This window comes from Oryx dammah, unplaced genomic scaffold, assembly GCF_014754425.2.
Source record: "Oryx dammah isolate SB20612 unplaced genomic scaffold, SCBI_Odam_1.1 HiC_scaffold_5, whole genome shotgun sequence".
In the NCBI taxonomy this organism is placed as follows: Eukaryota; Metazoa; Chordata; class Mammalia; order Artiodactyla; family Bovidae; genus Oryx; species Oryx dammah.
This window is the reverse complement of record NW_024070189.1, coordinates 9,253,469-9,397,647: the sequence shown is the minus strand read 5'-3', so window position 1 is coordinate 9,397,647 and position 144,179 is coordinate 9,253,469. Positions and strand designations below refer to the sequence as shown.

General features: G+C 38.9%; 1 protein-coding gene across 1 annotated transcript; it reads right to left on the bottom strand.

Moving 5' to 3' along the window:
• Positions 1-31,241: 31,241 nt before the first annotated feature.
• On the bottom strand, positions 31,242-122,302 carry SLCO4C1 (solute carrier organic anion transporter family member 4C1). The gene is made up of 13 exons (XM_040239746.1): positions 121,971-122,302; positions 117,183-117,446; positions 64,371-64,553; positions 57,238-57,334; positions 55,413-55,534; positions 54,318-54,430; positions 51,284-51,428; positions 50,329-50,524; positions 44,765-44,918; positions 40,863-41,053; positions 39,201-39,265; positions 36,561-36,698; positions 31,242-34,407 (listed from the first exon to the last, which is right to left on the bottom strand). Exons 1-13 carry the CDS (start codon positions 122,299-122,301, stop codon positions 34,247-34,249), a joined length of 2,160 nt encoding a protein of 719 aa, XP_040095680.1. The 5' UTR covers position 122,302; the 3' UTR covers positions 31,242-34,246.
• Positions 122,303-144,179: the final 21,877 nt, after the last annotated feature.

Here is a 144,179-nt window from a genome sequence, read left to right as displayed (position 1 = left end):
TCTCTCACTGAAGGAAAGGTGGCAGTCTGAGAAAAGAAGTGATGAGATGCACAGAGAGGAACTCTGTTGGTCTACATTTTCTAACATGCCCAGTTCTGGGCAGGAATAATCTGAGACCATGAAAAACTGCAAAAAGAAACATGAGAGGTTCTATGAGAGCTCAAGGATTAAAAACACAAACCATGAGGATACACTAAAAATGTATGTTTATATATATATCATCAAATGAAAATGAACATTTTGCATGCTGGCATGCTGAGTTGCTGCAGTCTTATCTGACTCTGCAACCCTGTTTCCTGTAGCCCGCCAGGCTCCTCTGTCCATGAGATTTTTCAGGCAAGAATAATGGAGTGGCTTTCTATGGCCTCTTCCAGGAGATTTTCAGGGATTGAAGCCACATCTCTTATGTCTGCCTGCATTGATAGGAGGGTTCTTTACCACTAGTAACACCTGAGAAGCCCACGCTTCCGTTTTATGGATGAGTTAACGACTGAAAGCCTTTCATGGTCTTTACCACAGTGTTACACTCTAACGATAAAATCTGAATTCACCAGATAGGGGTCTGGTTTCCTAAAGGCGTCTTCACTTTCTGTAATAAATTATGATCTAATTACTTTAACAGTGAATATTCTTATATGTTGAATGATATCAAGCAAAATATAAATTGAAATAATGTATAAGTAAGTACTTACTGGAAAAAAGCAACTGTACAGTATTTTGCTACATGGAGATTATCAGCAGCTTTTTAAACAGAAATAACCTCAAGACATGAGGTTAAGGTAGTTATAGTACTGAGAAATGGAAATATTGTACAGAGAAATTTCCTGCTGTATTAAGTAAAGAATGTCCCCAGTCATCAGAGATTGCAGCAACCCAATGTGAACTCCCAATCCTTAAGGGCACTCAGGAAGGAGAAGAATACCTCTGATCTAACAGCCTTCAGACTGTAGCCACTCTTTATGCTGAGCCCCAAGGGAACTTAGGATGTGAGCAAACAGGATACCAGCCCAGAAGAACAGAGATATATACAAAACAAATGATTTTACTGAGCCCAGACTCTTGCATCTTCTCATACGTAGAAAAGTGCTAAATTCCCTAACTTAGGATATCTGGTTTACTTTAATTCACCGTAACGTTTTGATGTTCAGACTACTTGCCCTTTGTTGCAAAACACCTGTATAACCTGGTTTCTCCCCTCATCTCTTCCAAGCAGTTCTCTCAGGATTACTTGAGATGCTGTCTCCTGGCCTTGAAAAACTCTCACCAAATAAAATATAACTCTCAACTATTAGGCTGTGAATATTTTTTAATTCACCAGTACACATGGTAATAGCCACAGGGATGAGCTATTACAATAATGAAGTTTCCTCTCTGTGGTTTTTAAAGCAAAATATGTACAAAATTTTCACAGTGCTGAAGATACTGTTTTTTGTTATCTGCAATTCAGTTCTTCTCACATACTTTGGTTTTCAGTTTTATTTCTTTCATGCTGCCTGCCTCCCATTTTCCAGTCTAAGGACATCAAGGAGAAATATATGAGAATTGAAATAATTTTAAATGAGTCACATCATTTAAGATTATCAGCTCAGTTCAGTCGCTCAGTTGTGTCCGACTCTTTGCGACCCCATGGACTGCAGCATGCCAGGCTTCCCTTTAATTATAATTTAACTTATAATTTAAGATCATAGGAGGAAACAAAGTCAAGAAAGAAAGTCACTGTCCTCAGGCCATATGCCTGATAGGGACTGAGAGAAATCAGGATGTTCTCAAAGATTTTCCATTGATTTCCCCAACCTTTGCCTGGGGCCAGGCATGAAGATGATACCCAACCCCACGCCAAGGTAAGAGAAACCCAAGTAAGATGGTAAGTGTTGCAAGAGGGCATCAGAGGGCAGACACACTGAAACCATACTCACAGAAAACTAGTCAAACTAATCACACTAGGACAACAGCCTTGTTTAACTCAATGAAACCAAGCCATGCCTGCGGGGCAACTCAAGATGGGCGGGTCATGGTGGAGAGGCCTGACAGAATGTGGTCCACTGGAGAAGGGAATGGCAAAACACTTCAGTATTCTTGCCTTGAGATCCCCATGAACAGTAGGAAGAGGCAAATGATGAGATACCAAAAGAGGAACTCCCCAGGTCATTAGGTGCCCAATATGCTACTGGAGATCAGCAGAGAAATAACTCCAGAAAGAAGGAAGGGATGGAGCCAAAGCAAAAACAATACCCAGCTGTGGATGTGACTGGTGATAGAAGCAAGGCCAGATGCTGTAAAGAGCAATATTGCATAGGAACCTGGAATGTCAGGTCCATGAGTCAAGGTAAATTGGAAGTGGTCAAACAAGAGATGGCAAGGGTGAACGTCGACATTCTAGGAATCAGCAAACTAAAATGGACTGGAATGGGTGAATTTAACTCAGATGACCATTACATCTACTACTGCAGGCAGGAATCCCTCAGAAGAAATGGAGTAGCCATCATGGTCAACAAAAGAGTCCGAAATGCAGTACTTGGATGCAATCTCAAAAACAACAGAATGATCTCTGTTCGTCTCCAAGGCAAACCATTCAATATCACAGTTATCCAAGTCTATGCCCCAACCAGTAACGCTGAAGAAACTGAAGTTGAACGGTTTTATGAAGACCTACAAGATCTTTTAGAACTAACACCCAAAAAAGATGTCCTTTTCATTATAGGGGAATGGAATGCAAAAGTAGGAAGTCAAGAAACACCTGGAGTAACAGGCAAATTTGGCCTTGGAATGCGGAATGAAGCAGGGCAAAGACTAATAGAGTTTTGCCAAGAAAATGCACTGATCATAGCAAACACCCTCTTCCAACAACACAAGTGAAGTCTCTACCCATGGACATCACCAGATGGTCAACACCAAAATCAGATTGATTATATTCTTTGCAGCCAAAGGTGGAGAAGCTCTATACAGACAGCAAAAACAAGACCGGGAGCAGAGTGTGGCTCAGATCATGAATTCCTTATTGCCAAACACAGACTTAAATTGAAGAAAGTAGGGAAAACCACTAGACCATTCAGGTATGACTCAAATCAAATCCCTCATGATTATACAGTGGAAGTGAGAAATAGATTTAAGGGTCTAGATCTGATAGATAGAGTGACTGATGAATTATGGAATGAAGTTCGTGATATTGTACAGGAGACAGGGATCAAGACCATCCCCATGGAAAAGAAATGCAAAAAAGCAAAATGGCTGTCTGGGGAGGCCTTACAAATAGCTGTGAAAAGAAGAAAGGCAAAAAGCAAAGGAGAAAAGGAAAAATATACGCATCTGAATGCAGAGTTCTGAAGAATAGCAAGAAGAGATAAGAAAACCTTCTTCAGCAATCAATGCAAAGAAATCAAGGAAAACAACAACAGAATGGAAAAGACTAGAGATCACGTCAAGAAAATTAGAGATACCAAGGGAACATTTCATGCAAAGATGGGCTCGATAAAGGACAGAAATGGTATGGACCTAACAGAAGCAGAAGATATTAAGAAGAGGTGGCAAGAATACATGGAAGAACTGTACAAAAAAGATCTTCACGACCCAGATAGTCATGATGATGCGATCACTAATCTAGAGCCAGACATCTTGGAATGTGAAGTCAAGTGGGCCTTAGAAAGCATCACTACGAACAAAGCTAGTGGAGGTGATGGAATTCCAGTTGAGCTGTTTCAAATCCTGAAAGATGATGCTGTGAAAGTGCTACACTCAACATGCCAGCAAATTTGGAAAACTCAGCAGTGGCCACAGGACTGGAAAAGGTCAGTTTTCATTCCAATTCCAAAGAAAGGCAATGCCAAAGAATGCTCAAACTACCGCACAATTGCACTCATCTCACATGCTAGTAAAGTAATGCTCAAAATTCTCCAAGCCAGACTTCAGCAATACGTGAACTGTGAACTCCCTGATGTTCCAGCTGGTTTTAGAAAAGGCAGAGGAACTAGACATCAAATTGCCAACATCCGCTGGATCATGGAGAAAGCAAGAGAGTTCCAGAAACACATCTATTTCTGCTTTATTGACTATGCCAAAGCCTTTGACTGTGTGAATCACAATCAACTGTGGAAAATTCTGAGAGAGATGGGAATACCAGACCACCTGACCTGCCTCTTGAGAAATGTGTATGCAGGTCAGGAAGCAAAGGTTAAAACTGGACATGGAACAACAGACTGGTTCCAAATAGGAAAAGGAGTACGTCAAGGCTGTATATTGTCACCCTGCTTATTTAACTTATATGCAGAGTACATCATGAGAAACGCTGGACTGGAAGAAACACAAGCTGGAATCAAGATTGCTGGGAGAAATATTAATAACCGCAGATATGCAGATGACACCACCCTTATGGCAGAAAGTGAAGAGGAACTAAAAAGCTTCTTGATGAAAGTGAAAGAGGAGAGTGAAAAAGTTGGCTTAAAGCTCAACATTCAGAAAATGAAGATCATGGCATCTGGTCCCATCACTTCATGGGAAATAGATGGGGAAGCAGTGGAAACAGTGTCAGACTTTATTTTTGGGGGCTCCAAAATCATTGCAGATGGTTATTGCAGCCATGAAATTAAAAGACGCTTACTCCTTGGAAGAAAAGTTATGACCAACCTAGATAGTATATTCAAAAGCAGAGACATTACTTTGCCGACTAAGGTCTGTTTAGTCAAGGCTATCGTTTTTCCAGTGGTCATGTATGGACGTGAGAGTTGGACTGTGAAGAAGGCTGAGCACCGAAGAATTGATGCTTTTGAACTGTGGTGTTGGAGAAGACTCTTGAGAGTCCCTTGGACTGCAAGGAGATCCAACCAGTCCATTCTGAAGGAGATCAGCCCTGGGATTTCTTTGGAAGGAATGATGCTAAAGCTGAAGCTCCAGTACTTTGGCCACCTCATGCGAAGAGTTTACTCATTGGAGAAGACTCTGATGTTATGAGGGATTGGGGGCAGGAGGAGAAGGGGACGACCGAGGATGAGATGGCTGGATGGCATCACTGACTCAATGGACGTGAGTCTGAGTGAACTCCAGGAGATGGTGATGGACAGGGAGGCCTGGCATGCTTCGATTCATGGGGTTGCGAAGAGTTGGACACGACTGAATGACTGAACTGAACTGAACAATCCAAAACGTCATCAGAGATCTAGTAAAGAGAGCTTTGAGCTTCTCCTTGACTGTTTCCAGTGGAGAGACAGATCATTCAGGATAAACTGGAAAAAAAAAAAAAGCATAAGAATGTAAGTAGATTGGATCAGAAACACTGGAGTGAGGCAATGGCCTCATATATCAGAACTTTTCATAAAATGGAGATATTACACACTGGGTATAATTGTGTGAAGCTATTATTTATAGTGGGAAAATTAATCCAAAAAAGGTAGAAATTTATTCATTAAATGTATAGATTGATGGCCACAATCCACACAAGCCTTGAAGTGACAGCCCACCATTGCATACATGTTATATTTAGGTCCAGAGGTCTTGTCTTCCAGAATGTAATTGGGTGAAGTAGTATTTCTTCCTTTCAACTCTACAACTTAAATCACTTATAACACAGAAAATGATTATCGCATGGAATTTTGGTCTTAAATCCTACTCGGGTTGGTGGTAATACCCCCAAGTTTTTAGTCTACAGTCACTGGGTAAGGCTGCAAGACTGTAGGGCATGAGTCAACAAATGGTCTCTGTAAAAGCCCAGAGATTGAATATTTTAGGTTGGGGACCTTTATCTTCTCACCACAACCACTCAGCTCTGCCATTGTAGCGTGCAGATAGACATAGACAACACATAAATGAACAAGTGCCATGGGCCAAAAAACTTTCTTTACAAGACCAGCTGGCAGATGGACTGGGTCTAAGGCCATGGTTTGGATTTCTCTGCTCTAGGGAAGATTTGCATGGGGCCCCACACAACCTGGGATGTACGGAATTCAATGTCATTATTGACAGAGGGAAGCAGAGAGGCTAAGGTAGCCTCTCGTCTGTGAAGGGGCATCAGCTTTGTCTTACCCTGACACAGAGACTCAAAGGACCGTCAAAAGCAGGTGGGATCGGGATCAGAGAAAGCTAAGCGGAGAAACTTCGTGACTGGCGGCAAAATGTGGCAACCGTGAACCCCAATAGTAAGTTTCAGCACAGTGCCCTGTTAGATTAATTAAACAAGAGGCTGTTAGACGGAAGGGGCTTAATGCCCTGGCTTCCTGTGTAAGCAAACCAAAATCTAAGCCTAGACGGACAGGGAAGCCTGGCGTGCAGCAATCCATGTGGTCGCAAAGAGTGGGACACAGCTGAGCAACTGAACTGAACTGATAAGTGCCTTAAGGTTACAAAATTGAAACTTAAGGACAACCAATCACAAACAGAAAACAGGCTTTAAGCTATAGATAATCAGTAATTTCCTTTCTTTGTGTTCACCTTTATAAAAACCTCTCCCTGAAATCCTCTCAGTGGAACACTCCTAACCATTTCTGGTTTGGAGCTGCCCAATCGGAATTGATTTTTACTCAAATAAAGTCCTGAAAATTTTCATTATGCCTCCATTTATCTTTTAACAGCTGAAACATCCATGGATCAACCATGGATGATGGTCACTAACTCAAGGAATATATAGGACTAGTCACCCCACAAGAGACTAGAGAAAGTCAAGAGAAAAATCACTTGATTCCACAGAACTTGTCTCCTGAAATCACCATGAGGTCACGTAAGCCCAACATTGTATGTATCAGAAGGCATCTTGGCAAACAGCTGAAAATGATTAAAAAAAAAAAAAAATTGAAATATCAATTCATCCCAAAGAAAATGTTACCAGATTATATAAAGAAACTGTGGAAGATGGCAAGGGTGGGATGATTTGAGAGAATAGCATTTAAACATGCATATTACCATACGTGAAATAAATCACCAGTCCAGGTCCGATGCATGATACAAGGTGCTCGGGGATGGTGCACTGGGCTGGGATGGGGAGGGAGGTGGGTGTGGGTTTCAGGATGGGGAACACATGTACACCCAAGGCTGATTCATGTCAACGTATGGCAAAAACCACCACAATATTGTAAAGTAATTAGCCTCCAATTTAAATAAATAAATTAATTTTTTTTTAAAAAAAGAAACTTTAAATTGCTGAATGTGAATGAATTTACTGTAAGAGCTTCCCAGGTGGCGCTAGTGGTAAAGAATCTGGCTGTCAATGCAGGAAACGAAAGACATGTGGGCTCAGTCCCCGGGTGGGGAAGATCCGCTGGAGGAGGACACAGCAACTCACTCCAGTGGTCTTGCCTGGGAGATCCCATGGACAGAGGAGCCTGGTGAGCTACCGCCCATGGGGCCATAAGCGAAACTGAAAATGGTAGTCACTCAGTCATATCCGACTCTTTGTGACCCCATAGACTGTAGCCCTCCAGGCTCCTCTGTCCATGGAATTCTCCAGACAAGAGTGCTGGAGTGGTTTGCCATTTCCTCCTCCAGGGGATCTTCCTGGCCCAAGGCTTGAACCTAGGTCTCCCACATTACGGACAAGACTCTTTACCAGCTGAGCCACCAGGGAAGACCTATAGAGCCGTTAACAGTCAGATACAACTGAGCGACAGCACACACACGCACTGTTATTGTAAACTAACACTGTAAGGGAGGAGAGGGCGGACCCGAGGACCCGAGGCCTCTGTTCTACCCTACAGCCAAGGCATTGCAAGGAAAGCCAGACAAATTATAGCAAGTAAAGAAACATTCTTAGTTGAGCAGATCAGTATCAAAAATAAATATTCAACCCTATTACACAATTTCACACAAGGTATTTCTTATTCCTTGAAAATTTATTTTGTGAAAAAAGGATGTTATTTCAATGTATATCCTCAAAATTCTGCATCCTTCCTGTGTGTGTGTGTGTGTGTGTGTGTGTGTGTGTGCTCAGGCAGGTCCGACTGTTTGCAACCCCATGGATTATAGCCCACCAGGCTCCTCTGCCCATGGGATTTCCCAGGCAAGAATACTGGAGTGGGTTGCCATTTCCTCTCCAAGGCGTCTTCCTGACCCAGGGATCGAACCTGCGGTTCTTGCGTCTCCTGCATTGGCAAGCAGACTCTTTACCACTGAGCCACCTGGGAAGCTCCCCAAATAGAAAAATAATCTCTATCTCTTCATTCTTAGGTCAAAGACTGACCAAGGCTTAGACTGGGACAGGAGGAGAAAAATTGAACAAATAATGTGGTCCCAGAGAAGAAGAAAAAAATATTCAAATAGCTTGATTTACTTTCAAACTTTGGGATCTGCTTTACTTTTAATACTAGCTTCTCTGTTCTAAATTTCCAGTGATAAAATGCAAATTCAGGAATATTGGGAAGGTCAAAAGGATTTTTTTAAGCACATGATTCTAATCAAAGCTAAATGATACATTAAGCTGAAAGAGAAAGTTTAATTAGGCAATGTAGCTTTTCTGTTCGCAGGAAGCTGGTCCTTGCTTTTATGACACTAGTGGGCTTTCTGCTGCACTAAGAAGGCACTTGGTTTCCGCTTTGGATTAAGCAAGTCTGGTCCTTGTTCCTGACGGCTCTCCATGTCATTGTACCACAGTGATGTTATGAAAGAAAACACCAAGTCATATCATTCTAAAGGCAACCTTTCTTTAATTATCCATTGATGGGCCAGTTTCTAACATAGTATAACTGAAGATAGAAATCAAGATCCATTTTCCCGATGACTTGTAAAATTTCAGTGATAGAGATAAGCAACAAGAAGTATGCCAATGCTTTACAGCTATTTTTTATTTTATTTTATTTTATTTATTTCTGAAGCTTCTCTATTAAGATGTTCCTTTAGGGCTGCGCTGGTGGCTCCGTGGTAAAGAATCCATCTGCCAATGAAGAAGAAACGGGTTTGATCCCTGGTCCGGGAAGATCCCACATAGATAGAGCGAGGAAGCCATGAGCCTCACCTACTGAGCCTGAGCTCCAGCGCCCGGGAGCCGCAACTGCTGAGCCCACGCGCCGCAGCTACCGAAACTCAGGAGCCCCGGAGGGTGTGCTTGGCGACAAGAGGAGCCATGGACACGGGAAGTCTGCACACCGCGGCCACAGAGCAGCCTCTGCTCATCACAGCTGGAGAAAACCTGCACAGCAACGAAGACCAGCACAGCCAAAAATAAGTAGATACAAGTCTGTTTGTTTTTTAAAAAGGCATTCCTTTGAAGGCTTAGTCAGTGATGTCGCAAACTTTCCAGAAACCCCACACTCTTTTTGCAAAGACTCCTGCTATTTATTTATTTGCTGCATGAAGAGAAGGTCTATTCCTGAAAGCAGACATTCTGACTTGATTTTTCTAAGCCATCAGGATATTGTGAAAAATAAAAAGAATAGATCCCTGGATCCCTTAAGTGACAGGTAACTAATAGTATATGAAGGAAACAGGGCCAAATATTCAAAACAAAAAATCAATACCATATTATTATGGTAATTATCACAGACAAAAATTAATAGTGTATTGTTATGATAATACCATATTTAGTTACATAAATCCATATATTTTCTCATAATTTCACTCTAACCAAAGGGTGAATGGCATGCAAGCATCTAGGCTCTTATCTACGGCTACTCTTAATGAAGCCTTTTAAAGCTCACCATTAAATAAAGAATAAAGAATGATTTAAGAATTCATTGTATTTAAGGGCATAGTTAATTAAAAATAAGAGTGCCCTTAATTGAGATCTCCATTTCCTAATATTTATTCCTCTTAACTACCTAATTCCACAGAAAATAATGTATCTAATCACAAGAAAAGAAAGATAAATCATCAGATCTTTCAAGTTTAGAATTTGGAATTTTCAATTAATTTTGTTTTCAGGCATAAGATAAGGAAAAACAGGTCCTTCTCCAGCTTCAAGTTTGTAGGATATTCTTCCTAAGAGATATTTGCAGGGTACGAAAACAGAATTTTGTTCAACTCAAGTCTTTTCCTCTTTCCTTTGAAAAATGTCAGCCTATGAAGAGATTCCTAGCTCAGTTGGTAAAGAATCTGCCTGCAATGCAGGAGACCTAGGTTCGATTCCTGGGGCGGGAAGATCCCCTGGAGAAGGAAATGGCAATCCACTCCAGTATTCTTGCCTGGAAAATCCCATGGACAGGGGAGCCTTGCAGGCTACAGTCCACGGGGTCGCAAGAGTCGGACACGACCTAGCAACTAAACCACCAAACCACATCTTAAAGTGAGATGAGCTGAGGAAAGAGCCAAATCTTCCAGAGGATTACAACCCTCAGTATTGGAAAGTGGTATATTGAGAAGCAAACCCAAGGGAAAAGAAGTCAAATAGTGCCATGTTCTGCTCTGAGAATCCAATGCCCCACAGAGTACCTCTAAGAATTTCAGCATTTTCCAACTCTTCATAGTTGTCATGTGAAGTGAGAATTCAAGGGAATGGATTGAGAAGGTGGGGAGAAGCTCAACTGGAGACTGGGGGAAGATGAAAAGGTTTCTGGCGGGGATGCTAGCTTTCCTATTCCCATTCTAAGTCCCCTGACTGGGGCCATGCTGGGTTACTTATCTTCAATGACATACAACTTCATTATCGATTAGGTTTATGAAGAGAACCAAAAGTTCTGACAGGCAAATAGTGGTTATAACTGATGCGCTTCATGTCACTGTTTCTTTCAGGTTATTGGGGGGTGGGGGGAAGCCAAATGTTGCAAAATAACCTAAATGATTTCCTATATTCGTCTACTTACCCAGGGTTTCTGTTGGTATGCAGTAAATTTTATGATGTGTACTATTATGTCTAAGTATTGAAACTCATTTCCTGAAACATGCTTAGTTACAGAGCTGACCAGAACTATTATTTACTGGCTTTAAGGCTGTCCCATAAAAGATACCTTTTATGTGTGTTGTATGTGAGAAAGAGACAGTGAGGTCTTCATGTTACTCTGCCAACATAGCTCTAGAGTGTGTTCATTCATTTCTTTTATAGTGGTTAGTTTGAATAACAGTCATTTAACCTTCTCAAATCTCCATTTCTTCATTTATTAAACCCATCCCAAAAGGTTGTCTGGACTAAAGAAGTTAATATATGTGAAGACACTTGGTTTCAGGAACATACAGGTTCTGAATTTCTCTAAACTTTACTGATTCATGAAGTAGCAGCTATGAGATAAGTGACTTGAATCAATGCAAAGATATACATGATGGATTCTCTACCCTAAATTTCTGAGGTACATTCATGACTAGGTCAGTAACAGAACTTAAAGCATGCGACCTCATGGACTGCAGCCCACCAGGCTCCTCCATCCATGGGATTTTCCAGGCAAGAGTACTGGAGTGGGGTGCCATCGCCTTCTCCAAGTAAACTGAGCCCACAGCAGCGTTCTGTCCCTGACGATGATTTGTAAGGGGTCTCTTCTATACTTCCTGCCGGGGTTATGGGGATACTTTCTGCCAGGAGCTCAGGACTCTTTCAGCACTGACTGGCCAGCAATAGCAGCACTCTCTCTGCACAGGATGACCCCAGATCCCCTGGGCGGGGAGTCTACGCAAGGCGCCAGCACCGAGGTTCCCCACGCCTCCCTTCTCTCCACTCGTGGCACTCCTTCGTCATTCTAGTCACCACCTGGCTTTCCTGCTTAGGAAAAGATTTCTAACCAGCCATAGATAAGCTCTACAGAAAACAGCAAGCTCATAATAAAGATGTCATGGAACAAAATGACCCGCAGACAACTCCCTGGTATGGGAAGCCGAAGGATAGGGGACCCACACACTGGATCTCTGTGACAAGAAGTGCAATTTTTATGACTGAAGGCAGAACTTTTCACATCTTCTTTAACAAGAATGGATCATATGATCCAAGACATACATATGTTATGCTAGGACTATGAGGACACTTCCACATTTCACTTTCTGACAAATGTTTTGCAAATTTCTAATATTTCCATAAATCGCTGGCTGAGTATACAAAATTGTGATTATGTAGTCTCTGCAAAATCAAATGAAAACTTCTTTAGGTGACTAACTTTCAAAGTATGCATATTTCATATATTTTAGTTTCAATTATAAGCAATCAATCCCCGGGTACTTCCGGCCTGCTCCATACCTGAGTCAGACTTGCTCCATGACCAGCAAGGAAGACAATGGACGGTAGGTAAGCTCCTCCGGGGTTTGAAGGAAGGGGCTAGGTGCTGACTGTATCCTGGCACGATAAGGTGGAGTCTGTGCCTTAAGATGATTTGAATTTGTGTGATTTGAAGCAAAATGATGGAATAAGTATGGTCAGAAAGAAGAGTATATGTGGACTCTTAACCCAGTTTTGATATCACCGGGTATGTGATGCTAATGGAACATTTGAAAATGTGTGGATGGGACTTGAGAACTGATGTGGCTGAGTCTGATACAGAATAAACCAGAAGATAGGCTGGGGGTAATTCCCTGGCAGTCCAGTGGCTAGGACTCCATGCTCTCACTGCCAAGGGCTCAGGTTTGATCCCTGGTTGAAGAACTAAATATGCCAAATGCCAGGTGGCACATCCAAAAAAACCCAAATGTCTGGAACAAGAGAAAAGTTGGCATCTAGGAGGCAAGAAGAGCCACCTTCCCCCACCCCCAGAAAAAAGAGCAGGCTTAAAGGTTGAGGAGGAACCAGATATTAATGAATTGGCTTTGAACTTATAGTACTATGCCAGTTTTACAATTTTAGAATTTTTTATCCAAGATAATTTGCTTCTAACACTAATTTGGAAAAGTATTGAAAGTTTTGGTTCTACAATATTAAGTTTCATTCGTCACTGATGCACGATTATCTATAAGAGGAAATGTACAGACTAATTTTTACAAAAGTAGACATTGTTTCCTGAGACTTCAGTTTTCAAACGCTGCTGAATAAATATTTCTTCAACTTTCAGAAACCATACCCTCAGGAAAGCCTGAGAACAAATGTGAAAAACTCAAGTCAAAACTAGGTTTTATTTTAGTTCATCCCGAGTGATTGTAAATACGGTATTTTGTTGAAAGCTAGTTTGTAAACTTAGTTACTGTATTCATTATCATATACCCCATAATAAGAGTCATTTCATCCAAATGACTTTCCCTTGTTTTGGTTTAATAAAATGCTGCTCCAGTAGTTCCTGCTGCAAAACCCGCCTGTATAACACTGCCACGGCAAGGTCAGCCACTGTTGGAATTGCAAAGTTTGCTCTCCTGGCCAGGATCAAACTTCAAGTCCAGATACATCGCATTTCTGTGACTGGAAAATAGATGATGCCATCAAAGCATGTCAGAAATGTACCCGCAGAAGGAAAGAGAAACAAAACTAGGAGGTTCTTCCAGGGAGATTCTTTAGGCTTATTATCTCTCGTGATAGTATCTTAACAGCATAATGAACTGTTTTCTTCTTATTAGTTTAATGATAAAACTTCTGATACCTAGATATTACATGAACTCAGTGATGATTTTACTAGATTCTAATTTTCTCAGTGTTATATAGCTTAAGGGTGCTTATCAGTAACAAACAAAAATGATTACTTTGATTTTCAGAGTATGTTAAAGTCATACACATTTCTTTTATTAACAAAGCTGTGGGACACATAACTTTAAGGCACACAGTGGCTAAAATTTACCCCATGTGAGTGAATCACAAAGCTTGCCTTTCTCACCAACCTCTGATTAGTTTCATGCCATAAGCTGCCAGTATTAGGTTTTCAATCAAATGAATTTACAGTTGTGCCTGTAAGCATAAAAATGAAATATTGTATTTATGTGGGCTTATATTACCATGGTCAAGAGGCATTTTTAAAACTCAGGATTTGACTATGAGAAAAAATGTGTGTGTGTGTGTGTGTGTGCACATGTACACCCACGTGTCTGTGTGTGCAGTGCAAAAAAAAAAAAAAGCTTGGAGGTCTATTTGACTATTCCATAGCAAATGTATTTAAAACACATTAGTATAAATGCTAGAAAGCACTGAATTTGTATCTATACAAGATGAAAAAAACTTGGCAATGAACCAAGACTTCACATTCCCTTGACTAAATTCTTCCCTTTTTAGCTGATTATTCTGGCATCCTGTGCAGACATAGCATATCTATTACAAATTTTTAGACAAATAACAAATTTCAGAAAATCTTCACTCCGTGTGTTTTACTATGAGATCCATCAGTCTCTGCATCTTTTTCATAAACACATGGGCGAGTAGAATGAAGAAGGATTCACTGTGAAAGGGCTACCAAAGTTTAGGTGATTGTACTGAAGGAAAATGTTAGACCTTCCACTGAAAAACCCACAAAACTCTTTGTAAGTCCATGTTTTTGCAAAAATAATCCATTTTCCTGTTATGAATCAAAAGGCTTTACACTTTAATCTCTGTATAAATAATATACACAGAGAGTTTGAAATGTCAAATAGGGCTGCAAACTTAATAAAAGCAAGTTTTGTGAAATGTCAGACAAAGACAGAAGCTGCATGATTTCAGTTTTATGAGGAAAATAAAAAACAAATGAACAGGCATAACAAAATGGAGTCACAGACACAGAGAACAATCAGGCATTTTGCCAGAGGGGAGGAAGCCGGGAGGAGCGGGATTAACTGTAATCTTGCAGTTCCAGAATAAATGAATCATTGGCAGGAAAAAATGCACAGTTGGGGAAGATAGTCAATAAGTATGTAATACCTTTGTGGGTGACAGATGATAACTAGCCTTATCATGGTGATCTTTTTAAAATATATAGAAATATCAAATCACTGTGTATAACAGGAATGAACAGAGTTGTAGGTCAATTATACTTCAAAAACAAACAAGCAAACAAACTCTTAGACAAAGAAATCAGATTTGTGGTTACCAAAGGCGTGGGGGGGGTGGCAGGGGGAACCGGAGAAAGGTGGTCAATGGTACAAGTTATAAGATGTAACCGTTATAATTGGAATAAATACTAGGGATGTAATGTACAACAAGGTATATATAATCAGCATACAGCTGCATGTTATATTTAAATATTAGGGAATTCTGAGTTCTTGACACAAAGAATTCTTTTCACATTTCTTTATTACTGTTTCTGTACAAGATGATGCTTGTTTACTAAACTTAGTGTGATAATCATTTTATGATCTATGTAAGTCAAATCATTATGGAGTCCCATCTATGTTATGTTTTTTAAAATACTCTGAATTTGGCAAACACTGTCCTGCAAGAAAGTATCTTTCATGCTTTTAAAAAATTAGTATGTTCTTCAGTGATTACTACTGGATGATTTTCAAAAGCTGCTAGTTCATCTTTATTCCATTGTAATCTCTTCCCCTGAATGTTCTGCTTAAAATTTGTTATTCCTTAGAAATTTTTCTAAGATATCTATCTCAGGTCTATTAAGTTGGATGACATGGTTTCAAAACTATTAAAAATAAAACGTTTTCTCTTCTTTTGATTTCCTTCATTTTCATGTTCTGAAATCACTTTATGTTCTAAAGTATCACATCTACCAGTTTAGGCTGTATTGTATGTCTTCAGGTATGATTGTTTATCTCATAGTAACTGATAGACTCATAAAATTCATCTCTGACGTCTGATGCATCTTGTATTTCACTCAAACCCATTTAAAGATATTGACCTGTCATATTATTTTTTTATATTATGGAAAGAAAGAGTAAATTAATCATGATCGTCACACATTAGAAATCTGTAAGAGTGTTTTAAAAATCTAATAGGTTAGATCTATCTAGAGAGACATTGACTTTGCCCATAATATAATTAAAAAATGGGGGGAAGTAGTATAAGATTTGCTTTAGAGTTTTATAAAATAAAATAGACAAATGAATCAGTAAGAAAACTCTCTGCGAATGTGTGTGTGTGTGACCAGGAAAAAATTTGAAAACCTAATGCATTTTCACAGCAGTTAATTAAGGGAGTTGAATCATGAGACGTGGGAAGACTGAGCAAAGAATGGTGAAGGGATGAAAAAATTATTTGATTTGTGTCAATAGACACATAAAAATGTTATAATTTAAACTAATACAGAAAATATAGTCTCCTGAAAAGAAAATCCCAGAAACTTTCTTGAACCTGGCATCACCGACTCAATGGACCTGAGTTTGAGTAAGCTCCGGGAGTTGGTGATGGACAGGGAGGTCTGGTGTGCTGCGGTCCATGGGGTCACAAAGAGTCAGACACAACTGTATGACTGAACTGAACTGAACTTGAACCTGAGTTCTGATGTCTTACATATTTTAACACACAGGAAGATTTTTTTTTGGTCATAATTTAACCATATGTCTTCTTTGCTAGTTATTTTAAAAAAGAACATTCTTTCATGAAGCTGTGGAAAGTATAATGATATATTGAAATTTAGGTATTGAGTTGGACTGTTGGGCAAGCCACATACTCTGAGTTTGTTAAAACAATGTAATAATGTGAAACAATGGTTATCATACTCATCCTAGGTACAAACCTTGTACCTTTTCTGGCAACTAATGTCATCCTTGTTAGATTCCCCTTTGTGTCTAAAATGAATTTTTTAAAAAAAAAAAAGTGTGATATCTCCCTTCTAACTTATAGAAGGTTGTGGTAATGTTATGGGATATGAATTATCTAACATATAAAAAAGTGAAAATGCCTGTAAGTATAAATCGATAATAATAACTTGTAACACTTGAATCAGGTCAACAGTGGCAGATTGCAAACTTTGCATCTAACTAAGCAAAGAGGAAAAATCTTAGGGAATACAATTAAAAGCAAAATCTCCTCCATACAGAAGGAGACGGAAGGAAGTAACAAGTTTGTTTTTCAAAGGCCCAGTGGGATATTTAAAGTTTAAAAGGAGTACGTCAAGGCTGTATATTGTCACCCTGCTTATTTAACTTATATGCAGAGTACATCATAAGAAATGCTGGACTGGAAGAAACACAAGCTGGAATCAAGATTGCTCGGAGAAATATCAATAACCTCAGTTATGCAGATGACATCACCCTTATGGCAGAAAGTGAAGAGGAGCTAAAAAGCCTCTTGATGAAAGTGAAAGAGGAGAGTGAAAAAGTTGGCTTAAAGCTCAACATTCAGAAAACAAAGATCATGGCATCCGGTCCCATCACTTCATGGGAAATAAATGGGGAAACGGTGGAAACAGTGTCAGACTTTATTCTTTTGGGCTCCAAAATCACTGCAGATGGTGACTGCAGCCATGAAATTAAAAGACGCTTACTCCTTGGAAGAAAAGTTATGACCAACCTAGATAGTATATTCAAAAGCAGAGACATTACTTTGCTGACTAAGGTCCGTCTAGTCAAGGCTATGGTTTTCCTATGGTCATGTATGGATGTGAGAGTTGGACTGTGAAGAAGGCTGAGCACTGAAGAATTGATGCATTGGAACTGTGGTGTTGGAGAAGACTCTTGAAAGTCCCTTGGACTGCAAGGAGATCCAACCAGTCCATTCTGAAGGAGATCAGCCCTGGGATTTCTTTGGAAGGAATGATGCTAAAGCTGAAGCTCCAGTACTTTGGCCACCTCATGAGAAGAGTTGACTCATTGGGAAAGACTCTGATGCTGGGAGGGATTGGGGGCAGGAGGAGAAGGGGACGACAGAGGATGAGATGGCTGGATGGCATCGTGGACTCAATGGATGTGAGTCTGAGTGAACTCCGGGAGATGGTGATGGACAGGGAGGCCTGGAGTGCTGCGATTCATGGGGTCGCAAAGCGTCGGACACGACTGAGCAACTGAACTAAACTGAACTGAACTCAGTATCTGTTGTACTCTGTACAAACTACTAGCTTGAGAAATTCAAAAAGTCTTAATATTTGATTGTACTATATTCCTTTACATGATGACATATCCTTGCAAAGCCGGGTTTTCAGCAGTCACTATTAAAGAGCAGAGACATCACTTTGCCCACAAAGATCTCTACAGTCAAAGCTATGGTTTTTCCAGTAGTATAGATGTGAGAGCTGGACCGTAAAGAAGGCTGAGCACCTAGGAATCGATGCTTTCAAACTGTGGTGCTGGAGAAAACTCCCGAGAGTCCTTTGGATAGCAAAGAGATCTAACCAGTCCATCCTAAAGGAAATCAACCATGAATATTCACTGGAAGGGCTGAAACTGAACCTGAAGCTCCAATACTTTGGCCTCTTGACACAAAGAGCCGACTCATCAGAAAAGACCCTGATGCTGGGAAAGACTGAAGGCAGGAGGAGAAGGGGACGACAGAGGATGAGATGGTTGGATGGCATCACCGACTCGATGGACATGAGTTTGAGCAAGCTCCAGGAGATGTGAAAGACAGGAAAGCCTGGCGTGCTGTAGGCCATGGGGTCCCAAAGAGTCTGAAATGACTGAGCAACCGAACAACAACAGCAACAATGATAATAAGCAAGTACCTGTGAAAAGCAAAGTACGAAAGCAAACAAGGATTGCAGTTTCCAATCCAATGCTAAGCTTTAAGAAGATGTGCCCAACAGGTGCATATACTAGTAATTCTGGTTACTTTTGAAGAATGAAATAAAAATATAATTTTTCTTTCAATTTACATATGTTTTTTTTCAAATAACTATTTTAAAATATCTATTTATTTGGCTGTGCCAGGTCTTAGTTGCAGCACATGGAATCTTTAATCTTCGCTGCAGCATGTGGGATCTTTGGCTGAAGCACATGAACTCTTGGTTGAAGCACATGAACTCTTTATTGCAGTGGGTGGGATCTAGGTCCTTGATCAGGGACCGAACTCAGGCAACTTACATTTTGAGCATAGCATCTTAGCCACCGGAACACCAAGGAAGTCCCCAAATAACTGTTAAATTTATAGGAAATAAATATTTATTAAATTTTGAATCTATCTAGTTAATAAACACAACTGTTAGCTGTTTCTCTGGATCTAGATGTGCCATGAAAAATTTACTGAGATACTAAGTTGGTTGTGAACCATGAAAGCTTGGGACCCTCTGGATCAGCACCCAATCTCTGCAAAACTACTGTGCTATATATAGGAGTACAGTAAAGTCACCTCAGTCTGTGCCTCTTTTCCTGAGACTCAAGTGCATATTCATTAAAATGGGAATAATTCTAAGACTATCTTTTTGGGTTTTTTTTTTTTTTCAGTATTTTTCCAGTAGTCATATATGGATGTGAAAGTTGAACTATAAAGAAAGCTGAGCACTAAAGAATTGTTGCTTTTGAACTGTGGTGTTGGAGAAGACTTCTGAGAGTCCCTTGGACTGCAAGGAGATCCAACCAGTCCATTCTGAAGGAGATCAGTCCATTGTAAAGGAGATCAGTCCAGAATATTCATTGGAAGGACTGATGTTGAAGCTGAAAACCCAATACTTTGGCCACCTGATGTGAAGAGTTGCCTCATTTGAAAAGGCCCTGATGTTGGGAAAGATTGAAGGCAGGAGGAGAAGGAGACAACAGAGGATGAGATGGCTGGATGGCATCACTGACTCAATGGACATGAGTTTGAGTAAACTCTGGGAGCTGGTGATGGACAGAGAGGCCTGGTGTGCTGCCATCCATGGGGTCGCAAAGAACCAGACACGACTGAGCAACTGAAATGAACTGAACTGAATTGATCTTTCTGTTTAGGACAGGTAGGAAATGGCATCACATTTAAGTTTTGTTTCCCCTCCCTAATGACCAGGTCCACTGCTATCTTTTTATCTTTTTGTGCATGTGAATTATATATATATATACATCCTCTTTTTGGGGGGGAGAGGAGACACTCTGCATCCACAGCATACAGGATCTTAGTTCCCCAACCAGGGGTCAAATCCATGCTACATGCTGTGGAAGAGTAGAGCCCTAACCACTGAACCACCAGGGAAGTGCCACTGTATCTTTTCATAAAAATAATAAAGCATGTTATTCACATTTATATGTACATGAGAATGAATTAATTTAAAAATTTATTTTCCACCGAAACTCAGACATCTACCCAACAGAGGGCCTGACTTCCTGGGCCTAACAATTCATTGAAAATTGAGAAAACAACCCTGCTCTGACAACCCACCATTTCATTACTTCAGTTCAGTTCAGTCGCTCAATCATGTCCGACTCTGCGACCGCCAGCCCTCCCGGAGTTCACCCTAACCCATGTCCATCGAGTCGGTGATGCCATCCAAACCACCTCATCCTCTGTTGTCCCCTTCTCCTCCTGCCTTCCATCTTTCCCAGCATCAGGGTCTTTTCCAATGAGTCAGCTCTTCGCATCAGGTGGCCAAAGTAGTGGAGTTTCAGCTTCAGCATCAGTCCTTCCAATGAACACCCAGGACTGATCTCCTTACTTAAATAGCTATTGATGTGCACATCCAGCAGTGTTTTGATTGGTAAAGAGGACTTGACATTGGGCAAGTTCTGTCTTCAGCTCATAGTGTCTCTATTCTTTAAGGCTTCAGTGTACAGAATTGTGTATCTGCAGTGTAATTAATTATCTTAAGCATTAAAGAAAACAGAAAAATCAAAGAAACAAAGGCAAAAAAAAAAAAAGCTAACCTGTATACCACCAATGTGTCTTGTGTTCTCTTATAAATACTGGATTCATGAACCATTGCCAAAGAAGGTCATTCATTTCAACTGGAATGAAGCACAATAGCAATGTAATTTTCTTAATCTCCTGAATGGCTTTCCTTCCACGCATTACATTTCCATCCCTCATTTCTTTTGTCTCATTTCATGTCTTCTATTATAGTGGCTTTAATATGCTTACTCCCCAATCTCTTATTGGCCCACATTCAAACCATTTTCTGTAAGTAATTAGCTTTAGTGTGTCTGAGCCTGTGTTATCTCTGCCCGTTCACAGCAGTCTTTTATATGTAGTCTTCTCATATCAGAATTTTAAATAGTCAGAGTAGGATCAATGTTTGCTGAGGACATTATACAGTTTCAAGGAACTAATTGCTCCACAACTCTTTGAGTAAAAACACAAATCCATTGACAGATATATCATTTAATTTTTAAAAAAAAGGTTAAATTAGACTAGAATTTATGAAAGGTTATTACTATATTACAGAGTCCCTAAGTTCAAAATCAAATATCAAGTGTTGAATTTTAAAAAGAAAGGTACAATGTGAGAGCTGGGAGTAAAGTTTTATTTTGGGCAAAATGAAAAGACGCTGACACTGGGAAAGACTGAAGGTGGGAGGAGAAGGGGATGACAGAGGATGAGATGGTTGGATGGCATCACCGACTCAATGGAGATGAGTTTGAGTGAACTCCGGGAGTTGGTGATGGACAGGGAGGCCTGGCGTGCTGCAGTCCATGGGGTTGCAAAGAGTCGGACACGACTGAGCGACGGAACTGCACTGAACTGACTGAAGACTACATACAGCCCAGAAGACAGCTCCTCAAACAACTCTGAGAAACTGCTCCAAAGAGGTGGCAGGGAGAGGTCAGTTCCTATGTGGCTTTGGTGAACGCGGGAGAACACGCAGTCAAGCGCGCTTATTTTTTAGAAGGTGTCTGCTGGTCTCGTGAGGCCTCTGCTAGTCACGAGAAACAATTGTCGCCATGAAAGACTTTAGTGCTTTTCTAGCTCTAAGGAGATTCAAGAATTGGGCTCACAAAATCAGCTCCTAAGAATACCTAACTACCTGAAGACCTGTCCTGCCGGGTTCCCCCCAATCCTGAACAGAAGGCCGCATTTCTGCTCTCCACTCTGCACTCCTTTCAGAGGGCGTTGGAGGTCACCAGCTGCAAGACACATGACATAATCCTTGTAGAGGTAGATGGCAAGTGCCCAAGGATGGCAAGTACCAATATGTAGTTGGCACAAGCAACCATAAAAACATGCTATATAAAACTGTGCTCAGACAGGGTTAAGGAAGATCGAAATAAAGTAAAAAAAAAAAAAAATTTGCCTCCTTTTGACAAGGACAGCCTCAACATATCCCTCAGCTTGACTGATCTTAAAAATTAAGCTTCTTCCTAATTCTAGGCCCTACCTTAGAACATTTACTTTTAGAAAATCGGTCACTGTAAATTCTTTCTCTGCTCATTTGAGATGTAAACATGTTCTTTCTTTTTTTAGTTTTTTTGCCTATTTTACAGCCTAGCATTGTCTTTCTCAACGACTTGAGAGATTTCCCCTTAAAATGCGTTATCAAGGAAGATTCTATTCATAATGAGTTGAAGAGATGAGGTTGGTAGATAACTGTTAGAAAGGATCTCTTTCCCACTGAAATGGAAAGATAAAATATGGTATTATTCATCCCTCCTTCACCCATTTCTGTGTAAGGATTGGAGCCTAACTTCAGTGGGTCCCTTGCTCTGAGTAGTAAAACTGTCTCACTCACGAAAAGACTAGAAAGTTTACTCTTCCTTGGGTTAAAGCCAGTTGGCAAACACAGATGGCCTACAATCTCCCCCTCACCCCACCTCTTACAAACCACCTTTTCTTTATGCAGAGCTGAGTTCATACTGAGTTGGGCGTCTCTCCTTGCCAAAAGTTGACAGCAATCTTGGATAAAGTCTTCCTTCTGGTTTAACTTTGCTAGAGCAATTTTTGCTTTGATACCCTAATACCACTCCTTGGTGACTCAGCTGGTAAAGAATCTGCCTGCAATGAGGGAGACCTGGCTTGATCCCAAGGTTGGGAAGATCCCCTGGAGGAGGACACAGCTACCCACTCTAGTATTCTGGCCTGGAGAATTCCACCTGTTAAAGTTATTTAAAACTGTATTCAGAATTCTCAATTTTGTTTCATATTTTTCCCTATCTATAGCCAATCAGCTGGGTATTGTAGAGTTGGAAAAGAGAATTCAAGAGAACCATTTCCATTGATAATCTATATCTGCAAAGTAATTCATATTTCAGATTATGAAATTATCATATATTCATAAAAGAAATGTTTGAAAATAAAATTAAGAAGCTAAATTTAGTATTTTATCATTCTTGGTTTAAAATTCTATTGTCTCTTCACAATAACATATATATATGAAGAAATAAAATTTACTCTAGATATAGACATGGCATTTTGTTTATTCTGCTTTCACATAGTACAATCCAACACATATTTATTGAAGAAATTTAAAACTGTTTCTAAGTTTATTATATATTTGTATGTTTCAGTTCAGTTCAGCCACTCAGTCGTGTCTGACTCTTTGTGACCCCATGGACTGCAGCACACCAGGCCTCCCTGTCCATCACCAGCTCCTGGAGTTTACTCAAACCCTTGTCCATTGAGTCAGTGATGCCATCCAACCACCTCATCCTCTGTTGTCCCCTTCTCCTCCCGCCTTCAATCTTTCCCAGCATCAAGGTCTTTTCAACCAGTCCATCAGGTGGCCAAGCATTGGAGTTTCAGCTTCAACGTTAGTCCTTCCAATGAATATTCAGGACTGATTTCCTTTAGGATGGACTGGTTGGATCTCCTTGCAGTCCAAGGCACTCTGAAGAGTCTTCTCCAACATCACAGTTCAAAATCATCAATTTTTTGGTGCTCAACTTTCTTTATGGTCCAACTCTCACATCCATACATGACCACGGGAAAAACTATAGCTTTGACTAGATGGACCTTTGTCAGCAATGTCTCTGCTTTTTAATGTGCTGTCTATGTTGGCCATAGCTTTTCTCCCAAGGAGCAAACGCTTTTAATTTCATGGCTGCAATCACCATCTGCAGTGATTTTGGAGCCCCAAAATGTCTCTCACTGTTTCCATTGTTTCCCCATCTATTTGCCATGAAGTAATGGGACCAGATGCCATGATCTTAGTTTTCTGAATGTTGAGTTTTAAGGCAACTTTTTCACTTTCCTCTTTCATCAAGAAGCTCTTTAGTTCTTCCTCACTTTCTGCCATGAAGGTGGTGTAATCTGCATATCTGAGATTATTGATATTTATATGTTTATTTCCTTGAAATTATAGTCATTATATGCAATAGTGGTGTGTTCATAATCAATGGTAGAGATAGGAATTGTTTATGGATTTAGAATAGATGCTGAGGGGTTTAGAATGCAAAGGCAGGGGTTGTTTGGGGCTCAGCTGGATCCAGTCACTAATTAAAAGAGAAAAAACCAGACCGTAAGAAAAGCCGGCAGGGCAGGGAAGATGGTGAGGTGAGCTGCTGACAAACTAAGTTTCCAACGCCTGTGATTTAGCCCAAGGGAGGTGTCCACTAAAATCCTAAATATTTAAAAACTCATCAGGGCTGGACTTGGGCATTGGAAAGCATGAGGGAGAAAGATAATGTCCTATAGAAGGGGAAACATGGAACTCTTTAAAAGAAAAAATGAAATGAAACAGAGAAAGATTAATATATTCCACAGAAGAGACAGAAATGATGAGCAATGTCCTGAGAAAGAAGATCAAGGGGTTTCAGAACGGAATGAAGTGATAGGTCAGTAGATAGATAACTGCTAAGAAGGACGTCTTTTCCACCGAAATGGAATGAAAGAAGATAAATGTTAATTTGTAAACAGGGCATAAAGAGATGTAAATAGAAGCTGAGAACAGTCCTATTAAATAGTCTCTGTATTCTCTGATAAGAATAAAATACAATCACCTGTGGAAAATGAGGTCGGGCTGGGTAATCAGGGCTTCCAAGCACTTGCTCCGCTATGGAGACAGCTCTAACTGGACCAGCCGGGCCACAGAGCGCTGTAGCCCGCTTGCAACTGCATCGCTTTGTGACATGACATCAGTCCGCCACTTTCCAAATCACTGATACAGCCGTCACTCCCCTGCATCAGCTGTTGTGTCACTCCCATTGTGTGTTCTGGTAACAGTTTGAAACTATATTGCACTTACAGACATTTATCGACTGTAGGAGCTCGGGACAGGTGAATGTGAGGGGGGTGCTATATTCCCATGTTATCAATGCTATGCCTGACACTGAACTCCCCCCGACAAAACTCCTGGTAGTAAAACTGAACTGTATTTTAATATTATTGATTAAATACAGTTCAATTTACAAAAGTCCGCAAGCCCCTAAAGATTAAATACAGACAGATGGGCCTGTCTCTGGAGTTCCAAGAATTAAGTGTCAATACATGTTTCTGAAAGGTGAATATTCTGACTTTGTGTTTAAATCTTTAACTGCTTTACTTGTTAACCCTTAACACACTTATTTTATTTTGCCAATTAGATTCCAACCTTTTGAGGAGAGTAACTTTAGTCACAAAACTGCATAATAAAAACTCAATTGGCTTGAAAAGAAAATCTTGAGAGAGGCAGTTTTGTAAGAAAATGACATATAACATAATGCATTTCTCGGCTAGCCAAAAAGGATTTGAGAATCATAAAAACAACTGAAATCTGCTTTTCAGTTCAGTTCAGTTCAGTCTCTCAGTTGTGTCCAGCTGTTTGCGACCCCATGAATCGCAGCACACCAGGCCTCCCTGTCCATCACCAACTCCCGGAATTCACTCAACTCATGTCCATCGAGTTGGTGATGCCATCCAGCCATTTCATCCTCTGTCGTCCACTTTTCCTCCTGCCCTCAATCTTCCCCAGCATCAAGGTCTTTTCCAATGAGTCACCTCTTCACATCAGGTGGCCAAAGTATTGGAGTTTCAACATAAGTCCTTCCAAGGAACAGCCAGGACTGAACTCCTTTAGGAGAGACTGGTTGGAACTCCTTGCAGTCCAAGGGACTCTCAAGGGTCTTCTCCAACACCACAGTTCAAAAACATCAATTCTTCAGCACTCAGCTTTCTTCACAGTCCAACTCTCACATCCATACATGATCACAGGAAAAACCATAGCCTTGACTAGATGGACCTTTATGGGCAAAGTAATATCTCTGCTTTGCAATATGCTATCTAGGTTGGTCATAACTTTCCTTCCAAGGAGTAAGCGTCTTTTAATTTCATGGCTGTAGTCACCATCTGCAGTGATTTTGGAGCCCCAAAAAATAAAGTCTGGCACTGTTTCCACTGCTTCTCCATCTATTTCCCATGAAGTGATGGGACCAGATGCCATGATCTTCGTTTTCTGAATGTTGAGCTTTAGGCCAACTTTTTCACTCTCCTCTTTCACTTTCATCAGGAGGCTTTTTAGTTCCTCTTCACTTTCTGCCATAAGGGTGGGGTCATCTGCATATCTGAGGTTATTAATATTTCTCCCAGCAATCTTGATTCCAGCTTGTGCTTTTCCAGCCCAGCGTTTCTCATGATGTACTCTGCATATAAGTGAAATAAGCAGGGTGACAATTTACAGCCTTGATGTACTCCTTTTCCTATTTGGAACCAGTCTGTTGTTCCATGTCCAGTTCTAACTGTTGCTTCCTGACCTGCATATAGGTTTCTCAAGAGGCAGGTCAGGTGGTCTGGTATTCCCATCTCTCTCAGAATTTTCCACAGTTGATTGTGATCCACACAGTCAAAGGCTTTGGCATAGTCAATAAAGCAGAAATAGATGTGTTTCTGGAACTCTCTTGCTTTTTCCATGATCCAGCGGATGTTGGCAATTTGATCTCTGGTTCCTCTGCCTTTTCTAAAACCAGCTTGAACACCAGGGAGTTCACAGTTCACATATTGCTGAAGCCTGGCTTGGAGAATCTTGAGCATTACTTTACTAGCATGTGAAATGGGGGCAATTGTGCGGTAGTTTGAGCATTCTTTGGCATTGCCTTTCTTTGGGATTGGAATGAAAACTGACCTTTTCCAGGCCTGTGGCCACTGCTGAGTTTTCCAAATTTGCTGGCATATTGAGTGCAGCACTTTCACAGCATCGTCTTTCAGGATTTGAAACAGCTCAACTGGAATTCCATCACCTCCACTAGCTTTGTTCATAGTGATGCTTTCTAAGGCCCACTTGACTTCACATTCCAAGATGTCTGGCTCTAGATTAGTGATCACACCATCGTGATTATCCGGGTCATGAAGCTCTTTTTTGTACAGTTCTTCCATGTATTCTTGCCACCTCTTCTTAATATCTTCTACTTCTGTTAGGTCCATACCACTTTTGTCCTTTATCGAGCCCATCTTTGCATGAAATGTTCCCTTGGTATCTCTAATTTTCTTAAAGAGATCTCTAGTCTTTCCCATTCTGTTGTTTTCCTCTATTTCTTTGCATTGATCTCTAAGGAAGATTTTCGTATCTTTTCTTGCTATTCTTTGGAACTCTGCATTCAGATGCTTATATCTTTCCTTTTCTCCTTTGCTTTTCACTTCTCTTCTTTTCACAGCTATTTGTAAGGCCTCCTCAGACAGCCATTTTGCTTTTTGTGTTTCTTTTCAATGGGGATGGTCTTAATCCCTTTCTCCTGTACAATGTCACGAACCTCCGTCCATTGTTCATCAGGCATTCTGTCTATCAGATCTAGTCCCTTAAATCTATTTCTCACTTGCACTGTATAATCATAAGGGATTTGATTTAGGTTTAATAGAAGTATAAAGTATGAGATCATTTTATGTTCTCATATCAGATTTGCTCTCTTTTTCATTTAATTTTGAAGAGGTCTTATCAACACTGATCGGATGAAATGTCAGCAAAAAGTAAAAAAATGTTAATTTCAGCATGTACCGAATGCATGCTGACCAATGAATAGACAACTTGAACAAAATTTTGAAATTTTACTTTTGGGTATTTTTTCTGTTTTTAAAAGATCAAATTCTTTTTATGAAAGACAATTCAGATAGCTAGTTGGCATTTTAAAATAAGATATAGAATAATATGAAAAATTCACTCTTGGTCAGTACTTGGATAGAAAACTCATGAAATTAGAAATATGTGACATCCTATTTCTAACCAAGTAAAATCAACATAATGAAAACTATTCTGTTGCATTCACTGAATAATTCTTGTTAGTTATTAAATAGTTTCTTTTCTAAATGGAAACCTTTCCAATGATATGCAATGAGAAAATAATTATGTAAAAATTATTAAAAGATAGGAAATGAAAAACTGCAAATGTAATTTTTACCAAAGAGCCAGAAATACTCCTCCATTAAGAAAAGATCTGGACTGTGGTGTTGGAAAAGACTATTGAGAGTCCCTTGGACTGCAAGGAGATCCAACCAGTCCATCCTAAAGGAAATCAGTCCTGAATATTCATTGGAAGGACTGACTCTGGAGCTGAAACTCCAATACTTTGGCCACCTGATGTGAAGAACTGACTCATTTGAAAAGACCTTAATGTTGGGAAAGATTGAAGGTGGGAGGAGAAGGGGATGACAGAGGATGAGGTGTTTGGATGGCATCACCAACTCAATGGACGTGTAGGAGCAAGTTCTGGGAGATGGGGAAGGACAGGGAAGCCTGGCGTGCTGCAGTTCATGGGTTCACAGAGTTGAACAAAACTAAGCGACTGAACAGAACTGAAGAAAAGGTTCAGGACTTCCCTGCTGAGCCAGTATTTAAGAAGGTGCCTGCCAACGCAGGGGACACAGGTTCAGTCACTGGTCCAGGAAGATCCCACAGGCCGCAGAGTAACTAAGCAACTGTCCAGATAGAATCCATGCTCTGCAACTAAAGAAAGTCCCCTGTGCAGCAAGGAAAACACCACAGTCAGAAATTTAAAAAAAAAAAATTCAAAAAGCAACACACTTTTACTGCAGTAGCCAGGTCAATACTACCACCTGCTGGTAAAAACGGAAATTGCAAGCCTGGAAAGGCTATGAAAGGGTTTAAATTAAACACTTTTTCTGGAAAGTGAAGTGAAAGTCACCCAGTCCAGTCCAACTCTTCCCAATGGATTATACGGTCCATGGAATTTTCCAGGCCAGAATACTGGAGTTGGTAGCAGTTCCCTTCTCCAGGGGATCTTCCCAGGGGATCTTCCCAACACAGAGATCAAACCTGTCTCCCACATTCTTTACACGCTGAGCCTCCAGTGAAGCCCAGTACTGGAGTGGGCAGTCTATCACTTCTCCAGGGGATCTTCCCAACCCAGGAATGCAACCGGGGTCTCCTGCACTGCAGGTGAATTCTTTACCGGCTGAGCCACCAGGGAGACCAAATTATTTTCATGTCTGCGTGCCTGATATTTGCTTACCAACAGTAACTTCATAAAAATTTTGGAGCCAAAACTCAATTCAATTTCTAGCTCTGACCACTTATTAGCTTTTCGGCCTTGAAAACTTAATTCCCTGGGTGTTAGCTGTCTCATATGTGAAACAGCAGAACTGTAGTGAGTATAAACCATATGTATGTCCAGCTCATACCCAGGAGATATTAATAACTGATATTTTCAAGCAAGAGCAGCTTCATTTTCACTATTATTATCTGATCTCTGCTATTTTTTTAAAAAGTGTTTTCATGGGTAGTGTTATCCAACAGGTTTTGTTACTGCTAATTTCAGACCTTGAAATTCCTTGTCAAAGATCAATGATAATCATCATTATACCACTTACAGAAACAGAAAGCTAACAATAGACTGATTTAACTTAACCAAGGCAAAAGAGGGATATATATTAAACAAGGAAAAGAGAGAGGAGAGGGGAAAATCATTCAGACACATTTGAATCAGTGATTCCATTTTTCCTTATCTTGGACAAGCTTCTGCTTATTTAACTTCTATGCAGAGTACCTCATGAGAAACACTGGACTGGAAGAAGCACAAGCTGGAATCAAGATTGCCAGGAGAAATATCAATAACCTCAGATATGCAGATGACACCACCCTTACGGCAGAAAGTGAAGAGGAACTAAAAAGCCTCTTGAAGAAAGTGAAAGAGGAGGGTAAAAAAGCTGGCTTAAAGCTCAACATTCAGAAAACTAAGATCATGGCATCCAGTCTCGTTACTTCATGGCAAATTGATGGGGAAACAGTGGCTGACTTTATTTTGGGGGGCTCCAAAATCACTGCAGATGGTGATTACAGCCATGAAATTAAAAGACGTTTACTCCTTGGAAGGAAAGTTATGACTAACCTAGACAGCATATTAAAAAGCTGAGATATTATTTTGCCAACAAAGGTCCATCTAGTCAAGGCTATGGTTTTTGCAATAGTCATGTATGAATGTGAGAGTTGGACTGTGAAGAAAGCTGAGTGCCGAAGAATTGATTCTTTTGAACTGTGGTATTGGAGAAGACTCTTGAGGGTCCCTTGGACTGCAAGGAGATCCAACCAGTCCATCCTAAAGGAAATCAGTCCTGGCTGTTCATTGGAAGGACTGATGTTGAAGCTGAAACTCCAATACTTTGGCCACCTGATGTGAAGAACTGACTCATTTGAGAAGACCTTAATGCTGGGAAAGATTGAAGGTGGGAGGAGAACGGGACGACAGAGGGTGAGATGGTTGGATGGCATGACCGACTCAATGGACATGGGTTTGGGTGATGGACAGGGAGGCCTGGTGTGCTGCAGTTCATGGGGTCGCAAAGAATCGGACACGACTGAGCAACTGAACTGAACTGAACTGAAGCAGAATAGGTTAAATTCCCTCACTACAGACAGTCTCAAACTTAGGATGGTTCAACAGTTTCTTTGAGCCTTCGGATGGTGTAAGAGCGACACTGGGTCAGTGAAAACTGTGCTGTGCATTTTGTCTTTGGATCTTTTCCTGGGTCAGTGATATGGGGCAGACGTGCTCTTGCCACATGAACAGCAATGGCAACCGCTCCCAGTCAGTCACCTGGTCACAGAGGTAGACCACTGATAAAATGTTAAAATGTTTTGATCCACTTCACCAGATCTGATTCTGATCGCTTAGCTATTTTTAGATCACTTACATGAAGTTCCAGTACTTTGGCCACCTGATGCAAAGAGCTGCCTCATTCAAGCAAAAGACCCTGATGCTGGGAAAGAATGAAGGCAAAAGGCGAAGGCGACGACAGAGGATGAGATGGTTGGATGGCATCACCGACTCAGTGGACATGGGTTTGGGTGGACTCCTGGAGATAGTGAAAGGCAGGAAACGCTGGCATGCTGCAGTCATGACAGGACCGAGTCAGACATGACTGAGTGACTGAAAAACAAGTTTAACATATGTCAATGTTATTGTCTGGAGTACAAATAGGCTAAAGGAATCTGAATGTGTCAAAGTGAAGGGAAAATATCATTACATCTCATGTAATGACCACTGCTTTAAAGATACTGTACTGAGTATTTTGTTAATCCATGATGAATTAAATGTATAACCTTTCGAAGACACATTACTTTTGGTGTCAGACACTTCAAAACAAACCATCTGTAACACATACCCTTATTATATCAATCCTATATATTCATCTGCCTTACCTGGAAACTGTTGTGTGAAAGAATCTTAGTATATATTTCACAATGAATGGCTTATACTGAATTAAATACATCCACTGAGACAGCAGAAATCATTGCATTAAATTACATTAGCAAGTTCAACAGGTCAGATTTTCCCTCTCCCAACCAACAAATGTGTGTGTATGCATAAACAGAGATAAATCATATTTTAAAATCTGTGACTTTAATAAGATTAAACACTTAAACAAGTACAAACATATTGATATTTAAAAATATATAGATTTTACATAATTATTTATAATAAAAATTGAAAAAATAGAGCTAAAATTTTATTTGCATTTTCCTCCAATTTACACAGCTAAACAATTGTACAGTTCTTTCCATATATAAAGGTTTTACATTTGTATTTTCTATAATTAAGAAAATTCAAATGTTAAATTTTAAGACATACCTTCAATTATGTACAAAAAAATCACCAAATTACAAACTTAAAAATCATTATAAATTGTGAAAATACATATTATAAAAAATTATATTCTGAAAGTAGCATTACACCAATTCATATAATCTAGGTAACTCCAAAAGAATAAACAATGTTTAAAAATTATAGTAGTGTCTATATTGCCCTAGCATAAGAGGAGGTATTCTTGGTAAATATGTATGTTATAAATGAGTCTGACTTCTTTCAAGTGCCAAAATTATTTTCACTGTAATCATTTTCATTACAAATTTTGTAAGAATGTTTATCATCTAATAAAATTGAGTATGCTGAACACAGTGAAACCCTTGATAACTAAAAATCATTGTGAATGCCAGTCATTTAGTGACTTATTCATTCAACTATTTCTATGAGTGGCGTGATTTTTTTCTTTTCTCTCAAGTGGCTTTAGACTAATACATTTTATAGTTTTTGTTTCCACTCTATAAATGAGTTATTGAGGATTTGCTGTTATTTTACGTCTAGAAAATGTTTCCACTCAACTCCTAGTTTCCATATATAGGATTGCTGTTGTTTAGCCGCTATCGTGCCCGACTCTTTTGTGACACCCTGGACTGTAGCCCACCAGGCTCCTCTGTCCATGGGATTTTCCAGGCAAGGATATTGGAGTGGGCTGCCATTTCCTTCTCCAGGGGATCTGCTCAACCCAGGGATCGAACCCACGTCTCCTGCATCGGCAGGCAGATGCTTTACCACTCAGCCACAGTGGAAGCCCCACACACAGGATATAGAGAGCCTAAAATCTCCCTTTAGCCTTAGCTCTAAGAAACATTTAAAATGTGTCTGAGTGGCGCTTCCCTGGCGACTCATTATAAAGAATCTGCCTCCCAGTGCAGGTGATGTGGGTTCGATCCCTGGTACAGGAAGACCCTACATGCCACGGAGCAACTAAGCCCATCTCCCACCACTGTTGAGCCTCTGCTCCAGAGCCCGGGTCTGCAGTATTTCAGTGCATCCAGGAGGCTATGCTCTGCAAGAAGAGAAGCCACCCCAATGAGAAGCCTGAGTACTGCCACTGGAGAGTGGTCCCTGCCCCCAGCAACTAGGGAAACGCCTGAGCAGCAACGAAAACCCACACAGCCTAACTGAAAATAAAACAATAATGTAAAATGCGTCTGGCTGGGTAGGAGGGAGGCTACTTCTGAACTGGGAGTATCACGTGTTTGTTCCCCTGTCTACCTTGAACTGTCTCTTTGGTTGTTACACATTTCCTGTTTCTCAAGCACCTGGGTTTTGGCCACCCATTCTGGCTTCAGCCTTTGGTGCTTACGTGTTCCTAGTTTAAGTAGATCTGTCTCTCTGATGGGTGACCCACTGTTCCTCCAATTCCCTAATATTCACGTGTGCTTGCTTGCCTCACTTCAAATTCATTCCTTCTTGCATCTCAATCTATAAATGCTACTCAATTCTTGAATCGCCTCTGGCCACCAATTACTACAAAATATAATTCTTCAAAACTCTGTGAATTACTAGTGCTTCTGATCCTGGTCTCCAATCAGGCCTTTACCCATTTCATTACTCAATAACACTGATTGTAAACAGCTACCTGTTTTCTTAATCTGTAAAGTTCTTGTGCAGGTAGAAGTTACTTTTATTGATGTTTATTGATGTATTTCCTCCAAAATTCTGAGTACACAAAGTTAGCTGAAGTCTGAGCTGAAAAAATGGAATTATAATGCTATATATGTGAAATACTTAATCTTTAAATAAACAGATTAGTTAAAAGTAGAGTTTAATGTTTTAACCAAACAATAATACATGCTACTATAAGCAAAGCACTGCTTATGTGCTATAAGTGATGTATTAGGTGATCTGTTTTTCAAATGAAAAAAGTTGAGCAACTGAGTATATAAACACTGATCATAGTTCATGAAGAAAGCTTTTTAAAGAAAATCAATAAAATGGACATAGGCCATTTTTTAAAAAAAAAAGAAATCATTTCCTATTTAATTGGCACTTTACTGAAGCTGGCACCTTCCTCTGGAAGACATGGAACTGAATAATCCTATCACAGAATAATAAAAAGGTTAGAAATCAGCAATATCAACAAATCACTTCCTGGAATTCTTGAGTTAAAGTGAAGTTATGTGTATAGAATGCCAATATTTCTGAATGCACTATGTACTGGGACACAAAAAAGATAATTAACCAACATTCTAACAGTTCACTAACTGTCTATAATAAATCAAGGACAGACTAGTACATATAAATTTAAAAACAAATAATATTATTTAGATGGTTTTAAATTCATGTTCTTTCAATAATAGTTCTTAAAACTTAGAACTTAGACTAGATATATTTCAATTTTTACACCATGAATTTTCTTAAAAAGGCCAAACTTCTGACAATGATAATTAAAATAAAACAAGTTGTAAGAGGGATAGAAACATCACTTTGGTTTTAAAATATAAACTGTTAACTAAACATTGGCTTTTTCTTTCTAGTATTGTTTATTAGCTGGGGATTTCATCTATATGTGTGTGTGTGTGTGTGTGTGTGTTTTGAGGCTTTTGATGGGCTTTGAAGGCACAGGTCTGTTTCTTATATTAAAACAAAAACAAATTCAGAGTTCATACATACACAGGAAACACATTTAATTATAAAAAGCCAATTTCTAAAATATGATTGTCCATACTGGATAGTTAATGCTGCAATGATAACATGCATTCTTACAAATGCAGGCCGATTTTCAATCTTCTCTTTTGCTGTCTCATCCGTCATTCCCTGATTTGCTGAGATCACATTCTAATGAAACCGTAGTCAAAACTGAATTCTGAGTTTGAAATACCACATCTGTGACTGATGGTGGCGGTTTATACAAAAAGACTGCAAGTCCATTGAAGAAAACAGTGATAACTTTACAAATAACACCTACATAGAAAAACAATAATTAATCATGGATTTTAGGCTTTAATTATTACAAAAATTGATCCTCATTGAAAATTCTTCATGAATAGAATCTCACTATATAAAGAAACTTTCACTTTTGTGTAAAAAAAAAGGAGTATACAGGCAATTAGTTTTATGTTTTTAAATTTTAAAACTTTAGTAAGAAAGGTGATAGTTTTCAATAGAACATTGTCTACAAATCAATGAATGAGTCTTATCTTTCTAAACAATGAAAATTTATAATAACTATTCTATTTTTGGCTATGATTATACATTCTTCTGGAGAAGGACATGGCAAGCCACTCCACTATACTTGCCTGGAGAATCCCATGGACAGAGGAACCTGGTGGGCTACAGTCCACGAGTTGCAGAGAGTCAGACACGACTAAAGCGACTCAGCATAGCATAGCATACATAGCATGTACATTCTCAACCAAGGAGAGATGCTGACAGCTCACATCATCATTGACCCTGAGGAAGCAGTTGCTACTGATAGCTCACATCATCACTGAACCTGAGAAATCAGTCGCAACATTTTTGTGTCCATGATGAAAAGTAATTCTAAAAATAAAAAAAGCTTCAGAGTTCTTAGGAGAAAGTGTCTTTGGGAATATATAATATTCATTACTTAACATTTATCTTTAAGCATCAACTAAAAATATTAAACATTTAGATTCACGTCACAGGCTTCAATTTATTTTCAAAGAACTCTGAGAGTTCTTTGAAAGAATATCACCTTTCTTACCAAAGTTTTAAAAATTTTAAAAGAGGCTCTTTCCCTTTAAAGAAACTAGTTCTGGTCATAGTATAAGCATCTAAGTGCTAACTAAATATATTAAATGACCTCACATTGTAGTTCTTGCAGTAGCTAATTTGTATTAATCATTAATATTTTACTCAAACTGGGTATTTGAGAAACAGAAATACTCATTGAGCTAAGCATTTCTATATTTAGACTAATTATAGGTACTATTATTATAACATTTTTGGAATATTTAAAGGTACATATGTTTCTGGTGGAGGAATTCCAATATTTATCACTGAGTAGGTAAAAGAAAAATTATCTACATTTTTGGTCAAAAAGTATAAACATAACCACTTAAATAATTTTTAACATAAAAATACATTGAATAAAAAATGTTTCTTAACAGGTAAAAGTGATGGGAAGATTAATTTTGCCCATTTTAGTCAATATTTATCATCTCATTTTTTTCCTAGATTTATGTATTTATTTCTTCAGTGGATAATTTATTATTCTGTCATTATAAATTCAGACAGCATACTCTGAATTTAAACACATGTAGGAGAAATAAGGGGCTTCCCTGGTAGCTCAGTTGGTAAAGAATCCACCTGCAATGCAGGAGACCCCAGTTTAATTCCTGGGCCGGGAAGTTCCCCTGGAGAATGGACAGGCTACCCATTCCAGTATTCATGGGCTTCCCTGGCGGCTCAGACAGTAAAGAATCTGCCTGCAATGCAGGAGACCTGGGTTCAATCCCCAGGTTGGGAAATCCCCTTGAGGAGGGCATGGCAAACCCCTCCAGTATTCTTGCCCTGAGAATCCCCATGGACAGAAGAGCCTGGTGGGCTACAGTCCACGGGGTCGCAGGAGTCGGACATGACCGAGCAACTAAGCACAATTTCTTAGGTTGTTTTTTAAATGTTCTAATTTTATCTACTGAAGGCAAAATGGGTTAAACATCATGGCTAAACTGTTATATCATAAAAAGGTCTCTTAGGAAGTACCTTAGAGCCAAGAATACATCCTGACCTAGGCTCTATGTGCTCTCCAAAGCCCAGGTGTTTAGATGACAGTCATTCCAGTTTCTCAGAATTCTCTTTTAGCTTTTTGTTATACTTTCCAAAAAACTTTGAGAAAAATTGTTAAAAGAAAATTATATAATATGTGATGCAAGGACAGCTAAAATGTCACTCCCTTCTATCTTGGGCTGTGCCTCACAGACTCTAGGTATGGCCTTTTAAAACGTGCTTTGATAACTGATCTCTGCCTTAGGACTAAAGAACAGTCCAACTGCATGGACCAAAGCATGTCAAAACCTAAGTAAGTAACAATAAGATATCTTTCTCTTGTCATAATCCATCTACTGTAAAGTTATCAAGAAGTCACCACTCACTTATGGCCACTAGCATATAGGCCATCCTGACGTTATTATAAATCCAGCAAGCTCCTTTACTCCCACATTCGTTAATATCCCAGAGAATACACGTGCTGTCTATTGTGCTGCCAAATATAATAGGTCCAGGTATGGTGCCTAAAAGAGATCACAGGTGAAATACATGAGTGAAGATTACAGTTTACACTAACAGGGTTTTTTACACATATTTTCTATATAAATGGGAAACAGGTATTAATCTGTCTATCCTACAAATCAATCAGTTCATGTGCAACTGATAGGAATATAAAGAAACACAGATAAAACATTCTAAAATAATTACACATAATTATTAAATATTTCAATTCAAAATTTTATTTTAATAAACATCTTATTAATTTATTAGATTAATACATTAATAAATATTAATGTATTGGATTAATATTTAGTTAAGGAAATATTTTTGTTCACTGCTTTTCTAATAAATGTCTTTGAAATTACCTATTATATTTTTAAAAAATCAAAATAAATATCTGATGCATGGAATAAGTCTCCTAAACTTCAGCACTTGTATTATGTGTACATAAATTGCCAACGTCTGCTGGATCATGGAAAAAGCAAGAGAGTTCCAGAAACACATCTTTTTCTGCTTTATTGACTATGCCAAAGCCTTTGACTGTGTGGATCACAATCAACTGTGGAAAATTCTGAAAGAGATGGGAATACCAGACCACCTAACCTGCCTCTTGAGAAATCTGTATGCAGGTCGGGATGCAACAGTTAGAACTGGACATGGAACAACAGACTGGTTCCAAATAGGAAAAGGAGTACATCAAGGCTGTATATTGTCATCCTGCTTATTTAACTTCTATGCAGAGTACATCATGAGAAACGCTGGACTGGAAGAAGCACAAGCTGGAATCAAGATTGCCGGGAGAAATATCAATCACCTCAGATATGCAGATGACACCACCCTTATGGCAGAAAGTGAAGAGGAACTCAAAAGCCTCTTGATGAAAGTGAAAGTGGAGAGTGAAAAAGTTGGCTTAAAGCTCAACATTCAGAAAATGAAGATCATGGCATCTGGTCCCATCACTTCATGGCAAATGGGGAAACAGTGGAAAAGTGTCAGACTTTATTTTTGGGGGCTCCAAAATCACTGAAGATGGTGATTTCAGCCATGAAATTAAAAGATGCTTACTCCTTGGAAGAAAAGTTATCACCAACCTAGATAGCATATTCAAAAGCAGGGACAACACTTTGCTGACTAAGGTCCGCCTAGTCAAGGCTATGGTTTTTCCTGAGGTCATGTATGGATGTGAGAGTTGGACTGTGAAGAGGGCTGAGCGCTGAAGAATTGATGCTTTTGAACTGTGGTGTTGGAGAAGACTCTTGAGAGTCCCTTGGACTGCAAGGAGATCCAACCAGTCCATTCTGAAGGAGATCAGCCCTGGGATTTCTTTGGAAGGGATGATGCTAAAGCTGAAGCTCCAGTACTTTGGCCACCTCATGCGAAGAGTTGACTCATTGGAAAAGACTCTGATGCTGGGAAGGATTGGGGGCAGGAGGAGAAGGGGACGACCGAGGATGAGATGGCTGGATGGCATCACGGACTCGATGGGTGTGAGTCTGAGTGAACTCCAGGAGATGGTGATGGACAGGGAGGCCTGGCGTGCTGCGATTCACGGGGTCGCAAAGAGTCGGACACAACTGAGCGACTGAACTGATATGTGTGTGTGTGCATGTAAACTAATATGGGTGTGTGAGTATACATATATATATATATATATATATATATATATACACTGTATATACATACATACACTGACATGTATGTGCATGGGAGTGTACATGCACAAACACATTCACACTAACATGTTGAGTTCACCATTAATTGTGCAACTATAGGCAAATCCCTGAATCTCTCAGGTCCTTAATTTACTCATCTGAAAAAGGGGAAAATCAGTCTAGGGGATCTCTAATGTTCCCTGCTTTTGGTTTTTGTTTTTATAAACAATTGTAATATTATACATAAAATTATACACACAAATAATTATGTGTAAGACATGTTTCTGTCTTATTATTCTTCCTATATCTGGAATCTTAAATTTTGCGAGGCTTAAGTTATTTCTTTCATCAATTTTTAACTAGACACAATATTTACAGTACAGTTTTTATTGAAACATACGAACTCATTATTTTTCACTGCTAATGCAAGATTATGTCCCAAGTGGAGTTAAATACAGGGAGAAAAAGGAATTACAATGGCTATAAATAAGATTTTATCATAATTTATGTTGGTAGTAGGTTTTATGTGAATAAACAAAAAATTTGTCTTTTACTGTGCTCTATTAGAAATGTGCTGGTGATCATATGTCATATTTTAAATAAATATAATATACCCTTTAGGGTTATATTTGCAACAGAATTGGAAACAACAGGGAATCAATCAGGTAAAAAGTAAAGTCTATATCTTTTTATGTGATATATAAATACTACATCTTGAATAGTGGAAGACAGTTTTCTTCAAAGACAATTATGTAGTTGTCCATTGCAAATAAACTAATTGTTTTATTGGCACATATTGTAAGTAAATAAATCAATAACAGTAAGGAATAAAAATAGTCAGCAGTTACCAATGCCCTTAGAAAAATGACATACCTAATAATCGAAGCAATGTACACTGTATTCCCAATGCTAGAGATCGCTGCCTTTGATTAACACACCTGGAGATATTTAATGCATAGGAAACAAAAAATAGTTGTATAGTATATTTACTCTTTGAGAAAATTCATTTTTATATGAGCTTAGCATTTTCAGATTAAAGTAAACATTATACACAAGAAGTAAACAATTACTTATAACAGCTTATACACAGTTCAACCTTTCTGGAACTGTAAGAGAAGAAAAATTTTATCTAAACTAAAATAGTGCAAATAATATCAAAAAGAGTCAAATGAGTTTTAACAAATATACAGAATATGTAGGAATAACACCAAACATAACAGAGAAAGGACATTCATTAACCAGACTATTTCTTCTTGACTATTTGATTATTCTGTATATTACAAGTCACATGACTTAAGTGGCAAGCAAATAATTCTTACTCTCTTACTAACATTGAGACAGAAATTACACCTGTGAGTTACAGTTACAAATTAGAGTCAGTGTAAAACAGTGTCTGATTCTCGATTTGATTCCACAATAAGTCTCTTCAGTAATAACTCTCAAAAATGGACAAGACATGATGTTAGCACACAAGAGAGACAGGAGATAAAAGAGATCAAACAGTCTTTAAAAAACAAATATGTAGGTAAATGGTGATGTAGATAAAATAGGTGTAATATTAACAGACTACTTAATGTTTTTAGACAAAATCTCTAAAGTTTCCATTTGTCAAAAAGTATGTGGAAAGGTAGTGACTGAATATCAAGAAGCAAAGACTGAAGAGGGAAAAAAACTAGTTTGTTAGGAAATATAAAAGAAAGGCTGACGAGCTTATAAAAGGGCAAACAGGAACTATTTTATAGCTCAGATGATAAAGAATCCACATCCCAATGCAGGAGACCTGGGTTCAATCCCTGGGTTGGGAAGATCCCCTGGAGAAGGGAAAGGCAACACACTCCAGTACTCTTGCCTGGAAAATCCCATGAGCAGAGGAGCCTGGGGGGCTACAGTCCATGGGGTCGCAAAAAGGAGGTTCAAGATGGAGGGGATATATGTACACCTATGGCTGATTCATGTTGATGTTTGACAGAAAACAACACAATTCTGTAAAGCAATTATCCTTCAATTTAAAAAGTAAATTAAGTAAAATAAAAGAGTCGGACACAACTGAATGACTAACTAACACGCACACAAAAAGAAGGAAGAGGCAATGAAACTGTGAAACACTGTGAAAAGCCCGGTGACAGGCAGCGTTTTTACCGTTTATGGAAGGTTTACTACTGTATAAGGCAGAATGCCTGTCATTCTCATTCTGACATGTGGAATGCACTGCCATTTCCATCTTACTCAAATACAACTGATCATAATCCCAGCTTACAACTGAAGCCTCATTACAGGAGCAGAGAAAATAGCGTTGAACAGATGTCAAGTAGGTAATGCTAAGACACTTTCACAACCATGATCTCATTAAAGCCTCAAATATCTCGGGTTCAATGAGGTAGCTCTTCCAATGCCATAGAACTAATGATCTAGTGAGGGCTGAATTAGTACTGGAACCAAAAGTCAATATAAACCCCAAATGCATCCCTGAGTCCATTTTCTTTTTCATTCAACATGTTGCCTTAGGGATTGCAAATTTCACAATGTAACACATACCTTAGGATGGACACAGTTATAGGAGTACCAGCCATGAAGGTAAAAACTATTGCAGCAAAGAAAATGCCAAGGAATGGGGGCAAGTTTTTACATTGACTTGAACACTTTCCAGCTTGAGCTTCAAGACTAACACTTGATGGAGTAGGTGTTATGTCAATTTCCCCTTCAATACATGAACAGTTATAATATACCTAGAAATATTAGACATAAACAGATGGAAAGTGCTTATCTTAAAAACATATTTTATCATTGCAAATTAAGTGATTTCTAGATATGGCAAACACTCTTACACAATCTTAATTCAAACAACAAACAGTGATGAGAAAGAAATTAAGCAAGTGAAAACAAGGGGCCATATTTACAAAGTAGAATACTCTGTATTTGACTTATGTGTCTATGATTTTAATTTGTAACCTGGTATTGATTCATGTCTTATAAGACAAACTGACAAGAATATAACTATTAGATGATCTAGGGGGCTTCCCTGGTGGCTCAGATGGTAAAGAATCTGCCTGCAATGCTGGAAACCCAGATTCAATCCCCGGGTCGGGAAGATCCTCTGGAGAGGGAATGGCAATCCACCCCAGTATCCTTCCCTGGAGAATCCCATGGACAGAGAAGCCTGGTGGGCTACAGTCCATTGGGTCACAAAGAGTCAGACACAATGGAGTGCTCACACACACACACACACACACACACACACACATTCTAGACTACTTTCAATAGAACTATTCAATTGCTCAAACAGTTTTCCTGCTAATTTTCTTCTTTTCCATTACTATGATACAAAGAAAAGCATGCATTGTGACAATTTCACTATCTATGCTAGCTTGAAAGAATGAACACAATATAATTTTAACCACTGCCACAGTAAAATTAAATAATACATAACAAGAGTTTGGGAAAAAAATACTGCTTTCAACTGAATTTTTTACTGTAATTTTCTGAAAAAAGCAAACTGTATCCCTCTTAAGATGACATATTTACCATAAACAAAAAACAGAAGTTATTACATTATCCTAAAGGCTATTTTACATATAAAAAATTAACTATTTAATATATGTATACACATATACACATATATATACATGTATACTATAATAGCATGATATGTTGGAAAGTAAAATGTTTTAAAAATCACAAGTATTGCTTTTGTAGGAAAATAATTCAGGTGTATGAAAAGTGAGGCATAATCATTTTGCAAAGGCTTTTTACATCTCAACTTTATCCTCATTATAAATCTTTTTCTATGTTTAAGGCACAGTAAAGTCAGAGCAGAGCTAGAGAAGTCAAGGCGAATCAGCGCTTTTATTGCCCCGAAGGCCAGAAACCCCTGGGACTGATTGAGGAAACCCAGATGTGGAGGTGGCATTCCTAAAATAACTGTTATGGACTCAGCAACCAGATACACCAAATAATGAAATAATGGAGCCTTTAGAAACATTAAGAAGAAAAACTGAAAACAGTATTTTCTATCCTAATGAAATTTTACAACTCCCTTACATAAAAAAATATACAGTTGCCTATAATATAGCTAGCTGTTAGTTAACATCTGTTTCTGTCATTTAGACCACTGGTACTAAATATATTCTATTTCTGTGAACAAACATGTACAGTTCTTTATTACATTATTATCAATGCATTTTTGCCTGTCTAAAATATTTCATTTAAAAAATCCAGTGGAAAAAAATGAGTTGTTACATGGATTATCTGAGCATAAAAAAAAAAAAAAACAGGACAAACTGGGTTTTTTTGGAAAATAGAAAATTTGGAAGTCAAACTAACTTGCTTTTCTAAAACAATCCCTAGAAGACAATTTACTGTTTAAAACGGTAATGATAATATTTGCTGACAGGTACAAATATTGAATTAACCATGTCAAAATGACCAATACCATTTCAGGTATGCTCTGGGTATTAGAATTTTTTATTTATTTACTTATTTATTTATTCATTTATTTTGGTTTCCTTGTACAGGATGTTATTTGTGTCTATACATTTTGATATGTGGATAAAACCCTTCCAACAATTTAATTCTTTGTCATAACCTTCTAATTGAAGTTAATCAGTAGCACTTACAGAAATTTTTTGATTATTTTAATATACAGGAAAAAGCTACCTACTTATCTGCTTCTCAAAGGAACAGTTTACCTTCTAGATAGTTCTGAATCTATGATAGGTACCATGCTCACTTGTGGAATTTGATTCTTTATAACTGACACAAATACCTAAATTTTTCAACCTGTTTTGGAACTAAAGCCTCCCCAGATGTCCACAGATTTGAAGGTATGATAACCCTCAGTTCTGGGACTTTAAAAATCTTCCTGATGTCTTTCCTAAGTTTTTATAGGAACTTTATGGTAGTGATCTAATTAATTAGTTTTATTCCAAGGATTAAAACTGCACATGTCAATGAAGTCTATTAAATGATTTATCACATTTTTTCTGCCATATTTTCAATATTCTTAGACAACTATTTTTAAATCTAGTAAGCAAAATTTAAACTATTTTTAAATCTAGTAAGCTCCAGGAGTTGGTGATGGACAGGGAAGCCTGGCATGCTGAAGTTCATGGGGTTGCAGAGTCGGACACGACTGAGCGACTAAACTGAACTGAAGCTGCTGCTGCTGCTAGATAATATGAAAAAAACCGCATATTCTTTCCCACATTCTAGTTTACTCCCAGCAGAAAAATGAAATCCTACATCTCTCCTGAGATAAATGTTCAATGTATTTATCACGCACAAAATCATTAGATATGTACACATATGCACAGACATATTTATGTGTGTGTATATATGAACATATAAATATGTATAACCACACACACACAGATATCCATGTTAGTTCTAAAAGAAATATGAATCATTGTTTTGGGGTGAAATGTCCTATAGATATCAATTAGGTCTAACTGGTCTATTGTATCATAACCTCCAATTAATATAAATAAATTTATATTTAAAAGAAATATGAAGTAATTTTGTGATCTTAAACTTATCTTCATATAGGAAAAAAAATGCCATATCACTAATCCATATTTCAAATAACCAAGATTGTGCTGTTTTGTCATATAATTCTTACATATCTTATTCATTATAGTCTTTTGTATCATATATTTCCCTCAGATCTTTTCAAAGTTATCATATTATCTGTTAATATATAACATAACCTATTATGTAATACTAGTAATGTGAATATTATTTTTCCCAAGGCTTTTAAATTTAATGAAGATAAAATTTTTAGATTGTAGATGTAGAACAACAAAATTCTATGGGATATTTTTAAACTATTTAATTGAATTTAAAATAAATCATATTCAGGTAAGTTAATATGCATTCTAATCCACTACTAAAAGTAACTTTGCACTTGAGAATGGGTTAGTGATTTGTATATTTTTTAATGTGTCCATCATTTATCAATTAAAAGCAACAAATATTTATTCAGTTTTTATTATATACAATGTACTTAGTAAGAATAAGAGAAGTTTCCTGACTTCAAGGGACATATAGTATAGTTGAAAAAAAATAAAACAATGTAAAAAGGTAAATAATATTTCGGAAGTGATGTTTAAAGATATATGTGAGGAACTGCCATGACGGTAATTGAATCTGAGGCATAAAAAGTGGGAGTGGTTGGGGCCTTTTTTAAAAATTAAGGCAAGAACAGCAATGAATTTTAACTGTATAATGAATTATTGTTGACTGTAGGTACAATGCTGTACAGCAGAGCTCTAGAGCTGACTCATTTCACTCGACTGAAACTTTATGCCTGGCTTCTGAATGGAGGAGGTAGGCCAGGGAGAAGAGACTGGTAGTAGCATAACTCCACTAGAGGAAGACAGGGGCATCCAGAAATACATAAACATACCGCCTCATACGGTAGTAAAGGAGCAAACACAAGTTACCTTTGGCTGTTTTTTGGAAACAGACTGTGTACAACCTGCATAGCAGGGAGAAAAATACTGGACTCCATTTCCTCCACAGACGGGATAATAATAAGATCGCAGGCAGTTACAGTCAGCGTTACAAGGAGCGGTCAAGTTGCCCAGTTCTCCTGTCCTGTCAGCATGAAATAAAAGAGGGATAAATTATCTACATTATAACTTTTAATGAACAGATCAGAAGCAAGCATTGCTGTATCCTGCCATTCAGTCATTTATTCATTCACTTAATGCTTATTTAATTAGCAAACAAATAAACAAAATGTCTGCCTTTTCACACAGAGCTTAACTTCTTGTGGAAAAGATGGGAAGCAGAAACAACAGCTATATAATAGAATGTCTGTCAATGTTTTAAAAAAAACATAGGCAGAGTAAGCAAAGTGGCTTCTCATTTGGTACCAGATAATTTTTTTTTTTTTTTTTTTGGTGGGGGTTGAGGAGGGCGGGTTCTGGGGGTTGTAAGGTGTTCAGCAGTATCCCTGACCTCTACCCAGTGGGTGTCAGTAGCATCCCCGTAGCTATGACAACCAAAATGTCACCAGATACTACCCTATTTCCCTAACATGAAAGACAATGAAGTTGCTCAGCCGTGTCTGACTCTTCGTGACCCCATAGACTGTAGCCTGTCACACTCCTCTGTCCATGGGATTTTCCAGGCAAGAATACTGGAGTGAGTTGCCATTTCCTTCTCCAGGGTACTTCTCTAGGGAACGGGTAAAATGTTAAACCTGGAAGGATGAATACAGTTATAATGTTGAGCATACTCACTTTATCAATGGGAAAACTGAGGCCTAGAGAAATTAATTGACTTAACTTTCTCTGCCATCTAATATTCCTGGTTCCCAGGTTCACTGTTATTCCATCCTGCCTCTTAATAGGAGGCAACCTCTTTTAAGATATAAAAGGTTACCCTCGGCAAAGCTGGGCTTCCCATGTGGGGGCAGTGGTAAAGAATCCATCTGCAGTGCAGGAGACACAAGAAACCACAGGTTTGATCCCTGGGTTGGGAAGATCCCCTGGAGAAGGAAATGGCAACCCAATCCGGTATTCTTGCCTGGAAAATTCCATGGACAGAGGAGCCTGGTGGGCTACAATCTGCTAAGAGCTGGACATGACTGAGCACACATGCATAGACAAAGGTCTTTCTCCAATCCCTTATCTATTTATTCATTCAACGAACATATATTGAGCAAGTGCAAGCTGCTATCCTAGGAACTGGGACTACAAAGCTGATAAGGTGGTTGTCATCCTCAAAGATTTCACAGTCCCGGAGAAGAGATGGGCCAAATTTATACAATAAGATGGTTATAGACTGTGGTTATAGATATCAACAATATGCATTTTAGATACCTGCACTGAGGAATGATGCTTAAAACAAGCCACAGTTTAGGTAAGAGGGTTGAAGGTCTGCTACTCGAGTCTTAAACAGTGAGTCAGTTAGCTGGGTAAATGGGGAAGGCGAAAGGTACTTCAGAGAAGCTGATAAAAGGTATAAGGACGGGAAACAGCATTCTACATTCTATATGGAGAAATATGAATGACGTCTAAGGCAGAGAGTAACAGGAAATCTAGTCAGAATATAGTCATGGATCAGATTATTGAGTGCCTCATTGAAAAGTGCCTTGTTGAAAAGCTTTAACTTATTTTGAAAAGGTAATCAAGTATTTTAGACTGAAAAATGACACTGTAAAAAGTACATTTTAAAGAAATAACCCTAGGAGTTACACAAAGTTTCCAGTTACAATACCCCAGGCAATAAGTTATGACAATGTGTAGTAGAACTGAAATAGAATACTGAGGAAAGAAAACAGATTTGAGAAATAATTTGGATGTAGAATCAGTAATATTCGGTGTTTGGCTGACTGGAGATAGGAACCAAACGGAAGAGTTAAGAATGACTCCTAGTGTCTAACCTGGCATTTTGGCAGAAAAGAACTAGTTTTGGGGAAGAGACGATGGGTGTGGTTTTATAAGTGCATATTAAGAGTCCCAAATTCGGTGAAGAAATTTGGTCTGGAGCCAGGTATCTTAATATCCATTTGCATATGGATGCAGCTGAAACTATGAGAATGATAAGATCAACCATGTAAAGAGTGGGAAGAGTACAGAGAGGTCCTGGGGGTTCATGTATTTCATGAATACATAACGAGCTCCAATTATGTGCTAGCCTTGAAGTAGTGGACATAGATCCAAAATAAATAGACAGAAATAAAGGTAGAGAAAGAGAGAAAGGAAGGAAGGGAAAAGAATGGAAGTCAGGGTGGAATAAAATTTCCTGCAACCATGAAGCAAAGTTTCTTGCACTGGGGATGAAAGACTTCTGAGTGATCTGTCTATTAGCAGAGAGTAACTGCTATATTGCAGAAAGGTGACACTTAAAGAGTAGGTGGAAAAAAAGTTCATACAGGAAATAGATTCAAGAGAAGGACATAAGCAGGAAGATCACCAGTGGGGAATCTGAAGGAAGGGTGATCAAAGAGTCAATTTTAGGTAATTCGTCTCCTGCTTGGAGCCTCTCCTTCAAATCTATTCTACCAGCTGCTGCTACATTTCTTTATCAAACATGATTCCATTCATGAAATCAAGCATTACAATCTCTGCTCTCATTTAGTTCATAATATATATGTAGAAATAAGGTGACAGAAAAACTATCCCTGCAACTCTAGAAATAGTCTCTACACAGTAACTTTTAAATTAAAATATTCTTATAATTCCCATATTATTGATAAATGATTACTAAGAACATCAGAGTTTAAGACAGTCATGTAAACTACCATAGAAACAAAGAAATATAGAATATATTCCTTATTATCAAGGATTAGTCACTGTAGCCTATATATTTGTAAACATTTATTTCATGAAGTGAAGGGGGAACTATTATCAGGAAAATAGCCAATGTTTGTTAAGTTTATGGATTTTTTAAATTTTTAAAATATGTAAAATATTTTATTTTTTTAAATTGAATATTTTAAAATTTTTAATATTAAATATACACAAAATATATTTTAAGTATTTTAAAAATGCATGTAACTGTGTGTTTATACATATACATATGTAGATATAAGAAACATGTTTAATCACAAATAGCTGAATTTAATCATTAATGTTTTATTTGAATCCAAACTATTATTCTATAAATATGCTTCTACAAAAAGCAAAGATTTCCCTAAATCTATTGCAACTCCTTGACGGATATGCCTTTTTAAGGTGCTGTTTCAGATAAGCAATGAAATTACAGCTTTAGGCCATAAAGGGAAAAAATATTGTGTGTACTTACTAAGTATAAAGTAAAACGCAAATCACCATAACCAATACTGATTACCAAAACAGACCCAGAGATCTTACAGATAGATTACCAAGGTGATATAGGACAATGGCAAATTTTAATAACTACTAAAGTTCTGGAAATATTCTTTGACCATCTCCTTTCAACTGAATTTAGTGTTGCACTCGTGTGTGTGTACTGAGTCGTGTCTGACTCTTTGAGATCCCAAGAACTGCAGCCCACCAGACTCCTCTGTCCACGGAATTTTCCAGGCAAGAAAACTACAATGGGTCTCCCTTTCCTCCTCCAGGGGATCTTCCTGACCCAGGGATCAAACCTGCATGCCCTGTGTCTCCTGCACTGGCAGGCGGGTTCTTTACCACTGTATCACCTGGGAAGCCCAGTGTTGTGCTCATATCAAACAGTTAACAACACATTTATTTGAAATATTATGAATATTACAAATATCCCCTGAAATGATCAGTATTACTGATCTTAAACTTTGGATATACTGTTATATAGGACTTTGAATGAACCTAACAATAAGCCTAATTCATTAATTCAGGGTTATAAAAGCTTTTTAATCATCTATGGTTACAGAGCTGGAGAAGGAAATGGCAACCCACTCCAGTATTCTTCACATATGTGTGTGTGTGTGTACTCACTTTTAGTCTTTTCATCACTAAGAATGTGTATGCAATTAAGCACAATCTCTATGTCCCAGATCTTGATATCTCTCCATGACCAGTCCCCACAGACACCTCAAACTGATACCACCTCTCTTGCCCTCCCTTCTGAGTAAGCTAAGGATAACTCACTGGGTAGTGACTCTTGTTTAAGGTAGAAAACACCAGATGGACTCACATCCACATCATTTGTTTGCCAAGGTGATAGAGTAGTAAGTTTCTGTACTTCTAAAAGGAACATACAAAAAACTGTGGTTTCTTGGAGCACATCTGGGTGAAGTTTATGGGTGTCAATCACGTCTGTACAACTTACCCTCTACCTTTCAACCTTTCCAGGTATTTCCCTCTTATGTCCAGACACATGACCTAAGTCCCATTCAAACTGGTGCCTGAACCTAGCCTTCACTTTCTAGCATTTATGCTTTGGCTTGACATATTGCTCTGCATTCCCTCTCTCCAAATGTTTCTCTCTCAAACTTTTTTGTATACTTAAGAGGATATATTAGCCCTATTTCTCTATTGTGCCATGAAGCCTTACCTAAATCTAAATTAAAGAAATTGAAAAGCTCTCTTTTGAATTCCATAGCCCTTTATATCTCTCAACACCTAACACACTTTTCATTCACTGTTTTGTCTCCCAATCTATGCAGCTACCCAGGAAAATCCTTTAGAGTAGGAATTTTGCTGTAAAAGTCTACCAGAGGAAGCAGTCAATAAATGTTGAATAATGGTAATAAAGCTGAACCAAACACTGCTTTAGAAGATTTGCCATTTTTCATTAGTAGAATGACAGACATAAACAGTAGCTACAAATCATGATAAATGTTATTGACAAACTTTTCTCTATATTTATGTTATCTGAATCTATATTAATACAGAATTATAGAGGCCCTGACCTGGTGCACCACCCCCTTCAACAGTCTCAAATACATATATTCAAACAATTAAAGCAGTACTGTGGGATATAAAACACTCTGCTGAACAATGCCCTGATCCTCTACTTATGGCTTAGGATTTTAAAGCAGAATAAACCAGGCAAAGAAAGATAAAATAGTCAAACCAGTTAAAGGCAGAAACATGTTTATAGGTCAGAAAAACGAGAACTTATTTCTTTAAAACAAACAAACTTCCAAAGTAAATACAATGATTACCATCACCTAGTTCTAGCTTCGTTTTAATTTCTCTCCTGCTCTATGTTCAATCTACCTGATGAAAGACTTTCATAATAAGGAGTTTCAAATTTTAAATCAACAGGAACATATAACATGAAATTCTCCCTAGGATGTTGAATCCATTATGGACAAAGATTCTGTAATATTCATCTTTGTATCCCTGAGCATAGTACTCAGTACAGAACAGTTGTTCCTTAAATTCTTCCTGAAAATATCCAACTTTTAATATGATATCAATTACTGAAACTAAATAGAAAAACTACATATTCTTACATAGGAAAAGCAGTCTTCCAATTTTTTTAAAGCCAATTATTCATCATTTTCTTTAAGAAAGCATACACTTAGAAATACACACATGGTTTATTACTCTGATATTAACATCAACAAGCAATGAAATATATTTACCCATTATATGATTCAGACACACCCGCAAATGGCTCATTTTCACAGTTGGCATAAGCAAACACAAAAGTCAGTACAAGTGAAATTACAGATGTGAGCAAAGCAAACTTCATTATGTTTTTACACGTCATTTTGAATTTCGAAACAAGAACACCACCTAAAATTTGACCAAGAGCAGCTCCAGGAATTAAAACAGTCCCTAATGAGAAAAAAGATACAGACAATGAGAAAACATACAAGTATACTCAGTAATTTATACCAATAATTATACCATTTTAAAACTATAATTTTTATATGTGTGTGTTAGTCACTCAGTCAATTTTTATATAATTTTTAATAAAATTTATACCATTTTAACTCAATAGAAAATGGCATCTTCTACTTCCCTCATACCAAAAATTAGAAAACATCAAAGACAAGTACTACTCTGGTTCTAACATATGAAACATTCATGTGATTTAGAAATAATATGCATAAATGAGTTAATAGTAATATTAAAATGAGAAGTTAATAAAATTAATGCTTTGAACATTAAGATCAGTATGTATATAGCCTTTGTAGCTCTCAAATTTATACAACAAATTGTCTCATATCAGAAAATCAGAAACATATCAAAATCAGTATAAACTTCAACAAGTGGCTATTCAAAATTTTGCACTTCCCTGGTGGCTCAGTGGTAAAGAATCTGCCTGCAATGCAGGAGACCAGGGTTCAGTCCCTGTGCTGGAAATATCCTCTGGAGAAGACATGGCAACCCACCCCAGTCTTCCTGCCTGGAGAAGTCCATAGACAGAGGAGTCTGGAGGCCTATAATCCATAGGGTCGCACAGAGTCAGACACAACTGAAGCAACTAAGCCGCAGCAGCACCCAAAATTTTACACACATAAAATTCAATAAACATCTAATGTGGTAAAATAAAATTATTAGATAAAGCTACAACAAAAGAAAATGTTTTACCTGCAAGAGTAGCTGCAGAGCTAGAAGACAATCCAAACTGATTTTCTATAAATTTAGGTAAAAAGGTAGCAAATCCAGTAGTAATTAAGGCTTCTGAACAAGTTGATAGAACTAAACACATAAAGACAGTATTCCTCATCAAATTCTAAAGAAAAAATACAGTTCACCAAATGAATAACTATGATTATGCTGCAAAACGTAGCACTAGAATGGTAAGTTCCCTGATGAAATAGCACATTTTAAATAAATACAACATAATTATTTCTAAAATTTCAGCATTTCCATTAGCACAAAAATAAATATTGATTATTGATAGCCTTCTACATAAAATGTTGATAGAAATTATACATAGAGCACCTAGGAAATTGACAGATAATTAATCAGTAGGGTGAACGTGCCCTGATCACAAGCAAGGGACTAGGGAAAGGAGGTGAAAGCTGGTTTGGAAAGTTCCCTTCACCAGTCTTACTATAAATCTCCATATAATAAATCTACGTCTTACTCAACTTTTTTATTGTGTTCTAAATTCCTATATTCAATAAATGAAGAACTGACTGTAAGCAGAGATGAGAGTGGTTCCTAAGTACCATACTTGTAGTTTCGCTCCACAAGTGAAGCAATCAGTAGTTAAGAACCTTAGTTGGGTATAGAGTTAAGCAATTTTAAACAAAGGTCTATATTGGTGGTGTTCTCAGAATCTATTAATCTACCGGAGAAGAATAGAGAGATTCACTTATTTCACCATATGTAACCATAAAGTGAAAAACTACAAAGTATAGTTCTGGAATATTCAGTGCAAAAGAAAACCCATAACTAAACAACACACACACACAGAGGAGGCACAAAAAGGCAACATAAAAGATTCAGAAGTCAGAGCCAGATGATGCAACATAAAAATAACAATAATGACAAAAGGAAAAAAGCACCTGAATGAAGAAATGCAATAGTTTTTTTTAGAATAATGACTAGAAAATATTTAAACTTTCAGATTTAAAAAGATAATGGACTCCTAGTAAGCATTAATGAAAAATGATAGGCTCATAGGACCTAGTAAAGTTCCTGAAATTAAAGAGAAATTCAAAAATTGGCAGATGGAAAGGATAACTAAGAATCACATTAACTTGAAACTTCTCAACTTCAACATATTTAACTCGAAAGGAGCCAAACACTATCTACAGACAATGAAAATTAAAGAAGTATGATCTGCAAGTATTCATCCAGTTAGAAATATCATTCTGACATTCAGGGATACTTAAACAGCATCCTATCTGAGAAGACAGTGATAAAATGCTGTATCTATAGAGATTTGAATCAGAATTGAGATATTCAAGCATGAGAACATAAGGATTAAAAAAAGCATTGGTGAGTAATGAGTCTTGATTGTAATACATGTGAGAATTTATAAAAATAAATTTAACAGAAACATATGAAATAAAACAAAACTACTATAAAAAGTTGGAATTTAAAATTATAAATAACCACAGCAAAATATAAGAATGTGCCTATATGGGAGAGGAGGAAGGAGAGTTAAAAGGTAGGATGGATGATGTAAAAATATTTTAAGGCTTTCATTTGAGGAGGAAAAAAAATAATGAAAAGTAAATAAGTTCATCCCAGCGATGGGGGAGCCTGGTGAGCTGCCGTCTATGGGGTCGCACAGTTGGACACAACTGAAGCGACTTAGCAGCAGCAGCAGCAAATAAGTTCAATTCTTGAAAAGGTAAAATTATAAACTCCCTTATGTACAAAATTTTTATGATGCTAAACAGAATACTCTGCCAAGTTTAATAAAATAGACCATAACACTATTGTTTCTTTAACCTCAAATTCAAAAGAAGTAACCTCTAACTGCCACTGTTTCCACAAAGGAAAAATACTGGCTTGGCATTCTCAAAAACATAGTTACAATTCATTGGTAATTGATCCACCCATCACATAAGAGGAATGGCATGGGATAACTACTGAATATTGATTTTGCCAATAAGATAACTCACGTTCTTCTAACCATTATACTGAGGAATACTTTTCATTTACTCAAAACACAATACAATTAAATCTGGAGAAGTCTGTATAAGAGCTAGAACTACAGTAAATAAGCAAGCAAGAATACTTTGTGATAATACTTCTGTGTATGGGTATACTGTTTATTAACATTATTTGTTTTACATTTTTATCAATAACCTCAGATATGCAGATGACACCATCCTTATCGCAGAAAGTGAAGAGGAGCTAAAAAGCCTCTTGATGAAAGTGAAAGAGGAGAGTGAAAAAGTTGGCTTAAAGCTCAACATTCAGAAAATGAATGGTCCCATCACTTCATGGCAAATAGATGGGGAAACAGGGGAAAGAGTGGCTGATTTTATTTGTCTGGACTCCAAAATCACTGCAGGTGGTGATTGTGGCCATGAAATTAAAAGACACTTACTCCTTGGAAGGAAAGTTATGACCAACCTAGGCAGTGTATTAAAAAGCAGAGACATTACTTTGTCAACAAAGGTCTGTCTAGTCAAGGCTATGGTTCTTCCAGTAGTCATATATGGATGTGAGACTTGGACTATGATGAAACCTGAGCACCGTAGAATTGATGCTTTTGAACTGTGGTGATGGAGAAGACTCTTGAGAGTCCCTTGGACTGCAAGGAGATCCAACCAGTCCATCCTAAAGGAGATCAGTCCTGGGTGTTCATTGGAAGGACTGATGTTAAAGCTGAAACTCCAATACTTTGGCCACCAGATGTGAAGAGCTGACTCATTTGAAAAGACCCTGATGCTGGGAAAGATTGCAGGCAGGAGGAGAAGGGGATGACAGAGGATGAGATGGTTGGATGGCATCACCAACTCAATGGACGTGGGTTTGGGTAAACTCCAGGAGTTGGTGATGGACAGGGAGGCCTGGAGTGCTGCGGTTCATGGGGTTGCAGAGAGTCGGACATGACTGAGTGACTGACCTGATACTGATATTGATATATATATACATATGTATTTGTGTGTGGAGTACGTGTGTTTGTATGAGTGTGTGTGTGTACACACTGTACCTTTAGAGCAGCTGGAAAATCTTTAAAACTTTGTCCAAAATTACCATCTGTAGCTTGTAAGGAATCACTCTGATGAGTTTGGGAAACTTTTCCTTCTTGAATTTTTGCTGTACCTAAAAAAGTAGTAAATATACTCACTCTGTCTTCTTGCTTTCAAATGATTCTGACTCATCATTTACACATTAACCAAAGTGAGTTAAAAGCTTTTTTCTTTTACTCTAATTCTAACATACTTTCTAGATGAAATAATATTTAGTAACTATTATCATGTCCTTTAATTTTTAATAACAGTACTGTGAATAAAGTTGAGAAAAGTCACTATGTGGAATCAGAAGCTGAATGGCCCAGGGTAGAAAAAAATCAATGAGTCCATCTACTGCTACACTTCCTACTTTCCTTTTGCTTGTTTCCAAAAGTTAATCATCTATTCTTGTATATGTAAGAATAGAAACAATGAAATGTCTTCAGCCTAGAGAAAAATACTTCTATAGATACATGTATGAACCACACAATTATAAAGAAGCAAAATCCCACAGAGAAAGGAATGTATATTTTTTCCATTAATCTTTTATTTCTGTACAAATTTTTAGTATTGAAATTTGGTGGAAAATAAGTATACTACAGCATGACTTTGGTGACAACTGAAAAAAAAAAGTACTTGCATTATCATTAACCAATAACTAACATCAATAATTTAACGTAGATTGGGTCCTGAAGTTACTAACTAAATACAAACTAATAGTTTAAAAGATATTATATCTTGAATAAACATAAAACAAGATTCTGATGACACATAAGTTACAAATTTAGCAAGTATTTAATAAAAAGGTGAATATGTACAGTTTTATTAAGTATTAATGAAAAACCAACAAAAGACATGAATATTAAGATTGTTACCCAATATCTGCTAAAACAGAAGCATATTCAAAAGTTTGCATAAGCAGACAACTGAGATTCTATGTAAAAAAAAAAAAAAAAAAAACATTGAATTTTCCAGAGTTCTTACTAATTTCCAGGGTTCTTATTAATTATTTAGGAAGCACCACTTGGCCTAGAGTTGGAATAAAACTCTGGTTTTAAAGAAGACATTTTTACCTGGTAAATGTTTTGGAAAGCAAGAAAAAGGTATTATCAAAGACCAAGCAAGCAGCCAAGATATAAGAAATCCAATCCACCATGCCCCCAGCCATCGAGGGTCATCCTCAGTGATATCAACGCTGTGTGACAGAAAAACAAGAGGCAGACGTCAACTCTCTCTTGTTAATTAGAACTCAGCCCTGATAACTACATAATTTATAATTCAAATGCATATACAGATAAACTATATCATTCAAAATTTCAAGTGGAGCCATTTTGAAGAATCCCAATGGATAGCAGGCATAAATGGTCTCAGAATAATGGCCTACAAGTACTTCACATGACAAATACAACATAAAAGTTTTAGCTATTTAATAGTAAATATAAGTGTGTTAACTATCTGAAGGCATACACAGAATTTCTGAACATTCTTCAATCTTGGCTAACTTCTTCTTCTTTACATATTATAATATGTAACATGTATATAGAATACTAAATACATCTCACAGCAAATCACCAATTTTTGTTAAAAGCCAATGCACTGTGCTTCAATTGTGGCATTCATTTGAATGTAAAAACTCTGCTTAAAGTGATATATATTAAGTTAAGTCACTTGGTCAGTTGTGTCTGACTCTTTCCAACCCCATGGACTGTAGCCCACCAGGCTCCCCACCAGGCTCCTCCATCCATGGGATTTTCCAGGTAAGGATACTGGAGTGGGTTGCCATAACAGTTTCTTAAAATAGTTGTCATGTTTTTATATCAACAAGCTTTCCCCTAAAATACACTATTCCGATAACTCATTTCACCCCACCAAAATGAAAACCCAGCTCTCTACTGCAGGACTTCCTCTCCAGACCTTTTAGATAGTCTCTAAAAGATTAACCTAGGACTGCATACAACAGTATCGTTGCATAGTACAACCTCTGAATGTTTTTATTAACCTACAGTCTCTGAACGATTAACCTTGTCTCTGAAAAGATTAACCTAGGACTAATAGCTAAAGAACAGATCATATGCTGTGACTATGTTTTCTTATTCATTGTTCACAGTGATGCAAAGGACTGTGTAGTTACAGTAAAATGAGATAACATGCCCTCATCAAAGGTTACTAACTTCTCTTTTCAAGAAAAGGAGAAGGTAACTCAGTGGGTAAGAAGGGGGTTTCCGAGTCAAAAAGACCTACTTCATTTCATGCCTTGGCCACTTACCCAGTTCTGTATATCAACTACCTTATAAGATAAGTGAGAGGATTAAATAAAATGGCATGTAAAATAAAGTTTTATATATATATATAATAGACACAAAACCTATATTGTACATATCTTATATACACAAAAATACCTATACTGTCTAAAACATAGTATGGGATAAATAAACATTATCTATTATTATCCTCCAGTATCACAATTGTTAAAGCTGAACAACTGTTATCTCTATGGTATTAGCAGAGCTACTATAGCTCTTTGTCTGAGAACCATCAACTATTAAGACTCTTTCAGGCTGTCTACCCACAGCAACATCTACTGAAAGCACAACTAATTTTAATTAAATTATTATTTTTGAACAATGCATAGCATCTTGGTTGTATATTTTGAAAAATAAGACCAGCTATCAGTCATCTTTATTTATGAATAAATACACTATACCAAGCGATGATGTGGCATTAATTCATGAAGCAATGCAGCCAAAATACTACATAAATATTGTGTGTATTCAGTTTTTTTTCCAGAAAAATCCCTCATGTTATTCTGAAGAAATACTACAAAAATGCTCTGCCTGTGGTACTAACATGATTAAAATAATATAAATCTAAATAAAAGAAAAATAGATATCGCCTTGCCTGTGTTTCGAATCAACATCAATGTACAGGGTTAGCAATTGTCCTCCCAGCACATAGCCAACAGCAGGGCCTAAAATTGACATGGCATAGCCAATTCCTAGAAAAAAGCAAAGACACTGAACATGATCATCTGTGCAATTTTGCTTTGAATGTCTGGCAAGTTAAGAAAGACAAATATTTTACTACAGAAAAACAAAATGATTCAAATTACATCACAATTACACATTTTTAACTAAAAACTGCCATTTGAGTGGTACCACTGTCAAATACATGAATCTATATAAAATTTTTTAGACTACAATGATGACTGCAAGAAATCCAATAATTATAAATATATGGAAAGCTATGTCATGTGAACTCACAGCAGGGGTAGTCTTCATCTCCCATTACCCTCTGTGAGCAGTGATGGTAATTTCTGTCTACAATGCTCATGGAAGAAAGCAAGGTGAAATGAGAAGCCTTTTATCTTCTGTGCATACATGCATGCTAAGTTGCTTCAGTCCTGTCTGACTCTTTGCGGCCCTATGGACTGTAGCCTGCTGTATACATTCCAAAAGCATTCTTTATTTTGGACTATGGCAGCTGATTTAAAACCTGGATCTGGTCATTAGTCTGCTTCTTAAAAGTAAACCAGTAAGCTCTTGCTCTTAGTGAATCTCCCATTTTAACTGGCAGCAGAATTAAATGGACCTTGTTTTTCTAATATTTAAAATTTTGCCATACACAACTTTTTACTTTTTATTAAAAAATTGTTCATACAAAAAATTATATCCTCTTATGGCACCACCTTCTGAAATGATTATTAACTACTGAAATTCTCATTCCCATACATGGAAGGAAAGGAATATACCAAACACAAAGTAAAGTGCCGGGGTCCAGCCCTGGTGGATCCAGGGCGATTCAAAGGTGGGGGGACGCCGTCAGCGTCTTTGGAAAAATACATACTTAATTACAGATATAGAGAGAGATTAGAAACGGATAGTGTAGTAGGAGATAGTGTAGTGGAGAAAAGGAGGCTGAATCCAGATGGGAATTCAGCCAGAGAAACGGGAGCAAGAAAGAAGCGACAGCGGGGAATCAGTCTTTCCGGAAACTGATCCAATTTCTTTATTTCTGGGTTTGCTTATATACCTTTTATTACACATAGGGATGAACAGAGTCAGGTGGGGGTCAGCAGTCCTGACCTTTATGGAAATCAGGTGCTTCACATAAATGTATAAAAAAAAGGTCTTAGGGATATTACATCATCTTCTGGCCATGAGTGAGACCTGCTGACATTTTATGATCCTTTCTTTCTGATAACCAAAATACTTATTTCTTCCAAGGATGTTTTTTCTTAAACCAGGGACCACCCTCCAAATAAAGTTGCATTCCTATAGGGTGAGGGTGTAGTGAGTTACAATCAAGAAAGGAATTTATTTAACCCAAGGTTAACATGATTAATCTTAAAGGTTAATACTTATTTCTCCTATATGCTAGTTATATTCATTATAAGGGCAGGAAATATGGAGATTTAGCAGCAAACATCAGCCCAACAAATGAAAATCCTTTCACCAATGCTCCCCTTAAGATCTATCTAGTCTTAAGATAGTGATAAAGTTACATTTTTACATGGCAAGGACACAGGGATTTAAAAGTACAGTGATCTATTACAAAAGAGAAAATTCATTAACTCAAAAAGTCTAGTATTGCTAACATCAAAAACTACTCTATTTCCTTTTCTATATTCCAAATACATTGATTAATATATTCCCAGGTGCCTAAGGATATGGAGGCCTGGCGGCAATCATTGACTCAACAATGAGAAAAGCCCTATGCTAATTAAGACTCTCAAAATACTCCAAAACTCTCTGTGCTGTTTATGGTTGAGAGGTAGTAAACAAACATGTGCTAGTGGCAGGAGTATGGATAATCCTGTCACACAAGCTAGTCTGTCAGCAGAGAGGTTTGACCTGAGACATCCTTGTCCCACCCAGGGGAGGGAATTAGCAGCAATTATTGACACAACAAATGAAAAACCCTTCACCAATATAATTCCTAACCAACCCACTATACTAATAATTTCCAACTCCCCAAAAGAATTTGCCTTTAGTAAGTCTAAAACATCTCATGCCTCTCAGGTTGGGAGGCTGTAAACAATCACATGTGGCTGGACGAACCTATACAGGCGGGCTAGATAACCTTCAGAGGAGTCCATAAGCTGAAACACTCTTGTCATGCCCAGGAATGTTTATTGCCTTAGAGCTGCACGTTTACTCCTTCTCCGAGAGAAACGGTTATGGGGGAGAGACCCCCGTAAAGTCAGAGGTGTAGGTGAGAACATAAAACAGACTCTGGTTTTGGGGTAGATGCTTGGGAACAGGGGGTTTCCTGAGGCTTGATCACACCTTTGCGTATGCCAAGCCTCCTTCCTCATGACCTTTGCCATGGGCGGAGTTCCTCATGCTGGCCCCCAGCAGTAAAGCATACATCAGTGGCAAAAATGATTTATGTACTAGATTAAGGCTCCAAAGTAGAGGTCATGCAAGATGATCTGAAAACATATAAGACTTTTATGTATCTGTCCTACCCTAATTTATGGGCTTCCCTGGTGGCTCAGTGGTAAAGAATCCACATGCCAGTGCAGGAGATGTGGGTTCAGTCCCTGTGTAGGAAAGATCCCCTGCAGAAGGAAATGGCAACCCACTCCAGGATTCTTGCCCAGGAAATCCCATGGATAGAGGAGCCTGGCAGGCTACAGTCCATTGGGTCACCAAAAGAGTTTGGCACGACTTAGTGACTAATATATATTTTTAAATGTAAAAAATGTGTTAGTAGAAAATTTTAAGTATATGTAAGATTCATGCTCACAAAACCTTTATGGATAGAAATACACGATTTAAAACGTTGGAAATCGATGATTCCCAAATTATCTTTAGTGACAGATCTTTTTTATAAATTATATCCAATTGGGTTTAGGTTGATATATTTATAAGAATGGTAGATGGACTAGGTAGACTAGTGTTTCCAACCAAATTGCCTACTAAGAAAAACTTCTAAAAATTGTAACAATCATTTTTAAATATACACTTGAAGGCAAAGAGATAAAAATAGTGAAGGATCACTGTGTTAAGATTCTGAAGAAGAGAGATGTTTAACAAAAATCGAGACTGATTTTTTTTTTTTTTCCTAAGTACACTGGCTGATTCTACAAGAGGCGCTGGAAGGGGAGACTGTCCCTTGCTAGGCTTCAGGAAGGAGGGATGGAAACGAGGCAGCTCAAGTACATCTTGAAAACTTTCCCTGCCTTACATTTTAGGTTGGCCCCGAGGAGGTTATACTCTAAAAGCAAGGACGAGTGAGAGGTAGACTGGCTCACAGCACAAGTGCAGCTTAGCTTCAAATAAACTCAGTCCCTGAAATTAGATGAAGGGCATTTCACTGCAGTGTCCCTGCATATGAGAGAGACTAGCCAGTTTATTAAAAGACACGTGGAGTGAGTCTCAAAAAAATTCTAGAACTATAGAATAGATCTGTCAAAACAAGCATGAAATGGATCCACAGTAGATTACTTAGAACTAAACTGGGTATTATGAAACTGGAAAATATATTATTAAATCAGTAAATATTTATCAGGAAGCAAGAAAATAAAGATAGAAAGTATAGAAAGGACATTAAAGGACAAAGAATACTTTAAAAAAAAAAAAAAAGGCCTAGCATACATGTAACTGGAATAGGAGAGGAGATAAAGCCGAAGTTAATATATTGGAACAGTCTATTGGAACAGTCTGCTTGTGCTGAATTCTCTTATTTTTCCATCTAAAAATGATTTTTTTTTTACTCTTTTCCCTGATGAGTACTTTCACTGGAAACAGAAGACTAGCTGCCCATTACTCAGTACTTTAAAAGCACTATTCTACTGTGTTCACTCCTGCTCCTTTCCTATGATTATTGGTATAATTTCAACTTATTGACTTAAGATTGTTCTTCAAGTTAAAGGAAAATGATTTTTTAATAAAGCACTGCTGATGCTGCTGTTGCTAAGTTGCTTCAGTTCGTGTCTGAATCTTTGCGACCCTATGGTCCATGACCCGCCAGTCTCCTTTGTCCATGGGATGCTCTCGGCAAGAATACTACAGTAGGGTGCCAGGCCCTCCTCAAGCAGGTCTCCTCAATGCAGAGATCGGACCCACATCTCTTACGTCTCCTGCACTGGCAGGGTGCCACCTAGGAATCCCAAATAAATCATTAATAATACTATTTCAGGAGCTTAAATATAGAAGGGATCACAGGACACAGAAATAACTAAATGTTGGGACAAGAGTAAAGTTCAAAGGTTTTAAGATTATGAGATGATCAGGAATGTGATAAAAGTATCAATTAACATTAGAATTTCATAAAATCAGGTTTGCATATAAGGTAATTAGTAGATGTACAGTAAAAGAGCATATACCTAGGAAGTTAATAGAGGGGAGAAATAAAATAATAAATATTAAATTATCAAAAAGAAAGGAAAAAAGGGCAATAAATAAGAATGTAGAGCAAACACAAAGTACGTATTAAGATGAAAGATTTTAACACAAAATAAGATTAAATGAACTTAAAAGTTTAATTAAAGAACAAAAATTGTAAACCCCAAAAAGCATTTAAAGACAAAGACATAACGAGTGAATGGCATGGAGATGGCTGTGAAGTTAGACATGCTGTGTGACTACAATTTTCCCATTATTCTAATAGGTACCAAATTTTGACTGTTTTCATTTTGCCCATTTTTGCCTTGCTGCCTAAAACTGTTTCACATAGAGGGAGGCATCCTATCAGTAACAGATACTATTGTAAAACACAGATAGAATGGGGGAAGATTTTGGAAATGGGGAAATGTATAAACACAAAAAGCTTAAGAAAGGATTTCACTCAACAAAACCTAATTATCCAATAAAAAGAATCAGTTACCTGACATTGAAAACAATTAAAATGAGTTTCCAAGTTTTATCACTTTTGTTTTTTTTTTTCCCTTTACTCTCAAAAATTACCATTCAGTGAATTCCTATAGTACTGAGAAGAGTTACAGTAGCAGGCTTTGTGGCTGTAGTCTTTAGAAAGACCATGCTTGTGAGGTTGACCCTTGGTTTGCATCTGGGATCTTAAATGTCCAGAGGGATGCCACCATTCCCATACAAAGGTGGATCATTGTGCTGAAACAGTTTGTACAAACAATGTGGTTTTTCCCAACACTTGTATTCCTTCTGAGAGTCTAGAACGTTCCTATGTGCAAGGTAAAGGGTTTCCTATACGGTCGATTCCCAGTAAAATCCTTGAGCACTGAATCTCTAATGAACTTAGCTGGTAGAAAACATTTCATATATGCTCTTACAACTCCTGGCTGGAGGCATTAATTTTGGCCTCTGTGCCTCCACTAGGGCCAAGTGGGTGCTTGAAGCTTGTGCATGGCTGTGTATGTACTTTACCTCAGGCACCTTTTCCCTTTGCTGATTCTCCTTTGTATCCTTCTGCTGTAATAAATTGTAGCCCTGAAAACTGTCAGTCCCGGGGAATATAAAATCTGGGATGGTCTCTTGGGCCTTCACCCCACCCTTCCATTCTTAAACAGTCTTTGAAAAACTCTGTATTCTGTGTGTTACTAAAATATAAAGATTGAAGTTGTTTTATGAGAAGCACTGATTAGAGGAGGACTTCAGAGAGAAAATCTGTGAACTGGAAGACTGAAAAGCAGCACTGGTAGCTAGTTGAAGTAAAAGCACTGTTAAATTAGTTACATGGGGTTGTACCGATCAGCCAGAATGTGCGAGAGAGCATCAGATCTTGTGCAAAGACCAAAGCAAAGCAAGCGAACAGGGAGGAATGTAGTGGTTTCTATATCAGAGATTCAGGGCTACACTGAACACAGGCGACTTCCAGCGACTATGGCAACAGGTCTCTTTATACACTGAAAGTTGATGTCGCCCCAAAATTCATATGTTGAAACCCAATTCCCAGTGCAGTTGCATTTGGAGGTGGGGCCTCTGGGAGGGGATTAGGTCATAAGAGTGAAGCCCTCAGAACAGGAGTAGTGCCCTTAAAAGAAGGCCCGAGAGCTCACTTGTCCCCCCTGCCACAGCTAAAAGGCAGCTGCCCACGAATCAAGAAATGGACCCTCACCAGATACTAAATCTCTGGGCACCATGATCTTGTACTTGCCAACCTCCAGGACTGTGAGAAATAAATTTCTCTTGTTTGTAAGCCAACTAGTCTAGTATTCTCTTTGAGCAGTCCAAGTGGACAAAATCCCCTACATTTGAGTGTACTAGTAAAGTGAAAGTGAAAAGTGAAAGTGTCAGTCACTCAGTCGTGTCTGACTCTTTGAGACCCCATGGACTGTAGCCCACCAGGCTGCCCGGTCCCTGGAATTCTCCAGGCAAGAATACTGGAGTCATTCCAGTAAGAGAATAAGGAGTCCTTCCCTTCTACTGGGGCTCCTCCTGACCAGGAATTGAATCCGGGTCTCCTGCACTGCAGGCAGATTCTTTACCATCTGAGCCACTAGGGAAGCCTCGATAAAGTGAAAACTCACATGCAAATTTATTACACATTAACTTGGCTGTAGGCCATCCATGATTTAGTCAGCTCTACCTTCCAGGAACTCCAGAGATGGAATTTAAGAGAAACTTGTGCTGTCAAGAATTAGTCACAAAGGGAAAATATTGAGTCATGTGTAAAAAGCATTAATGTGAAACGGACAACTCCACCGAAGTTTCTGAGTACCATTGTGTGGTTTCTTTCGTTGACTTTAGTCAGTTCCATGTAGGATGAAGTAAGTCACACAGAACAGCAGAACTCTACCCCCACACCTGTGTAAATTAGCCTGGGAAACATTCCAGCAATCAAGACGACCTACTTCTTGGATGGCACTTCAAGAAAGGCTTGAAATGCCCAGCACAGGAGAGAAAGGAGGATGTCAATAAAAATCAACCACATTCAACTGGTACTTCAGCAAATAGTTAAACAAAAAAAAAAGTAATATGGCATTTACCTAGTGTAAATACTTATGAAATCACAACTAACTTCTTAAAAAGTGTATGTTGTACATTACTTATAAATTCAATAAGCAATAACATGAAATGGCACTGAGACATTTGTATTAGCAGCAAACTTACCTATATAGAGAGAAGATTTGTGGATGGGCACAGAGTCATCAATAAAGGCTGTTCCCAAGGTATACAGAGGAGTTCCCCCTGTTCCCAGCAACAGTTGTCCCAAAATAAAGACATACAAGTAGTAGAAAAGTGGAGAACTTGAAGTGCTACAGCTGCGTTTATTCTTTGCTGTTGAGCAAGTATCTTTAGAGAAAAAAATAAAATAAGATTGTGAATTTATCAAAATGTTACCTAATACTCTAAATTTCAGAAATTATACTTGCCTAACATAACCTTCCTTCTTCACTTTATTATACTTAAAAAATACTTAGAATATAATTAAGATATTTAAAAGTCATATTATTAAAGAAAATTCATGAACCATTGGATGCATGCTCAACTGCTCAGGTGTGTCTGACTGCTTTGCAATCCCATGGACTGGCCTGCCAGGCTCCTCTGTCTGTGGGAGTTTTCAGGCAACAATACTAGAGTGGGTTGCCATTTCCTCCTCCAGGGGATCTTCCCAACCCAGGGACAGACCTTGGGTCTTCTGCATCTCCTGCACTGCCAGGGGGTCCTTCACCACTGAGCCACCTAGGATGCCCATATGAAGCATTACAGCTTCAAAACATGACGTCATCAAAGTATGTGGTGCAATGACGTATTACTCAGCCACTGAAAAGAAGGAGGTGACGTCATTTGCCGCAACATGGATGGGCCTAGAGACTGTGGTACTGAGTGATGTCAGACAGAGAAGTATCCTATGACATCCCACACATGTGGGACCTAAAAAGAGACAATGCAAATGAACTTACTTACAAAACAGAAAGACACTCACAGACTTAGAAAATGAATTATGGTTGCTAGAGGGAAGGATTGAGCGAAGGTATAGTTAGAGCATTTGCGATGGAATGTACAACATTACTACATTTAAAACGGATAACCAAAAAGGGCCTACTATATAGCACAGGGAACTCTGCTCAGTGGCAGCCTGGATGGGACAGGAGTTTGGGGGAGAATGGTTACACGGCTGAATCCCTTCTCTGTTCAACTGAAACTTATCACAGAATTGTTAGTCAGCTATATTTCAACACAAAATAAGGTTTAAATATATATATACACATTTTTTACCACAATATTGATTTTATCAATCAACATATGTCATATGGCATTTGGCTTCCCTGGTGGCTCAGAGGTTAAAGCGTCTGCCTGGAATGCAGGAGACCTGGGTTCGGGAAGATCCCCTGGAGGAGGAAATGGCAACCCACTCCAGTACTCTTGCCTGGAGAATCCCATGGAGGGAGGAGCCTGGTGGGCTACAGTCCATGGGGTCGCAAAGAGTCGGACACGACTGAGGGACTTCACTTTCACTTTTCTGAGTTACTCCACTTAGTGTGATAACCTCTAGGTTCATCCATGTTACTACGACAGATAACCACTCTCTCTTTAATGGTTGAATATTATTCCATTGTATGTATGTGTGTATATATATACTCATACACACATACACACACACCCTGCATCCTCTTTATCTTATTCACCTATTGATAGACATTTAAGTTGCTTCCCTGTCTTGGCTATTGTAAATAATGTAGATATCAACATTGGGGAGCAAGTATCTTTTCAAGTTAGCGTCTTCTAGGAATAAATGCCCAGGAGTAGACTCTGGATCATTTTAGTTTTTTAAAAAACCTCCAAACTGTCTCCACCAATTTACACTGGCTGCATCAATTTACATTCCTTCCAGCAGTGTAGGTGGGTTTCCTTTTCTCCACACTCTCTCCAGCATTTGATACTTGTAGTTGTTTTTTTTTTTTTAATGATGGCCATTTTGACCAGTAGGAGGGGATACTTCAATTTAGTTTTGACTTGTATTTCTCTAGTAATCAGTGATGTTGAGCATATTTCATGTGCCTATTGAACATTTGTATGTTTTCTTTGGAGAAATTTAGGTCTTCTGCCCATTTTTTGATTGGGTTGTTTTTTGTTATTGAGTTGTATGAGCTATTGGTATATTTTGGAAATTAAGCCTTTGTTCTTCACATCATTTGCAACTATTTTCTCTCAGTCTGTAGGTTGTTTTTTTGTCTTCTTTATGGTTTTCTTTGCTAGGTAAAATTTTATATGCTTGATTAGGCACCATTTGTTTATTTTCACCTTTATTTCAATTGACTTGGAGACTGACCTAAGAAAACATTGCTGCTGCTGCTGCTAAGTCGCTTCAGTCATGTCTGACTCAGTGCAACCCCATAGACACCAGCCCACCAGGCTCCCCCACCCCTGGGATTCTCCAGGCAAGAACAGTGGAGTGGGTTGCCATTTCCTTCTCCAGTGCATGAAAGTGAAAAGGGAAAGTGAAGCCGGTCAGTCGTGTCCGACTCTTCACAACCCCATGGACTGAGGCCCACCAGGCTCCTCCGTCCATTGCTACACCTTATGTTAAAGAATGTCTTGTCTATATTGTCTTCTAGAAGTTTTATAGTGTCATGTCTTATATTTAACTCCTTAAGCCATTAAGTTTATTTTTGTGTCAGGTGTGAGGGAATGTTCCAATTTCATCGATTTACATGTAACTGTTCAGCTTTCCCAACATCCCCTACTGAAAAGATTGTCTTTTTTCCATTATATACCCTTGCCTCCTTTTTAACTGACCCTGTATGTGTGTGTGTTTTTCTGAGCTCTCCATTCTATTCCATTAATCCACATCTGCTTTTCTGCCAGTAGCACACTGTATTGACCACTGTAGCTTTGCAATATTGTCTGAAATCTGAGAAGGTTATACCTCCAGCTTTGTTCTTTTTCATCAGGATTGCTTTGGAAACTCTGGATCTTTTATGGCTCCATATAAATTTTAGAATTATTTGTTCTAGTTCTGTGAAAAATGTAATAAGGAATTTGATAAGTATCTGCATTAAATCTATAGATTGCTTTGGGTAGTGTGGCCATTTTAACAACATTAATTCTTCCACTCCAAGCCCATAGGATACCTTCCCATTTCTTTAAATTATCTTCTGTTTTCTTTATCGATGTTTCATAGTTCTCAAAATACAAGTCTTTTACCTCCTTTGTCAGGTTTATTTTACTTTCATAATGAAATTTTAAAAGGGATTGTCTTTTTACTTTTCCTTTCTGATACTTCATTGCTAGTGCAAAGAAATACAACAGATTTCTGTGTGTTAAACTGGTATCCTGCTACCTTGCTGAATTCATTTATCAATTTTAGAAGTTTTTGTGTGGACTCTTTTAAGGTTTTCCACACATCATATCATATCATCTGCATAAAATGATAATTTTACCTCTTTCTTTCCAATTTAGATACCTGAAAATGGTTACCTTTAAGTTTGATAAAATAAAACCTTTTATTAAAATATCACATTTAAAGGCTAGACATAATAAATCCATATTTTCTAACTTCATCATGGGCTTACCTAGTGGCTCAAACAGTAAAGAGCCCACTTACAATGCAGAGAACCTGCGTTCAGTTCCTGAGTCAGAAAGATCCCCTGGAGGAGAGGGAATGGCTACCCACTCCAGTATTTTTGCCTGGGAAGTCCCATGGACAGAGGAGCCTCACAAGCTACGGTGCACGGGGTCACAAAGAGTCAAACATGACTGAGTGACTAACATACACACACAAACAAACTCATCATATTATATTAATGAACTAAGAGACTTGTTAAAAATATATTCCCAACCCTCTCACTTTAAATCTAGTGTAGCATCCAGGAATTTGTATTCTAACAATGACTTCAGCTAATTCTATTTTCATTTTCTTAATATCAGATCAAGATTTACCATTTCCAAATTGATGAGACGTAGGGCCCCTAAAGCACCAATTCTGAATATTCTTTAACTGGTTGATAGTCATCAAATTTTCCGATGCAAATTCAATGCATAAAAATAAGTCTTAAAATTTTGTATTTAAAATATTCTCTATAGTAATATTGTATATATTCATGCTCTAAGAGGTTTGCGGATATTTTGGCAGGTAAGCTGTATTTATAATGGGACCAAGTCTGCATTATTTGTGGTATTTCCCTGGCCATGTCAAACCTTTGAATTATATTTCCTGATTTCAGCATTCATTTTCCTGGAGGTAGTAGGTTAGACTATCAATCTCTTATTACTTGATAGACTGCAAAACTGAACATATGTGTATGCATTATTGCTTTACTGTTTTCTCCTACTTCCTTTTTTATAATAGGTAAATTGCCTTTAGGAAAATATTTTGTTGTAATAATCCGGTTAGACATTTTGATTATATGAGTATTCTATGGGGTTTGGTGTTTTATTGTTTTTCCCAGAGGAAGTAATCAATGAGCTTCAACTTGCTTGTTTAAATAAATTTTCAACATGCTTGAAGAACATCAAGAAATGCTTGAAGAACATCCAGGGTTAGGAGAGAAGATGGCTGAGGAATAAAAAGGCGAGATCACCTTCCTCCCCACAAATACATCAAAATTCATCAGTATATGGACCAACATCTACAGAACAAGTTCTAAATGCTGGCAGAGCCACCCAAGCTTTCAAAATAGCAAGCCAATCTCCTTAGAACAAGGCAAGGCAAAAGATAAAAATAATAAAAGAGACAAAGGATTTCAGGACAGGGACCTGAAGGAAGAAAAGTTTCCGCACACTAGGAAACTCTCTCACGGCTGGGCTCAGGGGAAGCTTCAGAACCACAGAGGGGAGCACAGTGGCGGGCGCTCAGAAGGCACAATGGAGGGAATCCACCACAGAGATCATGGCCAACAGCACGCCACGGCCAAGAAGCGGCTTGGATGCCTCCGCCTGCAGCAGAGGTTAGAGCAGGGTGTTGGCTCAGGTGCAGGTGTTGGACCTCAGGGAGAGGAAACTGGGCTGGTTTCCATTCTCTAAGGGAGCTGGGATGACACAGTGCAGGGAGTCAGGGGAAAGACTGGGCATCCCAGGGGGGCAAGAGGTCCTTGTCACTGGGACACCCTAACTCTGCACTCACAGACAGCAGCTGAGTGAGCGCCTACCATCCAAACCAGTAAGGGCCCCAGGCAGAATTACACTTGACTGCAATTTACAATTCCACAGCATGAAATGCAAGCTGCCAGACTATGGCATCTGGTGTCATCACTTCACTTCAGGGCAAATAGTTAGGGAAAAAATGAAAACGTTCACAAACTTTATTTTCTTGGGCTCCAGAATTACTGTGGACGGTGAATGCAGCCATGAAATTAAAAGATGCTTGCTCCTTGGGAAAAAAAGTAATAATAAACCTAGACAGTCTATTAAAAAGCAGAGACATCACTTTGCTGACAAAGGTCCTTATAGTCAAAGCTATGGTTTTTCCAGTAGTTATGTACAGATTTGAGAGTTGGATCATAAAGAAGGCTGAGCACTGAAGGATTGATGCTTTTAAATTGTGGTGCTGAAGAAGAATCTTGAGAGTCCCTTGGACTGCAAGGAGATCAAACGAGTCCATCCTAAAGGAAATCAACCCTGAATATTCACAGGAAGGATGGATGCTGACGCCGAAGCCCCAATACTTTAGCCACCTGATATGAAGAGTCGACTCATCGGAAAAGACCCTGATGCTGAGAAAGACTGAAGGCAAGAGGACAAGGGGACGACAGAGGATGAGATGGTTGGATGGCATCACTGACTCAATGGACATGAGTTTGAGCAAACTCTGGGAGATGGTGAAGGACAGGGAAGCCTGGCGTGCTGTAGTCCATGGGTCTCAAAGAGTCAGACATGACTGAGTGACTGAACAACAAGCCACTACCAAATCCAGGGAAAGTGCCTGAAGCAGCAGACAAACCACCACTGATGCAGCCCAGACCCCAGAGGTGGCAATCACCACCAGGTTGTGAGTGGACACACGTTGCTGCCTGCACCCAACTGAGAGGCTAAGCAGCTTGGTTCTTCCCAGGGACCCACGGTCTGGGGCCAAGCCAATTGCTCTGAGTGCACATGACCCATATCAGGCTGTAAGAACATCCAGCAGGTCTCTATTACCACAGGTAGCCCCTAGAACTTCCCTGATAGCTCAGACGGTAAAGCGTCTGCCTGCAAGGCGGAAGACCTGAGTTCAATCCCTGGGTCAGGAAGATCCCCTGGAGAAGGAAATGGCAACCCACTCCAGTACTCTTGCTTGGAAAATCCCATGGGCAGAAGAGCCCGGTAGGCTACAGTCCATGGGGTCGCAAAGAGTCGGACATGACTAAGCGACTTCACTTTCACTTTCATATCCCAATTGTGGCTGCCATACCCCCTCCCTCTCCCCAGACAGAGTGAGCAAGTGAGTCCTAAAAAGTCTCAGCCTTTGTCTCCTCGTGTCTAGGAGGGAAGTCATAAGAGGGCAACCTAAAAGCAGCGCGTGTGTGCGTCCTCAGTCAATTCAGTCGTGGCTGACTCTGCAATCCGGTGATCTGCCGTCCACCAGGTTCCTCTGTCTATGGGATTTTCCAGACAAGAATACTGGAGTGAGCTGCCATGCCTTCCTCCAGGGGATCTTCCCGACCCAGGGATCAAACCAGTGTCTCCTGCATTGCAGGATTCTTACCCACTGAGCCACCTGGGAAGCCCACCTCCAAGCAGAGCCAGACCCAAAACCAAAGCAGAACACCAGGAGCTGTGTGACCCAAGAAGAAAGGAGAATCAGCAGCCACAGGTGCAGCGGATCAAAGACCCACAATTAGCCTGAGACTGGACTCTAGCGGAGGAGGCAAAGGCACCCTGCTCCAGCACTCTTGCCTGGGAAATCCCATGGATGGAGGAGCCTGGTGGGCTGCAGTCCATGGGGTTGCAATGAGTCGGACGTGACTGAGCAACTTCCCTTTCACTTTTCACTCTCATGCTTTGGAGAAGGAAATGGCAACCCACTCCAGTGTTCTTGCCTAGAGAATCCCAGGGATGGGGGAGCCTGGTGGGCTGCCGTCTATGGGGTCGCACGGAGTCGGACACGACTGAAGTGACTTAGCAGCAGCATCAGTGGACTCTAGAGACTCTGAACTTTGGGACAAAGTACAAGCTGGAATAAGGCCAGATCTGAGACTGGGCGGACCCCACAGAGCCCACAACAGGTCTAGAGAACTTCCTGGAAATATTGGAGGACTTTGGTGTGTGCTTCTCTGATTGCTCTGGGCTGTTGAGTGTTACTTTTATCAACAGTCTTGGGGTTGTTGTCTTCTATGCTGTGTGGCTTATGGGGTTTTAGTGCCACAGTAAAGGGCTGGACTTGAACCCCTAAGGTGGAAGAGCTGAGTCCAGGACTTTGAACGACCAGAGAATTCCCAACCCCATGGAATATTAATTGATGAGAGCTCTCCCAAAGGTCTCCATCTCAACACTAAGATCAAACCCTACCCTAAGGTCAGCAAGCTCCAGGGACAGATGCTCCATGGCAATCCTTCAGCAAGACAGGAGTATAGCCCTGCACATTAGCAGAGAAGCCGCTCAAAGCATACCAAACCCACAGACACATCAAAAAGCACTGCTGGACATGGCCCTGCCCTTCAGTGAGACAAGACCAACTCCATCCACCAACCGGAAAATCTTCACAAGGCCCTGGTCCAACCCTACCCATGAAGGCAGACTCCACAAGAAGAGGAACTACGACCTTCCAGCCTGCAGAAAGGAGACCCTAAACATAGCAAAGTAAATGAAATAAAAAGCCAGAAAAACATGCAGCAGATACAGGAGCATGGTAAAAACCACAAAGACAAAACAAATGAAGAGGAAATGGGCAGTCTACCTGGAAAAAAATTCTGAGTAATAATACTAAAGATGATCCAAAATCTTGAAAATAAATGGAGGTGTGGATAAATAGACTGGAGGCACAGATAGAGAAGATGAAAGAAATGATCAATAAGGACCTTGAAGAATTAAAGAATAGACAGTTGGCAATGAACAACACAATAACTGAGATGGAAAATACACTGGAGTGAACCAAAGCAGAGTAACTGGGACAGAGGAATGGATAAATGAACTGGAAGATATAATGGTGGAAGTGGCTGAGGCAGAGCAGACTAAAGAATAAGGACTAAAAACAAATGAGGACAGTCTCAGAGACCTCTGGGGGAAATATTAATCATGAAAACATTTGAATCATAGGGGTCCCAGAAGACAACAAGAAAGGGCATGAGAAAATATGTGAAGAGATTATAGCCAAAAACTTCCCTAAAATGGGAAAGGAAATAGCCACCCAGGTCCAGAAAGCTCAGAGATTTTCATACAGGATAAATCCAAGGAGAAACATGCCAAGGCACATATTAATCAACCTAACAAAAATTAAACACAAAGAACAAATATTAACAGCAGCAAGGCAAAGCAACAAGTATCATAAAAGGGGATCCCCATAAACCTAACAGCTGATCTTTCAACAGAAACTCTGCAGATCAGAAGGGAATGGCGGGATATACTTAAAAGTAATGAAAGGAAAAAAAACCTATAACCAAGATCACTCTATCCAGCAAGGATCTCATTCACATTCAAAGGCGCAATGAAAAGCTTTACAGACAAGCAAAAGTTAAGAGAAATCAGTACCACCAAACCAGCTTAACGACAAACGTTACAGGGACTTCTCTAGACAGAAAACACAAGAGAAGGAAAAGGTCTACAAAAACAAACCAAAAACAATAAATGATAATAGTATCATACGTATCAATAATTACCTTAAATGTAAATGGATAAAATGCTCTAATCAAAACACACAGATTGGCTGAATACATACAAAAACAAGACTTCTATATATGCTGCCTACAAGAGATATGCCTGAGACCTAGGGACATATACAGCTGAAAGTGAGGGAACTAGAAAAAGATATTCCATGCAAACAGAAATCAAAGAAAGCAGGAGTAGCGATACTCATATCAGATAAAATAGACTTTTAAAAAAAGACCATGACAAGAGACAAAGAAGGACACTGCATAATGATCAAAGGATCAATCCAAAAAGAAGATATAATGACTATAAATGCACCCAATATAGGAGCACCTCAATACACAAGGCAAGTGCTAACAACTATTCAAGGGGAGATCAACAGTAACAATAATTGTGGGGTATTTTAATACCCTACTCACACCAAGAGACAGGTCATCCAGACAGAAAATTAATAATGAAACGCAAGCTTTAAAAGATACACTGGACCAGCCAGACCTAATTCACATCTACAGGGCAAATCATTCCGAAACAGTAGGTTTCACTTTTTTTTCTCAAGTGCGCATGGAACATCATCCAGGCCTGATCACATCTTGGGTCACAAATCAAGGCGTGGCCAAGTGCGGAAGGCTGAAATCACCCCAAGCATCTTTTCTGACCACAACATTTGAAGATTAGATATCAACTACAGGGGGAGGAAAAACCAACTGTAAAATAACACGAACACATGGAGGCTAAACAATATGCTTCTGAATAGCCAAGAAATCACTGAAGAAATTAAAAAAGAATTAAAAATATACCTAGAAACAAATTACAATAAAAACACAATAATTCAAGGCCTATGGGATGTGCTAAAAGCAATGCTAAGAGGGACGTTTATAGTAATACAAACCTACCTCAAAAAGCAAGAAAAACATTGAATAAACAACCTAACCTCACACTTGATGCAACTAGAAAAAGAAGAAGAACAACAACAACAAAAACACCAAAGTTAGCAGAATAAAAGAAATCATAAAGATCAAAGAAAAAATAAATTAAAAGGAAACAAAGGGGACTACAGCAAAGATCAATAAAACCAAAATCTGGTTCTTTGAGAAGATAAACAAAGTTGACAAACCATTAGCCAGATTCATCAAGAAGAAAAGGGAGAAGACTCAAATCAATAAAATGAGAAGTGAAAAAGAAGTTACAACAGACAATGCAAAAATACAAAGGATCATAAGAGACTACTATGAGCAACTACATTATATGCCAATAAAATGGACAATCTCAAAGAAATGGACAAATTCTTAGAAAAGTATAACCTTCTGAAACTGAACCAGGAAGAAACAGAAAATATGAACAGACCAATCACAAGCACAGAAATCGAAACTGTAATAAAAAACTAGTACAGCCACTATGGAGAACAGTCTGGAGATTCCTTAAAAAACTGGAATTAGAACTGTCCTATGACCCAGCAATCCCACTGCTGGGCATACACACCGAGGAAACCAGAATTGAAAGAGACACGTGTACCCCAATGTTCATCGCAGCACTGTTTATAATAGCCAGGACATGGAAGCAACCTAGATGTCCATCAGCAGACGAATGGATAAGAAAGCTGTGGTACATATACACAATGGAGTATTACTCAGCCATTAAAAAGAATACATTTGAATCAGTTCTAATGAGGTGGATGAAACTGGAGCCTATTATACAGAGTGAAGTAAGCCAGAAAGAAAAACACCAATAGAGTATACTAATGCATATATATGGAATTTAGAAAGATGGTAATGATAATCCTGTATGCGAGATGACAAAAGAGACACAGATGTATAGAACAGTCTTTTGGACTCTGTGGGAGAGGGAAAGGGTAGGATGATTTGGGAGAATGGCATTGAAACATGTATAATATCATATAAGAAGCGAATTGCCAATCCAGGTTTGATGCAGGATACAGGATGCTTGGGGCTCGTGCACTGGGATGACCCAGAGGGATGGTACGGGGAGAGAGGAGGGAGGGGGGGTCAGGATGGGGAACACGTGTACACCCGTGGCGGATTCATGTTGATGTATAGCAAAACCAATACAATATTGTAAAGTAAAATAATAATGATAAATAAATGATAAATGGTTTTAAAAATAAATTATATAAGCAATTTAAAGAATTAAAACTTTAAATAAAAAAAAAATTCTTCCAACAAACAAAAGCCCAGGACCAGATGGCTTCACAGGTGAATTCTACCAAAAGTTTAGAGGAGAGCTAACACCTATATCACTCAAACTCTTCCATAAAATTGCAGAGGAAGGACAACTCCCAAACTCAATTTACAAGGCCATCATCACCGTGATACCAAAACCAAACAAAGATGCCACACAAAAAAAATTACAGCCCAATAACATTGAAGAACATAGATACAAAATCCTCAACAAAATTTTAGCAAACAGAATCCAACAACTTTTTTCCAGAGATGCAAGGATTCTTCAGTATATGCAAAATAATCAATGTAACACACCATATTAACAAATCAAAAGACAAAAGCCATATGATCATCTAAATAGATTCAGAGAAAGATTTTGACAAAATTCAACACTCATTTATAACAAAAACTCTTCAAAAATTAGACACAAAAGGATCATGTATGCATGTGTATTTAGTTGCTCAGTTGTGTCTGACTTTTTGCAACCCCATGGACTATAGCCTGCCAGGCTCCTCTGTCCATGGAATTCATCAGGCAAGAATACAGGAGTGGATATCCATTACCTTCTCCAAGGGATTTTTCAGGTCCAGGGATCAAAGCTGGGTCTCCTGCACTGCAGGCAGACAGATTCTTTACAGACTGAGCCACCAGGGAAGCTTCTCACAGGCACCACACCTCAACATTACAAAAGCCATAGACAACAAACTCACAGCAAACATTACTCTCAGTGCAGAAAAACTGAAAGCGTTTCCTCTAAGATCAAGGAAACACAAGGAATAAGACAAGGGTGCCCACTCTCATCACTATCACTAAACATAGTTTTGGAAGTCCTAGCCACTGCAATCAGAGAAGAAAAAGAAATAAAAGGAATCCAGATTGGAAAAAGAAGTAAAACTCTCACTGTTTGCAGATGACATGATACTATATTGAAAACCCTAAAGATGCCACCAGAAAATTACTAGATCTGCCCAATGAATATAGTAATGTTGCAGGTATAAAATTAATACACAGAAATCCCTTGCATTCCTACACAGTAACAATGAAAAATCAAAGCACAATTAAGGAAACAGTCCCATTAAATACCTAGGAATAAACCTACCTAAAGATTTGTATGCAGCAAAGTACAAGACACTGATGAAAGAAATCAAAGATATACAAACAGATGGACACATATACCATGTTCTTGGATTGGAAGAATCATTTTTGTGAAAATCACTATACCACCCAAAGCAACTGACTGATTCAATGCAATTCCTATCAAACTACCAATAGTATTTTTCACAGAACTACAGCAAAAAATTTCATAATTTTCATGGAAACACAAAGACATCAAATAGCCAAAGTAATCTTGACAAAGGAAAATGGAACTGGAAGAATCAACATTCTTGACTTCAGACTAAACTATAAAACTACAGTCATCAAGACTCTATGGTACTGGCACACACAGAAATGCAGACCAATGGAACAAGATAGAAAGCTCAGAAGTAAACCCACAGACCTATGTGCACCTTATTTGACAAAGGAGGCAAGATTATACAATGAAGAAAAGACAGCCTCTTCAATAAGTGGTGCTGGGAAAACGGGACAGCTATATGTAAAAAGATGAAACTAGAATACCTCCTAATTGCATACACAAAAATAAACCAAAGTGGATTAAAGACTTAAATGTAAAGCCAGAAACTATAAAGCTCCTATAGGATAATATAGGCAGCATACTCCTTGACATAAATCACAGCAAGATCCTCCATAACCCACTTCCTAGAATAATGAAAATAAAAACAAAAATAAACAAGGGGGACCTAACTAAACTTAAAAGCTTTTGCATAGCATAGAAAACTATAAACTAGGTGAAAAGACAACATTCAGAATGGGAGAAAATAACAGCAAAGGAAACAACTGACAAAATATTAATCTCCAAAACATACAAGGAGCTCATACAGCTCAATACTAGAAAAACAAACAATCCAATCAAAAAACTGGCAGAAGATCTAAATAGACATTACTCCAAAGAAGACATACAGATAGCTGATAATCATGAAAAGATGCTCAACATCTCTCATTATTAGGGAAATGCAAATTAAAACTACAGTGAGGTATCTCCTCCTAGAGTCAGAACGGCCATCATCAAAAAAATCTACAAACAATAAATGCTGGAGAGGGTATGGAGAAGAGAACCCTCTTGCACTGTTGGTAGGACTGTAACCTGATATAGCCTTTATGGAGCATACTGTGAAGATTCCTTAAAAATCCAGGAACAGAACGACCATACGACCCAACAGTCCCACTACTGGGCATACACTCTGAGAAAACCATAACTGAAAGAGATGTATGTATCCCAGTAATAATTGTCGCACTATTTACAATAGCTAGGACATGAAAACAGGTTAGGTGGTCTGGTATTCCCATCTCTTTCAGAATTTTCCACAGTTTATTGTGATCCACACAGTCGAAGGCTTTGGCATAGTCAATAAAGCAGAAAGAGATGTTTTTCTGGAACTCTCTTGCTTTTTCCATGATCCAGCGAACAAAGCTAGTGGAAATGATGGAATTCCAGTTGAGCTGATTCAAATCCTGAAAGATGATGCTGTGAAACTGCTACACTCAATATGCCAGCAAATTTGGAAAATTCAGCAGTGGCCACGGGACTGGAAAAGGTCAGTTTTCATTCTAATTCCAAAGAAAGGCAATGCCAAGGAATGCTCAAACTAACGCAAAATTGCACACATCTCACAGGCTAGTAAAGTAATGCTCAAAATTCTACAAGCCAGGCTTCAGCAATACGTGAACCATGAACTCCCTGATGTTCAAGCTGGTTTTAGAAAAGGCAGAGGAACCAGAGATCAAATTGCCAACATGCCTGTATGCAGGTCAGGAAGCAACAGTTAGAACTGGACATGGAACAACAGACTGGTTCCAAATAGGAAAAGGAGTACGTCAAGGCTGTATGTTGTCACCCTGCTTATTTAACTTATATGCAGAGTACATCATGAGAAACGCTGGGCTGGAAGAAACACAAGCTGGAATCAAGATTGCCGGGAGAAATATCAATAACCTCAGATATGCAGATGATACTGCCATTATGGCAGAAAGTGAAGAGGAACTAAAAAGCCTCTTGATGAAGGTGAAAGAGGAGAGTGAAAAAGTTGGCTTAAACCTCAACATTCAGAAAATGAAGATCATGGCATCCGGTCCCATCACTTCATGGGAAATAGATAGGGAAACAGTGGAAACAGAGTCAGACTTTATTTTGGGGGGCTCCAAAATCACTGCAGATGGTGACTGAAGCCATGAAATTAAAAGACGCTTACTCCTTGGAAGAAAAGTTATGACCAACCTAGATAGTATATTCAAAAGCAGAGACATTACTTTGCCAACTAAGGTCCATCTAGTCAAGGCTATGGTTTTTCCTGTGGTCATGTATGGATGTGAGAGTTGGACTGTGAAGAAGGCTGAGCACCGAAGAATTGATGCATTGGAACTGTGGTGTTGCAGAAGACTCTTGAGAGTCGCTTGGACTGCAAGGAGATCCAACCAGTCCATTCTGAAGGAGATCAACCCTGGGATTCCTTTGGAAGGAATGATGCTAAAGCTGAAGCTCCAGTACTTTGGCCACCTCATGCGAAGAGCTGACTCATTGGAAAAGACTTTGATGCTGGGAGGGATTGGGGGCAGGAGGAGAAGGGGACGACCGAGGATGAGATGGCTGGATGGCATCACGGACTCAATGGACGTGAGTCTGAGTGAACTCCGGGAGATGGTGATGGACAGGGAGGCCTGGCGTGCTGTGATTCATGGGGTCGCAAAGAGTCGGACACGACTGAGCGACTGAATTGAACTGAGGACATGGAAGCAACCCAGATATCCATCTATAGATGAATGGATAAAGAAGCTGTGGTACATGCATACAATGGAATATTACTCAGCCATAAAAAAGAACCCATTTGAGTCAGTCAATGAGGTGCACGAACCTAGAGCCTATTATACAGAGTGAAATAAGTCAGAGAGAGAAAACAAATATCATATATCAGTGCATATATATGGGATCTAAAAGATAGTACTGATGAGTCTATTTGCAGGGCAGCAGTGGAGACCCAGACATAGGGAACAGACTTCTGGACACAGTGGGGGAAGGAAAGGGAGGGAAGAATTCAGAGAGTGACACTGAAACATACACATCACCATGCATAAGACAGACAACCAGTGGGAATTTGCTGTATGATGCAGGGAGCTAAAACCTGATGGTCTGTGACAACCTAGAGGGTTGGGATGGGTAGGAGGTGGGAAGAAGGTTCAAAAGGCGGGGACATAAGTATACCTATGGCTGATGTTGCTGTACGGCAGATACTAACACAATGAGTTCAGTTCAGTTCAGTCACTCAGTCGTGTTCGACTCTTTGCGACCCCATGAATCGCAGCACGCCAGGCCTCCCTGTCCATCACCAACTCACGGAGTTCACTCAGACTCGTGTCCATCGAGTCAGTGATGCCATCCTTCCATCTCATCCTCAGTCGTCCCCTTCTTCTCCTGCCTCCAATCCCTCCCAGCATCATAGTCTTTTCCAATGAGTCAGCTCTTCGCATGAGGTGGCCAAAGTACTGGAGTTTCAGCTTCATCATGATTCCTTCCAAAGAAATCCCAGGGTTGATCTCCTTCAGAATGGACTGGTTGGATCTCCTTGCAGTCCAAGGGACTCTCAAGAGTCTTCTCCAACACCACAGTTCAAAAGCATCAATTCTTCGGTGCTCAGCCTTCTTCACAGTCCAACTCTCACATCCATACATGACCACAGGAAAAACCATAGCCCTGACTAGACGGACCTTAGTTGACAAAGTAATGTCTCTGCTTTTGAATATGCTATCTAGGTTGGTCATAGCTTTTCTTCCAAGGAGTAAGCGTCTTTTAATTTCATGGCTGCAGTCACCATCTGCAGTGATTTTGGAGCCCCCCAAAATAAAGTCTGACACTGTTTCTACCGTTTCCCCATCTATTTCCCATGGAGTGATGGGACCGGATGCAATGATCTTTGTTTTTTGAATGTTGAGCTTTAAGCCAACTTTTTCACTCTCCTCTTTTACTTTCATCAAGAGGCTTTTTAGTTCCTCTTCACTTTCTGCCATAAGGTGGTGTCATCTGCATATCTGAGGTTATTGATATTTCTCCTGGCAATCTTGATTCCAGCTTGTGTTTCTTCCAGTCCAGTGTTTCTCATGATGTACTCTGCATATAAGTTAAATAAGCAGGGTGACAATATACAGCCTTGACGTACTCCTTTTCCTATTTGGAACCAGTCTGTTGTTCCATGTTCAGTTCTAACTGTTGCTTCCTGGCCTGCATACAGATTTCTCAAGAGGCACAATAGTATAAAGCAATTATCCTGCAATCAAATTTCTTTTTCTAAAAAGGCAATGGAGAAAATGTTAACAATGCGAAAAAAAAAAAAAAAAGAAAATAAACTCTCCCGTATCCACCTTATGCTCTCCCATGTCACTTAGATGGAGGCAAAAACCCCTGTCAACAGTTTCTTTGATCGTTTTTCAGACATTTTCTCAGACATTCACATTGCCTTATCCATTTATTTTTTTAATATAAATTTATTTATTTTAATTGGAAGCTAATTACTTTACAATGTTGTACTGGTTTTGCCATACACCGACATGAATCTGCCACGGGTGTACACATGGTTTTTTATACATGATCATATTAAACATACTATTCTTACATTCAACAACTTCCAGTTTCCACTTCTTATGTTCTAGACATCCTTGATATTGATATTAAAACTTAAAGCTACAGTTAAATTTCTTTGTTGGCAGTGTTATAATATTCCACAGAATAAATGTCTTGTGATTTATTTACCAAGTCCACAACTACCATTTAATAACTAATAATATAACATATACAGCTTCACAGGTGGTTCAGTGGTAAAGAATTCACCACCTGCAAAGCAGGAGACATGGGTTCGATCCCTGGGTTGAGAAGATCCCCTGGAAAAGGAAATAGCAACACATTCCAGTATTCTTGCCTGGGAAATCCCATGGACAATGTAGTCTGGCCAGCTAGTCCATAGGGGTGCAAAAGAGTTGGACATGATTTAATGACTAGACAACAACAATATCGCATAAATTATTAATGTTATCATATTATGCATACATTTAGGTCTAAATAATGCCATGATGAATATTTTTACAATTTATTTTGGCATATCTGTGCAAGCCTATCTATAGAACAAGTTACAGAAGTGGAATTTCTAGGTCAGCATGTGTAAATCTTTATATTTGATTTGCCAAACTGCCTTATCAAAAAGTTATAAAAATATGCAATCCCATTAGCAATGAAGGAACACTTTACATAAAAAAAAACTGAATCACTACCAACTTCACTGGTTAAATAAATAAAATATATATGGACACTCACAATTTTTAAATTTCATTTGAAAAAATCTGCAAAGAAAGTAAGCATTTTTCCATATGCCTATTGGCCACCTGCATGTTTTTCGGTGAACTAACTTTTCATATTCACTTCAGAGCTTCTAATTTTGATATGTAATTTATAAAAGTCTTCCTTTCTCCATGATTACATATAAATTCATTTATGCTAGGTTTTATCCTATCATTTTTACTACTTTAACTTTTAATTCATACATGCAATATATTTTAGTGGGAAAATACAAGGGTACAGCATTCTGTTAATTAATCAAAGAGTAGATCTCATAAAATTTCTTATGCGTGGGTTTATTTCTTGATAATCAGTTTTGTCACTGGATCTTTGCAGCCCCTCTCCCCAGATCTCTTGTAAGTACTTCATCTGTCCAAGGTCTGTGGGTATTAGAAGCTCAGCCCAGCTACAACCCATTTTACACTACTACATTTAAGTAACAGATATTATTTTATCATTTATCCCAAATAAACAAGGCCTAAGAGTTATTTATAAAACTACTGTATCCAATATACTGGATTGCTTTCCGCATTACTTTTGAATATTTCCTTCTACTACTTTTCCTAAAATTGATAAAAACTGATAGTGACATGTCAAGCCACAGAAAGACAAAAAATCTTAAATGCATATTTCTAAGTGCAAGAATCCAGTCCACAAAGGATACACACGTTATAATTTTAAATATATGACAATCTGGAAAAGCAAAAGCATGACAATAGTTGCCAAGGGAAGAGGGGAGGGACAGTTGAATATATGAAGCACCACAGGATTTTTTTAGGGTAGTGAAACTATTGTATATGATGGCTTGATTGCAAATACATGGCACTATGCATTTGAACATCATAGTACAAAGAGTAAACTTTAAAATATACAAAATTTAAAAAATCATTTAAAAGGCCAAAAGGTTTCAGGAGGAAATATAGAATGTGACAATAGGATCTAACTAATACAAATACATGAAACACCCTCACTAAAGAGGATGGGTCCTGAGTAACTTTGGAAATGAGTGGAATCTTCAAGACTAAAGGCAAAAGGATCTATATATAATCTCTATACTCTCAATGATAAAGTTATTTCCCATCCTGTAATAAAGAAACCAGGGCCCATGAGAGAAACAGTTAATCCTAGAACTGGAGCAGGAAATATACAGGATGAGGCTGAAGCATCTCAGAGTGCCAGGACATAAGGAAGTTCTCAAAACAAACAAAAACATCTACAGTAATGGAAGTAAGTCAAAGGTACACAGAAGCCAAATGGAAAAACTCCAGGTAGACAAAGCTAGAATAATTTGAACAACAAAGTAAAGTCACATTGGATTATAACCAAAAGTATAAGATATATACCCATGTATCCACACTGAAAAGAAGTGGATTTTTAAATTTTTATTTTACTTAAATAAATAAAAGTGGGAGGAGAGACAAATCCTAATCCAGAATAATTCCAAGTAATTTATGCCGTTACTCCATCCTCAAAGAGATGGCACATAACACTCCATTTCTGAAGTGTGGGGTACATTTAGTGACTTTCTTATGAATTCTATACTATAGAAAGTAGGAAAAGAGCAACTTCACAGCAAATTAACCTGAAAAATACTACCTGAGTCAAGTAATCAAGGTTATCATCAAGAGTGATAAGTGATGCTTATATCATATCTTTGATATGATGTGATAAAAATGGCATTTTGCTGCGTGGTCCTCCCCCTGAAAATCCCATAAGCCTAGTCTAATCACAGGAAAAACATCAGACATATCCTAGTTGAGGGACAGTTTACAAAATATCTGCCTCAAAACTGCTAAGGTTATCAAAAGAAAAGAAAGAAAAAGAAAAATCAGGGAAATTACCAAAGCCAAGAGGAGCCAGAGGGATAATGACAACTAAATGTAATAAGGCATACTGGATCAGATAATAGAATAGAAAAAGCTAGGTAGAATTAAGTTCAGTTCAGTTCAATTCAGTCACTCAGTTGTGTCCGACTGTTTGCAACCCCATGAACCACAGCACACCAGGCCTCCCTGTCCATCACCAACTCCCAGAGTCCACCCAAACCCATATCCATTGAGTCAGTGATGCCATCCAACCATCTCCTCTGTCGTCCCCTTGTCCTCCTGCCCTCAATATTTCCCAGCATCAGGGTCTTTTCAAATGAGTCACCTCCTCACATCAGGTGGCCGAAGTATTAGAGTTTCAACATCAGTCCTACCAATGAACACCCAGGACCAATCTCCTTTAGGATGGACTGGTTGGATCTCCTTGCAGTCCAAGGGACTAAATCTACATAAAGTTTGTACTTCATTTAACAAGTAGAAATGTTAATAAATGATGTATCAATATTAGTTCATTAATCATAAGAAATGTAGCATACAAAGCAAGATTTTAATAACAGGAAAATATGGTTGTGGTATAAATGCAAACTATACTATCTTCACAATATTTCTGTAAATCTACATCCACATCCAAATTTATATGCTATAACTAAAGTAGGACCATAGCAAAAGCATCTCATTCAAACAAAAAAGACACTCCCCAAAGAAAGAAGTCAAAATAAGAGACATATTAAAATAAATCACATATTAATATCCGTGAGTTGCCCCTAGCACTAACACTACTGGCACTAGATGCGTTTATTGTAGAATATCAATGGAGAAAATAACATACAAAAGAATATCCAGGAAAAAGAAATACTGAAAAAAGCAAGCAATTAAGAAGCATCTCTAATAAAAAGCAATAAAGAATTAACAAATGAATAGACATCTGATTAATACATCTGATTAATAAAATATAAAATAAGAAAAGTCACACAAAAAAATCATCTGAAATAACCAGCAAAATATATTTACTAACATAATGAAAAATGAGAAATAACATATATATAAATACTAGATGAAAAGAAGGAAATAAACTATAAAGAGAAGAAATCTTTTAAAATTCATAAGAGACTACTTAGATAAAAATTCTAGCAATTCACCTAAAATGGCTAATTCCCAACCCAGTTAGTTTCAGAGATGAATTTTATCAGAACTTTATATATTAATAGTAAGTCCAATGCTACTTAAACTACTCCAATACATAAAAACAGGATTAAAAATTACCAAAATATTTTTGACTACAAACTGATAATGTGAAAAAGATTAACAACACCAAAAAAAAACCACAGACCAATCTTATGTGAATATCAATACAAAAAAGTCATAAACCAAATATTAGCAACAAAATCCACTAACATGTATAAAAAATACAGCATGACTCTATAAAGAAGCACATACAGTTCAGTTCAGTTCAGTTGCTCAGTCCTGTCGACTCTTCGTGACCCCATGAATAGCAGCACACCAGGCCTCCCTGTCCATCAGCAACTCCCAGAGTTCACCCAGACTCACGTCCATCAAGTCAATGATGCTATCCAGCCATCTCATCCTCGGTCGTCTCCTTCTCCTCCTGCCCCCAATCCCTCCCAGCATCAGAGTCTTTTCCAATGAGTCAACTCTTCACATACGGTAACCAAAGTACTGGAGTTTCAGCTTTAGCATCATTCCTTCCAAAGAACATCCAGGACTGATCTCCCTTAGAATGGACTGGTTGAATCTCCTTGCAGTCCAAGGGACTCTCAAGAGTCTTCTCCAACACCACAGTTCAAAAACATCAATTCTTCGGTGCTCAGCTTTCTTCACAGTCCAACTCTCGCATCCATACATGACCACTGGAAAAACCATAGCCTTGACTAGACGGACCTTAGTTGGCAAAGTAATGTCTCTGCTTTTGAATATGCTATCTAGGTTGTCATAATTTTCCTTCCAAGGAGTAAGCGTCTTTTAATTTCATGGCTGAAATCACCATCTGCAGTGATTTTGGAGCCCCCCAAAATAAAGTCTGACTCTGTTTCCACTGTTTCCCCATCTATTTTCTATGAAGTGATGGTACCAGGTGCCATGATCTTAGTTTTAGGAAGTCTGTTAAAATTTAACATATTAGACCTAATTAGAAAAATCAGGTGACCAGTTTCATAGATTTTAAATAGACAATTGACAAATGTCAACTAAATATTATTCAACATAAAACATGATTAGGTATTAAATACAATTAAATATATAAGTGTGTATACACACACATACAGACTGCTAAAATCAGGAGCTAAGACAAGGATGCACACTAACTCTCCAAATTTCCATATTGTACTAGAGGGAAAGAGAAAAGAACTAGAAGCATATGAATGGGAATCAAGAGGTAAGGCCACTCATATTTGCAGAAATTATAACTTCTTTTGGGGACACTGAATTCATTCTGGAACCAATGGAAAAACTACTAAAAACCATAAGGGAATTTAGTAAAGCAGTAAGATACAAAATTAATTAAAAAAAAAAGAATATACAAAACAAAGTAAGCTTCACACGCGTAATTTAGATGACAAGAGAAAAAATATACATATAGAAAGAAAAACACTAAGTACACTTAAAAATAAATGTGAACATCTTATAGGAAGAATACTTGTCTGCCTGGCATCACTGAGAAGTCAGAAAGGTGGAACAAAACAAGGAAGAACGTGTCATAAAGGTGAGGAACCAGACAAAAATTCTAAATCTAAACAGCAATCTTTCCATGTGGGAAAGAAAGAAACGCTCCATGACTCATTCAGGAGGAACATCTATCTCAGCCAGAAAACAACTCCCGTTTGTCCAGAACAGAGATGCAGGCCGTCTCCTGAGTGCATGTGAAGTGAGGCAGGGTCCTAAAATGGTGCCCGGGACTCCCAGTCCTAATTCCCGGGCCTAACTATGACCTGCCTCTTGAGAAACCTGTATGCAGGTCAGGAAGCAACAGTTAGAACTGGACATGGAACAACAGACTGGTTCCAAATAGGAAAAGGAGTACATCAAGGCTGTATATTGTCACCCTGCTTATTTAACTTCTATGCAGAGTACATCATGAGAAACGCTGGGCTGGAAGAAGCACTAGCTGGAATCAAGACTGCCAGGAGAAATATCAATAACCTCAGATATGCAGATGACACCACCCTTATGGCAGAATGTGAAGAGGAACTAAAAAGCCTCTTGATGAAAGTGAAAGAAGAGAGTGAAAAAGTTGGCTTAAAGCTCAACATTCAGAAAACCAAGATCATGGCATCTGGTCCCATCACTTCATGGGAAATAGATGGGGAAACAGTGGAAACAGTGTCAGACTTTATTTTGGGGGGCTCCAAAATCACTGCAGATGGTGACTGCAGCCATGAAATTAAAAAACGTTTACTCCTTGGAAGAAAAGTTATGACCAACCTAGATAGCATATTGAAAAGCAGAGACATTACTTTGCCAACAAAGGTCCGTCTAGTCAAGGCTGTGGTTTTTCCAGTGGTCATGTATGGATGTAAGAGTTGGACTGTGAAGAAACGTGACTGCATAAGAATTGATGCTTTTGAACTGTGGTGTTGGAGAAGACTCTTGAGAGTCCCCTGGATGCAAGGAGATCCAACAAGTCCATTCTGAAGATCAGCCCTGGGATTTCTTTGGAGGCAATAATGCTGAAGCTGAAACTCCAGTACTTTGGCCACCTCATGCGAAGAGTTGACTCATTGGAAAATACTCTGATGCTGGGAGGGATTGGGGGCAGGAGGAGAAGGGGACAACCGAGGATGAGATGGCTGGATGGCATCACTGACTTGATGCACATGGGTTTGGGTGGGTTCCAGGAGCTGGTGATGGACAGGGAGGCCTAGCGTGCTGCGATTCATGGGTCGCAAAGAGTCGGACACGACTGAGCGACTGAACTGAACTGAACTGACTATGACAACATCACACCTCTGATTATGTTACAGTGCCAAAGGGAACTCTCAGAGTAAATCCATCTTACTAATTAACTAACTTAAGTTACTAACTTAACTTGATTTTGAATTAGTCTGAGAGAAGATTAACTGACTGTGTTCAACAATCTAATCTTAAAAGCAGAAGCTTTCTCTGGTGGGAAGAAGGAGTGACAGAGATTTAAATTAGCAAAAAGATTCTGTGAAATTTCGCTGGTTTTTAAGATGGAGAGGACCATGTGCCAAGAAAGGTGAGGAGCTTCTAGAAGCTGAGAGAAACCCCCATTGACAATCATCAAGGAAATGGAAGATTCTAGTTCAACAATTCCGAAAAATGGACACTTCACGAAAGTTTAATAGGTTTGCAAAAGAATTTGTGTCTAGAGCTTCAAATGAGAATGCAGCCAGCTGACACCCTGAGATGGAGACTCTGGGCAGAGAACTCAGAGCTGTGCCAGACTCTTGAACCATGGAGATGCTTTCAGTTTTATTTCAGTTCAGTCACTCAGTCGTGTCCGACTCTTTGCGACCCCATAAATCGCAGCACGCCAGGCCTCCCTGTCCATCACCAGCTCCTGGAGTTCACTCAAACTCATGTCCATCGAGTCCGTGATGCCATCCAGCCATCTCATCCTCAGTCATCCCCTTCTCCTGCTGCCCCCAATCCCTCCCAGCATCAGAGTATTTTCCAATGAGTCAACTCTTCATATGACGTGGCCAAAGTACTGGAGTTTCAGCTTCATCATGATTCCTTCCAAAGAAATCCCAGGGTTGATCTCCTTCAGAATGGACTGGTTGGATCTCCTTGCAGTCCAAGGGACTCTCGAGTCTCCTCCAACACCACAGTTCAAAAGCCATCAATTCTTCGGTGCTCAGCCTTCTTCACAGTCCAACTCTCACATCCATACATGATCACAGGAAAAACCACAGCCTTGACTAGACGGACCTTTCTTGGCAAAGTAATGTCTCTGCTTTTGAATATACTATCTGGGTTGGTCATAACTTTTCCTCCAAGGAGTAAGCGTCTTTTAATTTCATGGCTGAAATCACCATCTGCAGTGATTTTGGGGCCCCCAAAAATAAAGTCTGACACTGTTTCCACTGTTTCCCCATCTATTTCCCATGAAGTGATGGGACCGGATGCCATGATCTTTGTTTTCTGAATATTGAGCTTTAAGCCAACTTTTTCACTCTCCTCTTTCACTTTCATCAAGAGGCTTTTTAGTTCCTCTTCACTTTCTGCCATAATGACGGTGTCATCTGCATATCGGAGATTATTGATATTTCTCCCGGCAATCTTGATTCCAGCTTGTGTTTCTTCCAGCCCAGCGTTTCTCATGATGTACTCTGCATAGAAGTTAAATAAGCAGGGTGACAATATACAGCCTTGATGTACTCCTTTTCCTATTTGGAACCAGTCTGTTGTTCCATGTCCAGTTCTAACTGTTGCTTCCTAACCTGCATACAGATTTCTCAAGAGGCAGGTCAGGTGGTCTGGTATTCCCATCTCTTTCAGAATTTTCCACAGTTGATTGTGATCCACACAGTCAAAGGCTTTGGCATACTCAATAAAGCAGAAATAGATGTGTTTCTGGAACTCTTGCTTTTTCCACGATCCAGCAGATGTTGGCAATTTGATCTCTGGTTCCTCTGCCTTTTCTAAAACCAGCTTGAACATCAGGGAGTTCACAGTTCACGTATTGCTGAAGCCTGGCTTGGAGAATTTTGAGCATTACTTTACTAGCATGTGAGATGGGGGCAATTGTGTGGTAGTTTGAGCATTCTTTGGCATTGCCTTTCTTTGGGATTGGAATGAAAACTGACCTTTTCCAGTCCTGTGGCCACTGCTGAGCTTTCCAAATGTGCTGGCATATTGAGTGCAGCACTTTCACAGCATCATCTTTCAGGATTTGAAATGGTTCCACTGGAATTCCATCACCTCCACTAGCTTTGTTCGTAGTGATGCTTTCTAAGGCCCAGTTGACTTCACTTTCCAAGATGTCTGGCTCTAGATGAGTAATCACATCATCATGATTATCTGGGTCGTGAAGATCTTTTTTGTATAGTTCTTCCGTGTATTCTTGCCACCTCTTCTAAATATCTTCTGCTTCTGTTAGGTCCATACCATTTCTCTCCTTTATCAAGCCCATCTTTGCATGAAATATTCCCTTGGTATCTCTAATTTTCTTGAAGAGATCTCTAGTCTTTCCCATTGTTGTTTTCCTCTATTTCTTTGCACTGATTGCTGAACAAGGCTTTCTTATCTCTTCTTGCTATTCTTTGGAACTCTGCATTCAGATGCTTATATCTTTCCTTTTCTCCTTTGCCTTTCGCCTCTCTTCTTTTCACAGCTATTTGTAAGGCCTCCCCAGACAGCCATTTTGCTTTTTTGCATTTCTTTTCCATGGGGATGGTCTTGATCCCTGTCTCCTGTACAATGTCACGAACCTCATTCCATAATTCATCAGGCACTCTATCTATCAGATCTAGGCCCTTAAATCTATTTTCACTTCCACTGTATAATCATAAGGGATTTGATTTAGGTCATCCTTGAATGGTCTAGCGGTTTTCCCTACTTTCTTCAATTTGAGTCTGAATTTGGCAATAAGGAGTTCAAGATCTGAGCTGCAGTCAGCTCCTGGTCTTGTTTTTGTTGACTGTATACAGCTTCTCCATCTTTGGCTGCATAGAATATAATCAATATGATTTAGGTGTTGACCATCTGGTGATGTCCATGTGTAGAGTCTTCTCTTGTGTTGTTGGAAGAGGGTATTTGCTATGACCAGTGTATTTTCTTGGCAAAACTCTATTAGTCTTTGCCCTGCTTCATTCCGCATTCCAAGGTCAAATTTGCCTGTTATTCCAAGTGTTTCTTGACTTCCTACTTTTGCATTCCAGTCCCCTATAAGGAAAAGGATATCTTTTTTGGGTGTTAGTTCTAAAAGGTCTTGTAGGTCTTCATAAAACCGTTCAACTTCAGTTTCTTCAGCGTTACTGGTTGGGGCATAGACTTGGATAACTGTGATATTGAATGGTTTGCCTTGGAGATGAACAGAGATCATTCTGTCGTTTTTGAGATTGCATCCAAGTACTGCATTTCGGACTCTTTTGTTGACCATGATGGCTACTCCATTTCTTCTGAGGGATTCCTGCCCGCAGTAGTAGATATAATGGTCATCTGAGCTAAATTCACCCATTCCAGTCCATTTTAGTTCGCTGATTCCTAGAATGTCGACGTTCACCCTTGCCGTCTCTTGTTTGACCACTTCCAATTTGCCTTGATTCATGGACCTGACATTCCAGGTTCCTATGCAATATTGCTCTTTACAGCATCGGATCTTGCTTCTATCACCAGTCACATCCACAACTGGGTATTGTTTTTGCTTTGGCTCGATCCCTTCCTTCTTTCTGGAGTTATTTCTCCACTGATCTCCAGTAGCATATTGGGCACCTAATGACCTGGGGAGTTCCTCTTTTGGTATCCTATCATTTTGCCTTTTCATACTGTTCATGGGGTTCTCAAGGCAAGAAGATAATATATTTGTGCTTTTTCAAGCTGGTAAATTCGCATAATACGCTATACAACAAAAGAAAGTTAATACAAACTTCATACAAAAAGCTCTCCAACATAATAATTCACCTCATTCAAAATAACTTCCTCATAACCCAAAAGGAAAAGCAAATACATAACAGAACAATTACCATATTGCTAGCCTTCAAAGTGATGAAAACAATTGGTTCTTAAAATCAAAAACTGAAAACAGGGATTTAATAAGCTCATAAATGTGGTGAGATATGGGATTTTAAAAGGAGAAAAGTAGGCTGAAAGCTCTGGAAACACATGAAATACAACTGAAATACACATGAAAACTACCACGGAAATAAAAGTCACACTGCAGTGGGCAAGAGAGAGAGCAGATACTGTGAGAATTACAAGGACAGACAGAAAACACTTGAGAAATGCAAAAAAAAATAATAATAATAATAATAATTAATTAAATGAACAAAAACCAAGACTTAAAAGACTAGAGAGAGAATTATAGAAATGATATCCAGACAAAGAAAATCAAACATACGCAGAATCAATAAGAATAGAAAAAAAATACATATACTCAAGTAGGAAGCTGTCCTGTAATAATTAAAGAGTAATCTATAATTTTAAAAGGCGTTGAACAGCCCTGGTGATTTTGATGTAGAACTTTCAACAAGACATTCCCTTGTAAAGCTACTAGATTTTAATGATGAAGAAAGACTTCTTTGAACAATCAGGAAAAAAGATAGTCACTTAGGCAGAGGGAAATTAAAAAAAAAAAAAGCACTTAGCTAGACTCAGACTACTTTAAACAAAAATTAATCTCATAAAGGCAGTAAAGGAATGACATAGAAAATCAGTGAAAGATAATGTGACTCAGAAATTTTACGCTCAGCCAAACTGTTATCGAAACATAGATAAAGTACAAATATTTAACATATTTAAAATCTCATGGAATTAACCTTTCCTTAAAACAAACAAACAAAAACCTACTAGAGGATACATTTCAGCCTACCGTGAAACATCAGTATTTCATTCAGATATGTACTATAGGTCCCTAAAGACATTCATGTTAAGTAATATCAATTTATAAAATTGCATCTGTTATAACACAGCTTTACAAGATAGCTAGATTTACCTATTACATGACTTCTGTGGTATTAATAATTGAGGGAACTATCTGAACCTTGAATTTCAACTTCTGATGTGAAATCAAAAAGTTTCTGACAAAATATTTTCAACGCTAAATTAAAGGTATGTGATTTGACAAGACACCACAAGAGGGAGCTTCTATGTCGTTTAAGAACATAAGAGGCAGAGGCATGTTGCCAAAAAAATTTTCTTTAATGAACAAACTGGTGCCAAGCTCTGCCCAGCCACATGTGCAGGAACTAAAGGCTAAAGGGCAAAAGGAAATCCATAATCCAGAATATTCAGAACTTAAATATGAAGCTCAAAGCAAACCTCAGCCTCGCCCAGAGGCCCTCAGCCTGCTCCACCCCACCACCCCACCTCCACCCTGGTGGGCGTTCACCTTCAACACCTGTTAAATGTAAAGAGACCACCTTTTCCTCTGGCCCATCCTGCTGTTGAGCATTGGGAAGGAGTGCAATCCACTCCCCCAACCACACTTTCCTGACAGTATTTCCAGGAAGTGCCTGAACCTCCTGAGAAGGAGTTTTATGGGGGAACCTGTCTGCTTCAATTACCTGTACCTTGAGGTGGCTGACTTGGATGAAAAGCAACCTCTCTTTCTCCCCAGGGAGTGACTTTAATTTTTTTCCCAAGGCTCCACATCCCATCACCTTAACCCCTGCCCTGAAAAAGGAGAACGAGCTGCTGCTTTTGTTTGATTCCCAACATTCACTGGATCACAGAGAAAGCAAGAAAATTAAAAAAAATATATATATATATATATATATACTTCTGCTTCATTGACTATGCTAAAGCCTTTTACTGTGTAGATTACAACAAACTGTGGAAAATTCTTAAAGAGATGAGAATACCAGACCATCTTATCTGTCTCCTGAGAAACCTGTATGCAGGTCAAGAAGCAACAGTTAGAACCAGACATGAAACAAGTGACTGGTTCTAAACTGGGAAAGGAGTACGCCAAAGCCATATACCATATAGCCTATTTTACTTACATGCAGAGTATATCCTGAGAAATGCCGGAATGGATGAGTCACATGCTGAAATCAAGACTGCCTGGAGAAACATCAACAACCTCAGATATGCAGATGACACCACCCTTATGGCAGAAATTGAAGAGGAACTAAAGAGCCTCTTGATGAGGGTCAAAGAGGAAAGTGAAACAGCCGGCTTGAAACTCAACATTTCAAAAAATTAAGATCATGGCATTTGGTCCCATTATTTCATGGCAAATAGAAAGTGAAAAGGTGGACACAGTGACAGATTTTATTTTCTTGGGCTCCAAAATCACTGCAGACGGTGACTAAAGCCACAAAATTAAAAGATGTATGCACACGGAAAGGAAAGCTATGACCAACCTAAGACAGTGTATTAAAAAGCAGAGACATCACTTTGCCGACAAAGCTCTGTATAAGTCTAAGCTATAGTTTTTCCAGTAGCCATGTATGGATGTGAGAGTTGGACCATAAAGAAGGTTGAGCACTGGAGAACTGATGCTTTGGAATTGTGGCGCAGAAGACTTCAGAGTGCCCCCTAAAGGAGATCAACCCTGAATGTTCATTGGAAGGACTGACGCTGAAGCAGAAGCGCCAATACTTTGGCCACCTGATGTGAAGAACCGACTCCTTGAAGAAGACCCTGATGCTGGGAAAGACTGAGGGCAGGAGGAGAAGGGGACGACAGAGGATGAGATGGTTGGATGGCATCACCAACTCAATGGACATGAGTCTGAGAAAACTCCTGGAAATAGTGAAGGACAGGGGAGCCTGCTGTGCTGCAGTTCATGGAGTCGCAAAGAGTCAGACATGACTTAGCAAATGAACAAGTCTACACAGCATCTTTTGACCTGGAGATGGTAGCTCATCCCTATCTCCCTCTCCTATAACCTCTGTTCACTTATCTTATTATCACTCTCTCAAAAGTCTTTCTTAAAAAACTTTAAAGGGAAAAAAAATTATCTCTGAGTTTCAGTGTCTGTAATATGCATCCCTGTAAGCACAGGGATCAGGGAAGGACCCTTCTTACCCAGGCCCAGTGGCAGGCAGCTGGCGGCAGATTTATGTAAGAGGAGGGGGAAAAAAATACTCTTTCTGAAGGTGGGCAGCAACACTCTGAAGCCCAGGCTTCCCGAGAGTTCCTGAAACAACTGATGGAGAAACACGTGATAAGTCAGGTTGCAGCAGGGTATTCTTGGGCTGCTTTGGTTCATATAGAGCAAGTGGGTGGGGAGAGACAGCACAGGGAATCTCACAGATGGTTTAGGGCTCTGCATTTGTGGGAGCTGAAGACCTGAAGAGCCTCTACCTGTTTTTCAACTAACCCACCTGGGATGCTGAGCTGATCACTCATCTCCCATGAGAACCTAGCTCAACCAATAAAATGATTAAAAAAAAAAAAAAAACTATCACAGCAGCCATACAAAAATGCTGTTAAGAAAAAAGACCAACATACTTTCATTCAAATTAAGATTTGGACACTGACTAAAAAATATATTTTCATGGAGCAGATGAAAAATGTGAGCACATCGTAATGGCAAAGCAGAATTGAAATAACTTAGAAAAGAAGTAGTGAGAGAAAGAGGAGATGAAGTTTGCACTGTAACACTCCAAGAAAAAAGTAAAAGGGAATAACCAAAACTACATGGAAAGGAAGGTGAAACCACAAGGATGAACAGGTTGAGAAAACAGTCATGGGCACATAATACAGAAATTAGAAAAGGGAGTAAAATGAAAGATAAAGAAAAAGGCAGAGAAAATGTGAAGGATATAAGGTGGCCAAAGAAGATTATATATACACATAATTAAAGTATCTGGGGCAGGGGGGAACCAATTAACATCAAGGAACAAAATACTCAGATATGTAGTTTAAGAAATTGTCCCTAAAATGTGAAAATATGCATGTAAGCCTATATGCTTCAATCTCCATAAATGGGTGCCAGGGAACCATGAAATCAATAGTCATCCTAAGACACAGCTTCAACTGGACTTTGAAGAGACTCCAAAGTGCACAGACCATATGGACTCTTGAGAATATTCTTGGTAGAAAACATGAGCATTTATATTGTATATCTGGGGCTTCCTTGGTGACTCAGCTGGTAAAGAATCCGCCTGCAATGCGGGAGACCTGGGTTCGATCCCTCAATTGGGAAGCTCCCCTGGAGAAGGGAATGGCAACCCACTCCAGTATTCTTGCCTGGAGAATCCCATGGACAGTGGAGCCTGGCGGGCAACACACCAGGGGATTGCAGAGTTGGACATGACTGAGTGACTAACGCTATACTGGACATCCAGGGTCACAGGCAGTTCTAAATGATTTCAGAATACACAGGTGGAAAAAGGCCATTAAGAACTTAAATATATGGATGAGTAAGAAAGTCCCAAAAAGGTAAAGATCAAATTACGAACATCTTTTAAAAAAGAGAAACACTGAAATTACAAATCTGAATTACACCTTGTGCCAAATAACACTCACCTTTAACTACAATGAAATCTATCCTATTTTACTCACAATGTAGTATTCCAAAGGAAAAAACTATAAGCTTTCACATACATTTCTAGCCTAATCTTTACAACATTCTGCAATCATTCTACAAATGAAAAAATTGAAGACCAAAGTCACATGCTATGCAAAGTCAGATTTTGCAACATAGCCTAAAAATTAGATTCCTAGTCTTCTGATCCTCCAATATATTCTCTGTGATCTTTGGGAGCTATAATTAAATGAGCTGAACCATTATCTAAAGAGATACAATGCAACATTTCCTCAAGTATAATTTATGGAATCCTAGGCTTCTGAGAATTTCGATGAATGGAAGGGTGCTATGGTCAAATCAGTGGGAAATACTGTATTATAGTACCTCTCCTCTTAGATTAAAAGCATGCATTTATAAGTAATATGATAAAGTTTTATATATTATCTGTCATACATTCAAGTGTCTCTTTTCTCCATTAATGTCTAACATCTCACAGAACTAGTGTTCCATAAAACACACTTTGGTTTGAAGTATAACAAAGGTGTCAGGTAAAACAAAACAACCCTAGGTAATTAAAAGTTTTAAATTAACTCTTGTATTGACAGATATAATTCTGAAAGGATTAGTGATTACATAATAATCACTTAGTGATTCCTAGTGCCAAGACTCTATTATTTGGGGGGGCTCCAAAATCACTGCAGATGGTGACTGCAGCCACGAAATTAAAACACACTTGCTCCTTGGAAGAAAAGTTATGACCAACCTAGACAGCTTATTGAAAAGCAGAGACATTACTTTGCCAACAAAGATCCATCTAGTAAAAGCTATGGTTTTTCCAGTAGTCATGTATGGATGTGAGAGTTGGACTATAAAGAAAGCTGAGCACCAAAGAATTGATGCTTTTGAACTATGGTGTTGGAAAAGACTCTTGAGTCTTGGAGTCTTGCAGTCCATAGAGTTGCAAACAGTCAGACACAACTGAGTGACTGAACTGAGTGCCAAGGCTCAGGATTTTGCTTCCCATCTTTTGTCTTACAACCCATCTCCTTTGAAATGAACATACAGATGTAGAAACTGTGAGGATAACTCCAAATCTCAATTTGAACTTCCAGTGTTTTATGCTCTAGAATTACACTTTTCTAAAAAAAAGAAATCTATATTTTATTTATTTAGAGAAATCTATATTTTATTTAGAGTTATACTTCTAATGCCGAGCTTGTACCTCTAAATCTAAAACAAAATTCTTCACCACAAACCAGACTTCTTCACCTGATATTCCAATATCTGTTCATAACATCCATTTTCTGGTCATCAAGTCTGAAACATTGAAAGCATTCATAATATAGTCCCTGGCTATAATGACCATGTCAAGTGCTTTTTCTCCTGATACCACACCCATTGTTCAAGTCTAGTCACCTGAGTTGCCCTAAGGAGATTTTCATTTACTAGAATTTTTCTTTATTCAGTGACTAGGCCTGTATGACTCACTGGGCTCTTAATTACCATACATTTTAATCTTATCATTTATGTTAACAGCAATAAAATAATACACACTGGGTGCTTATCTTAAGCAAGGTCCTTCAATGGCAAACATTTTCTTATCTAATCCCCAGAAAAATCCTATGAAAGTGATACTATTGCTTTCCTCATTTACAGATAAGTAAAGTCTGGATTAGATTAACTTCAGAATTTCTTAAGATTTAAGAGCCTATCCTATGTATTTAAGAGATTCATCTCATGGTTAATGGTGACATAAAGTAAAATTAATCAGTTTCTTGAATAGTTTGGGATGTGAATTCAAAACATTTCTATAAGAGCTCCTGACTTTAAGATAAAGAGACAAAAACTTTTTAATAATAAGATTTAAAAGTTGATCTCCTTATCATCTCTAAAGTACTATAGAAACTCTGGACCTAACAGGCCACTAACCCATTAAAAGATAAGAAAACTGGAATTGCATATCATGAATATAACAGGAATGACTATAAATGCATAAAAGATTTTTTTAAACATTAGAAAATTATATGTATAAGCATATACCAATAAATTTTAAATCTCTTAAAATAAAAATATTGACTATAAATGATATAAAATTTGAATGAACCTATTGTGGCTCAGCTGATAAAGAATCTGCCTGCAATGCGGGAGACCTGGGTTTGATCCCTGGGTTGGGAACTCACTCCAGTATTCTGGCCTAGAGAATTCCATGGACTGTATAGTCCATGGGGTCACAAAGAGTTGGACACAACTGAGTGACTTTCACTTTCATATGATTCAGGAATAAATTGAAATAGGAATCAAAAGTGTACTTCTAAAATCAATGTATCCAAAACAGTTTCTCTAGAGAATGTATATCAAAGCTCCATCAAGAACAATCAATCCATGTATGCTATTTAAACTGTTCCAATATAGGGAAAAAAATAAAAAGTTTCTCACTTTGTATGAAGTATTAGCACAATTGGGCTTCCCAAGTGGCTCAGCAGTAAAGAATCCACCTGTCAGTGCAGGAGACCTGGGTTCAGTCCCTGGGCAGGGAAGATCCCCTGGAGAAGGAAATGGCAACCCACTCCAGTATGCTTGCCTGGGAAATCCCATGGACAGAGAAGCTTGGCAGGCTACAGTCTATGGGGTTGCAAAAGATTCCAATGTGACTTAGCGACTAAACGGCAACAACATTAGCACAATTTCACTTCAAAACAACAGCCATTTGCAAGGAAGAGCTTAAATCAAAATATTTGTTAAGAGTCAAGTTAGAATATGTATATATTTTTATATATGAGTTAAGGTTGCAGTAGGGCACAGATAAAAGAGATAACAAGCAAATTTAAGATTTTTATATGGATGCTTTATGAGTGAATTTTTTTTACAAAGGCAGTTAAAGGAAGAAACACTGGGTGTGACTGGGCAGTTACTGAAATTGCAGCAATGTGGCCTTAGGCAGAGACACATAGCAACTTTCACACCAGGAAAATAAGCAGGAGAACCCCTCCTTTCCCACATGCAAACTCCCACTGGCTGAATCCAACTAGAAGCCACATGGCAATATAGTCCATGTGGCTTATTCTAATAAATCAGACAGCTGACAAGCTTGGTAATTCTCCTTTCTGTAATCATTTCTTCTATCATCCAGGCTGTTTCCTTACCACCTGCCTGTCTCTCAGTTGATGAGGGATTTTACAGTATTTATAAGTCTTCAGCTGTTCTGTCTCGATTAGGTTGCCACAGGGCTCCTTTTTTTTTTTTTAATGGAAAGTATCAGTATCTTTTTATTTATTTTATTATAATTAATGTAAGCATCTGATGCCAAAGAAGTGAAGGTGATTTTACAAACTCAGAATTTTGGCACGTCCATGAAATTTCCATTTTATTTATAGCTTTAAATGACGTGAGTTCAAATGCATTTCTCTACAACTATTCCAACATAGCTTCTTCAGAACTATTTCAGTCATCCTTATCATATGACTTTACCAAAGACTTTGAATCTAAAATAAACATAAAATTTCCAATCAGTAACATTTCATTACGAATGGAATAAGTCACAAGTTGATGGCTGGGGCTGTTAATTTCCAACAAGACATTCTTTTGACATGTTTCTTCTGATACCCCTAGTATAAATGAGAACCTTTAGAAAACCACAGGGCAGAACCAAGGTATGTTAAAGAAGCCTCTGCAGCTTAAGCTTCCCATAGTCCTAGACCTCTGAGAGACACTAGGTAAAGCATCTTTCCAGCACAGTAAATAGGTTTCCAATATTTCCATGTGGTCAGGCTTTCAGAGACAGACACTTAGGCATATCATGAGGATATACCATCTTGGCCCTGGTTCCCTTATCTATGCCAGAAGAGGTTAATACGCATCCAAGTCCAAAGGTGGAAGAACACATAAACAGATATGGTAATCGGCAACAGCTGACAGTAAAAGCACAGGCTGGTGGTGCCAGTGCAGCCCTGGGGGAAGTTTTCCTCCACAGAGCCCGAGTAAAACTCCTGCTGAAGATACCAACAGAACAAGGACAGTCAGTGCACAGACAGACAGAAACCTTCTTCCCTGCCACTCTGACCTTTTAAAAGGTAGATGGTACTTAGCATATTGACTTGTGTGTGCTTCTTTTAAATATGATCTAATGCTGCTCCACTTCTTCCTGCTTCAATTCTGATGTGTCATCCTAGCTGCCATCAGTAATTGCACAGGCTATTCCTAATTCTTCATTCATCAATTCATTAATGCTTCATTGAGCAGCTGATTGGAGAGAGGACACAACAGGATCTGCAGCAACGCCTGGTCCAAGACACAGGGCTGTTTCTCCATCCTCTCGCCCCTGTCTGTGGAGGGCTGGACCCCTAAGCGAGCAGACACCTCGGGGAGACCACCGCGGAGAGCAGCACGTGTCCCTCAGCAGGGCTGCAGCGGCCAGCCAGCCACACATTCTGCTCAGCAAGGTCTGGCAGCCCGCGAGTGGGCTCTGTGTACAGTCAGCCACGCTCCACGGGTTTCCTTTTAACAAGTACTACTGGACACGTGAAGTTGCACTCTAAAGAAAGCTGAGCACCGAAGAATTGAGGCTTTTGAACTGTGCTGTTGGAGAAGACTCTTGAGAGTCCCTTGGACTGCAAGGAGATCCAACCAGTCCATCCTAAAGGAGAGCAGTCCTGGGTGTTCATTGGAAGGACTAATGCTGAGGCTGAAACTCCAATACTTTGGCTACCTGATGCGAAGAGCTGACTCTTTTGAAAAGACCCTGATGCTGGGAAAGATTGAAGGCGGGAGGAGAAGGGGACAACAGAGGATGAGATGGTTGGATGGCATCATCAACTCGATGGACATGAGTTTGAGTAAGCTCCAGGAGTTGGTGATGGTCAGGGAGGGCTGGCATGCTGCACTCCATGAGGTCGCAAAGAGTCGGACACAACTGAGCGACTGAACTGACTGGGTACGGGGATATTAACAGGAACCCTCAGTCCAAAATACACTCTGCCTTGCCAGTGATTAAAAACAACCCAATTTCCCCTTCTTAACAAGTATCCATCACTTCTGCAAATTCACTACCAAGTCAGAGACTTCTGGGTGTTGAGGTACATAGTAAGACACACAAGTGAATTTCATGAGCAGAAATCTGTTACCATAATTCTGCTGCAAATGCATTTCTTCATCAGAAATGATGCAACTTCTTCAGAAGTTAGCTATAATAATGAATTGAGTAAGTCAAACAACATTGAGTATTGCTAGAAGCCTCACAGGTGGTAAAAATAAATTCATGTCTAGAATATGTATTTGTCTTAGGAAGACAAACTGCAACCAGGATAAATATATTCTGGCTGTCCTGGGGTATATCAGTTGCCCTAGGGAATGTTACCAAATCATTGCTCTCAGGACTGGACCCTGAAGTTGGTAAATTGGGTAATGCATCTGCAATACAGGAGTTAGACAAGTCTATGAGAAGGGAAATATCATTCTGAACCCATGTTTAGCTTCCTTCTATACTACGTGGTCATTTTTAATATGGGTCAACTCCACAAAAAGTACATTGGCTGGGGAAAAACACTGATTGACACTCACTGGACAGACCATATTTTCCTCCTGATTGAGAGCGTCTTCTGCAAAGGATGCCCTCAAGTTAACAAGTGGCAAAAACACCTTTACATGCTAGGTTTCAGATTCAGCATCAGTCCTTCCAATGAATATTCAGGATTGACTTCCTTTAGAACTGACTGGTTTGAACTCCCTGCAGTCCAAGGGACTCTCAAGAGTCTCCTCCAACCCCACAGTTCCAAAGCATCAATTCTTGGGCACTCAGCCTTCTATTTGATCCAACTCTCACATCTGTACATGACTACTGGAGAAACAATAGCTTTGACAAAAGATACCTTTGCCATCAAAGTAATGTCTCTGATCTTTATTAATAATATGCTGTCTAGGTATGTCATAGCTTTCCTTCCAAGGAGCAAGCATCTTTTAACTTCATGGCTGCAGTCCACTATACATATGTATTATCTCATAGCATACTATTAAAATTACCTTGTTAACAACTTTCATTTTTGTTTTGTTTTCAAGCTTCTGACTGGCCAGCTTATCCATTAGAGTGTTGTACATGGAAGAGTTAGTTGCTCAGTCATGTCCAACTCTTTTGTGACCCCATGGACAGTAGCCCACCAGACTCCTCTGTCCATGGGATTTTCCAGGCAAGAATACTGGAGTGGGTTGCCATTTCTTTCTCCAAGGGATCCTCCTGACCCAGGAATTAAACCTTGGTCTCCCACACTGCAGGAAGATTCTTTACTGTCTGATCCACGAGGGAAGCCCAGATTATTATGTGTGAATCAATGAAAATCTGTACCTCAGGCCTTCTCTTCTATCAAAACAGAATTTCCATAGTCGATTGGCTTTTAGGGACATGCCTGAGTGGGGTTTCTCTACAAAATCTTCACTTTTGGTAGGTGCCAGCAAAAACCCTCTGTAAACCAGGCTACACCTTTTCCTGCTCTGTTAGCCAGTCACAAGGAACTCTGTGAAATCCTTGTAATGAGGACATCTAGGATTTTGTAGTAAAACCATGCTTACTCCTGCCTATAACAACGTTTCTCCATTGGAAAAGAGGGACGTGCAAGTCAATAAAAAACAAGTAGGCTAGTAGTATGAGATACATGCCTATAGTAACTTGCACTTTTCAAATTTATTTTCATCTGCCATTTCATTTAACAACAAAATGTCCAACTTTCACATGTCTAATTTTATGATTTGTTCCCTTGTAGCTCAGCTAGTAAAGAATCTGCCTGCAGTGTTGGAGACTTGAGTTCAATCCTGGGTCTGGAAGATCCCCTGGAGAAGGAAATGGCAACCCACTCCAGTATTCTTGCCTGGAGAATCCTATGGACAGAGGGGCCTGGCAGGCTATAGTCCACAGGGTCAGAGTCAGACACGTCTGAGCAACTCAACCACCACCACCACAGTAGTAACATACTTCATGATGAGGAGTTCAGGTTGCACAGTGATCATTATCCTGTTTATGTCTAACATGCCAGCACTGAGGAGCAAACCAATGGTTGCTTTTCAAAAGAATAATGTAGGCAGAAGAGCTTAGCCTTACTAAAAACCCAGGGGTCCTCCCTGTGAAGACTTGCCAGAGGCTTCCTACATGTTCCCAGTCTGCCATCAGTCCAGTTCAGTCGCTCTGTCGGGTCTGACTCTTTGCGACCCCATGGATTGCAACACACCAGGCCTCCCTGTCCATCACTGACTGCCGAAGCTTACTCAAACTCATGCCCATCGCGTCAGTGTTGCCATCCAGCCATCTCATCCTCTGTTGCCCCTTCTCCTCCTGCCTTCAATCTTTCCCAGCATCAGGGTCTTTTCTAAGGAATCAGTTCTTCCCATCAGGTGGCCAAAGTATTTGGAGCTTCAGCTTCAGGTATGGCCAATGGGTATGGACAATATTTATGACCGTGTTCTTTGGACAGTCTGCCATAAACAGTCATAAACATTGTCCATACCTGCTGCAAGAACTTTATCATGTTCCAGAACTCAGAAGGCCTTTGAGCAATACAGGTCAATTAAAATAGACTGTGGAGTAGATAAAACCAAGGCTATGGCCCCACTCGCTGTTAATGGCACTGAGTGGATTAAGGTGACCCCAAGCAAAATACATCCCATGCCATTAACAGGGAGTGGGGCCATAGCCTTGGTTTTATCTACTCCACAGTCTATTTTAATTGACCTGTGTTGCTCAGAAGCCTTCTGAGTTCTGAGTTCTGGAACATGATAAAGTTCTTACAGCAGGTTTGGGCAGTGTTTATGGCAGACTGGGAAGATGTAGGAAGCCTCTGGCAGCTCTCCAAAGGGAAGACCCCTGGGTTTTTGTAGCTAAGACTAAGCTTTTTGGCATATATTATTGTTTTGAAAAGCAATTGTTGGTTTGCTCTTAGATGCTGGTATGTTAGACATAAACAGGATTATAGACACTGCAACATGAACTCTCCATCATGAAGTATGTGTTACCTACTGTACATGGATGGAAACAGATTTGGAAGGCACAAGTAACCATAGGCATATCTCTCATACTACTAATCTACTTGTTTTTATTGACCAGCACTTCAAGCAAATACTTTTAATTGGAAAATAAGGCTCAGGGAAAAGTGCCAAAGTATTTGAGTCTTTCTTACTCTGATAAGCTTAACTAAGTCCAAAGAAACAAGACACAATGCAAAACTTAAGAGTGTGATTATTGGCACATAAACCTGAATCATGTGAAATGATTTTCTTGGGATCCAAAATCACTGCAGATGGTGACTGCAGCCATGAAATTAAAAGACACTTGCTCCTTGGAAGAAAAGCCATGACAAAACTAGAAACCATATTAAAAAGCAGAGACATTATTTTGCCAACAAAGGTCTGTATAGTCAAAGCTATGGTTTTTCCGGTAGTCGTGTATGGATGTGAGTTGGACCATAAAGAAGGCTGAGTGCCGAAGAATTGATGCTTTTGAACTGTGGTGCTGGAGAAGATTTTTGAGAGTCACCTGGACTGCAAGGAGATCAAACCAGTCAATCCTGAAGGAAATCAATCCTGAATAATCATTGAAGTGCCTGATGCTGAAGCTGAAGCTCCAATACTTTGGCCACCTGATCTAAGAGCTGACTCACTGGAAAAGACCCTGATGCTGGGAAAGATTGAAGGCAGGAGGAGAAGGGGACGACAGAGGATGAGATGGTTTGATGGCATCACTGACTCAATGGACATGAGTTTGGAGCAAGCTCTGGGAGATGGTGAAGGACAGGAAAGCCTGGCGTGCTGCAGTCCATGGGGTCACAAAGAGTTGGACATGACTGAGGGACTAAACAACAACAATACCTGAATCAATTAGTTTCTGAAACATCTACACTATTAAATTAACCATTAGCCTCTTCTAGGAGAGATTATGACTGAATAAGTATTAAAATGACCCTCAGTTCCCTAATCTTTATAGGCAAGAAACAGGCTAATACAACTTTTAAGCATCCAAATATAGCCAGGGATAATTATAAAACAGGACCAACAGAGAAAAATGAATTGTGAAGCCCCTCCCAAGAAGCTGGAGGGGAGTTTAGTCAAGGAACAAGCATGACAGCTTCCCAGTGGGATTTCAGGATTTCTCTGAACCACTGACTCCTGGCGTGCAGTCAACATTGCAGTCTATGGGGTTGCAAAGAATAAGACAGATCTGAACAACTAAATGGTGAACAACAAACTGGTAATGATTATTGTGGCAAGTGCATTAGTTACACATTTCTGTTTTTAAAATATAAACAGAATGTTAATTGGAAATATAAAGAAGAGTCAAATAAACAAATAATACAAATATAAAGAGTCATATCAACTCAAGATGTTTCACAGATTTAAATGGAAAATGGAAAACTATAAACAGACTGGTTCCAAATTGGGAAAGGAATACGTCCAGGCTGTATATTGCCACCCTGTTTATTTAACTTATACGCAGAGTACATCATGTGAAATGCCAGGCTGGATGAAGCTCAAGCTGGAATCAAGACTGCTGGGAGAAGTATCTATAACCTCAGATATGCAGATGACACCACCCTTATGGCAGAAAGCGAAGAGGAACTAAAGAGTCTTTTGATGAAAGTGAAAGAGGAGAGTGAAAAAGCTGGAATAAAGCTCAACATTCAAAAAAATAAGATCATGACAACCGGTCCCATTATTTCATGGCAAATAGAAAGGGAAACAATGTAAACAGAAACCGACTATCTTCTTGGGCTCCAAAATCACTGCAGATGGTGACCGCAGGCATGCAATTAAAAGACACTTGCTCCTTAGAAGAAAAATTATGACCAACCTAGATAGCATATTAAAAACCGCAGACATTACTTTGCTGACAGAGGTCCCTCTAGTCAAAGCTATGGTTTTCCCAATAGTCACGGATGGATATGAGAGTTGGACTATAAAGAAAGCTGAGCACTGAAGAATTGATGCTTCTAAACTGTGGTGTTGGAGAAGACTCCTGAGAGTCCCTTATACTGCAAGGAGATCCAACCAGTCCATCCTAAAAGAAATCAGTCCTGAATATTCATTGGAAGGACTGATGAAGCTTCAGTACTTTGGCCACCTGATGCGAAGAACTGACTCCTTAGAAAAGACCCTGATGCTGGGAAAGATTGAAGGCAGAAGGAGAAGGGGATGACAGAGGATGAGATGGCTGCATGGCATCACCGATGCAATGGACATGAGTTTGAGTAAACTCCGGGAGTTGGCAATGGACAGGGAGGCCTGGCATGCTGCAGTCCATGGGGTCACAGAGTCGGACACAACTGAGCAACTGAACTGAATTGAACTGATAAACTTTTTGAAGAAAAGAAATAAAAAACCTTTGAGATCAAGGACTAGGAAATGAGTTCTTAGGCTTGACAACAAAAGGAAAAAGAGAGAAACTGAATTTCACTCAAATTAAAATTTTTGCTCTGTGAAAATCTCTGTTAATGATATTGAAAAGGATAAGCTACAGACAAGATGAGAATATCTGCAAACTACCTATGTGACAAAGATCTAGTACTCAGAATACATAAGTAACTTTCAAAACTCTACAGTAAAAAATAAACAATCTAGTTAGAACATGGACAAAAAATTTTTAAAAAGATATTACATGAAGGACAAACAGATGGCAAAAGAGCACAAGCAAAGATGCTCAACATCATTAGCCATTAGGGAAATGCAGATTACAAGCATAACAAGATTTCACTACAACCTCTCAAAATGGGTAAAGTAAAAAAATACTGAGGGGGAATTCCCTAGTGGTCCCAATTCAGGGGGTCTGGTTTCCATCTTTTTTTCAGGAACTAGATGGCACAGGGCCCAATCAAAGAGATCACATGCTGCAACTAAACCTTCCCGCATGTCACAGCAAAGATGGAATGAACGTCTCGTGTGCAGCAACTAGGACCCAGCACAGCCAAATAAATAAAAATAAATACTAAAAAAAAAACTTTTAAAGTAATGACAGCAAGAAATGTTGGCAAGGACGTAGATAACTGGATCATTCATACCTTGCTAATGGTACTGTCACTCTGGAAAACAGTAATAAACGAAGCAGAGAACTATCATACGACCCATCAGATTTACTCCGAGGCGTCCATCCCAGAGAACTGAAAAGTATGTTCACACAAAAATCCGTATACAAATGCTTATAATTTAACTTGGGATAGCCAAAAAGCTAAGGTCAACTCAAATGCCCTTTAGCAGATGAATGGTTGAACAAAACATGGTAAATCGATACCATGAAAAACTTACTAATTAGCAATAAAAAGGAAAGAGTAATTAATAAAGTCAACTCTGATGAGTCTTTACAGAATTATTCTGAATGAAGTCAATTTCAAAATGTTAAGAACTGTATAACTACCAAAGTATAGTACAATTCTTAAACATAAAAATGTTATGATTTATTATGGAAAACTTTTAAAGTGTAATTACTTAGCTCTGTGAGAATGATTACTATATATAATTGAATATGGTACAAGAACAAAAATGCTCATATGTTGTAAACTATGAAAAATATTATACTAACTCTATAAGAGACATACACAATAAAAATATTAAGACAATCCCAAAGTTGCTCTCTTGAGGAAAGAATAATAATGAACTTTCCCCCCTCTTTCTACTATTTAGTATTACTCAAATTGTCTGCCATGGCCAATAGAACTTTTCTAACCACAAAAATAAAATGCATTAATAAAAATCACAACAAAGGAGGGTCGGTTAAATAGATTATCCATAAAATGAAAATATAAAAGCATAAATATTCTTCAGTTTTATCTTTTTTAATATTTTAATATCCTACATATATTCTAAGTTAAAAAATAGATACCCAAAAAAAAAAAAAAAGATACCCATAAGTTCAAAATATTGTTTCCCTTAAAATGTGCATTGGTATATATATATGAAAATGTGATATAAAGATATATGAATATGTATAAAGGTTAGTAAGAAGGCATGAGAATGTACTAATGACTCAGTTCAGCTCAGTCGTCAGTCGTGTCTGACTCTTTGCCACACCATGGACTATAGGACACCAGGCTTCCCTGTCCATCACCAACTCCTGGAGCTTGCTCAAATTCATGTCCATCGAGTCAGTGATAGCATCCAGCCATCCAATGACTATGGATGGATCCAACGACTATGATATTAATGACTATGTAATGTAAAAGTGCAATCATGCATAACTACTTGTGAATACACATTTGAATATGTATATACATTAAAAGGCTGAACTACTGGTAGTGTGCTATCTAGGATGTGTTATCATGCAGACTTACTTCCTTTTATTCGATATATTCTAGTTTTTCTCCTTTTATATCATTTTTTTAAATTTTTCTGTCTTCTGATTGGCTGCCAAAGGGACATATCATATTCAAAATTAGGGAAAAATTAAAACTATTTAGAAAGAGTCACCTTGGCTATTTAAAAGGTAATATTTCAGTATGTTATATTGAGTAGCCCCAATTAATTTAGCTACAGCAAATCAAGTTTAGCCAGACTTTTGGGATATGCTGATATCAAATGGCACTTACAAAAACATATGTATTAGACTGAAAGATTTTTAGTTGTCCATATTGTTACTACCATTGATAATAACTAAAACAAACCAAGAAAGGCAATTTTTTACATTAAAATAGCTGTTAATTAGCATGAAGATAATTTTTGTTCATTACTATTATTTGATGCGAACTTGCCCATACCCGGCACTGCCTTAGCACTGTGTGTAATTTCCTATGAAGTAGCAGTTACTACTACCATCATGATTTATAGTTGAAAAAAACCTGTGCAGGATCACAGCTCTATCATCCAGTGCTCAAGCAAAAATTTAAACTATTTTGTCTGACCTTAATATCCCTGTTATACTACTGATACTTTCATTCAATGTAATGTGCTAATACCACTAAAATAAAAGAAAAAATACAGTAAAACACACTGGCTAATTTGTGCATTTTTAAGAACTAGTGACCAATAAAATTGAATTTCCTCATTTTTTTCTTACCACAACTTTTACCAACCATTCTGAGGAAGCTACAAAAAGCATTGCTTAATCATTACCTCCCATATATTACATCTGGTTAGAGACAACTATGCCTATGGTCCGCTTGAATGCCCTATCAGAACATTTCCTTTTATTTCACACATGAAGATAAATAAGGATAATCACTACTAAAGTCTATCCAAAAACATTGGACATTTTAGTATCACTTTAGAAGTACAGTAGATAGTGAAATCGGTATTTTAGCAAGTAATTAAGATGAAAGCCAAAAATAGAATATCAATGCATTTTGCTTCTATTTCTGAATATGCTTCTCATTTTAGCTTCCTTTTTCATGTTGCAAATTTTTCAGATCCCAAATCTTACCCATAAAGGTCATTTATGCAAATAATCTTTGACTCTGATAACTTACAATTCTTTTCAAGTCAGTGGCCAAAAGAAAGGAAAATTATTCTTTATGGAGTAATTTTGGGTTCCATAAGGCCAAGCTAATAGAAAATGAGGACAGAGAATCCCAGACTGCCTTTATCTGCCATTACCTACTCTTACTGCCTTCTGTGAAAGGACAAGTCATCAGACTCCTAACATGCCTCTTCTGAAGGGGTCCAGTCATTCATTTATATGTCTGATAACTCAACAAACATTTCTTAGGTACCTACTATCCATCATATGTTGTTATAGGTGCTGGCCATAATGAAGTTTCTAAATTCAATAATCTGGAGGAGAAAATGTAAAGTGAATAGTGGAAGCAGGGTAAAAGGGACAAGCATATCTATGGAGTTCTTTGGTCAATAAGTTCAAAACTATACATTTCATATCCCCTAACTCATCTTTTCCCAAACTCACTGAACTAGGGGAATCCATGCTTAACATATCCCTGATACCATCAGAAACTCGGCTTGGCAGATCATATTTTGGTAAATGTAGCAACTTTACTTTCTCTTGTTCAAGACCATGAACTTTAAAATGTGTATCTGTCTGCAAACTATAACTGCGGGCAGAATTGAGTTTGTGCTAACATCTGATTGACACATGCCTCCCTCCTTATCTTTCTCTGTGAGTTTCCTCTATTTCAGAAGTTAGGTCATGCGAATTTCAACAAAACTGGCTACAGTAAAGTAGGTAGCATTTCCTGATGCTTGTGAAACTCCTGTTTTAAAGGAAAATATAAAGTAATAATCCTGGAATGAAAAAAAACATTTATTTACATGTCCACAGTTGACGCTACAAAATAAGGAAATTCTAAACTGGACACGCATTTCCCAAAATGGACTTCTAAAATAACCTGGGTAATTTTTAAAAACATAAATTCCTGAGCCTCACTTCTTGAATTAGAATTAGGATCCCCACAGGGCATTAAATAAGGGTACCAACCATCTAGGATAATTCATACTATCAAAACCATGAACTTTAAAATGTGTATCTGTCTGCAAACTATAACTGTGGGCAGAACTGAGTTTGTGTTAACATCTCATTGAAACATGCCTCCATACTTATTTTTCTCTGTGAGTTTCCTCTATTTCAGAAGTTAGGTCATGTGAGTTTCAACAAAACTGGCTACATTAAGGTAGGTAGTCTGGGAAACAGTAAAAACAGTGATATTAAAAACAGTAATAGTTTCTTCTACAGCACTGAATATCCCTAAAAGTTAGCTCTAGCTCTTTTACTATTGTATATTAAATTTAAAGATCATTTTAAATAATTCACTTTATTATGCTACTATATATTTTAACCTAAGAAACCACCTCCCCTCTTTATTTCATTATAGTAAAATTTAAATCTAAGAAAAATAAAAGTGATTTTCATAAGAAAGAAGCAATATGAAGAAGGAAGAACATTCAGAGGCCAAGCAAAATTAAAGCATCCTGTATTCCACAAGCAAGCATTCCATATTCAAAAAAAAAAAAAAAAACTTTAAGAACACAAGATAAAGACAAAACAGTAATTAAAAATTAAGTGCAATTTTGAGTCCTGCTCTAATCATTTTCCTAATTCAACATTTTTAGTCAGCCTGCTCAACTAAAGTCCTTTGATGCAAAATGCTCCCTGAAATACCATTTCTAAAACATCAGAAATTTAGTGATTAAGCAAATGGGAAGTGTTGAGAGCTATATATATATATTTTTTTTTTGAGAGAGAGAGAGAAAAGGATATGAAAGAAAAACAAGAAAATAATACAACTTAAGAAAATGTATCCAACTAACTGATCAATACAGAAAAACTGCTTTACTGGATTTAGTAATTAGTTCTCTATAATTCTTAAGTGTTTACTAATGACTCCTGTCACAAAGTCTCAAAGAGAAGAAAAGATAATTTTATTTACCAACATTAAATTAACACTCATCCAAAGGAAATTAAAAAGTGCTTGGATGAAAACAAAATGTTATATGGCAAAGTTTTGATTATTTATTTCAATTTAACAATATTTAAAAGCTCTATTAAAATATGTTATGTTCTGTTATTGGTCTGACCTGGGTCTCGCGCATTGCAGGTAGACTCTTTACTGTCTGAGCCACCAGGGAAGCCCAAAATACAGCAAAAATGAGTGGAAATATGATTTACTTGAAAATGGTTTATGACATTATTCTATTCTCAGGTTAACATATATAGAAATTAGCCCCTAAAAGCATTTATTTCCCTGAAATTAATTCTTCCTTTTTCGTGTTTGTCCTTCCTTTTTTGAAAGTAATTCTTCCTTTTTTCTTGTGTTTGTCCAATAACAACAAGCAAAACTTCTCTTTGATAAATGTTATATTCTCCATTCAAAGTTAGATAATTGCCTCTAAGGCTTATGTCTCCACTAAAATTTTATTTAAAAAAATAATTCCCAAACCTGCTTAAATTTATTTTTTATAGAATAGAAAATTCAAGCTGTTTCCAAACACTTTTCTTCCTTTTTGCTAATTCTTAACCTCCTTTTGTGTTATTCTCACACCTGTGGAAATTATACATGCTTATCATATTCCATATTTTGTTTTCTTCTGCTTACCAATTATATTACATTACTTTAATCTCCTTTTACAGAGAGTATTTCATCCCAACTGATGTTTGGTTTCCCTCAAGTTCAAAACAACAGCAACTAAAAAAGCATACAAAGGAATATATTAATTTTCTCAATGTCGGTTTCAAATTAACTTAAAATGACATGTATGATTCAAATAATATGATTTCTTAATGTTATGCTTTTTAGGTTATTTACATAAAATTACCTAAGAAGATTATACATTTCCTTCTAATTTATTTCCAAAAGCTTTCAAATTCATTTGTTTTCCTTTTCTCACATAAATCTCCAGTTTTTTTCAACATTCTCCTTAGAGTTGGATAAATAACTCAGATTTGTGGTTACACGATCCTGTATTTACAAAAGTGGATTAATTCACTTGAGCAGACAAGTTAGTATAGACCATTAAAACTGGCTATCTGTTACAGATGGCCCAAAAGCACACAAAAAGATGGTCAACACTAATCAGTATACAGATGCAAATTAAATCTACAATGAAGTATTACTGCACGCAGTTCAGAATAATCATCATAAACAAATTTACAAACAATAAATACTGGAGAGGGTGTGGAGAAAAGAGAACCCTCCTACATTGTTCATGGCAATGTAAACTGGTAAAGCCACTATGGAGAACACAGAGGTTCCTTAAGAAACTAACAACAGAACTACCATATAATCCAGCAATCCTACTCCTGGACATATGTATGGAAAAAACTGTAACTCAAAAATAGACATATATTGCAATGTTCATAGCAACACTGTTTACAGTAGCGAGGACATGGAAGCAACCTAAATGTCCATTGACAGAGGAATGGATAAAGATGTGGTACATGTATACAGTGGAATACTACTCAGCCACAAAAAAGAACAAAAGAACACCATCTGCAGCAACACGGATGGACCTAGACATTGTCACACTGAGGGAAGTAAGCCAGAGAAAGAAATCTCAGTTGATATCACTTACTTGTGGAATCTAAAAAAATGGTACAGATGAGCGTATTTACGAAACAGAAATAGTCACAGATGTAGAAAATAAACTTATGGTAACCAAGGGGCTTCTCTGACAAATTAGTTGGTAAAGAATCCACCTGCAATGAGGGAGACCTGGGTTAGATCCCTGGGTTGGGAAGTTCCCCTGGAGATGAGAAAGGCCACCCACTCCAGTATTCTGGCCCAGAGAATTCCATGGACTGTATAGTTCATGGGGTTGCAAAGAGTCAGACACAACTGAGCAACTTTCACAAGGGAGAAGGGGGAAGGGATAAGCTTGGATATTGGAACTGACATATACACACTATATATACAAAATAGGTAACTAATAAGGACCTACTGTATAGCACAGGAAACTGCTCAATATTCTGTAATGACCTATGTGTATGTGGGAAAAAAATCTTAAAAAGAGTGGATAGATGTAAATGTGGGATTCCCTGGTGGCTCAGACAGTGAAGAATCTGCTGGCAACACAGGAAACCTGGGTTCAATCCCTGGGTCAGAAAGACCCCCAGAGAAAGGAATGGCAACCCACTGCAGTATTCTTGCCTGGACAATTCCATGGGTAGAGGAGCCTGGCGGGCTATAGTCCATGGGGTCGCAGAGAGTCAGACACACTGAAAAGTCACACACACACACATACATGACCCACTTTGCTGTACAGCAGAAACTAACACAACATTGCAAATCAACTACACTGCAATAAAAATAAAAATTAAACTGGCTATATGAACTTAGGGAAGAAATGGTTTAATTTCATAAAAATGTTGAAATTATTTGATATACTTAATTAACCACCAGTAATAAATAAAAAATTTTAAAAACCTAAACAAAGCATCAGTCAGTCAGTCAGTCAGTCAGTTCAGTTGCTCAGTCGTGTCCGACTCTTTGCGACCCCATGAATCACAGCACGCCAGGCCTCCGTGTCCATCACCAACTCCCGGAGTTCACTCAAACTCACATCCGTCAAGTCGGTGATGCCATCCAGCCATCTCATCTTCTGTCGTCCCCTTCTCCTCCTGCCCCCAATCCCTCCCAGCATTAGAGTCTTTTCCAATGAGTCAACTCTTCGTGTGAGGTGGCCAAAGTACTGGAGCTTCAGCTTTAGCATCATTCCTTCCAAAGAACATCCAGGACTGATCTCCTTCAGAATGGACTGGCTGGATCTCCTTGCAATCCAAGGGACTCTCAAGAGTCTTTTCCAACACCACAGTTCAAAAGCATCAATTCTTCAGCGCTCAGCTTTCTTCACAGCCCGTAAAAACTAGTATTAATCTTAGCTGTTATTGACCACCTATGAAATCACTATAAAGTCACTTCACCTCTTTTCCTAGGGGGTGTGTGTATATGTGTGTGTGTGCGCGCGTTAGTCACTCTGTCGTATCTGACTTTTTGCGACCCCGTGGATTTTGTAGCCCGCCAGGCTCCTCTGTCCATGGAATTCTCCAGGCAAGAATACTGGAGTGGGTTGCCATTTCCTTCTCAACCCAGGGGACTGAGATCTTCAATCCAGGGGATCTTCTCAACCCAGGGATAGAATCCAGGTCTTCTGAATTGCAGGTGGGTTCTTTACCATCTGAGACACAAGGGAAGCCCTGTCCTAAGGTTCTTCATGGTAAAAGAAGGGATTCACAACTTCTAACATTCCTTCTATTTGCAAGTGTCCAGTTTCCTTTACATATTTAATGTAATTTCAACCCTGAGTTTTGTATCTGTTACATTGTAAACCCCTCCACTTATACACAAACACACCCCAGTGACATTTCTATTAAGGAAAAGTTTCAGGAAAAAAGAATGTAAAAATTTCAAAATAGCAACCAGGCATTTTTCATATATTGACTGTGGAAGAGTAACTTGTATATTCTTTCCTAAAAGTCAGTGTGACATTACCTATCAATAATTAGAATAAGGAAGCCCTTCTAACCAGTGTTTTCATTTCTAGGAATGAAGACTAAATAATGACTTGAACATTTACATAAACATTCATGTCTAGAGATATACATTGCAACACTGGATATACAGTATGCAGTTCATACTTAAGTCCAAACCTGAATTCTTGATTTGCACTCCCAATTCTGTTCTACCCAGTCTTCCACACGAGAGTAAATGGCCCCAGTTGGCCAAACCAAATATGAAGGACTCATTATCCATTCTTTCTTCACAATCAACCCACTACAAAGACCCATCTCTTTTTCCTCCAAAACAGATTGAAAATCAATCACTCCTCTAAATTTCTACTGTTACCAACCCCACCCCAACCACCTTTATTGCTCACCTGAATTATAGTGAAAATCTCCTGGGTGATTTCCTCACAAATACTCTTGTCCCTCAGAACAATAGACGCCAAATGATCATTTAAAAACATAAATAAGATCATGTACTCCCCTGTGTAAAACTCTCTCATGAATTCCCATTGCATTTAAAGACAAATCCAAATGACTCACGCTGTGGTCTGCCTGCCTCTCAAGTTCATCTCAGCTACTTTTTCCCTACCTTTGAGAATGCTGGCCAAAATTGACACTTCCTAAAATCTACCAAGCTGTTCCCTGCTCCAAAGCCTGCGATCATTTTTTCTCCTGCCTGGAAATCATCTTTCAGGACTGGCTCCTCATTATCCAGTTTTTATCACAATAGCCTTTCCTTGCTCATGTATGTTTTCTGTGTGCACTAGCACTTCATACTATTTCTTCCCTTACACACTCACCTCAATCTTTAGTTATTGTGTTTGTTGCTTTATTTTGTATTTCCTCCCACTAGTATATACAATCCAGAGGGCATGAAACTGTTTCATTGCTATTATTTCGGCATCAGGTAGAGTCCATATCAATAAATATTCATCATACCAATGGCAGAATAAGGGCAAACCGAATTTTTATTTTTATTTTCCATAGAGAAATTATTGTTTAAATTATGAGTCACTTTAGAGTAAAAATTTTACAGCTCATCCAATTCCTCTACCTAATCTACTTCAACTAAAATCATGAAAAACATCAACATGAATGTGGTGAAAACTTGCATGATATACAATAATATACTAAAAGTTTATAATCTAGTTTCAAGAACCTTCTTGGCTTCATCTCTGGCCACACACTCCTTAATTTGTGGCAATTTCCCTTTGGGAAATAGAAATTATTCAAACTGGCTGCAATACAACCTGTGTAAGGAAGAGAGGAAGATAAGAAGACAGCTGAGGACAGATCAGGCTTTTGCACTTGCAGCAGGTGTTTATGTTTTAGTTCAAAGAGTTAAAGTTTTTTTGTTTTTTTTTTTTGTAAACAAAGCCTGTATACTTTAATAACAGTAGGGTATCTGATTAACTGGAAAAATGAGGGATTAAAATCAAGACAAAGAGCACCACCTAAAGGCTATCGATACAATACTGTTTTTGCTATCTCAGAATCAGTTTTGTATTTCTTGTGACAGACAAAAATTCAGCTTTTCCCTTATCATTAAGATATCAAAGATACTATACTAAATCCTGCATATCTTATTTCTAAAACTACTCCCAGAGAAAGCATGTGCAGTTGACCTAATAAAATTTTATGGACTCTTAGATAATATAGTAGAACCCAGTAACTGTTCTTTCTATAGATAACACATTCATCTTATCTCATTCATTTCAAGCTGTAGCACCTTTTTAAAACATCTTCTCTCGATCCATATACTTGCACATTCTATTTTTATTTCTAAAATGAAGTCTGCTTACTTAGTATGTGCACCCCTAAAACCATGCTGCATGATAATATATACTTTGTTATTGAAAATACTGTCCTATTTGTTGTCAGTCTCCAACTTGGAAATAGATCTTGGGAAATGTTAACACTAACATGAATCTTCAATACTAATACAAATATAAAATCTTAACTTTTTAAAAATAATGACTATCATGCAGCAGGCCCCAGTTCCCCTTTCTTCTTACTATAAGCCTTTTTTTCATTTACCTAACCTCTGAAAGCTTCTGATTTTGTAGCTCTCTGATTTTATTTCAATATTTGCTATTAAAAGTCTCAGGAAGAACAAAAAGTGCTTCAAAAGTCTACTTTCATTTGCACATTTCTCAGGCTCTACCATAATTGGTTTTCCATAAAAAAAGATACTTTGGGGGAAAAAAAGGAATATAAATAATCAAACTTCCTTTCTGAGCCTTTAAATAATGTACTGAGCAGAGCAACACTTTAGGTAACTCATGAAGTTCTGCGTCTCTAAATCAGAGTCAAAGGTGAAGCTAGTTTCAGTACTTAGGAAAAGCCCTACTCCTGTAAGTTTCACCTCTCATTCTCAAATCAGGAGTCAACAGGTCCAGGGTGAAAAGCTGTAAGCACAGCAAACAGAAGAGGAAACACTAGATCTTAAAGCCCCAGCGAAGCCACACCACCAGCAAAGCAAAACAGGGTCATGTCTTTTTTTAAGGAAGATTGTGTATAATATGGGGAATGAGTATTAGAAGATTAAAAACTTGGAGATACACTGAAGCAATGAACAATGCACAATCTGTCTCTATAATCTCCTACTCCACACAAATCACATCGTAACACAGCAGTGAACACTGGAAGACAGCTAAGCCCTTACCCTATGTACCCATAGAAGTGAGGTGCAATACAGAGCCAATACAAGCAAGAAGGGAACAGAAACTTACCTTCAAAAAGGGACCCAAATTGGTATTTTCCACTAAAAAATTTGGGCAGTGAAAACACAAGTGCTCCCAGCCCTATCATAAAGGATGCAAACGCAAGCCATCTTGGTTTGTGTCCTCTTTCACCAATGAATGATACAAATAAAGACAGCAAACAGAAGGCAATGTCATAGCTTGATGATATCAAGCCAGTCAGGGAACTCTGCAATTCATAGCGCTTCTCGATAGTGGAAATGCTAATATTTACTAGGCCATTCACCACAATACCTAAAAGAGAAAAGAGGAAATTTATGTTTACAACTTTACCATATAGAGTATAATCATTAACATGACATTACTAAAGTTTGTTCATTTCTTTTGATATTTTTAAATGTCCAATTTAAAAAATCTCAACGTTTCAAAACTAAGCAAGCCAAACATATTTCCTTTACAAATCAGTTCTCTTTTAAATTATACATTTGTGAATTTTCAGTTGTTACATAAAGTTGATGTTTATCACATACTGAATTACAGCTAACCATGTTTCTTTAAATTACAAAAGAGACTGGTAACGTCTCATGAAGCTGATTCATTAGAGAGTTTCCAGGTATAGTATATTCCCATGGGCCTCACTTAGAAGACTACAAAACATATAGGTGATTGAGAGGTCAAATGCTAAAACTGTTCAAATCACCGAATCCTTGACTTAGTCTTATGAAAGGTGCAATTGAGTTCTCAAACCTCCATCTTCTTCTAGCACTCTTAGAGTCATTAAAGTCATCATTTAAAAGTTCCTGGGGCAAAAACAAACAAACTAAAAGTCTATTTCAATTACCAGCATTCTAAATCATAGGCAACGTGACAGAAAATAAAAAAGAAACAACTTACACTTCATCTGCTCATTATAACTGTGATGAAATAATATAAGATGAACCAGAAAAAGCTGAAAATTCAAATCTGACTAACAACAAAAATGTCCAATTAGGATACTGATTATACAGAAGTTAAGATATTACTATGCTGCTGCTGCTGCTGCTGCTAAGTCACTTCAGTCGTATCTGACTCTGTGCAACCCCAGAGCCCACCAGGCTCCCCCGTCCCTGGGATTCTCCAGGCAAGAACACTGGAGTGGGTTGCCATTTCCTTCTCCAATGCGTGAAAGTAAAAAGTGAAAGTGAAGTTGCTCAATCATGTCCGACTCTTATCGACCCCATGGACTACAGCCTACCAGGTTCCTCCATCCATGGGATTTTCCAGGCAAGAGTACTGGAGTGGAGTGCCATTGCCTTCTCTGAGATATTACTATAAAGTGAAAATAAAAACCATCTAATCAAATTACAAAGTTTCAAACTGATTATTCTTTTTACTTAAGAGGCTACCATGAATTGTTTTCAATCATTAATGAATAGAAAGAGTATATCCAAGACATTATCTCTGTAATCTCTTCAAATTTTGCTTTATCAAGACTGTAACTGGGAATATATTGCAAGAAACTTTTTACAAATTTTAAAAGCCCTAACATGATTTTTACTTTCATATCAGTTTAATAAATCTATATGCCAATTTATAGCTCTTGATGTTTTAAGATAAAATTTCTAAATAGCTAGGAATGACAGATTATAAGGTATAGCTTAGTCAGTAAAGAATCTGCCTGCATGACTGGAGACCTGGGTTCGATTCCTGGGTCAGGAAGATCCCCTGGAGAAGGAAATGCAATCCACTCCAGTATTCTTGCCTGGAAAATCCCATGGATAGAGGAGCCTGGCAGGCTATAGTCCATGGGGTCGCAAGAGTCAACACAACTTGGTGACTAAACCACCACCACCAAGGTTGTCTGAGAATATGAAAAGTTCCCATCTAAAATCAACTCCCCAACACCTTGCTATACTGATTAAAAATCAGTCATTAGAATTCATTGTTTTTACAGTAAAAAAAAATTCTGAGAAAGTAAATTTGTAGACTCTTACGGAAAGATAGCATTTTAAGCCTAGGATCCCAAAGTAAATTCTACACTACATAAACTCCAAGAACTTTGATTATTTTTAAAAAGAAATTTCATGAAAGACTGCATACTATGTCCACTGTAAATGCAAGAAGCTAGGAGGTACATTAGGAAATTAAGTGCCAAGAGTGAGTGAGTGAATGAAGTCACTCAGTCATGTCCAACTCTTTTCGACCCCATGGACTGTAGCCTACAAGGCTCCTCTGTCCATGGAATTTTCCAGGCAAGAGTACTGGAGTGGGTTGCCATTTCCTTCTCCAGGGGATCTTCCCAGACCAAGGATTGAACCTGGGTCTCCCACATTGCAGGAAGACGCTTTACTGTCTGAGCCACCAGGGAAGCCAGTGCTAAGAGAAATACTGTTTATTTTTAATAAGTGGCTGGGTTAAGTAAACTCATTTGACAAGTTTGGGGTTTTTTTTCACCAATTAATCACCTATTATAATACTATATCTTGGAAACAGTCTTCCCAAGAATCAAGATTGAGAAACATGATAATGTTTTCAGTCATTCAAACGTAAGCTGAAATAAGAATTTATGGAATCATTTTCATCTCAGATTACGCTTCTGAAGTTGGAGATTTCTAGATAGGGTAACTCCAGGCTAAACTTGACACATTTCTCTAAGAATTTCAATTACATTTGATAATAATTTTAAACAATATTTTATATTAAACATAAAATTATATATTCTGGAATAATATTGCAGTTTCATAATATGTCTTAAAACACAAGATAAATTTTTTACTTGTGAAAGAGTCGGACACGGCTGAGCAACTGAACTGAATTTCTTTGAACTTTACATTTGACCTTAAGATGCTTGGTAATCACTGATTTTGGACAACTAAGGTTAAGATGCTGAGAGAGGGCCAACTTTGGTTGGGACAAGAAAGGTGGAAAAGGAAGTAACTAGAGCACAAAACTGTCACTAGGAGAAGAGCTGCAGCTGCTTTGCAATCAACAAATATTTACTCAGCACCTAACCTGTGCAAGCGACACTGAGTTGCTTTAAGACAGTGGGGCAGGAATAGAACAGGTAGAATATATTTTGATTCAGTCTTCTGTTAATCTTAAAAAAGAGCTATTTCAAACCCAATTTTTTTTTCCAATTACATTTCTTTCCATCAGTACTTAATTGCCTCTTTACAAAAGTTTTAAACTGTGACCCCCCCAAAAAAAATCTACATACTATCAAATTCCAGCTAACTTATAGCATGTCCTTGAAGATGTTCCATTTCAATGCTCCCTGTCCTTAATTTGTCACCCTAGCGTAAGTTCCATTTCTTTCATTCTCTGCATGCTTCCCTTCAAGAGAATCACTGTCCCTCTGCCTCACTATCTACCCCTTCAATCGAGACTTAGATTGCAACTTCCTGAGGGTATGAACCTGGGCTTTTATCAGTAACTCCTGCTGCTGCTGCTGCTGCTGCTGCTGCTGCTGTTGCTAAGTCACTTCAGTCCTGTTCGGCTCTGTGCGAACCCACAGACGCCAGCCCACCACGCTCCACCGTCCCTGGGATTCTCCAGGCAAGAGTACTGGAGTGGGTTGCCATTTCCTTCTCCAATACATGAAAGTGAAAAGTGAAAGTGAGGTCGCTCAGTCGTGTCCGACTCTTCGAGACCCCATGGACTGCAGCCTACCAGGCTCCTCCAGCCATGGGATTCTCCAGGCAAGAGTACTGGAGTGGGTTGCCAGTGCCTTCTCCATCAGTAACCCCTAAGAGAATCTAAGAGAGATCCGTGAACAGATACGGGGTTTGAAGTGCCTTAACAGTTCCCTTATGGCTCAGCTGGTAAAGAATCTGCCAGCAATGCGGGAGTCCTGGGTTCAATTCCTGGGTCGGGAAGATCCCCTGGAGAAGGGAAAGGCTACCCACTTCAGTATTCTGACATGGAGAATTCCACGGACTTCGACCTCGCAGTCCGTGGGGGTCGCAAAGACCGAGTGACTTTCACTTCACTCATAGGACTTCCCTGGTGGCTCTGACGGTAAAGCGTCTCTCTACAATGCGGGAGAGCAGGGTTCGATCCCTGGGTCGGGAACATCTGCTGGAGAAGGAAACGGCAATCCACTCCAGTACTATTGCCTGGGAAAATCACATGGACAGAGGAGCCTGGTAGGCCACAGTCCATGGGGTCGCAAAGAGTCAGACACAACTGAGCGACTTCACTTACACTTACCAGTTAATAACGCCTGAAGCCTCTGCAGATTTATATTCCCCGGACTCATGAGAACATCCAATGCTCTCCAATTACACTCAAAAAAATTGAATGCGTAGATCTGACCAATCCTATGTATGTCCAAAAAGTTTCTCCTTGGCGAACCGCCCTACCTTCAGCTGGATGTTTATCCACTCTCTTCCAGAAGCGATGTAAAGACAAATCCCTTTAATACTTTTTTTTTTTTTTTTAGCAAAATGCATGCTTTTGTAAAGCAGAGGCGCTCCCCCACCTCACCCCACCCCGAGCACCCAGTTCCCGAAGGAGGGCTCCCCTCATTTCCACCTTCTCTGCAGGAAACTGCTAGGCTGGAGGTAGAACACTTAGAAGAGAAAGAGCTTGCCTGGCAAGTTTTCAGTGTTTCGCTATAAGAGAAGCTAAAAATGCAGAAGCGTGAACCTGGTTGGGTGGCGTCTGTGCGAGCGCTAGCGAGTCCCGAGGCCGGGACCACCCCTCTCGGGCGCGCAGACCCCCTCACCCCCGGGGCTGGCGGCGCACCTGCCGCCCCCGCTCTCCTCCCCGGCGCCCCTCGGCGCCCCTCGACGCCGCCCCGCTCTCCCACCGCCCCCCGGAGCCGGCGCCCGTCCTCACCTTGCGTGAGGGCCAGGAGGCAGTAGTGAAACAGAAAGCCCTGCGGCGTGTTGCAGCGCTGGAGAGCCCGGGGTTGGACGCTGCCCCAGCCGCAGGGCCCCTCCTCATACTCGGACTGCGACCCGGGCCCAGAGGCGCCGGGAACCCCCGAGGGCTGAGGCGGCTCGGGGCGCTCCGGGGGCTCCGGAGGCGCGGGCGGCGGCGGCGAGCCCGCGGCGGGGGAGGGCGGGACGGAGAGCTCGATGGAAGGCGACGACGCACAGACGCGGCGCGGGGTGTCTGGGCTGGAGGCGACGAAAGCCGGGTTCTCGATGCCTTTGAGGCTCTTCATGATCCGGGCGCGTCCTCCCGACTCCCCGGGACTGCCGGAGCCGCAAAATAATAATAATAATGAAAATAAATAAAACCTACACCCCGGGTCCGCTGGGGCTCCTCCCCCGGGCAGGTGGCAGCGCCCCCGCGCGGGGCGAGTCCCCGCCTCCCCGGCGTCCCGCTCAGGGGGTCCGTCTCCGCCGCCGCCGCCGCCGCCGGGAGCCTCCTCGGCCAGCTGCCGGCCGTCGGCCTCGCCCACCTGTGGCCGCCCGCGCGGAGGGAGTCCCGCCTCCCGGGCGTCCCCTCAGGGGCTCCCCGGCGTCGTCACCCGGGGCCTCCTCGGCGAGCTGGCGGCCGCCCGCCCCGCGGCGGTGCGGTCGGCCCTGGGCCTCGCCCGCCTGTGGCCGCCCGCGCGCGGCGAGTCCCCGCCTCCCCGGCGTCCCCCTCGGGGCCGCTCTCGTCGCGCGGCCCGTCAGCCTCCTAGGAGCCTGAGAGGGGCCCCCGGGTCCCCCCGCGCCCCTTCCCGGGGACTGGAAACCAACAGGACGTCGTGGGAGTCGTCTGGCCGCTGACGGGAAGGCTGGGAACACACCTGCTTCAGGAGATCATTCCAGAAACTCTCCAGCGGCCTCCTTCCTTTGAACCAGTCGCTCAGTCGTGTCCCCCTCTTTGCGACCCCATAGACTGTATGGCCCACCAGGTTCCTCCGTCCGTGGAATTTTCCAGGCAAGACTACGGGAGTGAGTCGCCATTCTCCAGGGGATCTTCCCGACCCAGGGATCGAACCCGGGTCTCCCGGCTTGCGGGCAGACGCTTTACCGGCTGAGCCACCCGGGAAATCTTCCCTTGCCTCAGCGAATCAGGCTTCGGTCTGGACTCCCAAGGATCTGAGCCGCCACAGGTACAGTATTTTGGATTCCGTGAGCATCGTGCTAAAAGACTTTGTACCTGTCAGCCTCCCTAGAAACGGAAATACCTACCAGCCCTCACCACTACAGCCATTGGCATGATAACCACCTTTTTTGTAGCTTTCACTTCCCCCAAAGTGAAGGAATACAAATTAGGAAACTTTAAAGCCGTGTATCTATATAACATTCTTTCTGCTGTACATTGCATACCTTCAGATGAACAATGCTGATAGCAGTGTAAATAATTTCTATCTGTGGAATAAATAAGAATAACACCTTGAACCACAGAACACCATTATGCTAACTGTAGTTACAGTTCATTCAATTGTCCTTTCATTCATTCAACAAAAGACATTTCTTTTCCAGACTCCAAACGCTGTTTTAAGCCCCGGGGGTGAAAAAGTGCACAAAAACGGACAAACACCCCTAGCTAGGCCTACTGTGCTTACATTCTGATGGAAGACAGACAATAAGTAATAAATATGCAGTGCGTGTGTTCTCAGACACGTGTAACTGTGACCCTGTGGACTGTGGGATGATTTTCTTCGACAAGAATATTGGAGTGGGTTGCCATTTCCTGGGCCAGGGGGTCTTCCTGGCTCAAGGATGGAAACTGCAGTCCCTGTCTCCTGCGTGGCAAGTGGGTTCTTTACTACTGAGCCCACCTGGGAAACCCCTGCATATGTAGTGCCTGCAGGCGTGCTCTGAGATCCTCTGGACTTTAGCCCACCAGTCTCTGTCCATGGACTTTTCCAGGCAAGAATAATGGAGTACCTCTCTACAAATGCTGTGGAGAAAAGTAAAGCAAGGACAGGCTGGGAAGGGTGTTTGGGGGGAAGGGGGAGAATTTGATGCAATTTTAAATAGGGTGGACAGGAAAGGCCTCAGGTTTTTAAGCAAAAACCTGAAGAAAGTAAAGGAGGGAGTCTGGTATGTTGGGGAAGTAGAGTGAGCTCAAATGAGATGGTTGGAGAGCACTAGAAGTTCACGGCAGGCGTGTAAAGGGGATACAGGCGGGGTGGGAGAGAAGTGGCAGGGGCCAGACCCTGTAGGCCATTATAAGGACTTTGGCTTTATTGTGATTAAACAGGAAGGTTTGGAGCTGAGGCGTGACACGATCCTGGTAGGATTAGGTTTTCAAAGAACCCATTCTCTCTCCCCTTCCGAAGGTAAACTAATGCATCTGAAAGGAATGTATTTTAAACAAAGACATTATGATCTTGGAATGTTTATCTTTCCCTAAATGAAATGTTTATTCCAAAAAGGAACAAAACCCACAAATGCTGTCTATTTGCTACGTAATCAGGGCTATGTACACAGAGCTGTTGGCTTCACAAGACTTCTTCCGATCTGACCATTGGTTATTCTGTACTGTGCTGTGCTTAGTCACTCAGTCATGTCCGACTCTTCGAGACCCCATGGACTGCAGCCCGCCAGGCTTCTCTGTCCATGGCGATTCTCCAGGCAAAAATGCTGGAGTGGGTTGTCATGCCCTCCTCCAGGGGATCTTTCCAACCCAGGGATCGAACCCAGGTGACAGGCGGATTCTTTACCATCTGAGCCACCAGGGAAACCCAAGAATATTGGAGTGGGTAGCCTATTCCTTCTCCAGGGGATCTTCCCAACCAAGGAAGCAAATTGGGGTCTCCTGAGTTGCAGGTGGATTCTTTACCATCTGAGCTACCAGGGAAGCCCCAATTATTGGTTATAAAAATTATCAAACAATATGTCTGAACTACATTTAGCAAAGTTAATAGAGGTCTCAGATACTACTGGATACTATACTGCTGTCATTATTGTTCAGTCTCTCAATCATGTCAGACTCTCTGTGACCCCATGGACTGCAGCACGCCAAGCTCCCCTGTCCTTCACTATCTCCCTGAGTTGGCTCAGATTCATGTCAATTGAGTCGGTGATGCTCTCTAACCATCTTATTCTCTGCCACCTGCTTCTCCTTCCTCTGCCACCACCCCCTATTCAATCTTTCCCAGCATCAGGGTCTTTTCCAATGAGTCTTTTCCACTACACTGCTATACGATATCATTTTCAGTACATTAGTACTATTATTCATTTGTAAGGGCCCTTTTATCGAAAGTTGGATTGGAGTACTTCACTAAATATTAATTAATCATGCTATCGAGTTCTGGGCTTCCCCTGTGACTCAGCTGGTAAAGAATCTACCCGTAATGTGGGAGATCTGGGTTCGATCCCTGGGTTGGTAAGATCCCCTGGAAAGGGGAAAGGCTACCCATGCCAGTATTCTTGGGGTTGCAAAGAGTCGGACGTGATTGAGAGACTGAACAACAGCAATACCAGCAGTACAGTATCCAGTAATATCTGAGACCTCTACTAACTTTGCTCACTGTAGTTCAGACATATTGTTTGAGAATTTTTATAACCAATTCTAGAGGCAGTTTTCAAGTCTTCCTATCCTCATTCAGGCTAATTGCCTGCCCAAGAAGCTACTTTTAGATTCAGTGCTGCTGCTGCTACTGCTAAGTCGCTTCAGTCGTGTCCGACTCTGTGTGACCCCATAGACGGGAGCCCACCAGGCTCCCCCGTCCCTGAGATTCTCCAGGCAAGAACACTGGGGTGGGTTGCCATTTCCTTCCCAATGCATGAAAGTGAAAAGTGAAAGGGAAGTCAGTCGTGTCCGATGCTCAGCGACCCCAAGGCCTGCAGCCTTCCAGGCTCCTCCATCCATGGGATTTTCCAGGCAAGAGTACTGGAGTGGGGCGCCAGTGCCTTCTCTAAGATTCAGCGCTGCTGCTGCTGCTGCTGCTAAGTCGCTTCAGTCGTGTCTGACTCTGTGCGACCCCACAGACGGCAGCCCACAAGGCTCCACCATCCCTGGGATTCTCCAGGCAAGAACACTGGGGTGGGTTGCCATTTCCCTCTCCAATGCATGAAAGTGAAAAGGGAAAGTGAAGTCACTGAGTCATGTCCAACTCTCTGCGACCCCATGGACTGCAGCCCACCAGGCTCCTCTATCCATGGGACCTTCCAGACAAGAGTACTGGAGTGGGGCGCCATTGCCTTCTCCGAGATTCAGTGCTAATGCCTCTCAAACAGCAATAATTTGGTAGCACACGCTGGTCCTATCCATGTGTAGCCTTACATCCAGAGATGAGAGCATCGTGATAGAAAGGTTATCATTCATCCTGAAACAAAACGTTTTATTTATTGTAACCATAGACAATAGGCTCACTTAATGTAGCATGGAGGAATGTTTGTCAAACACTATTACTTCTTAATGAAATAAACTAGAATTTAGAAGAAAATTCACAGTGGATGACACATAATATAAGTACTATTTTGTAAAACTTTTCTCACTTATATACTAAGCCTATTTTACTGATGCGGGATTGAGATATAAGACATTTCTCTTATTTTGAACAGACATACATTTGTGGCTCAGGGGGTAAACCCACCTGCAGGAGACATAAGAGACGAATGTTTAACGCCTGGGTCAGGAAAATCCCCTGCAGGAAGACATGTCAACCCACTCCAATATTCCTGCCTGGAGAATTCCACAGACAGAGGAACCTGGCGGGCTACAGTCCATGGGGTCATAAAGAGTTCAACACGACTGAAGCAACTGAGCACAAACACACGTACATTCTGTTTTTTATACTCTCACAGTCAAAAAAAGTCTAACCTGGCCTAAAAACCTAAGGAAAGAGTAGAAGTAGAAACTAGCATTTTTTAAATGTCCCATCATTTAAACCTTATAACAGTAGTATCTACTATCATCTTCATTCTCCATATTAAAGAAACTACACTCCAGAAAGGATTAGCAATTCTTCCAAAGTCATATAACTAATAAATAATCAACCACTTATTAAGGATTTGAATGTACTTCTTTCAGTTAGATCTCTTCTCTGGCCTCTGCATTTTCTCTCTTGTAATGGCTATAGCCTGTATTTGTGGTTACAGTTACTGCATAGCAATTCTGAGAGATCAAAACTCATATTTACTTCATATTGATGAGGTCTAGAAGACTAATGCTGCTCTGAATTCCCCATATTTTGCAAATATTCAAATTAGAATTGGTATGTAATCGTTCTAGACTCATTGAAAAAGAGTTTCGACAAAAATAAGTGGTGTTTAAATATATAAATAGATATGGTCACCATTTTATCTCTGAAATACAAATTAACTTAACCAATCAGCCAAGTTTGCTTGATGAGATCTAAGTACATTTGTAGTTTAAGACTATTTTGCAGCTTTGAGTGAACAATCTCAAACTATCAAAATCAAAGAAGCATAATCTTCATGCACTTAAATCCATGCTGGCTAAGGAGAAATCGCCACTCTTGCTGTGAGGAAGAGTAGAATTTTGCTGAAAGATTAGCAAAGTACCATTGCTTCATCTTAAGTTCTTGCTCTTCATGAAAATGCAAGAAGTACTTTCCTGTTCCCTCACATCCTTTATGCTGCAATTTTAAAATGAAGGGGGTTGAAGTTTGCAAAAACCAAACAATTTCATAGATTTTTGTCTCCGATAATTGTGTGGAACATTGTCATTTGAAAATTCTTTGTTCAACCTAGGGTAAATCTAGTGAGCATATTCAAAATGCCATCTTAATTTTCAGAAAGTAATTAATAAATTGCTATTCTTTTAGCAGATTTTATTGGCTATATTTTTAAACTGTGGAGAATGAGAGAAAGAGCAGCACCTAGATTTTAAAATAGAAGCCGCCCCCCAGTGTACACAGGAGCAGAAGTCCCTGCCTGCGAGTTCCATTTTCTGGCGTGTGGAGTAGTGGATCTTCCATATCAGGAGCTGGGTGAACCCAGGGGAGCTGGACTAGGGACAGAAGCTTTCGAGATGATTCCACCAACTCCCCTTGCTCTGATCCCATGCTTAAAAGCATTCTAATGATTATATTTTTGTATTCTATGTAGCTATACTTATAGGGTGAAAATGTACTTATCTGCCTATCTAGAATATTTTATATTCCTTTATTTGCTTGTAATACTCCATCAGTTCCCTTCCACTTTGAGGCAGGATGTGGAATCTTTGGCAGTATAACATTATGAGACTTATAGAATGTTCAAATTGGAGGGATCCTGAAGAAGCCTGAGGATAAAGATGGTCAAATGCAGATATTTTTGAAATAACTTAAAATCCTAGCGTTCACATACATACTACTATATAAAATGGGTAACTAGTAAGGACCTACTGTATAGCATAGAAAATGCTTCTCAATATTCTGTAATGACCTTTATGGGAGAAGAGTGGATGTATGTATATGTAAAACTGATTCACTTGGCTCTACAGCAGAAACTAACACAGCATTGTAAACCAACTCTACTCCAATAAAAAGTTTTCAAAGGACAGAGCAAAACAACGAAGAGTGAAGCAACACCAGAAAAAATTAAGAAAAATTCCCAGAATTAAAGATTTATAACAGCACTAGATCTCATATTAACTAAACAAAAGCAGAAAAGATTGTTTCATTGCTTCATTCAAGAAGAGTAGTGATTCTCCTAGTATTCTTCACTTTAAACTCTCTCCAAAATGTATAATTAAAAATTACAAATTATATCCAAGAAAAAATTTAATGCTGACTAGATTTGTAAAATACTGCTTTGAATTGCATTTTCACAGGAAAATATGTTTATATTAATAAGGAAGACAGCTATATTTTTCATTCAGTATTACAAATCATAAATCACAATGAGAGTATCTATAAACAGGACTGATCATAATGTTTTTAAATATAAATTTATTTTAATTGGAGGTTAATTACTTTACAATATTGTATTGGTTTTGCCATACATCAACATGAATCCACCACGGGTATTATAATTTTTAAAATAAAAAAGGTAAACATTTAGTGCAATAAGTCTCATAAGAAAGCAAACTCAGTAGGAAGTGAAAAATGAACTATTAGTATAAAATTTACTATATAGTATCAAGTTAAGCCTTTCATCAATAAGTGATTGTTATTATAATTCATTCAAAACACTGAATTTCTTAAAAACATACTTATGGTCAAGTATTACAACATTCAGTTCAGTTCAGTCTCTCTGATCATGGAGAAAGCAAGGGAATTCCAGAAAAACATCTACTTCTGCTTCATTGACTATGCTAAAGCCTTTGACTGTGTGGATCACAACAAACTGGAAAATTCTTAAAGAGATGGAACTATTAGATTACCTTAATTCTTTCCTGAGAAAGCTGTATGCTGGTCAAGAAGTAACAGTTAGAACCAGACATGGAACAATGGACTAGTTCCAAATTAGAAAAGGAGTACAACAAGGTTGTATATTGTCTTATATATTGTATTATTTAACTTCTATGCAGAGTGCATTATGTGAAATGTTGGGCTGGATGAATCATAAACTGGAATCAAGATTGCCGGGAGAAATATCAACAAGCTCAGACTGTACAACAATACCAAATTAATAATTATGATATTATTTCTATAATACATTGTTTTTATACTCAAGGTCTGATTTTGATCCCTGGAAGCAGTCTTCAACATGCTGTGATTCTATCAGTCAATTCAGTTTCTCAGTCATGTCTGACTCTTTGCGACCCCATGGACTGCAGCACACCTCCCTGTCCATCACCAACTCCCGAAGCTTGCTCAAACTCATGTCCATTGAGTCGGTGATGCCATCCAATTATCTCACTCTCTGTCATCCCCTTCTCCTCCTGCCTTCAATCTTTCCCAGCATCAGGGTCTTTTCAAATGAGTCAGTTCTTTGCATCAGGTGGCCAAAGTATTAGAGTTTCAGCTTTAGCATCAACCTTCCAAAGAATATTCAGGACTGATTTCCTTTAGGATGCACTGGTTTGATCTCCTTGCACTCCAAGGGACCCTCAAGAATCTTCTCCAACACCACAGTTCAAAAGCATCAATTCTTCAGGGCTCAGCTTTCTTTATAGTCCAATTCTCACATCCATACATGACTACTGGAAAAACCATAGCTTTGACTAGACAGGCCTTCATCAGCAAAATAATGTCTCTGCTTTTTAATATGCTGTCTAGGTTGGTCATAGCTTTTCTTCCAAGGAGCAAGCGTCTTTTAATTTCGTGGCTGCAGTCACCATCTGCAGGGATTTTGGAGCCCCCAAAAATAAAGTCTCTCATTGTTTCCATTGTTTCCCCATCTATGAAGTGTTGGGACCGGATGCCATGATCTTAGTTTTTTGAATGTTGAGCTTTAAACCAACTTTTTCACTTTCCTCTTTTACTTTCATCAAGAGGCCTTTTGGTTCCTCTTTGCTTTCAGCCATAAATGTGGTGTCATCTGCATATCTGAGGTTATTGATATTTCTCTCAGCAGTCTTCATTCCAGCTTGTACTTCATCCAGCCCTGCATTTCTCATGATTTACTCTGCATATAAGTTAAATAAGCAGGGTGACAATATACAACCTTGACTCCTTTTCCAATTTTGAAGCAATCTGTTGTTCCATGTCCAGTTCTGTGGGATTTACATAACCACAATGTCATAATCATAACAAAATACCTTCTTTACTGAATAGAGAAACAGCCGTCTTACAACTGTTGATAGTCCCCATGACACCCACAGTTTAACCACTCTCTCACTTTTTAACAAAAGAAAGGAGATAATGAAAGTTAATATAATTTAGATTTATAAAACTATATGAGACATGATTTTATTTGTTCTAGCAGCCTGCTTCTATCAAGATTAATGTCCAATACACCCAAAATCTCAATGCATTCAGAGGCAGAAATAGGCCAGTAACAGAAAAAGTGATAGTGGTGAGTGAGGAATTTTAATATATTCTTTCACAATAATCTTTTTACAGTTCACTGGGAGTTAGGAGACGTCTAGTGTGAGATGAAAGGAGCTAGCAAGATGCTATTAATTAGCATAATAATTTACTTGTAAATAAAGCAAGAGCTTTAATAAACAAAATTCAAGTCAGTAGACAGAGGTAAAATAAAACCCTTACATTTCCACTCTACAACTTGTGAAAGCTCTTAGAATATGGTCCTATAGGACAAGGACAAAATGTACAGTCTGCAAAAGAGATATGAAAATAGAGAATTGCTTAAGTGAGTATCCAAAGAAATACACAGAATCAACTGTCAATTGATTGACAGTTTAACTGTCAGTTTAACACAATTTAACAGACAATTTAACACAATTTAACTGTGTCTTCAGTTAAAGAGAAGGTACAAGGCTCTCCATACTCCAACTTATGAGGGGAGATGGAAATTTGCTAGACTAGAAGGAGAAAAAAAATACTAAAGAACTATAAGAAGTAAAAACTTCTGAGGCAGTTGTGAAACAAAAACATTTTTTTAAAAATATGAAAAATGGAATATAAAAACTGGCATTAAAAGAACAGTCAGTAAAGGGACTTCCGCTTCTAGGCAGGATGGGGTAACAGAGACTAGATTTAATCTCTTCTTGAAACACCTAAAAGAAGAAGACAAAAAAAAAAAAAATGTTTTCAAGACACCTGATAACAATTTATGAAGGGGAGTATTCTCAAAGAGACGGGAAACAAACTAGGTGAGAAGTTTGCTGCCTTGAGAGAGTTTTCAAGTGATGGTGTGTGTGGGTAGGCTGGGACAGGATATGAGATCCATAGAAAACCCAGCAGACTCTCTTGAGTTGAGGAGACAAAGCTGAAGGTCCAAGACAGCTAGAATGTGCAAGACAAAACCCTGGAATGGGAAAGCTGGACTGGGTTGAGGGGCAGAGGATTCCCTCTAGTATTTAGCAGAGCCCAGAGAGACATGTAAATAAACAGTCCTAGTCCAGGAAAAGAACCATCTGAACAGATTAGAAGGACAGTGGCCAGTAAGGCAACATGAATGTGAAACAAGTTTTCAGACATTAAAAAAGGAAATATTAATAATTTATCTTCCAGAGCACCTGCAGCTATGTTATAGAAGTCCTTCAGGCTAAAGGAAAATGATAACAAGTAAAAATAATGACTTGTGCAAAACCATAAAGAGCACCAGAAATGAGGAGATAGAGCTTAAGACCCATGGAGAAATATGTGTGATTTTATTATGTCAGTCTCTTTAAAAGACAATTTATTGTTTAAACAAAAATAGAGAAGTATTATGGGATTCATAGTTGTGTAGAGGCAAAACATATGCCAACAATAATGCAAAGACCAGATAAAAAGAAATGGAAGTATGCTATTGTAAATGTCATATATGTGAAGTGACAACATGTCAAATGTTTAATATGATGACTTACACCATGAGGCATAGAGCAGCCTTTAAAATAGCAATAATAATAAAAAAGCCAAGGGAAAAAAATAAAGTGGAAATACATTCAATTAATCTAAAAGAAGGCAGAATAAGAGACGAAAGGGGACAGAATGGATAAGACAAAAAGAGAACAAGAAACGAGGTGATGATTTACACCTAAATATATTAATAATCACACTAAATGTAAATAAAGATTAAAATTTAAAGGAAAAGATAATCAGGTCTGATAAAAACACAAGCACCAATTAAATACTGCCCACAAGTAACATACTTTAAATATAAATGCTAAAACTAAAAGATTGAAAATGATATATTATGCTTATACTAATCAAAAGAAAGCTGGAATGGATACATGAATAACAGTCCAAATAGAATTCATAGAGAAGAATATTATCTGAGATAAATAAGTTTATTTCTTAGTAATAAAGGGGTAAATTCACCAATAGCACTTAATCTCCAATAATTATGCACTTAAAATAGTGTCAAAATGCATGAAAATTAAAACTGATATAACTGCAAGGAAAAATACACAAATCTACAACATGCTCGGAATAATTAATATGCTCTCAATGATTAATACAACAAATAGAAAACTCAAGAGTACACCAGATTCGAACAACACTATAAGCAATCTTGATCTAATTAACATTTATAGAACTTCTTGCCAATAACAGTAGGATACACATTCTTTCAAAGTACACGTGGAATGTTTATCAAGATAGACTTTGAGCCATGAAAAAAGTCTCAGTAATTTTTAAAAGATTCAAGCCACACAAAATATGTTCTCTCATCACAATGGAATCAAATCAGAAATCTGTAACAAAGATATGTAGAAAACCTCCAAATGTGTGAAAACCAAATATCACAGCTCAAATAACCCACAGGTCAAAAACAAAAATCAAAATGAAAATAACCGAATGAAAAAAAAAAAAGCATCAGAATTTGCAGAATGCTAGTAAAACAATGCTTAGAACATGCCTATAAGAAGAAAGGGCTTGAGTCAGTGACTTCAGTTCTATCATGAAAAATAAAGAACAAATTAAATGTAAAGTATCTAATTAAAAACTTGGAATAATAAAGACCGGAGAGGAAATTAATGGCATAGATAACAGGAAAACAATAGAGAACTTAACAAGACCAAAACCAATTTTTTTAGAAGATAAAATTGAAAATTTTCTAGTCCAACTGACCAGAAAAAGGGCACAAATCACCAATATCTGGAAAAAGAGAGGTGATATCATTATAGACTCTACATGTATAAAAGGATATAGTTATAAATAACCTATGCCTACAAATTTGACAGTTTGGGGACATGAACAAAAGTCCTATAAGACAAATTACAAAAGAACTCAAGAGGTAACAGATCATCTGAACAAGTCTAGGTCTATTAAAGAAATTGAATTTGTAATTACAAATCTTCCCACAAAGAAAACTTCAGTCCCATTGACTTTTTTTTTTAATTGAAAGATAATTGCTTTACAGTGTTACATTGGTTTCTACCAAACATCAACATAAATCAGACATAGGTTTACCCATGTCCCCTCCCACTTCAACATCCCTCCCACCTTCTTCCTGATCCCATCTCTCTAGGTTGTTATCAAGCCCTGGCTTGAGTTCACTGAGAGTAACATGGAAACATGCATTACCATATGTAAAACATATAGCCAGTAGGAATTTGCTATATGACCCACCGACTTCGGTAAGGAATTCCACTGAGCATTTAAGGAAGAACTTTATCAATTCTAGACTTCCCTGGTGGCTCAGCAGTAAAGAATCCTCCTGCAATGTAGGGGACACAGGTTCAATCCCTGGGTCAGGAAGACCCCCCCTGGAGGAGGAAATGGCAACCCACTCCAGTACTCTTGCCTGGGAAATCCCACGGACAGAGGAGCCTGGCGGGCTACAGTCCGTTGCAAGAGTCAGACACAACTTAGCAACTAAACAGCAAAGCAATTCTACATAAACCCTTTCAGAAAATCAAAGATAACGGAACACAACCCAACTTATTCTGAGGCCAGCATCACGTATCATTTATCTAAATTTCACTGTAGCATCTACCAACAGTTATCTTATATTCACGTGGATATGATAAATAAATGTGAGGTCAATAACAGTACTGTTAGTCTCCTTAGTATTATTGAGGTATTATGGCCTTTTTTGGTTGAATGACTCTGGCAAAACAGTGAATGAATAACAGACTAATGTCAACCATAGAGAATTTTAATAGAAGCTGAGAACATGTATTAGGATAGGCTGCCAAATAATTCCATGAACTTAAAGCAGATTCTTTCTGGTTCATAAATAACAGATATTTTCTGGTTCATGAAAGGTTCAATGTGACTTTCCCTCTTTAGGAGGCTCTCCTGAATGTTCTCCTTCCAATGAAGAACTCAGGGATCCAAGTTCCTCCCACTTTCTCATTCTCTCTGTAGTCTTTCCTTGCAGTCAGTCAGTTGGAGAGAGAGAGTACACCTCTGTACTGCATGTTCCTGGCTAGCACTGAAACAGACCATAGGGAACTCCTGTCCATATGTCACTGATCAAACTCAAGACCTATGCTTCAATACAAAAGGAGCTCAGTATATAAAACAGTTTGGTGAACCTATCGCATTATATCTGCCATTAATATTATGAAAACTTTGTATAACAGCATCAAGATTCACAAACTAAAACCATGATCCGTATCTAATAAGATGACATAGGTTTAAAAAAAATTCTATAAATCAACTTAAAACTGGAAAATAAACATTTGACTAAATATCAGCTAGTTAAAGTATGGATCAAATGTGTGTTTTAAGAAACAGTAATTGAAGTATGAACTCCAGGTTAAGATTGTCTCTCTGTATCATTCAGACTGACCTGAAATATTGTTTACTACCCTGATTCATGCCCCAAGGAAACAACTGACTAATTCGAGCAGGCCCAATGATGTCATAAATAAGATGGAATGAAAACATGTAATTTTTCACATGATAATTAGCTGAAAAAAGTATGAGAGTTTATCCTGAAGGAAAGATACAGGGATAACTAGCTGTTATACAATATTTGAGTGAGGGGACCATTTGAAACAGAGATCACATTTATTCTTTATGGTTCTTAAGATTAGTAAAAGGACCTTTCATGTAGAAGGAAAACATGAGTTCAAAATAAAGAAAATCCTTTATAAGTAATTGGAACAGTGATTCTCAAAATGTGATCCAGGAACCCCAGGAAAATCTGAGACCTTTTCAAGGGGTCTGCAAGTTCACAGCTATATTTAGATAATAGTAGAATGTTTCTTGCCTTTTAGATTCCCATTGTCTTATAAAGGAGCAGGGAAGTTTTCCAGAGGATGTTTGACATATCATATCACAAAAAAGAAGACATAAGAACCCCTTGTTAAGCTAGACATTAAAGAGATTTGAACAGAGATAAAACCATTTCATTCTCCTCACTATCATTGTTTTAAATATATTTTTAAACTTTATTGAGATATTAGTAACAAATAAAAGTGGTATATATTTAAGGTGTGGTGGTGGTAGTCTAGTCACTAAGTTGTGTCCAACTCTTGCCACCCCATGGACTCTAGCCTGCTAGGCTCCTCTGTCCACGATATTTCCTAAGGAATAGTTCTGGAGTGGGTTTCCATTTTCTTCTCCAGGGGATCTTCCCAACCCAAGGATCAAACCCAGGTCTCCTTCATTGCAGGTGGCTTCTTTACCATCTGTGCCACCAAGGAAGCCCAGGCTAATATACCCATCAATTTATATAGTTACCTGTGTGTATGTGTGTGTATTGTGTATGAGAACACTTTAGATCTATTCTCTTGGCAAATTTCAAGTGTACAATGCATTAACTATAGTCACTGTGGTGTACATTAGGTCACCAGAATTTCTTCATCTTATAACTGAAAGCTTATACTCTGACCAACACCTCTGTATTTCTCCAGGTCTTCCAGTCCCTGGTCCCATTCTACTCTGTCTCCATGAATTCAACTTTAAAAAAATGCTGCATATAAGTGAGATCATGCAGCAGTTGCCTTCCTGTGTCTGGCTCATAATTATTAAAATTTTAAAATATTTATGCTAATATTTAATGGGCATATTGTCACTATTTTATATGAACTAATTCTTTAAAAGCCTCATTTTAATTTCTAACATAATAACTATCAATAGATGCATCCCATATAAACAAAAAGCTGTTTGTGATATTCTATTCAGTAAGTTCTAACAGTATAAATGGACCTGAGACAAAAAGAAAATTTGACCCATTGAATTAGAGGTATACAAAATGGGACAGATTGCCTCAGTAGGTAAAAGATTCTCTGTCACTGAAGGGGCTAGCTGGTTAGTTAATAGGGATGTTGTGGGAATATATTAGCATTCATACTACAGAGCTTTGGGTTAGATAACCACTGAACCCATTTCCAGCAATCCATTAATTTCATAAAATACTGATAAAATATAAACTTAACTAAAATTTGTTTCATCTAACATCTATTTCACATCAGGTCCATACTTAGAATTTTGTCTTCCTACTAGGCCGCTTTTTTCCCTTGATCCTATTCCCATAGCTAGCAAACTTATGTTTACTTCCAGGCCTTGGCCGGGCAAATAAATGTGCTATTCTAACTAGAACCATTCATGAGCTCACCAGCTAAGATGTTTGTTTATTGTGACCATCTTCCTTTCTTAGCACTCCTTGACTGAATAGACAATAGACTTCTTAATTTCTGGTGTACTGTTTACCGTTTATTCTATTTATGTCTAAGGCATTCAAGGTACATGTTAGCCAAGAAAGAAAGATTCAGTTCGGAGATGTGGGTGGGAAGAAAACAAGAAAGAAGCCAGATGAAATACTACCTAGTTTCTAGGTCATCCATGGAGTGCAATGAGTCATGAAACAGTGAAGCACATTCAATTGTACACCCACAAATCCTTGCCCAAACAATGAACCTGAATATAAAAGATGTATTCAATTAATGTCATATAATACTTTCTAAACTAAGCGTGAAAAATCAGTAAGTATGGTATGGTGTAAGCATGGAGATACTGTAGGCACAAATGTTAATTATATGTGTGTTAATCATATATGTGTCAAAATATTCAAGTATTGTTGGTATCAAAGTTTCGAATCAATTACACATTCCTTTAAAATGGCCATGGTTCAGAAACTTGTGCCTATTATTTCCTTGCCCACCCCCCAAAAAATGTTAAGTGTTAAGGCAAAAATCCTAAGGTGAAATTCAAGCAGTAAAATAAAATTGCCCATAGGATACCTGCGATGATACCAGACTGATCTGAAATGTAATTTCCTACCAGTCAATAGGTGTCATTTTATGACTCTCCCAAATTTAAACACTTGAGATAATTTCAATAGTCCCCAAATATTTTTGCATTTACTATCTGAATATTGAAAAGTGACCTAATTGTGATGGTGCCTGGTATTTATACAGTAGGAATAGAAATCTTGTGTTCTTTGAATCCTAGAAAAGGAAAGGCCAGTATACCATTTTAGATGTTTTGAAGACAATAGATTTGATCAGAGAGAACTGACACTGTTGTATTTTTCACCTCTCATATATGAACTTCCTTACACTATTCTTGCAAGTTTTCTATAATTTGTAGAAATAGAAATTTAGAGTAAAAATTTTAAAAATAAGATCTTTCATAAAACAGTCCAATCCTTTCCATCATACTTAGAATAAAATAGCATCCTTCCCACAGCCTACGAGGTCCTATACACTTTAGTCCCTGACTACCTCACCAACGTTATGACACTACCTCTTGCTCAGTATACTTTGGGCTTCCCAGGCGGTGCTAGTGGGAAAGAAGCCACCTGCCAATGCAGGAGACCTAAGAGATGCTGGTTTGATCCGTAGGTCGAGAAAATCCCCCAGAGGAGTACATGGCAACCCACTCCAGTATTCTTGCCTGGACAATCCGCATGCTCAAAGGAGCCCGGTGGGCTACAGTCCATTGGGTCACAAAGAGTCAGACACGACTGAAGGCACTTAGCACTCATACACACAGTGTACTTTGCTCTTAAGTTTCTCCTGTATTCTCAACATGCCAAACTCTTCTCTGCCTCATTGTCCTGGAACTTGCTAATCTCTCTGCCTACAAGACTACTTTCCAGAATCTTATAAAGCTGATATTTTCTCAATGTTCAATCTCCTCATAAGTACTATATCAAGTAGGCTTTCCCTGTCTGAATTGAAATTGTCATCACACACACACACACACACACGCAATCACCTGCTTTGATTTCTTTCTTTCTATCATTCATCAAAATTCACAAATATTTTCTTTACCTTTTTATTATCATTGCTGCCCTAAACCAAATAATTTTGTATTTACCATTCTAGCATTATAAAAGTTGAATAAACTTTTGTCAAATAAATCAATTTGAAACAAAGCCACAAAATAATTATTATAACGATCATTATTGACAGTGACATGCTAAGTCCTTTATGGGCATTATTGTAACCTTATTTTACTGACCACTGTATCCTTACCTTTCTTTTTTATTATTTAACAAAATTTTTATTTTATATTGGATTATAGTTAATTACCAATGATGCATTAGTTATAGGTGTACAGCAAAGTAACTCAATTATACCCATGCTGCTGCTGCTGCTGCTGCTAAGTCGCTTCAGTCGTGTCCGACTCTGTGCGACCCCATAGACGGCAGCCCACCAGGCTCCCCAGTCCCTGGGATTCTCCAGGCAAGAACACTGGAGTGAGTTGCCATTTCCTCCTCCAGTGCATGAGAGTGAAAAGTGAAAGTGAAGTCGCTCAGTCGTGTCCGACTCCTGGCGACCCCATGGACCACAGCCTACCAGGCTCCTCCATCCATGGGATTTTCCAGGCAAGAGTACTGGAGTGGGGTGCCATTGCCTTCTCCCCAATTATACCCATACAAGTATGTATTCTTCATATTCTTTCCCCACTTAATTTATTACAGAATAGAGATGAGTTCTTTGAGCTATACAATAGGGTCGTCTTGGTTATTTATTTTGAATATAATAGAGTGTTCACATCAGTCCCAAACTCCCAATTTTTCTCTCCTCACCCCTTTCTCCCTGGTAATCATAAGTGTGTTCTCCAAGTCTGTGAGTGTTTCTGTTTTGTAAATAAGTTCATTTGTATCATTTTTTTTTTAGATTCTGCATATAAGCCATATTATGTGATATTAGTCTTTCTCCAACTTCGCTTAGTGTGATAATCTCCAGGTCCATCTATAGTGCTGCAAATGGCATTATTTCATTCTTTTAAATGGCTGGATAATATTCCATTGTGTGTATACACGCATACACACATATACCACATCTTCTTTATCCATGCATCTGTTGATGGACATTTACTTTCCTTTCATAGTATCGTGGGCGATTTCTGAAATGACTCACAATGACTCCTACCTCCTGATACTTATGCCATTATGTCATCTCCTTCCCTTGTGTGTCCTGGCTAGACTGAGTGACTTATCTCTAACAAACAGAATATGTCAAAATTGGTGGTAGTGGCAGGATGATATAAAAAAAAAATAACAAATTCATTGAAGTGAAATCTGATGCAACCTTGACCAAACCATCAGACTTATGGATACTGGCAATATATATTGACATCTTATACCCATGTTATGATAAAATGGAAAGGGATATCACTTTTGTGCTATCTTTGTAATAATACAAAACCTCAACAAAATCATGAAAAAATATCAACAATTCAAAATTGAGGGGCAATCCTACAAAATAACTAGCTCTTCTAAAAATGTTAAGATTACAAAACACAAGGAAAGACTGAGGAATGGTTACTAAGAGATGAAAGGTTACAAAGAGACTAAGGAGACATGACTACTCTGAATTGGACCCGAGGTGGAGACACTGTTGAATCTGAATAAAGTTGTAGTTTAGTTTGTTTTTGTTTTTGTTTTTTTTTAAGGAATGAGCTGTCAATTCTGAGACTATGCTACCGAAGACCCTGACTTCCATCTAGCTTGTACTTACCCTTGGGCTCTTCCTGCTTGCTGCTCTGATGAAGCAACTTTCCTGGCATAAGCCACATCAAGAGGGCCACATGGCAAAGGACTTCTGGTCAAAAGCCAGTGGAGTCACTGAGGCCATTGGTCCAACATACCTTGAGAAGCTGAATCCTACAAACAAAAACAGTATGATTATCATGGTTGAGTTTGGAAGAAGGTTCTTTTCTACGTAAAACATGAGTTGACTGCAGCCACAGCTGACACCCTGATTCCACCCCTGTGAGACCCTGAGCCATAGAACCCAGGATTCTGTGCTGTGCACTTAGTCGTTCAGTCATGTCTGGCTCTCTGTGACCTCATGGACTGTAGGCCACCAGCCTCTTCTGTCCATGGGGATTCTCCAGGCAAGAATACTGGAGGGGATCTTCCCAAACCAAGGATTGAACCCAGGTCTCCCGCATTGCAGGGGAATTCTTTACCATCTGAGCCACCAGGGAAGCCCACACAGGCGAACTGCTCCCAGATTCCCGACCCACAGAAACTGGGTGATAAATGTTTTAAATCACTAAATTTTAGATTAATGTATTACACAATAATAGGTAAGACACATGCTTCTATACAATTATTATTCCTGCTTTCTGCAGGAAGAAGAAAAATTGCTTAAAGAAATTAGGTAACTTGCACAAATTTACATAAATAAGTGACAAAACTGGAATTCAAACACTGGTCTCTCAGAGACAAAGACTAAGGTCTTCAGTTCAGTTCAGTTCAGTCGCTCAGTCGTGTCTGACTCTTTGCGACCCCATGAATCGCAGCACGCCAGGCTTCCCTGTCCATCACCAACTCCCGGAGTTCACTCAGACTCACGTCCATCGAGTCAGTGATGCCATCCAACCATCTCATCCTCTGTTGTCCCCTTCTCCTCCTTCCTCCAATCCCTCCCAGCATCAGAGTCTTTTCCAATGAGTCAACTCTTCACATGAGGTGGTCAAAGTACTGGAGTTTCTGCTTTAGCATCAGTCCTTCCAAAGAACACCCAGGACTGATCTCCTTCAAAATGGACTGGTTGGATCTCCTTGCAGTCCAAAGGACCCTCAAGAGTCTTCTCCAACACCACAGCTAAAAAGCATCAATTCTTTTGCGCCCAGCTTTCTTTATAGTCCAACTCTCACATCATACATGACTACTGGAAAAACCATAGCCTTGACTAGATGGAACTTTGTTGGCAAAGTAATGTCTCTGCTTTTTAATGCTGTCTAGGTTGGTCATAACTTTTCTTCCAAGGAGCAAGCGTCTTTTAATTTCATGGCTGCAGTCACCATCTGCAGTGATTTTGGAGCCCAGGAAAATAAAGTGATAGTGATAGTATTGGAGCCTAAAGCCCTGGGGTAAGTGGTGAAAAGACTATCTAAAGGAAGGGAGGCAAGGGAACTCCAAGGGAAAGGGGGCTCAGGGAGGAGACTTACATGTCTCAGTGACAGCCTGCAGGAGCCCAGCAGGGAGTTAGGGTCAGAGAGTTCCAAAGGGTAGCAGCAGCTCTGATTTTGTAGCTCTGTGTGTGTGTGTGTGTGTGTGTGTGTGTGTGTGTGTGTGTGTGTGCGCGCGTGCGCGCACACGCGCTCAGTCGTTTCAGCCTTTGCAACTCCATGGACTGTAGCTTGCCAGGCCTCTCTGTCCATGGGATCATCCTGGCAAGAATTCTGGAGTGGGTTTCCAGTTCTTCCTCCAGGCTTTTGAAGCTATAGGGTTTATTTTATCTATGACTAGCAGATGTTGGGCATAGTTTCCCAAGATACAGAAAGCAGTCTAACTCAAACTGACTAAAAATCTATTATGTTGAAAACCTATTAATGTGTAAAAATTTTACTTTGATACCAGTGACCTTTAGGCTAACAGGACCCAGTCTGTTGTGAATAAATAACCTAGGAAACACCTTTGATTACTTTATAAAACAGATTCACACTAAAGTTCTTCTGTTATTAACCGGGTCAAATGGGAACAACTTGCCTTTAAAGATCTCTAGGCTAAGGTGAAACCATAACTTTTAGTTCACAGGAAACAACTGCCACAGAAGTATTGTTCAGGCATAAAGTGAAGTCGTTCAGTCATGTCTGACTCTTTGCGATCGCATGGACTGTAGCCCACCAGGCTCCTCCATCCATGGAATTTTCCAGACAAGAGTACTGGAGTGGGTTGCCATATCCTTCTCCAGGGGATCTTCCTGACCCAGGGATCGAACCCAGGTCTCTCACATTGCAAGCAGATGCTTTACCCTCTGAGCCACCAGGGAAGCCCATTCAGGCATATGAGAGGCTCAAAATTCTTTGAGAAAAATATTGGCTCCTCTCCTAGCATTACTGTAGACTCTGTCCCAGGCACCTCCATGAGAGGTGGGATTACCTCTAAGCAAAAATAAAACCACCTCTTTAATTTGTGTAACTGCATCTTGTTCTGCCTATTGACCATCATCCATAAGGAACATATGAATCTTTTCAATAAGATACACAGTCCTTATTCCAGTCACTAGAAGAGACACAAGTTAGATCTGGAAATTTTATGTGCTAAAAGTGTAGATGAGAGGTTACAGTCTAAGGGCAGTGTTAAGTCTTTGGAAATTCTGTAATTTCTATCTTTAAGCCAGAACTCTAGAAATTAAAGAAACTTAGTTCCTGACAGAACTATTTTTACTAAGTTATATTTAGTATCTGCATTTTTTTTTTTTTTTAGAATAAACTGTGTCAAATGGCAGTAACAAATGACCACTCCAACTGTGGTGGCTAAACATAATTTTAAAAAATTATTTCTAGCTCCACTACATGTTCAAAGAGGATTTGAAAATGTTTTCTCTGTTATACATAGGCCCTCGGGGGCCCACATTGACTGAGAGGCTGCTGTCTTAGGGCTGTACCACCTAAACCATACAGCAATGGTGCTAACGTGACCCATTTCACTTCTGCTTACATTTCATTGGCCAGAATGACTAACATCTGACTTCGAGGGGACTGGAAAATGTAAGTGAGGGGAGGGAGTATTTGATGAATATTATCTCTGTGACAGTATCATTCCTGTAAATTTTTGAGAACTAAATCTGATAGATACACTTGTTTGCTATTGCTGTTTTAACAAATTACCACAAACTAGTGACTTAAAAACAACAAGCAGTATAATACCTTACAGTCTCTGAAGATCAGAAATCCAGAATGGTCTCACTGGATTAGAACCAAAGTGCTGGCATACCTTCGCTCATGGTCGCCTTCCATCTCCCATCTTTGAAGCAAGATGAGGGCAGTTTGGATTTTCTCACATGTCTTCATTCTGACACTAACTCTTCTGCTTCCCTCTTCCACAATCCAGGGTTCTCATGATGACATTTAACCTGGAAAAGCCAGGATACTCTCTCTATTTTTAAGGTCAGCTGATTAGAACCTTAATTCCATCTGCAACCTTAGTTCTCCTTCTCCACGTTCTGAAACATACTGACAGGCCCCAGAGTTAAGAACATGGACATTTTTGAGGGGCTATCATTCTGCCTATCAAAGCAGGATATGAAAAAATATGTGCAGTTTTGTCATATTTGCTGTTAAAGTCCTACTCCAATATTCTTGCCTGGGAAACCCCATGAACATAGGAGCCTGGTGGGCTACAGTCCATGATGTTGCAAGAATCAGACACGACTTAGCAGCTACCCCACCGCCACCACCACTAAGGTAAGTACCTTTCTTTCTGGGCTTCCCTGGTGACACAGAGGTAAAGAATCCACCTGCAATGCAGGAGACGAGGAGACATGGGTTCAATCCCTGGGTCAGGAAGA

Bases quoted from the DNA above. Each gene is read 5' to 3' on its own strand.
- SLCO4C1 (XM_040239746.1), bottom strand. From the start codon at position 122,301: ATGAAGAGCCTCAAAGGCATCGAGAACCCGGCTTTCGTCGCCTCCAGC. The intron at 117,447-121,970 runs GTGAGGACGGGC...TTTCTCTTTTAG, and splicing joins CCTCCTGGCCCTCACGCAAG to GTATTGTGGTGAATGGCCTA. The intron at 50,525-51,283 runs GTAAAACATTTT...TTTTCTCATTAG, and splicing joins CTCTGCAGCTACTCTTGCAG to GGACTGTTTTAATTCCTGGA.